Source organism: Phocoena sinus, chromosome 7 (genome assembly GCF_008692025.1).
Source record: "Phocoena sinus isolate mPhoSin1 chromosome 7, mPhoSin1.pri, whole genome shotgun sequence".
In the NCBI taxonomy this organism is placed as follows: Eukaryota; Metazoa; Chordata; class Mammalia; order Artiodactyla; family Phocoenidae; genus Phocoena; species Phocoena sinus.
This window is the reverse complement of record NC_045769.1, coordinates 15223345-15367523: the sequence shown is the minus strand read 5'-3', so window position 1 is coordinate 15367523 and position 144179 is coordinate 15223345. Positions and strand designations below refer to the sequence as shown.

The 144179-nt window shown below is 40.0% G+C and overlaps 2 protein-coding genes across 3 annotated transcripts; one reads left to right on the top strand and one right to left on the bottom strand.

The window, feature by feature from the left end:
- Positions 1-34466: 34466 nt before the first annotated feature.
- Positions 34467-35801, bottom strand: LOC116756816 (dihydrolipoyl dehydrogenase, mitochondrial-like). The gene is given in 4 exon segments (XM_032637786.1): positions 34467-34775; positions 34777-35177; positions 35219-35633; positions 35635-35801. Coding segments are annotated over 4 exon segments (1257 nt in total). The 5' UTR covers positions 35767-35801.
- A 13581-nt stretch (positions 35802-49382) lies between these two features.
- ACSL3 (acyl-CoA synthetase long chain family member 3) lies at positions 49383-131736 on the top strand. Of its 2 annotated transcripts, XM_032637060.1 has the most exons (16): positions 49400-49645; positions 70832-70888; positions 99249-99665; positions 108908-109085; positions 110346-110455; positions 111544-111682; positions 113654-113804; positions 115247-115370; positions 115608-115679; positions 116960-117099; positions 118692-118864; positions 120771-120845; positions 121896-122087; positions 123545-123659; positions 125048-125205; positions 129618-131736. In XM_032637060.1, the coding sequence occupies exons 3-16, from the start codon at positions 99288-99290 to the stop codon at positions 129773-129775; spliced, it is 2163 nt and encodes a 720-aa protein (XP_032492951.1). In that variant the 5' UTR covers positions 49400-49645; positions 70832-70888; positions 99249-99287; the 3' UTR covers positions 129776-131736. The 2 variants fall into 2 exon arrangements, with proteins under 2 accessions (XP_032492949.1, XP_032492951.1); XM_032637058.1 differs by lacking the exon at positions 70832-70888 and having other exon boundaries at positions 49383-49645.
- The last annotated feature ends 12443 nt before the right edge of the window (positions 131737-144179 follow it).

Below are 144179 nucleotides of genomic sequence, written 5' to 3'. Positions count from 1 at the left end.
TCTCCCTTTCTTTAGACATTGTTTCAAGGGAGTTTTTCCATTTGAAACTAAGGTTTCTTTAAAGAGTAAGCAAGTCTATATATGTTCTGATTTATTTATGCTTAAGGGACTGAAATTCAGAGACTTTTACACAAGTTATGTGCATATTTTCTAGGCAGTAAGTCATTAAAGAGAGGTAAACATTTGTCTCTCAAAGAACACTGCTAGTCCTTGAGGTTTAATTTTCATATCTGCCTAAGGCACTCTAGGGTATCAGAACAGGACAGCAGAGATTCTCAGTGGGTGACCCTAGAAGTCCTGAAAGGAGCAATGGTGAAGGTAGGGTTACCCAGCAGGCCCTCAGGATTAATGCTTTCAAAGCAAAACCAGAAGCAAGGCTGTTCTAACTTGTAAATGGACTGTCCTGATGCTTCCAGAGAACCGGGCATGACACAAGACAGCTGGATTTGGAACAATTTGAATAATTGCTAGCAGTGGCCAGAAGTGCTCTTGAGGGCGCCACCCCAGCATCTGCAGTGGGAAGAAGTATAAACTGAAGGTCACACCCTCCTTGATAAGTCTCACAAGTAAGCTGGAATTCTCTGAGAAGCCACACCATTTATTATTAGGAATGACAACCACAATGACAGCCACAATAATAATACATTGATTCTACTTATTTGTGGTCGTTCTATAAGGTCACCGCAAACATTAAATTAGCAAATACTGAAGCATTGCACCTAGGTGTCATACACGGTTAGGTTCCTATGACTCTCTGGGCATACCAATCAATACATAACCTTGTTTTCTGTGTGAACTCACAGCCAACAGCACTAACTCATGCCTGGAGGAAGTGTATTTAACACATGTTCAGGAACACTGGATATCTCTCTGGCACTACAGTTGGGGGCCATTTTAAACAGCAAAAATCACCAACAAAAGCACAAAAATGCAAAAGACGTGGCACTAAATAGATCCCTAAAAGGACACATTACCAGTATGAGAGCTGACACAAGAAAGGAGCGTGTCACCTTGTTTGACTTCAGTTGAGGACAGTGCACAAAGGGTGACAAATCTCTGCTCTGTGCACATCCACTCGCACCGTGAGCACGGTGAGGATTGACTCGGGAGTTACAATAAATTTTCGCCAGTAGGCAAATTCGCAAGTAGGGGATCTGAATAATGAGGAATGACTAACTGTAATCCCTTAGAAACAAAATTCGCCCCTCCCGTTGAGGAACACCACACTAGCTGCAGAAGCAATAGAGTAGCTGAGCTGACCTGTGACGCAGAGCACGTAGGTGGGGCGGAGCCACACATGGGGTCAGCTTGGGGTCTGACGCTAACATCTTGTGAACCTCCGAACAGGTCGTGGAAGTTCATTGTGCCTCCAGTTTTCTCATCAGCAAAACTGATCTACTTACTTCAAAGGGGCGTTCTGAAGCTAAGATATATATAGGAAACCCAAGTGGATTAAATAAATTAGAAAAAAGAATTCAGGGGTGGTTATTTCTATGCGAGAGTAGTAGATGCCATTTTTATTTTCTTCTTTGTATCTCTCTAAATTATTTCACGATAATCTCGGTTTGGTATGCATAATATTTATAATAAAAAAAAAAGTTAAGGGGTAATAGCACCGGCGAGAATAACATACATTCATATGAAACTGCTTTGAATAAAAGTACTGTTAAAGATTAAAAAGTGTCATTTTCCATGCAATAAATTAATGGGTACGATAGGTTAGTAAACTGAAATGAAATTCCAACTAGCTCTGTCACGGCTAGAAAAACAAGACCCACCTGGTTTGTGTAGTAATCTCGTCATGAGAGGTGTTTGGCTCGGACACCTGCCTTTATAACATTAACGGGAGCTCTCCTGCACTCTGCCTGCCTGCCTCATGGGGCTGCCAGAACCGCCCTTGTCTTATTTACATTGAAAGAAAAACAGAGGGGGCGGAAGTTGCTGGGCTATTTTCCACTGTAACAACACCTACTCTACACCAGGGAGAAACGGAATCTAAGAAACGGAATCTAAGACAGTGTATGAAGAAGTCTGCACTACCTTTCCCCTTGATTTAGTAAGGCAATTTTTGTTTTCTTTTTTTGGGTCGGGGCCACACCATGCAGCGTGTGGAATCTTAGTTCCCCTACCAGGGATTGAACTCATGCCCCCTGCTGTGGAACCTCAGAGTCTTAACCACTGGGCCACCAGGGAAGTCCAGTAAGAAAAAATTTTAAAATGTAACACTGTTGTGTTCTTTCAGTTCCAGGAGCTAACTTGACCCACTGTTTTAGAAGCACACTTCATCTTGGCACTTTTGAACAAAGAACCAGTTTGTCTGACTCAAAAGTGCACTGCCTTCCATAAACAGATTTCTCCCTGTCCCTTTGATGGGAAATGTGATTCTTTTTCATTTTCTAATCTAAACTGTCCCTGGGTGGGGCTGAGGGCAGTTCCCCAGCTGTGATGCTGCATGGGAGATGGTTGGCTCTCCATGCTAGGTAATGTGATCCTAAAATAGATTAAAGAATGAAGCCTAAGCCTTTTCGGTTCTGGCCCCTGACTTACATAAAACACAAACCTGGTTAATATATTTTATTGATTCCTAAGGAATCAAGTCCCTTGCAAAATTCAGCAAGAGCCTCACAGTTGAAAGATTTAAAATTGGTTTTAAATACACCAGAATGGAAAAAAAAGTGCAGAACTAACAAGGAATGATCTATGTGGTTATTACTATTTAATAATAAGAAAAATAAAGTAATTAATGTTTACTGAAGTGAACATTGTTTTAACATTAATTCTGTTAACACAACTAAGGTACTGTGTTAGGCAGATTTAGAACATGAACTGTGTTCCATGAAGATTGTTCACATAAAAGTTTACAGTTTCACAGTAATCCTTCTAAAGGTCACTTGAGAGGAACCCAGGAATGCTAGTTAACTTAGTGAGGGAGTAGAGAAACAGCAAAAATTGGGGGTAATTAATAGACTACATGGAATATTTTTGTACCCCAGACAAATTACTTAGAGCAATCCAGACAAGATCTGCTCCTAGAGTAACAGAAAACAAACCTGACTCCATATTGGATCTATTCCTTTAGCTTTAACCCTTATGCTCTGTTGCCTGTGCTTCGTCATGAGGGCTCTGCACGTTTGTAGAAAAAAATGTTGCCTGTAGCCTGAAATATACAAGAAAGTCCATTCTCAAGGTTCTGACCTTTAAAGGCATAACACTTTTCCATTCATATAGAGATAAAAAGTTGCAGAACAGGACCACTTATTGAGGAGGCTGTCTTTTCTCCATTGTATATTCTTGCCTCCTTTGTCGTAAATTAGGTGACCATATATGCATGGGTTTACCTCTGGGCTTTCTATCCTGTTCCACTGATCTATATTTCTGTTCTTGTGCCAGTACCATACTGTCCTGATTACTGTAGCTTTGTAGTATAGTCTGAAGTCAGGGAGCCTGATTCTTCCAGCTCTGCTTTTCTTTCTCAAGATTGCTTTGGCTGTTTGGGGTCTTTTGAATTTCCATACAGATTGTAGAATTTTTTGTTCTAATTCTGTGAAGAATGCCATTGGTAGTTTGATAGAATGAAGTAAGTCAGAAAGAGAAAAACAAATACCGTATGCTAACGCATATATATGGAATCTAAAAACAGGTACTGACAAACCTAGTGGCAGGGCAGGAATAAAGATGCAGGCATAGAGAATGGACTTGAGGACACGGGTGGTGGGGAGGGGAAGCTGGGGCAAAGTGAGAGTAGCATTGACATCTATATACTACCAAATGTAAAATAGATAGCTAGTGGTAAGCAGCTGCATAGCACAGAGAGATCAGCTCAGTGCTTTGCACCGACGTAGAGGGGTGGGATAGGGAGGGTGGGAGGGAGGATCAAGAGGGAGTGGATATGGGGATATATGTATGCATATAAATGATTCACTTTGTTGTACCACAGAAACTAACACAGCATGGTGAAGCAATTATACTCCAATAAAGATGTGTAAAAAAAGTTGAAGAACAGAGACTAACATTTCTCTTATTGGAGGTTTACAAGAACATCGTGACCAGACCTGCCTGGACAGCTGCAAGAACAAAGGATTCCGGCACCAAGAAGTCTGCAACGACCAGCCACACCCCCTCCCCTTTTAGTACAAAAGAAGCCTGAATTCTAACTCCGATTAAGATGGTTCTTTAGGACACTAGTCCACCATCTTCTCCATCTGCTGGCTTTCTGAATAAAGTTGCTATCCTTTGCCCCAACAGCTCATCTCTCAATTTATTGGCCTTTCATGAAGTGAGCAATACAAGCTTGGACTCAGTAACACTACAACTATTCAACTGCATGAAATTTTGGTTAATCCATTTATAATTTTGTATCCTGGATTCATTATGAGGATATTGCTAGCTACAACTCTCTTTGGGGGAAAAAAAGTCATTACTATACTGCTATTAGAGAATCACTAAAAAGTGCTCACGTGAGTGAGGCAGTTAATCCTGATTCAAGAGTAGGAAATTTGATTGTGGCATTTGTAAGAATATCCTTGGAGGGAAACTGAATCTGGAACACGGCAAAGTTGATGACAATAAGCCTGGTGGAAACAGGCCTATTTTGACTCTCCATTATTTCATGTAAAAAGTCCTATTTGAAAATATTTAGTACAATCTGGTACAATTTAGACATCTGAGAAGAGTTTTGAAGGTTGTTGTATTCTCAGACTGCTGGGATTCCTCAAGCAAGAGGCAAAAGAGAGAACAACAAAGAGAGAGAGGTAAACAAGGGAAAATAAAATAAAGAATGGGCCATTGGACAAAGATTTTGTTTCATGGAACATTCAAATAAATATACCGACCAAGTATCTTTGCTGACATGTATAGAATATGCCTTTCTTTGAAAGCACAAGACATAAGCAGATATCCAGAAGAGGTAAGAGGAGGAAGAATCTTGGGTTGACTGAACTCAGAGGGATCCTTGACATCATTGCACCAAACTTGTCATCTTACAGCCAGAGGCACTGAGCTCCAGGAACTTAGGGGAGTTGCCCAGCTGAGGCTCTTTCCTCCATGAGTCACTTCTCTTGAAATACAGCGCACTAAAAACTCCAGCAGTTCATAGAATCCCTCTGTGAGTGAAAGGAAGAACAGAAGGAAGGGGAGAAGGGGGAGGGGAAGATCCTTGTTCCAGGAAGAAGCCATTCTTCCTGTGGCCCAGCCCAGAGCCCCTTAAACACATTTTTGTTAAATTTCAAGCTGCCTCTTCCTCTCCCCTCTTACTCCTAGTTATCTTTGCTAATATCATTAGTTCCCAAAGTTCTCTGCCCAATTAAAAATGAAATGAGGGCTTCCCTGGTGGCGCAGTGGTTGAGAGTCCGCCTGCCGTTGCAGGGGACGTGGGTTCGTGCCCCGGTCCGGAAAGATCCCACATGCCGCGGAGCGGTTGGGCCCGTTGGCCATGGCCGCGGAGCCTGTGCTCCACAACGGGAGAGGCCACAACAGTGAGAGGCCCGCATACCGAAAAAAAAATGAAATGAACTTGAGGCTAGAATGCAAAGAAATTTTTAAAACAGCACATGATATATCCATATCAAAGAAGAATAAATTGACTGTTTAAATTTTAATCCTAATAACTAACTGTCTCACCAAAAAACGTTTATGAGAGTGTATAAATGCTAACCTAATAAAAATATGCTCCGTGCCTAAATGTCCCAAATATTAGTTAGCCGGATGGATGGTTGCTTGCAAGCTTGGAAGAAAGATTTAGGAGTCTTGGGTTTTATCTCTAAATATGTTTGATCTTGGGCATGTCATTGTACTTTTGTTGTAACTTCTCAGTCCATAAAAAGGCTAATAAAATTACCCACTAAAGTTACCTCAAAGAAATGTTCTGATGATTAATGAGTTGATGGTGGCTTACACACATGAGATGGAAGAAGTGCATAAAAATGTAATATCATTGTTGCTGTAATTACTGTTATTGCTCACACATGAGGAGCAAACACGGGGGCTGGCAATACGTCAGTCACAGCTAAAGATCAATCTGCCCAAGAAAAAGAATGAGACCATTTATGAATGATGACTTCATTTGCACTTTACTTTCAAAGTTAATTATTTTAGTGAGAACCATCTTAACTTGAATAATTGGTACAAAGGAACATTTTCAGAACCTGATTTCCCGGGGAGGGGGGTGGGATTTGGAACATGTGGAACGTTCTTAGTAGCCAGCACTCTGACCTTAAAAGCACCCTTTGGATCTCAGTTTCCACGTCTATAAAATCCAGTTGTAGGACTAGATGATCTTTGAATTTTCTACTAGCTCTGAGAGTTTACAATTCTACCACTCCAAAAACCTCCAAGGCTGATCCTGCAGCTGATTAAAAAAATAGAAGCCCAAAGGCAGCCATCATTGCTAGTTGCGGAAGGTTGGTGACAAAACTGAGCAGTACAGTGGAGAGGTTTTGAGCAAGGACTCTGGAGTTAGAGAGCTGTGCTGGAATTCTTGTTCTGCAACTTCATATTAGCTTGTGGGCAGGTTTCCTCCCTGGAAAGTGGAGCTCAAATAGTATTTCCTTCAGAGGGTCGTTAAGAGGGATAACTGCAGGGGTTGGGAGAGCACCTGGTACATAGGAAATGCTCCATCCATGTCAGATCCTATCTCTGAGCTCTAGGCAGAGGTCCTCAGCACTGATCATTTCTCAAGTACTCACTGAATGTTCATTAAGCACCCACTGTGCTCCTAGCGTGGTGCCCACCACCCAGTAGATGCTCATGCATAAGTTTTTTGTTTTTTTTTTCAAGAAAACTTTGAATTACTCTATGAATTCAAATCGTTGTTCTAAGTGTTAGGAACTGTAGTGAACCCAAACATGAAGAAAGCATTCTCGGGGGCCTGGGGCTACCCCAGATGTAATAAAAATACTTGAAGCTGGGAGAATAAATTGGCGGGAACCAGACTAGGAGGAAGAGTGGTGAATGTTTTCCTTTTTTGGCTGACTAGACTCCAACCCCTGTACAAGGTTCGGAGAATTTCACACTGTACTTTATCTTGGCAGAAGTGGTGCCCCATCTCCCCAAATGTTCAGTTCCTCTCTCCTCTCCCTCCTCGCAGCCACTGCTCAGGACAAGAGCTAGCCTCAGCCAGTGGTTGCTTCCTTCAGGGATTTTGAATATCAAGTAATAAGGCAAAGAAGAGCTGGTTGAATTCATGAGTGTTTACGGGCGGTGGGCAGCAGCACTGCGATTTCCAGATTGTTTCTGCTAAAAGAACACTGTTATGTGTCCTGCCTCATGGCTCTCCGGAGCTGCCCAGGTTTCCGGACTCTTCTCCAAGTCTGATCTGCAGCCCTCCCATCAATGCTGTGAGCCTCTGCTCCCTTCCAATTCATTTCCTATTAGGATTAAAAAGAGGTAAAGAAGACTTCTGGGCCTCCTGTCACCCTATTAGGGGTTCCTGATGCCAAACCATCACTACCATCACTGATGAAATGGATCAGATATGAATTGGGTATTAGATGTTGTTTTCGTGACATTGCTAATTTTCTCAGGTACTTTGAATGATTTTGTGATCACGTAGGAGAACATATTCTTAAGAAATGCACACTGAAGTGTCATGGTACCTGAAACTGAGTTTTAAATGGGTTAGCCAAGAAACCTATTACATATTACACATATATAACATATATACAACATATATGTGTTTGTATGTTTATGTGCGTGCATATAAACACATTATCTATCACCTGCCTATCTATCTATCTATGAATTTAACTGTTGGGCCAATTGGTAAAGTATTAACAATTGATGGATCTAGGCAGGTTCATTGTACTGTTTTTTCAGTATTTCTGTAGGTTTGAAAATTTTGAAAATAAAAATCAGGGGGAAGATAAAATGACAGTATATTATGAATTAAGAGACATGCCTTTAGGAAAAGTCCCTATGTAACCCAGGGATTTCCCCTGATCTTGGCAGCTGGTGGATACAGCACATTAACGGTAATAACCCACAGTGTCCAGCATGTCACTGATATTCAATGAATGAACAAGTGAGTGGACATTTCAGTGGCTTTTTAGCCCATTTGCTGCCACCCGACTTCAACTCCCTGCAAAGTGCCTCCCCCCAAGTATGTGGGATGGCTTTCACATGTGCTCAGAGCCAAGGCTGGTTCTCAGACTTGTCATCCATCCATTAATTCATTCACCTACGCACTCTCATTTATCTATCAAGTACTTCCTGAGTCCCTGGCATGCTATGTACAGTAGCATGCTAAATGCCAAGATACGGTTTTGAATCAGACAGCCCCTCAAGGATCTTACATTCTAATGACATCTAAACTGCTTCTTCCCTCCTCTCTTCCCCTGGATCCTATTTGCTTATATGCTGTTGCAGTCAGGGACCTTTGAGGTGACAAATCTCCCCAAATCAATATTCATTTGGAAGATGGAGAGGTGCCTCTCTCCCTCCACGTGTTAACACTGGCTTGATATCTGTGACAGTATGTACAGTTCTTAATCATGACAGATACCACCTACTGAATGGTTTTCCATGCCAGGCACGATGCTAAATGCTTGTTTCCATGATCTCATTTAATCCTGTCCATCGAGGTAGATACAATTAGCAGCCCTTTTTAGCAGGTAAGGAAACTGAGGCATAGGAAGTTTAAAGCAGCTTGGCTAAGTTACAGGTCCAATAAGTAATAAAACTGATATTTCAGGTTTAAAACTGTCTGGCTCTATGTTGCCTCTTTGCCTCATGGAGGTTTTGCTGAAATACCTGTTTTGGATTTAACTTACAGTCCCTCTCACCCTACCACTCCTTCCCTGTCTCAATAAGACTGATGGTCTCTGTGGAGACTGTGCCAGACCCAGATGCGAAAAAGGGACTTACTGCCATTCTAGGAAACATCCCTCTTCTCCTCTCCGGGGTGGAAGATTTTGCTCTTGGGTCCAGCCTCTTGGGCACAGCTCCACTGTCCCTTAGAAGCAGTTCATTCCCAGGAGGCTCCTAGCCCTTCATGCAAATGGACTTCCAGCAGGCAACTCCAGTCCCGGACATCACTGCCCTGTCCTGAAGAATTAGGCAACACACAGAAGTTTGAGGGATCTAGGTTTTCATTAATTCTAATTAGGATATCAGTGAAACACCTTCATGATTATTGAGGCCTCATTCCATCTACTTACACTAACTTTTTTTTTCCAGCATTATCTTCTCTGGGCGTAACCAACGTATGCTTGTATGTAACTGTTGGTGCGTTAGGGTTGTGCCACTTTGCACTATCTCCTCTTTCCAGCAGCACGTGTATAGGTGGGTTACAGAGAGCTGTGTCGTGAGTTGGAGAAGGAAGCCTGCCCTACGCTAAGGGGTAGGTTTAACAATCAGGTCAGCTCGCTGTCCCAGGGCAGGGGAGTGAGATCCAGGGACCAGCTTTCTTGTAACATAAGTGAATGTTGTTGGAGTATATGGTCTTTGCTGATACGTAAAAAGCCATGTATGCCTCAAAGTCTAACAGGCATAAAGTGTGAAACCAGTGTTATCTGTCCTCCAAGAGAAAAGGGATGCAAAGAGATCGTAGTAGAATACACCGGAGGTGTGTACATAGGAAGTTCCAGGGACCTTAAAGAAGTTAGGGAACAAGAACTCACCCTATGTAGGATGAAGGATTAAATATTTTGGAGGGGATGGGCAAGTACCTTTCGACTAAGGTTTCTTACTGTCACGCTTCTCAAACTGAGAGCGTTAGGCGTGGGGGGCAGGAAGTGCATTTAGTTTAAAAACAAGTTATTAAAATATAGTGAAATAGTAAATATCAGAGTTCATAATCCATGATAAGTGTAAGTGTTGTTCTATGAAACCTTTGTTTATACTTACATATGTGTATTTATGCTGTGGGTTGTACATACTTCTTTCTGTGGGTTGTGGTCAAAATATTTGAAAGTCACTGTTGATATCTTCAGTAATGACCCAGAATATTAATTCGTTTATATTATAAAATTATTCTCTCTTGTCCCCAAAATGACCACGGGTACAGTTTAGCTCATTTTAATTTAATTTTTAAAAAGAAAACTACAAACTTTAATTGAAATATATAAAAGATGTAAATAAAGGGAGAGAATCCTACGTGTCCTTGAATACAAAGACTCAACAGCGTTTCAAGTCTATTGCAAATTGGATTTTCATTCCTTCATAGGTAAACTTCGTTTTTTAGTTTCATTCATTCAATCCTTCTACTAAGGATTTTGCTCGTTACATTTAAAATTTCCAAGATATGTAGTTATTTCTTTTCTATGATATCCTTTCAAATCTTTCTGAGGATGTTAATCTATGATGAAATCTTTTGCCTGCCTAATGAACTGCATTTCCTCAGGCGTCCATTCTTTTCTGCTGTTGTTGAATTTGGTGCTTTTTTACAGCAGTGCTTCTCCCTAAATACTTGGTTTCCTGTTGATCTTTGTATTGAAATTTTCTGGCCACCTGCCAGTTATACCTAATGTTGTAGAGAGACATGAGAGTGGATAGGAGAAGCCTTGCTGACAGGACAAGTCTTCCTTTAGCTTCTCTAAGTCTGGAAGCTTTCAGTGCCCATGTTGATGTGTTTTTCTCCAGATATTGCCTCTCTAGCATGTGTCCACACTCAAGGTTCTGTCCGTGAGCAAAAGCCCCAGCTCTCCAAATAGCCGACTCCTTCTCGTACATCTTTCCAGTTCTCCACCCTCTGTGTATGCTTCTCCTTAGATCTGTTGCCTCTCAGCTGGGCGCTCTTCTGGGACTTCTCCCAACAGGAAACTTCATTTTCCTCTGATGATTAACCCACAGTGCTGACCCTTAGGGCTCTCCTTCAGTAGTTCTTCAAATTTTCTGGTCCATCGAGGACACTCTTGTTTTCCAAGATGATATTAATTAATTGTGTGGGGCCTTTAGGGACTTTCCACCCCCTCACTTGTTCCCGTAAACCAATTCTTCTCCCTATCGTGCGCCACTCCTTCTCCCTATCGAAACCAATTCTTCTCCCTATCGTGCGCCACTCCTTCTCCCTATCGAAACCAATTCTTGGAGTTTTTCAGTTGACGGGGACTTGCCAGACAGCGGGTAATTTTCCAGTTGCCCGTAACAGGTATACGCCCTAACCGCCACAATGAACAGACAACTATAACGGCCAGAAGGTGGGACAAAAGTTCCTAAGCCAATGAATTCAAAAGTCACCACATTTACCCAATCATTGTGAGAATATACCCGCCCTATGAGTAAATAAACCTATAAAAAGTATGTGATTCCGCTTTTAGGGGTTCCCCATCGGCCTCCTGCGTGAGGTTCAGGGAACCCCGGTGCATCGGCTCCTAATAAACCTCTTGCGTGTTGCAGCGGCTCTCGACTCTTGGCGGTTCTTGGGCGAGTTGGAATCCCTCGTAGACCGTTTGGGTCTAACAATTGCTGCTATTGATCAGTCTTAAAGTTTGCTCCAGCTCCCAAAACATGAAGTATGACATCAGGCATGTATCTTCTGACGCAGTCTTTTAACAGTCCCTTTGAAGTTTAATATTAACTTTTCATATCTTAAATCACTACTTCTGGGCTTCCCTGGTGGCACAGTGGTTGAGAGTCTGCCTGCCGATGCTGGGGACACGGGTTCGTGCCCCGGTCTGGGAGGATCCCACATGCCGCGGAGCGGCTGAGCCTGCGCGTCCGGAGCCTGTGCTCCGCAACAGTGAGAGGCCCGCGTACCGCGGAAAAAAAAAAAAAAAAAAAAATCACTACTTCTCCCAAAGTGGGTAAATAGTATGTCCATTATCAGTCCTCTCATTTTAGCAAAGCAATAAAGGGTGTTTTGTAATCTTTTAGCAAAGCAACTTAGGTTGTTTGCTTAGAAAAAGTAAGAGAGAGCAATCCCAAGGATATAGAATTATTTTTTTTTCGTGGGATTACTTATATCATTGATACAGACTGGGTCACATTTAGTGCTTTGTATACATATATATCACCAAGTGAAGTGGCAAATTTCAAATCCAGCACATTGGTGAATCTATATAATAGGTTTTCATGATAGGTGTCATTTTACTTTCCACTGGAACATCAGGGCAGACACTTAAATGATGTCTTTACCAGACTTGCATTCTATCTCCCAGTAGATAGAAACAAAGAAAGACTTGAATAAATTGGCTCAAAAACCAAAAAAGCTTGTCTTCTGAAGGTTCAATTTCTCTGGAGTGGGGCTTGTTGCCTCCATCTTCGTATTTCTGCAGTCTCTTTGTGTCTTAGGTTAGTTGCACAAATTACAATCCATATCCCATTCAAGTACAAGGGCAAAGGAGTCTTCTAGGGTAGTTATTGAAGAAAAGACTGAGTCTCTGACTAAAAGAAATGCTGACCTAGAACCAGACAAAAACTGTATTGATAGGAGACCTTTCCCCTTAATGGATTGATAAGATCAATCAACAATTGTGCACTTCCCAAAACTAAACAGGAAACTCCTTTAAGTTTCAACAGGCCTAGCTTTAAGAAATAGGAGAAAACAAGGAGACCAGAGAAACTACCAAGAAATCACTGCAGTGACAACCTGGGAATCATTACAGGAGGGATTTGGGGATATTTGCTTTCATTTTTGCTGGCACGGTGGATGAATTGGGTCTGCTTTTTCCTCTGCAGCCTTATATAACAGTCTTACTTTTTCAGGTTGAATGGAGTTCACAGTGGTTCTTAATCTCATTCTCTTCTGGCTAAAATTATGACTCATTTTATATATGCAATTGCCTTACTCTTTCATTTTTCAGTGGAGCTAAAGGGAGGGAGGGAGAGGGAGAGGGAAAACAGAGGAGAGGGCAGGTCTTTACAGGGAAGCCTGAAAGATGGAGTGAAAGATACAAATGCTGGCAAAGAATCTGTCTGCTTGGTTTTCTGGAACTAGGCCTCCCTCCTTCTGTTTGGAATGTTGTCTCCATTCTGTCTTAGTTTAAAAATCATGTCCTCTGGGGCAGCCTCACCTGACCCTCTGGACTGAACATATCCTTAACTTTCTGTCCTTATCCTTCTTTATATACTCATGTCTTTGTGTCCCCAACTGGACCTTAAGGTCACAAAGACAGTGTCTTTGTTTTGCTCACGAGTGGTACTGCTAAGATATTACAGAGTTCTTGGTGTGTACTGGGTGCTAATAAACATTTGCTAAATGAGATAATGGTTTCTTCTTTCCCATCATTTACACTGAAGGTCTAATTGGGTGTGGGAGTCCGAGGGGTTGGGGAAAGTGAAGTTTCCCTGGCACTCAGTGGAATATTTTCCCTTGTCCTCTTGCCTCTATTTCAGTTTTCTTTTTCATTCACGCATTCCCATCTCGAGCTTGGCTCAAAAAGTGCTAAATATGACTTCAATATTTTGCCGAAGTATTGTGTCATGTTATTATCTGTCTGAATATATTCTTGACCCCGCATTAATATGCTTTGTAAAAAACAAAGAGAACTCAGTTATAAAGCCTCTTGGATAAACTGGTTATAATTTTTATAAATTGGAAATGAAATATTAATGATGTTGTACGAGTTCAAGCTGTTATATGGCTGTCATTGTAGGAAGTCATCTCTTCTGAAATCAAATCTGTGACTTAATTCTTTCTAAAAAAATAATATTTTGACTACTACAAATAATCAGGAAAAAAATGTCTTTAATCATAGCAAAGGGGCTCAATCAGCTTTCAAAATAGAATTTGTCTCCCTGATTATCTAATGTTACCAAATGAGGCATCATTTTCACAAATGTTTAAAATTAAGGGGAAATAAAAATGTATGAAGCAATTTAACCTGAAGTATTAATTAAATGTAGTAATTTAATAAGCAAGAATGTTAAAAAATTTTAAGAATTACTCCAAATGCTAGAAAATATTAGCAATATAACATAGAATAACAGATATAGGAAACCAGAGAGAAAATTGATTACAACTATTAAATAAACTAATTTTTAAGTTAATAATTATGTTGACAAATAAATTAGTTGTATGGATTTATTCTATTAATATATCATGTTAATAAAGTTTAATTTATCCTCTCTTCATACTTCCAACTTGTGATTAAAAATACATTAATACTCCCTTTTAAAAATTCATGTATAGTTTTATACTGCAGGGAGAAATTTCTAGAAGCTTCTATCCAAGGTGAGTTCCCATATAAATGGATAAGAGATGTTAAATAAGTCAATTTAAACAAGTAGTACATGAAATGGTTTTATTTTAAAGGTTGTTTTATCTGATCATAAATGTTAAACCTATAACTTATTTATTTAAAATATTAAAACATTAGGAGGCAGAAACATTAAGGTATAAGTAACAATAGAAAAATAGATTATATCGTTTTTATCAGAGACAGAAAAACCCAAATGTAAGATGTATTAACTTAGACCAAGTCTACATGTAGTTAAAGGTTATATGTCTACCATTGTAGCCTGGCCACAAATACAGAGGGAACAGTTGTACTGAAGCAAACATACCCCACTTGGCCAATTATGAGTCTAGCATAATGATAGCTGTAGAGTATCTAGTACACGCTGAGATCAGAGCTTTATATTATTTTAATTAGTATGACTTGCTCTATCATGTTCAAGGTTCAAATAAGGTCAAATCTCCTTTAATAACCAGGTTAATCACTTGGGGCTTACTTGCCCGGATGTTCAGGAAGTCTGCTTTCTCTCTTGGGGGCCTCTACCAAGAACACCAAAGGGTTATTACACAGTCCAGCCGGGCCAGTCCTGCTTCCAAAAGTCTTGCCAACAGAATCTGGAGAATCTGTTTAGTCTACTGATGGATCTTATTTTCTGAGGTTGTTGTTTCTTTGAATGCCCCTGGATTATGCTTACATGTTCAGCCACAGCTCCCCAAAGCACAGATTCCTTGCCAGGATAAGCCATGCACTCTGCTGGAACCAGCTTTCAGTAACGGAGACCCTGATTTTGGGCCTTGGAGTCCAGGCCAGTTTGTTCTTGCCTTCTTGGCAAGATTCCCCTTGCAGACAATCTCAACCCCTTCGAGAGAATCAGAAGCCCCAAAGGATAGGAATTGTAAGTCTCTCTGTGTTCCCCCAAGCTCCCGGTTCCCTTTGCAAATTTGCCCACCTTCTCCTCAAAACCTACCACTCCAGCTTATCAGGGAGTATTGGAAGGAGCCTACTCTGATAGGTCAAAAAGAAAACAATTCCAACCAAAAATAAAAATTAAAATGAAGGAGCAGTTCTTCCTTAAACCAGGAAAATATGCTTCAGATTTTTTTGCTGGGTGAGAGGTGACCGACATTATTTAAATGGCAATATCTCTAGGTAAATTTTTCAACACCAATCAGTAAAAACATATTCCAGTTTATCACTCTACTCCTTCTTGTACTAACCTTACTTTCTTCCAAGCTTGTGAGTAAATTATCTCTATTTTTGGATGAAAGAACTTTTTAATGACCACTCCATAACACGTTGACAAAGAATGAGGCCACCCTTACAGCTTTTTCTCAATGTTATTTTTATTTATCTATTTGTTTGTTTTTACATATGCATACAAAAGTATATATTCTTTTTACGTTCTCTTCCATTATAGGTTATTACAAGATATTGAGTATAGTTCCCTGTGCTATACAGTAGGTCTTTGTTGGTTATCTATTTTATATACAGTAGTGTGTATATTTTAATACCAAACTCCTAATTTATCCCTCCCCCCTTTCCCCTTTAGTAACCATAAGTTTGTGTTCTATGTCTGTGAGTCTATTTCTGTTTTGTAAATAAGTTCATTTGTATCATTTTTTTAGATTCCACATATAAGCGATATCATATGATATTTATCTTTCTCTGTCTGGCTTATTTCGCTTAGTATGATCATCTCTAGGTCCATCCATGTTGCCACTCCATAGCACATTGACAAAGAATGGGGCCACACTTACAGCTTGAAAAAATATATATTTCATGGTATATACAGCCAAGAAATAACTCTTAATTTTCTATTTCTCCTAATTTAACTTCCTGTTTTTTTTTTTTTTTTTTTTTTTTTTTTTTTTTTGAGGTATGCGGGCCTCTCACAGTTGTGGCCTCTCCCGTTGGCGGAGCACTGGCTCCGGACACGCAGGCTCAGCGGCCGTGGCTCACGGGCCCAGCCGCTCCGCGGCATGTGGGATCCTCCCGGACCGGGGCACGAACCCGTGTCCCCTGCATCGGCAGGCGGACTCTCAACCACTGCGCCACCAGGGAAACCCTAACTTCCTGTATTTTTGAAATCCTTACTCAACTTCAAAGGCTCTCTCCTTGGAAGAAAATTACGAACCAAATCTAAGTTATCTGACTAAAATACAGCAAGAAATAATTTGAATTTGTTACAGATGGGTTACAATTTGATTATTTCCCTCATGTTCAGCAAACCTTGGCAGTTTGACCATAATCAGATATAGACTAGCGTGGAGGAAAGAAGATCCTCTGCATTAATTAGGACTTTTTCGCAAGTGACAGAAAAATACCTGTAGACAAGGAAGGGGGTTTATTTGTTCATGTAATTAAAAGTCTCAAAATAGATAGCCTTCAGACAAGCTTTGAACACACACTTCAATGTCTTCAAGAAGGATAACATCTCTGGTTCTCCAGGGTATCTTACCATCCTTCATTCTGCCCAGCAGCTCCAATGGCAAAATGATGGCAGCATTCTAAGACCTCACATTTTCATATCATACCGTATGGCATAGCTTCACAAGCCTTGGGATTTACCATCTCTCTCTTTTTTTTTTTTTTTGGCGGTACGCGGGCCTCTCACTGTTGTGGCCTCTCCCGTTGCGGAGCACAGGCTCCGGACGTGCAGGCTCAGTAGCCATGGATCACGGGCCCAGCTGCTCCGCGGCATGTGGGATCTTCCCGGACCAGGGCACAAACCCGTGTACCCTACATCAGCAGGCGGACTCTCAACAACTGCGCCACCAGGGAAGCCCAGGATTTACCATCTCTTTGACCAAAATTGTTTAACTTGCTCATCCCTGCACCAATCTCTGTGGCCAAGAGAATGGAAGACATCCATAATCTTAAATTAATCAGCCACCATCCCCTTCCCAGAGATGAGATGGATCCGTTGGGCAGGGGTGAAATTCCTGCTATACCGTGCTGGCAGGAAATTGGGATCATGGATATAGAAGAGGCAACCATCAGGTACCCATGACACTCTTCCTCTCCATGCTCTTTTCTTTCCCATTGCCTTTTAGTAGGAGACACATGAATGTAGGAAAAGCTACCCAAGGTGTCGGCAGTTTATCCGACTGCTTTCAGATGGGTGTCCTCCAGGGTAACCTGTCATCTCTTTCCACAAGCAAAAAAAAATGTTCATACTCCTTCTTGTTGATGTAATTTATTCAGCTATCAGTTCATTATTTTCTTCATTCATTTGCTTATTCAATATATATTTATGTGTCAGGTGTTGTGTTTTTCTTTCCATCTCTTCTTTTAGGACTGAGTGAAGGTGCTAGGCCTGGTTGAAGGAGTTAAACCCAGGTAAAGCCACCATACTCAGCGATGATTAGAGCAGAGGGGACAATGTTTGAGTCATCTTCTTTCCTAATACGCAGGCCTCCAAGAGCTTAGCTTCATGAGTTTATAACCCCACTCCCACTCTTACCTAAAAATGCCTGGAGATTTCAAGGATTGTTAATTAACTACTCAAAGATAATCCTTGGAAAACTCCTATTTTCAAACCAAGTGTCTTTTAATGGCATTTTAAAATTCTCTTCTTAGATAACAAAGGCAATCACTGTCATTTATTGAACGCTTTTGAGGCAGTACTTATTCATTTTACTCACATTATGTTATTAAATCTTTACAACAAACCTCCAAGGTAGGAATTATAATTTTACCCACAAAAAAATGAAGACATAGAGAGGTCAGGTAAATTCCTCAAGGTGGAGAGTGACAGAACCAGGATGTAAAACTGGATCTGTCCAAGGCCAAAGCCAGTATTTCTTCCATGGGCTTCTCTCCTCCATATAGGTACACCACACCCTGTTAGTAAACATCAAGTCTTATTTTCATTATTAGGTCACCCTCAACCTCAACTATCATATCAGTGTGTATTCAGTTCAATTCAGTAAGTCATTCTGAAACTGATATCTGGACCTGGATTGGACCTACGAGAACATGCAGTAGAATTGCATTTTCCAGAGCTCAGGTTTCCAGACTCCCAATCCAGAGTTCTTTTCTGGATCCCACAAAGGAGATGACACAGACCCCTCTTAAGCTTACACTCTAGTTGGAGAGCAAGACTTACAGAAGACAACTTCACCTTGGTTGTCAAAGCAAATTGTACAAATACAGCAGAACATCAAATGGAATGCCATCGACAGTAAGAACTACAGGAGGAACCCCGAGTGCGCTTTGTTTCTGTGATCTCTTTTACTTTTCACAATTCTTGGGAGAAATCATCTTTCGCCTTGCCTCATTGCTCCACATGGAGGAAATCCCATCAGAATGACATGCCTGCATTAGAAGAGAGTTATCTGATTGGTGGATAGCCAGGATCCTACAGACAATGGTGCAAGTTCCTTGATTGGGTAAAATTAACCTATTTAAAATCTGCAAGGCTACAACCACTAGAGATTCATCCTCTTCCCTCTCTGCCAGACCAGTACAAGGCAGTGACCCCCAGATAAGTTCATCTGCTCAGGTGGCTGGAGCCATACTTCAGATGATGGTGTGGGCACAGATGATTCACCAGCTCTGCCCTTTTGGCCACAGGCTTAAATCCATGTTCTCCAATCTGCTGACACTTTCATCTCTATCTTTCTCCTGTGTCTATTTTTCAGTTGCTCCAGAATTCCACAGGGGAAGAAAGAGGTGTTATTATTTACTGATCTCTTAAAACTCCCCAAATATAAAGCACCCACTTTCTTCTTCATTTAAAACCCAGCAACAATCATGGCTTATTCCTGAGTCAAAGGAACTCAACATAAAACTTCTTTATAATATTATTTTAGTTTGCATCATAAATGCTCAGCAATGATTTGCCAAGGTCTACCTTTTAAAAACATATGACTGCTTTTCCTTGGGCTCGTGGCTGTTTATTTGACTGTAGTAGGGGTCTGTGGTGGCCTGTATCACAGCCCCCCACCCCTCTGATCTCAGCCACGGCAGAGGTGGAGTGTTCCTTGTGAGCTCAGACCATCCCACCTCAGGCAGATGCCCTGTATTGCTCCTTTTTCAACCTCAGAGCCCTCTCCCAAGCTAGGAGACTCCTCACCCAACCTGCAAGCAGAGCCTGGAATTGTGGAGAGTCAGCGTTTGCAGGGGCAACCCTCAGGCAATGAAGGAGAGGAGTCCGTGTGTGAATAAATGCTCCAGATGCCTGTCGTTTGCATGGACAATTCTGGGAGGTATTGGGAACACTTCTCAGGAGGTCCCAGTGGAACTGAACGCCTTTTTCCCACAGAAGTGATGGCTTATACACCCTTTCATTAACATTTCCTCTTTCCTCTCTCCGCTCTCTCACTCTTGCTTCCAGGGATTACCTGTCAATTAAACCACCTGCAGTCAAATTTTGGCTCTGCCTTTGGGGAGACCCAACATGGAGCAATGACATGAAGCAATGACAAAAGAGGATATAATCTGTCCAGGAAGAGCAGACTCCTCCTCCCTTGTGGTAGATGATCCCCCACAACCTACCCGATACACAAAACACACACCACCCCATGTGTGTACATACACACTCAGGAATAGGTGTGCACACACACTCACCGAGACATACACAGAGACACACAGACACACACAGTGACACAAACACAGACACAGACACATATATACACAGAGACAGACACACACAGAGACACACAGAAACAGACCCAGACACACACACAGAGCAGGCCCCGGTCATTGTCTCAGGTAAGGTTTTGTGTCACTACCTAAGGGTAAAAAGAGGGATCATCTCACCATCAAAACCATGCCTCTGAACGCTGGCCTTCCTTCATAGCCTGGGCTTATCTAGCTATCTTCTTAATTTGTCTTGTTCACTACAACCAAGCAACTTGTTTGAGTGCAAGACAACATCTTACAACACTGAGAAAATGTCAAGGTCTTAGTTGAGCTGAATTACAATACAGTTTCAAGTTCCTGTGATGGCTTATCCTTACTTGGAACAGTTAAACTATATATATATATATGTTTATATATATTTGCTATCGTTTGCCCATTTTAGCCAATAGGCCTTTTCTTTTAGATCCTGACTCCTAAGTTTTTCCTAGACCACCTTCGTTCTTTTTTGGGGTTATTGCTATTGAGTTCCCCTTGGGGTTTTTTGGAGGAACGCAGTTTTCTTTCTACTTGGGTTCCAGGACTATTCCTTGAGGTGCAGGATAAAACAATTACTTTGGAAGCAGCTTCCCACACAGTCTTTCCTGCTGTCTCACTGTAGCTGCAGCCTAGAATCCTACTCCTTTTGTATCCCCATAGATGTTTTTTTCTCTTAGAGTTTCCGTATTTGGGGTCCTGTGACAGGTTGGGGTCCCCAGAAGCATACACTGAAAGTACCATACAATACCTTTTGAAGGGAATGTTCACAAGATCAACTGCTGGGGTAGGAGTAAGGCACGGCAGCAAAACTGGACAGAGGGCGAAGATGGGGTGCAGCACAGGTGCAACAAGGCCTTATCCCACAAAGAGTCCTGAAACTAGGAAGCCTCTTTGGGGTCCTTCTGAGTTGTGGCGAAAAGCTGGCCTTCAAGATATGGAAGCATCCTAAGGGTTCATCAAGAGATGAACAGATAAAGAAGATGTGGCATATATATATACACACAGTGGAATACTACTCAGCCCCACAATAGAATGAAATTTTGCCATTTGCAAAAACATGGATGGATTTGGAGGGTATCATGCTTAGTGAAATAAGTCAGACAGAGAAAGACAACTACTGTATGTTATCACTTATTTGTAGAATCTAATAAATAAAACAAACTAGTGAATATAACAAAAAAGAAACAGATATAGAGAACAAACTAGTAGTTATCGGTGGGGAGAAGGAAGCGGGGAGGGGCAAGATAGGGGTAGAGGATTAAGAGATACAAAGTACTATGTATAAAGTAAATAAACTAGGATATATTGTACAGCACAGGAAATATAGCCATGTTTTATAACTTTAAATGGAGTATAACCTTTAAAATTGTGAGTCACTATGCTGTTCACCTTAAACTAATATAATATTGTAAATCAATTATATCTCAATTAAAAAAAAAAAGCTGGCCTTGATTACCTCCTTGGGGACCAGTCCTTGGATGCTGGCTGCTCAGGGAAGAGATAGTGACCTTGGGCATGGAAGGGTGACTCAGGCCAGGCAATTCCTAAAGAGAACTGACAGCTGAGGGCTGTTGGCTGCCAACATTCCCAGCAGCTGAAGAAATAGATCCTTCAGCACCAAAGGAATGGGGTAGGGACCTGGGAAGCACAGTGCAACATCCACGATTCCTCAACCCTTCTCTCCTTATTCCTTCACGAGTCATCCCTCATCCTCTAAGTCCCTGACGCTCAGCTCTGTCTAGAAACCTTCTGGGTGAAAATCAAAGATCTAGCAATGTCTTAAAAAACAACAACAAAAAGCCCTATAAAAATTGTGGCACAAGGTAGTCCAATTTCTTACAAAGGATAAATTGAAACATCAAATCTTTTTTTATTTTTGTAAATGAAGGTTTATGTTTCAAAATATATTTCTGAAAACTAAGACCTTCTTTTCCAGATACGCTAAACTTTGTGAATTCTGTAGGAAATGGAAACTTTGTTTTAAAAATAAACGTTGAAGCAATTTAAAAATAAAGAAGACCTTCCTTTTGAAATGATGCTAAAAGTTAATCAAGCCCACGGGCACTATGAACCAAACTTCCTAAGAGTTTAACATTTGAAAAGATTGCAATAACAGATGTCCTAGAGTATGTGGTAAGATTCTTCAGTAGTTTAGGGAATACCGAGCAGACGTCTGGTTAGAAATTTACACCTTTTTTTCCCTGAATTTAAAATACATTCCAAGGTCCTTCAGACATTATAAAATCACGTGCAAGCCCATTTGGAGGTTCAAACAACTCAATATTAAGTCACTGTTACGACCTGAGCTGTATACTCCCCCAACCCCCCAAAATAAGATATATTGAAATGCTAATCCCCAGTACCTTAGAATGCAACTTTATTTGGAGATAGGATCTTTACGGAGGTAATCAAGTTAAAACCAGGTAATTAGGGTGGTCCCTAATCCCATACGATTGGTGTCCTCATAAAATGCAGATCTTTGGACAAAGAGACAAGACACACGTAGAGGGAAGACAATGTGAAGACACACACAGGAAGAAAGCCATCTGCAAGCCAAGGAACGCCTGAGGCACTCAGAAGCCAAGAGAGAGGACACAGAACAGATTCTCCCTCACAGCCTTCAGAGGGAACCAACCCAGCAGACACCGTGATCTCAGGCTTTGATCTCAGACTTCAAGCCGCCAGAACTGAGACAATGAATTTCTATTGTTTAAGCCTCTCAATGGTGGTACTTTATTACTGTAGCCCCAGGAAGCCTGGGCTTCTGACAGCACCTTCTTCATTCAGATCACACTATAGTCCATGAAGGCAGCAGAAGTTAGGGAGACTTGATCTCTGTTCAATCATTCGGGCAAGTTACTTAATTTTCTGAGCCTATTTTCTCATACGTAAAATAAGAACATTAATAATACCGACTATATTCTTTTGAGTATTAAGCAAGCTAAAATAGATAAGAACCTTCTTTTCTAGGTGCATATAAATTCAAGAGAACCACATATAGCTATTGACCATCTTCCAACAAATGTTTATGAGTCCAGTGGTGGGTAGTCTGACCTTTGTAATTTTTATGTCCCTTAGAGATTCAAGTTCAGCATCACGTCCTCTGTCCATTAGTGCCCATTGTTAATATTGCTGTTAACTCTTATTAATTTTCAATGATCAAAGTCATAAAGTCTCCTGGAACAAAACAATGAATGATCTGTATGTACTGAGGAAGTCATAAACCAGAAAGACAACCTTAGAGCAAGCACCCAGCCTTTCTTGACATGCCATTGTGAATCAGTCTGGGGACACCATAGACTAATTAGCATTTTGAGTCAAGGCCAAGGAGTCACCCAGCCAGAGACCAGCTTCCAGTCTCATTTTAGGCAGAAATGTACACGGGGCTGGGTCTTAGTTCCCCCCAACCAGGGATTGAACCCGCGGCCCCTGCAGTAGGACTGCGGAGTTTTAACCACTGGATGGCCAGGAAAGTCCCTCCATGCATTTTTAAACCAGATAATCACCCTTGGTTTGTATGGCACAGACTCTTCCAAATAATACTCCAATCTTACAAAACTACATAGAGATGATCTTTGGACTATTGTTTAGATTTGACTATCTGAATTATTTTCTTGCATTGATAGAGATAAGTAAATGTTGATTAAATCACAAGATACCATTTCACACCTATTAGGATGGCTATAATAAAAAAAAAACATGGGAAATAGCAAGTGTTGGTGAGGATATGGAGATATTGGAACCCTTGTGCATTGCTGGTAGACATGTACAGGTGCAGTGCTGTGGAAAGCAGTTTGGTAGATTCTCAAAAGAGTTTAACATAGAATTGCTGTATGACCCAACAATTCCACTCCTAGGTATTTTCCCCAAAGAATTGAAAGCAGGGACTCAGACAGATACACGTGCACCAATCTTCACTGCAGCATCATTCACAGCAGCCAAAGGGATGGAAACAACCCAAGTGTACATCAACAGATGAGTGGGTAACAAAATGCCGTAAAGGCATACAATGGAATATTTGTAAAAAGAAATGAAGTTCTTAATTATTAGAGAAATGCAGATCAAAACTACAATGACGTATCATCTCACACCAGTTAGAATGGGCATCATCAGAAAATCTACAAATGACAAATGCTGGGGAGGGTGTGGAGAAAAGGGAACCCTCTTGCACTGTTGGTGGGAATGTAAATTGATAGAGCCACTATGGAGAACAGTATGGAGGTTCCTTAAAAAACTAAAAATAGAATTACCATATGACCCAGCAATCCCACTACTGGGCATATACCCAGAGAAAACCATAATTCAAAAAGACACATGCACCCCAATGTTCATTGCAGCACTATTTACAATAGCCAGGACATGGAAGCAACCTAAATGTCCATCGACAGGTAAATGGATAAAGAAAGAAGTTGTGGTACAACGGAATATTACTCAGCCATGAAAAGGAACAAAATTGGGTCATTTGTTGAGACGTGGATGGATCTAGAGACTGTCATACAGAGTGAAGTAAGTCAGAAAGAGAAAAACAAATATCATGTATTAATGCGTATATGTAGAACCTAGAAAAATAGTACAGATGAACCAGTTTTCAGGGTAGAAATTGAGACACAGATGTAGAGAACAAATGTATGGACACCAAGGGTGGAAAGTGGCGTGGGGGAGGAAGGTGGTGGCGTGATGAATTGGGAGATTGGGATTGACATATATACACTAATATGTATAAAATGGATAACTAATAAGAACCTGCTGTATAAAAAAATAAAATAAAATTCAAAAATTCAAAAAGAAAAAGAAATGAAGTTCTGATACATGTTACAACATGGATAAACCTCGTAAAAGTTATAGTAAGTGAAATAAACCATACATAAACGGAAAAATATGTGACTCCATTTACATGAAATATCGAGAATAGGCAAATTCATAGGCTCAGAAAGTAGATTAGAGGTTACCAGGGGCAGGGGGTGGGAGATAAAGGGCGTTAATTGCTTAATGGGTACCAGAGTTTCTATCTGGAGTGACAGGGTTAATAGATAGTGGTGATGGTTGCACAACACTGTACATGTAATTAATGTCACTGAATTATACACTTAAAAGTAGCAAATCTTATGTTGTATACGTTATATTTTACTACAATAAAATAAAATGAAAGAAAGGTCGATTACATAATCATTCTATTCTTTTCATGTGAAACCAGGGGCTCTATACACATTGATGATCCTATTTCATCCTCACACAATGTTATGAGGCAAGGATCCCTGTCTCCATCTGACAACTAAGAAAACTAAGGCTCAGAGAGGGGCTCGTGGCCAAATAGCTACTACCTGAAGAGCCGGGACTACACTGAAGTCTGAGGGCTTCCTCGGCGCTAAGTAGATGATACATAAATTTTTCTACTTATGATCTATCAAGAGGTCCAAACATAAATATCCATTCCTTCTTTACAGTATCAGATCCAGGTTAGTAGTGGAGACAGTCCCTTTGGACCCCATAAAGAAGCACTTCCTGCCTCTGAAGGGAAATTGAGCAGTTTTCTCAAATACAGTTGATTATTTGTAAAGATAAGGTTTGCCTTGAAAGCGTCACTGGAATCTTTTATGTATTTGTGATCTCAGTTGTCTGGAAGACAGCCAAGGATCCAGAAGTGAGGAAAAATCACCTGTTAACAACCTATAGGAGAGCAGAAATGAAGGAAATTATGTTCAGCTGGCTATGATGTTGAGGCTGCAGCCTTTTTGCATATTTTTGCAAAGCCTTCTCTTACCCCAGCTTCCCATCTGCAGCTTTAGCAGAGAAGAGCTGGAGTGGGGAGGGGAAAGAGAGAGTTTTTCCAAAGAGAATTAAAGGGGCTTTCCTGGTGGTCCAGCAGTTAAGACTCTGCGCTCCCAATGCAGGAGGCCCCGGGTTCCATCCCTGGTCAGGGAACTAGATCCCACATGCCACAACTAAAAATCCTGTGTGCTGCGATGAAGATCCCACGTGCCCCAACTAAGACCCGGTGCAGGCAAATAAGTAAATAAATATTAAAAAAAAAAAAAGAAAAAAGAGGATTGCAAATGACTCTGAAGGAGAGAATCTCCCCTTCCTGGTGAGGCAGACATCCTCACTGCTCCCTTCCATGTCTGGTCCTTTCATCTTTGTCTCCTTCTTGACTCCTCTTTACCTATTGGAATTTTAGATGTTGGTGGTGCTCAGGATTCTGTCCTTGCAACTTCTCTTTTCATATTATACCCTCGCCTTGAATGACCCATACACACACATGGCTTCAGCTACACCTGGTCCCTGATGATATCTGCTTCAGCCCTGTTGGCTCTCCTGAAACTGGGACCCCTGTATCCATTACACATCTCCAACTGGATGTCCCTAACTGTATTTATACACTTCCTCTGAAACCTCAGTTTCTGTTGGAATGACAGCATGAAGCAACCAGTCACCCAAACCAGAAACCAGGGAACCCTACCAGACTCTCTTCTCCTCTCTCTTCTTTTACTTCATGCTCCTTAGTTTTTCTGTCTTATCAACTCTATCTCCTGTACGTAGTTAATCCAATCCCTCTTTTCCACCCCACAGTGTTTTGTTTTTTTAAAATTTTATTTATTTATTTATATATTTTTTGGCTGTGTTGGGTCTTCGTTTCTGTGCGAGGGCTTTCTCTAGTTGCGGCAAGCCAGGGCCACTCTTCATCACGGTGCGCAGGCCTCTCACTATCACAGCCTCTCTTGTTGCAGAGCACAGGCTCCAGATGCGCAGGCTCAGTAGTTGTGGCTCACGGGCCTAGTTGCTCCGCAGCATGTGGGATCTTCCCAGACCAGGGATTGAACCCATGTCCCCTGCATTGGCAGGCGGATTCTCAACCACTGCGCCACCAGGGAAGCCCTCACAGTGTTTTTTTTTGTTTGTTTAACGTCTTTATTGGAGTATAATTGCTTTACAATGTTGTCTTAGTTTCTGCTGTATAACAAAGTGAATCAGCTATATGTATACATATATCACCATATCCCCTCCCTCTTGCGTCTCCCCCCCACGCTCCCTATCCCACTCCTCTAGGTGGTCACAAAGCACCGAGCTGATCTCCCTGTGCTATGTGGCTCCTTCCTACTACCTATCTATTTTACATTTGGTAGTGCATATATGTCAATGCTACTCTCTCACTTCGTCCCAGCTTCCCCTTCCCTGTCCCTGTGTCCTCAAGTCCATTCTCTACTTCTGCATCTTTATTCTTCTCCTTCCCCTAGGTTCATCAGAACCACTTTTTTTTTTTTAAGATTCTATATATATGTGTGTTAGCATACGGTATTTGTTTTTCTCTTTCTGACTTACTTCACTCTGTATGACAGACTCTAGGTCCATCCACTTCACTACAAATAACTCATTTTCCTTTCTTTTTATTGCTGAGTAATACTCCATTGTATATATGTGCCACATCTTCTTTATCCATTCATCCGATGATGGACACTTAGGTTGCTTCCATGTCCTGGCTATTGTAAATAGTGCTGCAATGAACATTGTGGTACGTGACTCTTTTTGAATTATGGTTTTCTCAGGGTATATGCTGAGTAGTGGAATTGCTGGGTCATATGGTAGTTCTATTTTTAGTTTTTTAAGGAACCTTCACACTGTGCTCCATAGTGACTGTATCAATTTACATTCCCACCAACAGTGCAAGAGGGTTCCCTTTTCTCCACACCCTCTCCAGCATTTATTGTTTGTAGATTTTTTGATGATGGCCATTCTGACTGGTGTGAGGTGATACCTCATTGTACTTTTGATTTGCCTTTCTCTAATGATTAATGATGTTGAGCATCCTTTCATGTGTTTGTTGGCAATCTGTATATCTTCTTTGGAGAAATGTCTATTTAGGTCTTCTGCCCATTTTTGGGTTGTGTGGTTTGTTTTTCTGATATTGAGCTGCATGAGTTCCTTGTATATTTTGGAGATTAATCCTTGGTCAGTTGCATCATTTGCAAATATTTTCTCCCATTCTGAGGGTTGTCTTTTCATTTGTTTATGATCTCCTTTGCTGTGCAAAAGTTTTAAAGTTTCTTAGGTCGCATTTGTTTACTTTTGTTTTTATTTCCATTTCTCTAGGAGGTGGGTCAGAAAGGGTCTTGCTGTGATTTATGTCATGGAGTGTTCTGCCTATGTTTTCCTCTAAGAGTTTTATAGTGTCTGGTCTTACATTTAGGTCTTTAATCCATTTTGAGTTTATTTTTGTGTATGGTGTTAGGGAGTGTTCTAATTTCATTCTTTCACATGTGGCTGTCCAGTTTTCCCAGCGCCACTTGTTGAAGTGGCTCTCTTTTCTCCACAGTATATTCTTGCCTCCTTTATCAAAGATAAGGTGACCATATGTGCGTGGGTTTATCTCTGGGCTTTCTATCCTGTTCCATTGATCTGTATTTCTATTTTTGTGCCCGAACCATACTGTCTTGATTACTGTAGATTTGTAGTATGGTCTGAAGTTAGGGAGCCTGATTCCTCCAGCTCCATTTTTCATTCTCAAGATTGCTTTGGGGATTTGGGTTTTTTTGTGTTTCCATACCAATTGTGCAGTTTTTTTGTTCTAGTTCTGTGAAAAATGCCATTGGTAGTTTGATAAGGATTGCACTGAATCTGTAGATTTCTTTGGGTAGTATAGTCATTTTCACAATGTTGATTCTCCAGTCCAAGCACATGGTATATCTCTCCATCTGTTTGTATCATCTTTAGTTTCTTTCATCAGTGTCTTATAGTTTTCTGCATACAGGTCTTTTGTCTCCTTAGGTAGGTTTATTCCTAGGTATTTTATTTTTTTTGTTGTGATGGTAAATGGGAGTGTTTCCTTAATCTCTCTTTCAGATTTTTTCTTCATTAGTGTATAGGAATGCAAGAGATTTCTGGGCATTAATTCTGTATCCTGAAACTTTAACAAATTCATTGATTAGCTCTAGTAGTTTTCTGGTAGCATCTTTAGAATTCCCTATATATAGTATCATGTCATCTACAAAACAATGACAGCTTTACTTCTTCTTTTCCGATTTGGATTCCTTTTATTTCTTTTTCTTCTCTGATTGCTGTGGCTAAGACTTCCAAAACTAAGTGGAATAATAGTGGTGAGAGTGGGCATCCCTGTCTTCTTCCTGATTTTAGAGGAAATGGTTTCAGTTTCTCACCATTGAGAATGATGTTGGCTGTGGGTTTGTCATATATGGCCTTATTATTTTGAGGTAACTTCTCTCTATGCCTACTTTCTGGAGAGTTTTTTTTTTTTTTATCATAAATGGGTGTTGAATTTTGTTGAAAGCTTTTTCTGCATCTATTGAGATGATCATATGGTTTTTCTCCTTCAGTTGGTTAATATGGTTTATCACATTGATTGATTGGCATATATTGAAGAATCCTTGGATTCCTGGGATAAACCCCATTTGCTCATGGTGTACGATCCTCTTAATGTGCTGTTGGATTCTGTGTGCTAGTATTTTGTTGAGGATTTTTGCATCTTTGTTCATCAGTGATATTGGTCTGTAGTTTTCTTATTATGTGACATCTTTGTCTGGTTTTGGTATCAGGGTGATGGTGACCTCGTAGAATGAGTTTGGGAGTGTTCCTCCCTCTGCTATATTTTGGAAGAGTTTGAGAAGGATAGGTGTTAGCTCTTCGCTAAATGTTTGATACAATTCGCTTGTGCAGCCATCTGGTCCTGGGTTTTTGTTTGTTGGAAGATTTTTAATCACAGTGTCAATTCCAGTGTTTTTGATTGGTCTGTTTATATTTTCTATTTCTTCCTGATTCAGTCTCGGAAGTTTGTGCTTTTCTAAGAATTTGTCCATTTCTTCCAGGTTGTCCATTTTATTGGCATATAGTTGCTTGTAGTAATCTCTCATGATCCTTTGTATTTCTGCAGTGTCAGTTGTTACTTCTCCTTTTTCATTTCTAATTCTGTTGATTTGAGTCTTCTCCCTTTTTTTCTGATGAGTCTGGCTAATGGTTTATCAATTTTGTTTATCTTCTCAAAGAACCAGCTTTTAGTTTTATTGATCTTTGCTATTGTTTCATTCATTTCTTTTTCATATATTTCTGATCTGATCTTTATGATTTATTTACTTCTGCTAATTTTTTTTTGTTGTTGTTATTCTTTCTCTAATTGCTTTAGGTATAAGTTGAGGTTGTTTATTTGAGGTGTTTCTTGTTTCTTGAGGTCGGATTGTATTGCTATAAACTTCCCTCTTAGAACTGCTTTTGTTGCATCCCATAGGTTTTGGGTCATCATGTTTTCATTGTCATTCATTTGTAGGTATTTTTTGATTTTCTCTTTGATTTCTTCAGTCATCTCTTGGTTATTTAGTAATGTATTGTTTAGCTTCCATGTGTTTGTGTTTTTTTACAGTTTTTTTCCTGTAATTGATATCTAGTCTCATAGCGTTGTGGTTGGAAAAGGTACTTGATAAGATTTCAATTTTCTTAAATTTATCAAGGCTTGATTTGTGACCCAAGATATGATCTATTCTGAAGAATGTTCCATGAGCACTTGAGAAGGAAGTGTATTCTGTCATTTTTGGATGGAATGTCCTATAAATATCAATTAAGTCCATCTTGTTTAATGTGTCATTGAAGCCTGTGTTTCCTTATTTATTTTCATTTTGGGTCACCTGTCCATTGGTGAAAATGGGGTGTTAACGTCCCCTATTATGTTTGTGTTACTGTTGATTTCCCCTTTTATGGCTGTTAGCATTTGCCTTAATTATTGAGGTGCTCCTGTTTGGGTGCATAAATATTTACAATTGTTATATCTTCTTGGATTGATCCCTTGATCATTATGTAGTGTCCTTCTTTGTCTCTTCTAATAGTCTTTATTTTAAAGTCTATTTTATCTGATATGAGAATTGCTACTCCAGCTTTCTTTTGATTTCCATTTGCATGGAATATCTTTTTCCATCCCTTCACTTTCAGTCTGTATGTGTCCCTAGGTCTTCTATGGGTTTCTTGTAGACAGCATATATATGCGTCTTGTTTTTGTATCCATTCAGTCAGTCTATGTCTTTTGGTTGGAGCATTTAATCCATTTACATTTAAGGTAATTATCAACAATTATGTTCCTGTTACCATTTCTTAATTGTTTTGGGTTTGTTTTTGTAGGTCTTTTCCTTCTCTTGTGTTTCTTGCCTAGAGAAGTTCCTTTAGCATTTGTTGTATAGCTGGTTTTGTGGTGCTGAATTCTCTTAGCTTTTGCTTGTCTGTAAAGATTTTAATTTCTCCATTGAAACTGAATGAGAACCGTGCTGGGTAGAGTAATCTTAGTTGTAGTTGTTTCCCTTTCATCACTTTAAATATGTCCTGCCACTCCCTTCTGGCTTGCAGAGTTTCTGCTGATAGATCAGCTGTTAACCTTATGGGGATTCCCTTGTATGTTATTTGTTGCTTTTCCCTTGCTGCTTTTATTTTATTATTTATTTATTTATTAAAAAAATAATAATAAATGTATTTATTTTTGGCTGTGTTGGGTCTTCGTTGCTGTATGCGGGCTTTTCTCTAGTTGCGGCGAGCGGGGGCTACTATTTTTTGCGGTGCGCGGGCCTCTCATTGCCATGGCTTCTCTTGTTGTGGAGCATGGGCTCTAGGCATGAGGGCTTCAGTAGTTGTGGCACATGGGCTCAGTAGTTGTGGCTCGTGGGCCCTAGAGCGCAGGCTCAGTAGTTGTGGCACATGGGCTTTGTTGCTCCGTGGCATGTGGGATCTTCCTGGACCAGGGCTTGAACCTATGTCCCCTGCATTGGCAGGCAGATTCTCAACCACTGCGCCACCAGGGAAGCCCTTCCTTGCTGCTTTTAATATTTTTTCTTGGTGTTTAATTTTTGATAGTTTGATTAATATGTGTCTTGGTGTGTTTCTCCTTGGATTTATCCTGTATGGGACTCTCTGTGTTTCCCAGACTTGATTGACTATTTCCTTTCTCATGTTAGGGAAGTTCTCAACTTTAATCTCTTCAAATATTTTCTCAGTCCCTTTCTTTTTCTCTTCTTCTTCTGGGATCCCTATAATTCAAATGTTGGTGCATTTAATATTGTCCCAGAGGTCTCTGAGACTGTCTTCAATTCTTTTCATTCTTTTTTCTTTATTCTGCTCTGTGGTAGTTATTTCCACTATTTTATCTTCCAGGTCACTTATCCATTCTTCTGCCTCAGTTATTCTGCTATTGATTCCTTCTAGAGAATTTTAAATTTCATTTATTGTGTTATTCGTCACTGTTTGTTTGCTCTTTAGTTCTTCTAGGTCCTTGTTAAACATTTCTTGTATTTTCTCCATTCAATTTCCAAGATTTTGGATCATCTTTAATATCATTACTCTGAATCCTTTTTCAGGTTGACTGCCTATTTCCTCTTATTTGTTTGGTCTGGTGGCTTTTTACCTTGGTCCTTCATCTGCTGCATATTTCTCTGTCTTCTCATTTTGCTTAACTTACTGTGTTTGGGATCTCCTTTTCGCAGGCTGCAGGTTTGTATTTCCCATTGTTTTTTTGTGTCTGCCCCCAGTAGGTAAGTTTGGTTCAGTGGGTTGTGTAGGCTCCCTGGTGGAGGGGACTGGTGACTGTGTTTTGGTGGTTGGGGCTGGATCTCGCCTTTCTGGTGGGTAGAGCTGTGTCCAGTGGTGTGCTTTATGTTGTCTGTGAAATTAGGATGATTTTAGGCAGCCTCCCTGCTAATAGGTGGGGTTTTGTTCCTGTCTTCCTAGTTGTTTGGCATGGGGCGTCCAGCCCTTGGAGCTTGCTGGCCTTTGGGTGGAGCTGCATCTTAGCGTTGAGACAGAGATCTCTAGGAGAGCTCTAGCTGATTGATATTACGTGGAGCTGGGTGGTCTCTGGTGGTCCAATGTCCTTAACTCGGCTCTTCCAGCTCAGGGGCTCAGGCTTGACACCAGGCTACAGCACCAAGACCCTGTCAGCCACATGGCCAGGTATGTAGGGATTTTCTTGCCTTTGGGGAAATCTGAGGTCTTCTGCTAGTGTTCAGTAGGTGTTCTGTAGGAGCTGTTCCACATGTGGATGTATTTTTGATGTATTTGTGGGGAGGAAGGTGATCTCCATGTCTTACTCCTCTGCCATCTTGAAGGTCCCCTCCACCCCACAGTATTTTGCTTAATTCCTCCTTGTCAACACCTGCCAGGACCATCCTGTATTTGACTCCCTACTTCCCGTCTCATTCCTCTGCAATCTGCCCTCCAGGGAGTGATTAAACAAACAAACAAAACCATAGTTGGTCATATTTTTCTTCTGCCTAAAAGCTTTCAATGGCTAATGCTTGCTTGCAAAATAAATTTCAAACATCCAGACTTGGCATGGCCGACAAGTTCATTTATGTTCCTTACAGCCTTGTCTCAGGCCACTTTCCTACACACACCCCGAGCTGTAGTTCACCTGGCCTACTTGTAATTCCAAAAATGTGCCATGGTTCACCTTGCCTTTGTGCTCAGGTATATACTGTTTTCTCCACCTAAAACATCCATCCACTCCCTCGTCCTCCACGAGGACATAATCCTTACGTGTTCTTAGGGACTTAGCTAGACTGTCATCTTCCCTTAGAAGCATGTCCTGACTGCCCTGAGCTGACTTGGAGTCTTCTCTTTTATAGTCTTCCCTTATCAGCCTGTCTCAATATTGATTTTCTCATATGGTACCCTTACCAGGCTAATTATCGTAGGTAGGATCTGGGTCCAGCACGTGTGTGATACACAGGAGGGATAAAAGGTATGTTGAATGAGTGCTCCCTGCCTGGAAAATTATTCTTTCTCAGCCCAAGTCATAGGGGGTTGATAGATAACTCCTCCCAGCATTGACAGTAATGCTCTGAGGGCTCCCTGAGACTCCAGGGTTGGAGAGAAAAGACCAGTTGTTTGAGACCTGAAAGTCAGAGCCTGTTAGACAGACATTAGAGATATAAAAAGAACAGTAATGATAATGAAACTGGATTATTCGGTGTGGCTACTTGTCAGGGAAACTGGTAGACATCTCTTGTTGGTGACTTCTGGCAATGTTTTCCCTTTCTTTTTTTCCTTTATTTTTATTTTTTGAATATTTAAGACATGTTTATTTCCATAGCTTCATTTCCCACTGTAATACATCGCTTCTCCATTTAATATATGAATTTCGTATATATACTGCCTTACTTTGGTCAACTATATAACTATACTTCAGACTGTAGACCTCAGTAGAACCTTAAAAATCCAAACACTAATTCTACCTCTAACCACCAAGACTTTGGGGATTAAAATAACTGACAGGTCATCATTTTTTATTTACATCAGTTCAGTTTATACATGTTTAATTTATTCTAATGACTGTTTCCAATGTGAAAACCAAGTTTAAAATAACTTGATCAACTTGTTTCAAACACAGCTGTTCACATACCATACTCCAGCTCCACCCATGTAAGTAAATCCCGTATCAGAGATAAAAGCTACTTAGCATAAATTCAGTGAAGTTGAGCCTTTCATAAACAGCATGAAAATATGGGTTGAAGGAAATTTTCCAGGATGCTACCATAAGTAGCTTTTTTTCTGCAGTATTAGCACAGTAAAATAAAATATTAAATTTATTTAAAATATAGGTATGAGGTTATTCCATTCTGTCCAAACCTATTAAATACCTTCCAAAAGTTTTGTAATTCAGTCCTAGAAATTCTTGGAGCTGAGAGCATTTCCTGTTCAGAAATGTTACCTCTATAAAAACTCCCAGGAAATTTCAGAAAAATATAATCTTCTAATTTAAAAGTTGATCGAAAAAAAAAAGTTGATCGATTTGCCAAATGATGCAGCCAGGTTTGCTTCTCTAAAAGCTTCTGGTAAGGTCGGATGTGCATGACAGACTCTAGCTATATCTTCACAGGATGCTCCATATTCCAGTGCAAGAGCAGCTTCCTTTATCATTTCACCAGCACCTGGTCCTAGAATATGTGCTCCCAATACTCTGTTTGTTGATTTCTGCCCAAGTATCTTCACCATGCCACCTGTGTCAGCGTTTGTCTTAGCTCTGCTCTTAGCAGCAAATGGGAATTTCCCAAATTTGTACGCAATAACCCTCTTCTTTCAACTGCTCTTCTGATTTGCCAACCCAAGCAACTTCAGGGTGTGTGTAAATCACCGATCGTACACAATTGTAGTCAATGTGCACAGCGCCACCAGCCATCCCTTCAACACAGATAATGCCTTCATCCACTGCTTTGTGAGCCAGCATTGGACCAGCAACCACATCGCCAATTGCATAGATATTTGGAATTTTAGTTTGGAATCTGGTATTTACTGGAATTCTACCTCTAGGATCCAGCTCAATTCCAAGCTCCTCTAGTCCCAAATTCTTAGTAAAGCGTCGTCGGCCAATGCAAACCAGGAGTACATCACAAGTGATAACTTCAGCTTTACCACCAGAAGCAGCTTCAATAGAAACATCAATTTTTCCATCTGACTTCTTACTAGCACCTTCAATTTAAAGAGAGAGATGGAGATCTCTGGTAGAGCTGTGGCTATAAGAATGTTCTTTGTATCAATAACTTGACTGCTGCCATCGGCTTTTGTAGCTGTGACCTGATTTTTCCCAGTTATCTTTCCATATCCATTTACATGAGCAACCTTATTCTGTTTGAACAAGTGGGCAATTCCACCTGTTAAAGCTTTGACTGCATTACTCTTCTGCTCCATCATCTTCTCTAAATTCAAGCGAACTTCAGACATTTCAATTCTTCTAGATGTAAAATCTTTTCCATGGGCCATATGGTAATAATGAGAGTTGTTCAATAAAGCCTTAGAAGGAATACAACCAACTTTCAAGCATGTTCCACCGAGTGTTTCATTTTTCTCAACGCAGACTGCCATGAAGCTTAACTGGGCAGCTTTGATAGCAGCAACATATCCTCCAGGACAAGAACCTATCACTGTTAACATCAGCATCAATTGGTTGATCTGCATAAGTTCTCAGTGGCACTGCAGAAACTCCTTGCAGACCATGAGATGTTCGATTGAAATGGCCTCTCTTAGCCAAGGAACAGTACACACGACTCCAGCTTTGCATCTTGCCGCCGGACTTTCCTTTCCGCCAAAGCTTTCACCTCCGCTAAGTGTCTCTGCCGCCTCGCCAAGGTCTCCTCCCTTTCTTTTAACAAGAGTACCTTATTACTACCTATTCCACCAACCCAATCCCTGTGTTATAGGTGGGGCTGATCCCAGGCTCCCACGCCCTTGGTCGGCACATGACTTGGGGCTGTCCAGTCAGAACATCCCATTCCCTTTCCCTGAGCAATTGGTTCAGAGATAGGTGCGTGACCCGCGCCAGACCAATGACACTAAACACAGGACTTTCTCTGGAGCTAAATAGAGACAGATTTTTTGTGTTGTTTGGTGGAAATATAAGGTAGATGTATAAGCCTGCAGTGACTGGTTGCCAGCTTGGGCTCCATATGGGAAAAGACTTGATAATGAAGGAAGAGTTGAGAGGCAGAAAACCAAATTGCTGCCAGGCCTGTTTTGTTTTGTTCTTCTGGTTACGTGATAAAATAATTTCCCCTTTTTGAGTAAGGTGATTCAATCTGGGTCTCTGTCGCTTGCAACCAAAAGATGTTTATTAGTACAGAAATCAGGGTAGTCAGCAAATCTAGAGAGAAAATGTGAATACAGACGACTCTGGCTCTGTGGTCATGGGAAAAGGATGTGTTTCCTTTCATCCAAGTCATTTTACCCAGTGACCCTCTAGGCAAGTAACGGAGGAAAGAGTACCCTGGAGGGAGTGGTGGGTCTCAAACTATGGCCCAACTAGACGGGATACATCTTTTCCCCCTTTCATTTGTACTTGTCAAAAAAATAATGTTTTTCAAAATTTATTTTGTTTTATATTTATTTTTAATTACTAAGCAAACATGAATACATTTTTCTTATAGAAATTAAAATATTTTAGAAAATGCAGAATGTCTTCTGACTTTTACTTGACCACTCCCCTCCAGAGGCTACCCTGTATTCGGCTTATATCCTTTAAACCGTATAACTCAGTATAGACACACATAAGAACATAGAAGTTTCTTTTGCACGGTGGCTATGTGGGGATGGTGGCTGTGATTGTGTAGGTTCTGCTCACAAATGCACTAAGAGTGAAGTTGCGTTAAAAAATCCCACCTACAGAAAACACCTCCCTCTAATTGTTATCCAACCCCAGGAATATCTGAAACTGCCCCCTCCTTTAAATCCCTTTTATGTATTTAAGAAGCTTTTCTAAAAGATTCTTTTTAATCTGCTATTAAAAATTTTTCTGGAAAGAAGAGAATGAGTTAAACTATATTTTTTGTCATTTTTTCTCACCCATTTTGTAAAAATTACACACGAATACATGCTTAATGTAAAAGATTAAAAATATAAAATAAATGGAAAGTGGAATAAAAGGGAAAATCTGCCCTTATCTCACCATCTCGCCTCACCATTCCCCTCCCCCCTCATTACATTGTGTATTTTTCTGGTCCTTCTCTGCATTTTCATTTTATACACATAGAGCAGCAATGTATTTTAGAAAACTTTCTGTGTCAGTGTTTTAAGATTAAAAGGTTAAGTTATAAAAAACAGAGAATATGCCTTTAGTTAATGAGACACAGGATGGACAAGCTTTGATGAGGGGGAGGCAGGAAATCTAGTACAATAAGCCTGTATAGGGAGGTTGGGCTGCTGGGGTGTTGAGAGTTTGTGTAGGATGAAGCACTTAGTGAGGCCGTTTCAAAAGTAAACCTGACTGACTGCCCAATTTTTCCATCCTTGCTTCTCAAATCTTGGGTCTGGGAGGTTGGTTGTATTTCTGGCAATAATCGGACTTTAATTTTTTCTATTCTTTATTTTTTAAAATTTGTTTATTTTATTTATTTATTTTTGGTTGTGTTGGGTCTTTGTTGCTGCACGCAGGCTTTCTCTAGTTGTGGCAAGCGGGGGCTACCGTTCCTTGCAGTGCGTGGGCTTCTCATTGTGGTGGCTTTTCTTGTTGTGGAGCATGGGCTCTAGGTGTGCGGACTTCACTAGTTGTGGAACGTGGGCTCAGTAATTGTGGCTCACGGGCTTAGTTGCTCCGTGGCATGTGGGATCTTCCCAGACCAGGGCTTGAACCCGTGTCCTCTGCATTGGCAGGCAGATTCTTAACCACTGCACCACCAGGGAAGTCCAATTTTTCTATTCTTAATTGCTACTAAAAGCTCAATATTTTTTTAAAAACATAATATCTATCCTTTCCTTTCTCAGGTAAATCAAGCTGATTATCTTTTTTTTTCTTTTTTATGTACCAATTTCAAGTATGGCTAACTTGAGATGGCTGGTCTTTGACGAATGATTCTTGTTTTGAGTTTTGTTTTTTAAATGGTAGAAATTTCCTCTTCCTCATCCTTTCCTTCCTCTTTCTTCATCCGTCTTCCTTCTCTTCCAGTATTCAACATTGTATTTTTTTTTAGGGGGTAGGGGATGACTTTTCTTTATTTCCATTTCGGACTCTCATTCAATCCAGGCTCAGTCTTATCTAACGTGCTAACTATTTTTACACTGAGGCTTAGAGAATGCTGATCACACTTCCAAAATATTTTAGCATATAGACATTTGGTGTGATATAAACATACCCCCAAGATGACTGACACTACTGCCCTCTTCCCTGGGAAACAATGTAATGCCGTGGGGAAAATCATGGGCTGGGAGTCAGACAGGCCTGGGTGTGTGTCCAGGTGCTGCCCACACTTGTTTCAGGATCTCCAAGAGGTACCTGACAAAGTTTCAGTGTTTTCTTCCATGAAACAGGAAAATGTTTCACTGGGGTAGTTCCTTTATTAAATAAAATAATATGTGCAAACCACTGATTCAATACACAAGTGCTATTTTTCCACCCTAACATTTTGACTTAGAGAGTAGTCCAACAGAAATTTCACACCATCCATTCAGTTTACCAGGACAGGGGAGGAGAGAGTGATACAAGCAGAAGGTCTGTCTAAAAGGAAACACTGTATTATATTTCTCTTTTATTCACTCAGAAACCTGAGTTTGCCTGACCTAGTGCAGGGAGAAAAGGAAGCACTAGAAATATGATTCCTGCTTCACAGACAAGGGATGATAGAATATATGGTAAATGATTCTGTTTGTTTACTAAAGACATAACCACAATTTCATAATAGCATCAAGCTACCTTCCTGAGCTTCAGTGAATTTCACTTTGAAATCCTTCTTTCATTTTCCTGTTTGTATACCAGGAAGTGTGTGGTGTGAATAAGTCCAAACTAGCTTAAGCTAACACACACACACACACACACACACACACACACACACACACACACACACACGTACGTATTGACTTATTTTCCTAGAAAGAATGGGGGTGGGTTCAAGCACTATTAGATTTGGGGTTTCTCCCCACCGGCTCTTTCCTGAGCTGTATTGGTCTGCTTGCTGGCTTCTAAGAGAGAGTTGATCTGGACTCAGCAAACTTTAGGCTTCGATCATCCTAACTCAGCTTCTTTCTTAAGATACAGATATAAAATGCCAGGGATAGACTCCTATTGTGTCTTCCTGGATCATGTGACTGCCCTTGACCCAGTACCCAGTGACTGGGTGGGGGGATAGGATGTTCTGATTGGCAGGTTGGGTCCTGTACTTCTGTGGCCAGAGTGGATAAGGTCTGGTGACCAGTAGTTCTGCCAGGAACACACAGAATGGAGAGGGGCCCTTTCCCAAAGTCACAGTTTGGTTTTCCCCAGTTCTAATTAAAGCGGTTTATACCCAGGTGTGATAAATCAGGTACTCACTTGACCTTTAGTTAATGCTTTGATACTTCCACAATTTATACTAGTTTGAGCAATGTGCTCTTAAGCAAGGTATGCCCGTATAATGGATACTAGAGTGGTGTAGTTTCTAGGTAGAAACTACCTAGAAAGTATATAAAACAGATAACATGTAAAACATATAAAAGGTTTTTTATTTGTGTATGAATCCTAGAAGTGTTTACAAGATCATTAGAAATTCAGCCTAAATAAAAATAAACTAGCAAGATGCAAGTAAACAATCTTCCCCAGTATTTTTTTTTAATTGGCTGTTATGGCATGGCCTTACTTCATTCAAAATTTCTAGACTAAAAACTGTGTTTACCAAGATACATACAAATGATAAAGGTTTTCAAGAGCTGAAGGAACAACAGAGAAAAACCAAAATGACTTCTCTGTTTTGACTTTGACCATAATTCTAAATTCAGTCCACCTGATGCTTCTACCTTTAAGAGAGTGAAAAGAGGAAAAGAAAGGATGGAAAACTGGAGGGGAGAGGAGGAAGAGAGTGGAGAGGAGGAAGAGAGTGGAGAGGAGGGTACTCCAGATTAATTTTTACCTTCTCAAAAGTGGGAGAGTGAAATGAAAAAACACAGGTCCTGGGGCAGGTGTTATTGTGTTTTGCACACCAGCTTGCTCTCCCCTGGTCTGAAGCACGTTTACTCAAAGCCCTTCCTCACTCTAAGCCTACGTGCTGCCTAACATTGCTGACCACACTCTCAGCTCTGGGGATGGGCCATGACTAACTTGAGCCAGAATGTTTTATCTCCCATCACGTAAGGGCTGTTTTAGAGGTAGCGATGGCAATTAATCCAATCATGGCCAATGCGATGCAAATGATGTTCCCAGGATTTCTGAAAAATATAGTCGTTCTTTCTGGGCTTGATTTGGTGATTTGAGGAAGAGCTGCTTAGGGCTGGGGTAGCCGTGGAGGATGAAGGAAGACAGCTCCGGAGAGGCAGAAAACCTGAGGACACATGAGTCTGGAGGAAGCTGCACCAGAAGCCAACTCTACCTGTAGAATTTCAATGATATGACTGAATAAATGCTGTTCTTCGTGTCAATTAGTTTCAGTTGGGTTTCTGTTCCATTGAAAATGAAAATGACCTTAATTGGTTTTTCTTGGAAGTGCATGAATATCATTCTTCTTTATGTCTCTTCCCCCACTGGGTCCAGCATGATGCTTTTGCATACAGTAGGTGCTCACTGAATGAATGAATGGATGTGGTGGAAGCCTCTCTGTGTTAGAAGTTAAAACCTGATCGTCTAATCCTAGTGTATGTAATAAAAAAAAAGTGTGACTAAGCATACATCACCCACCTGTCTGTATCCCATGTTCCATTTGAGATGTGAAGGGATTGGACCAGTTCCCATACAGTTGGCCCTCAGTATCTGTGGGTTTCACTTCTGTGGATTCAACCAATCTCGGACACTGAGGACTGACTGTATTCATTACGCTACGTCATTTTATATAAGGCACTTGAGTATCCTTGGATTTTGGTGTCCACAGGGGCTGCTGGAACCAATCCCCGCAGATATTGAGGGATGACTGTATTCTAGGCCGATATTAATGCTATTTCTTTCTAATGTGGCATTACTGATAGTTTACATCCTGGGTCTGTCTTGATTTTGTTTGGTCAGTACTTTTGCTGTGCTGGTTAAATATTTTAAATCTCTCTCCACTCAAACATATTAAGTCAACAAACATTTATTGAGTGTCTGCTACCCGTCAGGCACTGCACTGGGCACTGGGTTACAGTGGAGAGTGAAATGACATGGTCTGTTGTTTTCATGCATCTTACGGTCCAGTGCTGTGCCAATGAAACAGGAAGGAAGGAGGCAGGGCGCAACCTTTAAAAGAATGACGTAGCCATAGGACATGACAAAAACTGGTTAGAACCAACTAGGTCCAAGATGGCAGAAGATTCGACTTCCACTAGACCTTGAGCCTCATCATACGCTCATTGTTACATATTAGCATCTAAATGACACACCCACCAGCACAGTGACAGTTCTGAGGCTAACCATAAAAGGACAAAAAGTGGGAGGTAGCCCAAGTCCTGGAAATCCCCACCCCTTCCCCTGGAAGAGTTGGAGTAACCCTCCCACTCATTAGCCTATGAAATTACCCAGGCCATAAAAACTAACCATGCCATATTTCAGGGCCTCTCACCTCTGAGATGGCCTACACTCTGTGGAATGTGTTTCTCTCTAAATCTACTTCTTACCTATCACTTTGTCTATCACTGAATTCTTTCTGCCATGAGACATTAAGAACCTGAGCTTCCTTAAGTCCTGAGACCAGGTGTGTGATGTCAGTTAAAAGACCAAGTCCCAATCTGAGTTATGTGGTTTCACCAACTGCAGTAGCTGTTAACCATAGGTGGCTATCAAGGCACTTGAAAGGTGGTTAGTCCAAACTGAGATGTACTGTAAGTACAGAATAAACACCAGGTTAGAAAGACTAACCCCAAAGAATATCTGATTAATTATTTTTTATATTGATTACAAGTTGAAATGATAATATTTGAGATAGAGTTACATAAAGTATACTACTAAAATTAATTTGGCTTGTTTTCTTTGTACTTTTTAATGTGGTTACCAGAAGATTTTAAATTACATATGTGGTTCCTATTACATCCTCAGTGGATGGTGCTAGTCTAGAGCAGGAGACTCGTGATTCTCAAATTTTATGGTTTTCTATGAATCCTCGGAAAATCTTGTTAAAATGCAGATGTGGTTCAAGTAGGTCTGGGGTGGGGCCTGAGAGTCTGCATTTTTTACAAGCAACCAGGTGACACTGATGCTGCCTTCCATGGAGCACACTTTGAGTAGACTAGATTCGAAGACTTACAAAATGGTAAATTAAATGTGGATCGAAATATATGATTGAGGAAAAAATATATAGGAATGAACTGGCTGCAGAAAGAATGACTATTAAGATAAACTAAATGTCACAGAAGCAAGAACTGAAATAAATGTAGTACAAGGACAGTTTCTCAGTCAAACTTTTAAAAAATAGTTTGATGTCTTGTGAGAGATTTAAATGTACTGCAAATACCATCACTGGTATGTGTACTCCTCTACACTTACACATGTGTGTACCGTACTCAATAGTTGAATTCAGCAAATGTGTGTTGAGCTCACTTGGTGCAGGTATTATATCTATCAGCACGTTGGGTAGACCTTATGGAATAAAAAGATGAAGATGTGGTTCTTCTTCTCAAACAGCTCATCATGGTGTTTGAGAAAGAGAGAAACACAATTGACCTAATACAGCACAAGAAGCACTAAGCTCACGGTAGTGCAATATGGTGTTTTTGTTTCCTTTCACCTTTCTACCAGTAACACGCTCTGATTTTCCTGTGGGACATCTACCCCCACCTCCCAACACTTTCCCTCATGCTTCTGAGATGTGGATTGCTGACCTCCATCCTTGGATCCCAGGCTGGAGCCGGTGAGTCAGGTCTGGACAGACAGAGTATATTGTTGTGGACATAAATTGAGCAAGGAGAGACATAATGCCTCAAGAGGAAATGAAATTTCTGGGAGGAGAGTTGGAATTTCCAGTGGGAGAGGAGTCTGCCCTAACCTCCAGCTATCTTGACGCCCTGGGGGTGGGGAAGCCAGGATGAAGCAAACACTGTCACCAAGGAAGTAGATCTGAGGAATGGAGAAAGTCAAAACTACTCTTTCTGATCCTTTTGAGCTGTGTATCAAGCTGTCCCTGAAGGCCGGTGTACACCCTTTAATCTGTAAGCCGTTAAACTCCAATTGCTTAAGCAAGTTTAATTTGCATTTTCTATTGCTTGTATCTCAAGGAGACTTAACTGATAAAACAATAGCATGAACAACGCAGAGAGAATGGGACAAGTAATTTTGCTTGGGATCTTCCTAGAGCACTTGACATTGAGTTAAATGCCTTAAATGACAAAGCAAGATATAATGGACGTTTGGGTGATAGGACTGTGTTCCTTGTTATAATATTTATGGATTCTGCAAACTGGGCAGGATTTCTAAAAATGCCAGGTCAAGTCCATGTGATACAAGAATATATTTCTAGTTTCTGGGAGAGGCTCTCTAGAGTCACAAAATTATTTTCCTGCCAAAAATATCAGCCAGTTCCTCACTAGGGCTTAAATGTCACCTCTCAGAGTTGTCTCCCCTGACCTCCCTATCCAAAATTGTCTTTGTTCTTCTTTTCTCCTAGTTATCCTGTTTAAATGTCCGAAGAGCACCTCCAACTCTGGAACTATCTTTTAATTTATTTATTATAATGATTTAGAGCATAAGCTTCTTGAAGGTCAGGACCATTTCTGTCTCAGTAAGTGTTATATTTGTGACATCTAGCACAGTACCTGTCTTCTGGTGGCACTTAAATATCTGTTGAATTAATGTTCAGTTAATTAGAGCGTTGAATCCAGGTTTGGTTTCCAAATACTTTATAATGATGGAGAGAAATTATAGCAGGTCCAGAGAAAAGAAACAAAGAGGATGCAGGGAGTGAGAAGTAAGTTCAGTAAGGAATGCTAAAAGAAATTAAGACAGTTCCCAAGAAGGGAAGTCTTAGGGGTTATTTACTTATTTCACAATTATAGGAAGGCTCTTTATCAGAAAAATATAGAACAGTTTGTATTGCCAAAAACTCTCTATTGCCTTTTACATCCTTCTTTCTTTCTTTTTTTTTTTAAAGCTTATGACGTTCTTAAGGGTTTTAAAAAAAATTTATTTAATTTATTTATTTTTGGCTGTGTTGGGTCTTCGTTGCTGTGCGAGGGCTTTCTGTAGTTGCAGTGAGTGGGGGCTACTCTTCACTGTGGTGCGCAGACTTCTCATTGTGGAGGCTTCCCTTGTTGCAGAGCACGGGCTCTAGGTGCGTGAGCTTCAGTAGTTGTGGCACGCAGGCTCTAGAGCTCAGGCTCAGTAGTTGTGGCACATGGGCTTAGTTGCTCCGTGGCATGTGAGATCTTCCCAGACCAGGCCTTGAACCAATGTCCCCTGCATTGGCAGGCAGATTCTTAACCACTGCACCACCAGGGAAGCCCCCTTTCTTCCTTCTTAATGCCAGCGTGTGGTTGTAATGGCTGGAGCTCTAGCAGCTATTTTATGACCTTGAATATGGTCACATATGAAGAATCCACACACTGAGAATAGCAGAGCAGAAAGAGAGAAGCATCTTGGGTCCCTGATGATTTCATGGAGTTGTTGTTTTAGCCTTGGACTACCTCGTTCCATATTCCTTTTATGTGGAATAAACACCTTTGCATGGTCTAGCCGCTATTATTTTGCATTCTCAGGTACATGCAGCCAAAATTAATTCTAGCTGATACTCTAGGTTATCTCTTTTTAATCAAATATATTGAGTCTCTGTTCCAGTACATCTTTGAAAAATAATAGAAAACCAACTATTCTGGAGAGTTTAATATAACTGCCTGAATTCAGAGTTTTTTTACAGATATAAAATGGATAGGAGAGTTATATGAATTGATAAATTACAGAGGTTTAATAAAAATAATATAAAAAGCTAAGTATTCAGAGACTAAAACAGCAAACAAGCCCAACAATGGATTTGAAGAGACTTTTAGACACATAAGTATGCATAGCTAATTAATGTTCACTGCCTTAATTGGAAGTTATCATTAATCAAAATGAACCAGGAATGAAAAAGTATGTGTGGTTATAAAAAGCCAATTAATTTTAGGCTATTTTAATGGAATTCTGACAGGTAAGGACTTGGAATGGATTCTTTCAATATGTTTTACAATTGTCAGGCCCTTGTTAAAGTTTAGGTATTCTATTTTGTCCTCCAGATGACGAAGAAAGGAGAATAATAATAAAAATGACTAAAGGGATAGAAGATAGGTCATTTGGAAAAGAGTTAAAAAAAAAAAGATAGTCTAGCCTGGAAAAGAAAAAGTAAAAGTGGAATTTAAAGTATTTCATTAATATGAAGGGTTACTAAAAGGAGGCGGGTCGGTTCTCAATCACTAAAGTGGAACAAAATTAAATTACCTTAAATTGAAGAAAGAACACATTGCTAGAGTGTTTATGGAATCCAGTGTCATTGAAAGACATTGAGTTTGAGAATCTCAGTCCCTAGAGATCTTTAGTGGATGAGAGGGTGTCCCACTGTGATGTCTCACCCCATGATCAACATGTGCATCCCTCCTAAAGTTGATACCTGTGTTGCAAAGAACTTTCTAGAAGGACCGCAGGATTTGGATATACAAGATCTCTTAGAATTCTCCTGATTCTTTCCTTGAAATTCAGTAATTGGAAAATTTCTTAAAATACATTCCAGTTTCTTTTTTTTTTTTTAAAACAAAATGATAATGGCAAACACTGTTGAGTGTCCACCTGTAACAGATTCTGTTGATGCCCTGAACATATCCCCTCAGCATTCACACGTCCAGGATTTGCTGATGGCACCTGTGAATCTCCATCTCGGGGCTTTCTCCCTACCAGAGTGTAAGGCAGTAATTTGTCCCTATTGGGGCTGATACATAACCCAGGCACAGTTCTGCCAATCCTGCCTACTAAGTCTTGCTAGCACTACAACCTGAGGCCCCACAGAGTATCGGCTTTGCCTTCATGGAATCTTGCGTAACACTGACCTGCAACCAAGAAACTCATTTTCCTGCAGGGTAGCAGCAATGGGCATGTGACTATAGGATCCATGGGTATTACCATATACATGCCGCCTGATAGAACTCTTAAAGGTCTCTTAAAGGCCCAGGTGAGGAGTCAGCTTGTAGATGATGCTCTTTTGGGGTGGGGCCCTGTGCTTCAAAATATGGCATAGGCTTTGAACCAAAGGTCAAATGATGCTCTGTCCCCAGTTGCTAGAGCATCCTCTCCCAGCCCTAGTGGATGATCTAGGATTGAGCTAAGCTTATCAGGGTATTTTCATTTGCTAGTGATTGGTTTAGGGGAAGTGGGCTGAATACACCTTGGGAAGATGCAGTGCCATAATAAACACATACTGACATGTCGGAGAAGCCAATTTTCCCTTCTGGCTTTGGATGTAGTATTGTGTAAAGATAATGTTTGGAGCAGTTGCAGCCACTCTGTAACCAGGAAGAGACAGAACATGAAGACTGAGAATGGCAGAGTAAAGAGATAGAAGGAGCTGGGTTCTGATGACACCAGTGAGCCCTTCGAAGAAACCCTAGAACTGCCTTCCTCTGGACATTTTAAGTGAGATAACAGATGGTTTTATTGTTTAAGCCACTTCTAGTCAGAGGTGAGTAATTTCCAGTGATACCCACGGTGGACACTTCTGAATTGGGCTTCCCACATTTATTCCTTCCCATGGCTGCTTCTGTGTTGATGGTGTCCACCTTCCACTAGAAAGGCCAAAAATGCTGGCATTTCCTGGTTTCTCTTGCAGCTAGGAAATGACGTGACCCAATCTGGCCACTAGGACTTGAGGAGTGGTCAGTTGTTAGCTTTCTGAGAAAGGGTTTCCTCCTTGATAAGAAGCGGCATTTAGGCCCTATTCTTTGGCCAGATGCTGTTGTGTCTTCATGTGACACTTGAAACTGTGGCGTCCATCTGTGACTATCATGGTCTAAGGATAAAGCCAGAGTGAAAGATGTAAAAGCTGAGGTCCTCAGTGACCTAGCAGAGTCCCTGGACCAATCGTGGACTTGTCCTGCCTCTTGAGTTATCTTTAAGTGAGGTAAATAAATGACATAATTTAAGTTGGTTTTTGTTTGATGTTCTGCTCCTTGAGGCCAGCGCCATCTTAACTCAAAAATATAGTATAGTATGCTACCTCAATCACGGTCTTCCCTTCCCAATCCACCAGAAATGAAAGAACAAAAAGTTTCTGTTAAACTTTTAAACATCAGCTGGTCCTGGTTTTACCTTATAATGATTATGGAAAATGCTAGTAGTATATAGTTTGCTATAGAAGCACAAACTATTTCTATGACCCTTCACATGAGACAGATCATTAGGTATTCATGAAAATTACAAAGATATCTCCTCTCAATAGCCCTGTAATTGGGAGAAATAACAAAACTGTGAAAGGAACTGTTGGATGTTTTCATTCAGTTGGCCATTATAGTTTCTGAATTGAGTTTTTCTAAAAAGAAGGAAAATGCAGCCAAATTCCATAATTCCCTCAAAAGCTCTAAGTAAAAATATACTGAAATCCTGAATAAAAGAAAAGCAACTGTGCATATATTATTTTATTTTAAAAACAGAACATCTTAGAGACTGGAAACATTACGTTTCTGTTTACCCTAAGCAAACAAGATGGGAATTTAGAATTTTGAGTCCAAGGAGTATTTTCCTTTAAAATATATATATCATGCACACACACACGTAATACAGAACGAGATAATGAAGATGTTAAGATGTTGCTGGAATTCTACTAGTCTGCTTTATGCTTATTGATGGAAAAAAGATTCCTCCCTTGTAAATTACTTATTTTGCTAGAGGCTTTTCCTGGTTCTGGAACTACCACTTTTAAGGTATACTTCCCTCAGCATGCAGAATGGTGGCAGTCTTTTCAGATAAGAAATTCTGCATTCTATTTATCTTCAGGATGTTAACCTTTGACAGCACTTCGAAAGATTAGCGAGCAAATTAACCTATTTTTCTAGCAGAAGAGCAGGTTGCCTGAATCAGGTATCCTTTCCTTTAGGTAGTTAAACTGGCCTGGGGCCCAAGGTGAGTGAGATTTCTTTGCTCTCAGCCTCATCACTCCACCTAGCTCAAGTTCAGGCGGCTTCACGGATTTTGAGATTCTCTTGGGAAGTGAGCCCCTGCTTTAGCCTGAGGCTGGCTCATGAACGTCACCTTTCACCTACTTAAAGACAAGTTTTGCATAGCATCGAGGTTTACTATTCAAGTAGCTATTTCTAGCTCCTTCATTACTTCAAAACAAAATAAACCCCTCCAAATGTTTTATTTCCTGTGGTATCAAATCTGACTTAATGTTGTAACTTTGTCCACGGACCAACTAAATAATATGTTGGATTAAAGAAAAAAATCCCACTGCTGCTTGGGTAATGAAAGCCATCTTTCTTACAGTGTATTGTACTTGTTGTTTTAGTCATTTGTGTTTTGGTTCGTTTGCTTGCAGTAAGGCAGTCTACCTGCACTCTATGTTTTTTTCCTTTTTGTAGTGTCTAAAGTGAAATATAATGGCAAACTTTAAAACACAGGAACTCTTTTAGCTTCATAAAAAGAACGTCCAAAGACAATAATTTGGGGTCAACTTTATCATTTGAAAACAAATATCAATCTGGTATAAGTAGTGAGTGCACTGAGGGGAGATGGGTTATTTGCTGGGTTCGGTAAGGCCAAAACAAGAGACAATAAAGAAACATGCTTTGAATTTTTGAGACCCTCTCGCTTCAGACATTTCCAAAAATCATTTTATTTTACAAAATCTGACAAATTTGTGCAAGAACGAAACAAGTAATCCAATTAAGAATGAAAATAATAACGCGCATTTTTTTTCCTGACCTATATTAAGGTTTATGCGTTACAGCAATATCTGCGTTTTCTAGTTCTTTTTTCGGGAGACAAGGCGGTGGTCTTTTACCCCAGGAACTGCCCTCCTGCAGACCCGGCCGGCCCCGCCCCATCTCCGCCCATGTCGTGGCCGCACCGACTGGCTCCCCTCCCCTCCCCCGGCCGCAGTGGTCCCGTCCCTCCCCGCCGACCTGTCCCCGCCCCGCGCCGGCTGCGGCTGGGTCCCGTCCTCCCCGGCTCGGGCGAATGACCCATAGTAACCCCGCCCCGCCCCCGGCCGCCCGCGCCGCGCTCCCGGCCGGAATTCGATAGGCCCAGCCCCGCACGCGCCACCGCCCGCGGGCCAATGGGCTGCTGCCTCTCTGCATATGCAACGAGCGCCGGCCGGGGGCGCGCGTCCTGGGCGGTTCGGCTCAACAGACGCTGGTCTGCAGGCGCTGGGGCGCCACGCTGCGCTAGTTGCGAGTGCTGGGGCTGAGACGAGTCGGCGCGGCCGCTGACCGGGCAGCCGACCGCCGCCCTCTCGCAGTGCGACCGCGGAGGCTGCGTCAGGGTCCCCAGGAGGTGGCCCGGGGCGTGAATGCTCTGGGGGCACAGCCAGGCCTGCATGGGCCGGAGGAACCGGAGCTCCGCCGTCGCGGTGAGTGCAGCGCCTGTGGTGGGAGCGGCAGGGCCGTGTTGGCGGCGGGGCCTCCGCGTGCGGCCGGGCTGGGCCCGAAGGCGGCCCGGGCCTGGGGGAGGGACGCGGCCGGCCTGGAGGCCCCGGCTCCTCGACGTGGCCGCCGAGCCCGGCACCGAGGGTGTGCGCGCTGGCGGTGCGACCTCTGGGGCCGGCCCGCGCCGTGTGTGGGAGGCGCGCCCGTGGGGTCCGGGAAGCGGGTGAGGTGGGGCCCGGGCCGCAGGGCCCACGTGAGCTGGGGGAACCGCAGCCCGGGCGGCCGCGCTGTCCGGGGGAGGAAGGCTGCGCGGGGTCTCTCCCGGCGCTTTGGGGGCGGGGTGGCCTGGGGAATTGGCAGCTTTCACTAGCCCGGCTCTGACGCCGTCGCTGGGAGGAAACTGAGCCCTGCGGTTTCGGAAACCCACACTGGGGGGGTGGGTTGCTGCGGGGTGTGAGGAGAAATTGGGGGTGTGAGATGGGTCGACTTTGGTATTTGTTCAGGCCACGACCGGTGGTGATGGGGCGGGGATGAATACTGTTGTTTTGGGGTTGGGAGTTGAAGGTTTATTTTCCCTAGGTGCGTTTTAATTATACAGCAGTAGTGGAATGTGTAACACCGAGAGAGTGCTCACTACCAGCAGCCCAGTGGGGTAGGGATGATCCGGCCCGTTTCACAGATGAGGAACCTGAGGCCCAGAGACATAGAACTGGTTTGTCCAGGCTGGATTTAGAAAATGTGCTCGAAGCTATTGTGTATATGGCCCTTCAAAAATAGGGTAGAACAACGTCTTTGAAATTATATGGACGTTAGAGAGAGAATAGGCCTCGTGAAAGTGATTATAGCCGAATAAGATGACAAACAGCTGACACTTATTGAGCCTTTATAACATTGCAGGCGTTGTGCTAAGAGCTTTCTGTATAGTATCTCTGAAACTGTTAACAACCCACTAGGGTGGCGGTTATTACCATTTTACAGCTGGAGAAACTGCCGTTTGGCTATATTAACTTGCCCCCAGATCACAGCAAGTAAGAGGAGAAGCTGGGATTCAGATCCGCCTGTCTGAAAATCCAGAGCGTTCACATCTAAGCACTATAGTATGCTGCCACTCCTTGGTGGCTGGCTGAATAGTTGTCACCGTGGATTTTTGTTTGAGTGGCCAGGAGAGCTGTAGTTTGATGATAACCTTTTTTGTTTCCCCAGATTAGTTCCGAGAGTTGAAGGGTGCTGCTGAGGTGCTCCTGAAAGTGTATTAGTAGGTTATTACAGGGCGGAGGAGGTGTGACACGGGAGTGTGCCGCACAGACTTTATTCTTTTCTTTTGTGTTCTGGCGTCTTCCCATGCACTTCTCACCCTTAGGAATGAGTAAGGCTTCTTTAGTCACTCTGGCATTTTCCCTTCAGACTTTTCCTGGTTTCTCTCTTTTTCTACAGAAAGAGTTGCTTCTGTAGAATGGCAGTGTTGGGTGTAGAGCAGAGATCCACTGGATGTGTGGGTCACCTAGTGTCTTTGGGTCTCAGTTACTGGGTTTGTAAGATGTTTGCACTGGTTGATTTAAAGCTGGAATATTCTGAGTCATGTCCTTGAAGGAAAGAAGGAAGGAAGGAGGGGATGGGAAGGAGCAATCCCTGTCTGGTTTGGGAAGTCAGATCTTAAAGCCCCAACATTTTTCTCATTGCTTCTGTGCTCCTCTGCTGTCTGGTTCTGCTTAAATTAACCATTCCTCTTTCAATTAATTGCTCACTTAGAGCCTTTAATTCCTATTCTATGTCAGGCACCACGTAAAGTGCTAAGAATGCAGCAGTGAACAGAACTGATGTGAGCTTTGCCTTTACGGAGGAAACAAACATGAAGCAAATCTCATACAAATAATATATAATTACAAATTATGATATGTGTAATGTGTAATGAAGGACAAGTAGTGTGTGAACGAATATTATGTAGAGGATTGTGATTTAGATGGAAACCTAGCCTAGGGAGGTTTTTTTGTTTTTCCCCTTAGATGGTGGGTGACCAGTAGTGCTTGTTGACTAGACTGGGTACTATATATATATTTTTAAATTTTTTATTTTGGGATGATTTGAGATTTACAGAAAAGTTGCAAATATGGAATATTCCTGTATACCATAACCCAGCTCCCTTGCTCTTACATTAACATGTCACATAACCTTGGTTCATTTGTCAAAACAGGAAATTAATACTGATATTATCCTCTTAACTATAGACTTTATTCAGATATCACCAGTTTTTCCACTAATGCCCTTTTTTCCGTTCCAGGATTGAGTCCATGATACCAGCTGGCATTTTTCATTCATGTTATTTTAGTCTTCTCTAATATTAAATACTAATTTTAAAATTTACCTTTTATGAGTTTACTTCTAATAATTTGTAAGAGTGGTATGGAACACTAAGAAAATAAATATACGAATATGTAAAATAAACTATATTATATGGCATTTTCCAGCGAGTCCAGTTTTGTTTAAATTAAGATTGCCCAGTATCAGTACGGTAGAAAGAAAATTGATCAGACTTAAAATTCAGGATCTGGAAAGGGAACATTTTCACTGGCATCTCTTTTGGTTTTTTTTTTTTTTTTTGTGGTACGCGGGCCTCTCACTGTTGTGGCCTCTCCCGTTGCGGAGCACAGACTCCGGACGCGCAGGCTCAGTGGCCATAGCTCACGGGCCCGGCCGCTCCGTGGCACGTGGGATCCTTCCGGACCGGGGCACGAACCTGTGTCCCCTGCGTCGGCAGGCGGACTCTCAACCACTGCGGCACCAGGGAAGCCCTCACTGGCATCTCTTTACCTCTCAAATTCCTTTTATTTAATTTTACTTATTTCTCTTTCTTTTTTTTTTGACATTATATTCCATTATAGGTTATTACAAGATATTGGGTATAATTCCCTGTGCTCTACAGTACATCCTTGTTGCTTATCTGTTTTACGTATAGTAGTTTGTATCTGTTAATCCCGTACTACTAATTTGTCCCTCCCCTCCTCCCTCTCCCCTTTGGTGACCATGTTTGTTTTCTGTGTCTGTGAGTCTGTTTCTGTTTTGTATATATATTCATTTGTATTATTTTTTAGATTCCACATACAAGTGATATCATATAGTATTTGTCTTTTTCTGTCTGACTTTTTTCACTAAGCTTAATATTCTCTAGGTCCATCCATGTTGCTGCAAATGGCAATATTTCATTCTTTTTTATGGCTGAGTAATATTATAAACACACACACACACACACACACTCACACACGCATATACACATCACATCTTCTTAAGCCAATTGTCTGTTGATGGGCACTTGTGTTGCTTCCATGTCTTGGCCATTGTAAATAGTGCTGCTAATATACATGTACCCAAATGTTCATTTTGAATTAGACTTTTCATCCTTTCTGGAGTGGAATTACTGGATCATATGGTGATTCTATTTTTAGTCTTTTAAAGTACCTGAATACTGTTTCCCATAGTGGCTACACCAAATTACATTCCCACCAACAGTGTAGGAGGGTTCCCTTTTCTCCTTCAGCATTTATTATATGTAGACTTTTGATAGTAGCCATTCTGACAGGTGTGAGGTGATACCTCATTGTGGTTTGTTTGGATTTGTATTTTCTTTAATAATTAGTGATGTTGAGGATCTTTTCATGTGCCTGTTAGCCATCTGTATGTCTTCTTTGGAGAAATGTCTGTTTAGGACTTCTGCCCACTTTCTGATTGGGTGGTTTGAGTTTTGTTTGATATTGAGTTGTATGAGCTGTTTGTATAGTTGGAATATTAACTCTTGGTCAATCGCATCATTTGCAGATATTTCTCTCTTAGGTCGTCTTTTCATTTTGTTTATGGTTTCTTTTGCTGTGCAAAACTTTTAAGTTTGATTAGGTCTCATTTGTTTATTTTTGCTTTTATTTCATTTCCCTTGGGAGACTGATTTAAGAAAATATTGCTACGATTTACGTCAAAGAATGTTTTGCCTATGTTCTCTTCTAGGAGTTTTATGGTGTCGTGTTTTATATTCAGATCTTTAAACCATTTGGAGTTTGTTTTTGTATATGGTTTGAGGGAATGTTCAGATTTTGTTGTTTTACATGTAGCTGTCTAGCTTTCCCAACACCACTTTTTGAAGAGACTGTATTTTCTTCTGGGGAGATTTTTGAATTGATATGGTGAGATATTACTAGATGACGATCTTGCATTCTGAGGCTGTAATTAAATGTACATAAAGCAAGAGTTAGAGAACTTCTAAGCAACAGTATTCTTTTAGTTTCAATGTCTGTTTCTACTCAGAATGTCACTCCAGCTCACATTGCAAGATATGAAAGTGAGAGAGGGAATTTTTTCAGGAAGTCATTCTCCTTGCCTTTAGGGTACTTATAGCTTAAATATTCCTGTAATACTTAAACTTTCCCGTTTCAGATGAACAGTTGGGAAGCAAGAAACTTATGGGAGATTTGGACCTGAGGATGGGATTTGGATGTGTTCAGGAAAGCTAGGCCAAAATAAGTTGACAGTTTTTTCTAATTTTAGATAAGTAGTATTATAATTATCGAAAGTATCCGGTGTAGTTTACATTTTACAGAGTGATTTAACTTAAAATTCTCACCTCTTAGGAGACAAATGATTTGGGAAATATAAGCCATTAAATGTGTGACTATTTCAGTTGAACATGTATTAAGCCAATACAAATAGTTCATTGCAGTACATTTACTGAATGCTGTCTGCATGCAAAGTACCGTGCTAGGTGTACAATGTGGAATAAGTAAAAAGATGAACTTGTAAAGGCGTTGCTTTCAAGGAGATTTCAATTTAATGAATACTAATACTCAGATTAAAGTTGTTTTCCTTTTTAAAGTACTGTCATTTTAGCTTATTTGATCCTCTTAAGAGCCTTATATCATTAGCAGAAATATTGAGAAAATGGAGATTTAGAGGCAAAATTGCCAGACCCGATGATTAATAGTAGTATATGGGTTGGGAGGAGGAGATGTTGAGTGATACTCATTTACCATTTTGACGCTATCAGTGTAGAGATTGCCAGTGGAGAGACTAGAAAGAGAACAGGAAGAGGCCAGGGATGGAGCTGGGTATAGGAGGCTGAGCTTGCAAAGGAAACAGGAGTAGTGGCCAGGGAGGTGAGAGGACCGCCAGAAGCAGGTGTCCCTGCTGCCAAGGGGGAAGCTGTCAATACTGTGGAACGCCCCTGTGAGGAAAATTGAGTACCATCTGTTGTATTTAGCAACTTGGAGGTCATGGGTGACCTTGGCAGGAGATACTGATGTGGTGGTAGGGGTAGGATGGGGAGCAGAAGTAAGTAGAAGATGGGGAAAATGGAGACAGCAAGAATCGGAAACTGCTTCCGCGAGTTCTGATTTTTAGCATATTTAAATGCTGAAGGGAGGGTGTCTGTTGAGAGGGGGAGGTCAAAAATAGATGAGAAAAGTGTTACTTGTTTGTGCAAAGTTCGTGAGAAGATGGGAGGGCATGGGATCCAAAGCACGTGAGCCCTGTGCCTTAGCTGGGAGGAGGGACACCTCTTCTATAGTAACAGAAGATGGGCCTGTAACCACCTGACAGGAGTCAGTACCATATTATGGAGCCCTGAGCAATTTCCAGAAAATTGCCAAGAACTGTTGAATTCCTAAAAATCAGCCCAAGTTTTGCTGACTCATGACATAGTCTTTTTAGAAAACCTCACTACAAAGCATTGTGTGAAATTGATTTAACATGTGACTTAATCTAGATTTTTTTATCCACCTTAATATGGTATATACTTTCATCTGACTTCTGATTATAGTTTATTTCTTTTCTGAAGAAGGGGACAATATAAACATTAAATCTTGTGATTTCTTCCTTACGTGCTATTTTTAGTTTCATAATAGTTTTCGCACTGCTTCTGTCTTCCTGACATTTTAAATGCCTGAATTCTTTTTATTTAAAATCTTAACTGCTGTTTTTACTGAAATATATTTACTTCTCATGTTTCCCATTTGGAGGAGTAAAGAATGATTGGATGATTCAGTGGGCTTAATGGATCTGCTAATTTTTATTTTGAACTGAAGATACCTAAGTAACCAATGTTTTGGATAAATTGCCTCCAACTATAGTTCCCTGTTTGTGAAGGTATTACGAGGATATATAGGGGCAATGATTTATTTTCTCATGTATTTCTTTAGTATGTATCTTGCAAGACATTGGGAATTTGAAAATGATTTAAGAGATCGTCCCTGGGCTTCTCTGGCGGCACAGTGGTTAAGAATCCGCCTGCCAGTGCAGGGGACGTGGATTCGAGCCCTGGTCTGGGAAGATCCCACATGCTGTGGAACAACTAAGCCCGTGCGCCACAACTGCTGAGCCTGTGCTGTAGAGCCCACGAGCCACAACAACTGAGCCCGTGCACCTAGAACCCGTGCTCCACAACAAAGAGAGCCACCACAATGAGAAGTCCGCTCACCGCAACGTCTTGAGTAGCCCCCGCTCGCTGCAACTAGAGAAAGCCCACGCAGCAATGAAGAATAAATTTAAAAATTCACTTATAAATAAATAATTTAAAAAAAGAAAAGAAAAGAGATCGTCCCTGCTCTCGAAGAACTCAGAATTCATGAAAGGAAAGCATGAACATTATATGGTGTAAGGGAAGAAGGTATAAGAATAGATGCATTACTGTGTGGGTATAGCTCAGGGCAGGAGGTATATACCATAGCTCCTGTCTGGTATAGCTCAGACAGAACAGGGCAGGAAAAAGGGGAGACTTCACGGTGGAGGTGGTAGCCCACTTTTCTACAACAAACTGGACTTTTTGCTAAGTGAACAAGGGAGACGGAATAGAATGTTTCACCTTGAATCTGTACCAGGTGTGTGTGTACACAGATATGTACACATTGGAGGTGGTATAACAATACTAAGGAATGTTGTTAGAAAAATAAAAACCTTATCTTGCTATAAAAAGCTTCCCATTTGTTTGTCATTCATGGTCAGCTTTTCTATCCTTTATTTAATTTGGAAAGTAATCACACTTAGATAATATTTTTCTGATACAAAGCCTGGTTTTTCTTTTTCTATACTAATGGTCTTTGGAATAAAGATGATAGCCAATACCTTTACAGTATTTCCTCTGGCCAGGTGCTGTTCTGATTTTCTTCTCAATTTTATGAGATAGTTTTTTTTTTTTTTTTTTAAATCATTCTTATTTCACACATGAGGAAATTGAGGCACAGGGAGCTTAAGTGATTTGCCCAAGTGTGTGCTGTACCTCATCCCAGGTAGTTAGGTTCCAGAGTCCAAGGCCCAGGTGCTGCACCTCCTCTCTTGGGTGACAGATTGGTTTGAAGTTCATATATACCTCTGAAGGCATGATTATACCTGGAAGGGAGCTGTGATGACAGTTTATCTATTTTTATTACACATAACTTACCTCCTCCCCCCCCAATAAAAGCCCTGTTTTTACAGAGGAGAATGTGAGGAGTAACGAACTAAATTGAGAGAATTTAACTAAAATTTTCTTCTTGAACTTGAACGTAAATACATCAGGATACATTCTCCTTTAACATTCTTACATAGGAATCATTAACATTGCCCTTTTAGCATTTTTTGGATCAGGAATATAAAGCAATTTTGGGTTCTGTAATCTGCTAATTCCATTTTTTTCCTTTTCTTTCTTAAGAAAAAAAAGAAAGGAGACCTGCTTTCTGTATGTCTGAGAAATATTTCGTACTATTTAATCCAGTTAAAGAAACCCACTTCCTTCCCCCAAATCCTCCAGTTAACCACTAATCTGAATTTGGTGTTCGTTATTCATATCCATTGCTCTGCAATTTTACTACATATGGATGTATCCCTAAACAGTGTACAGTATTTTATGTATTTTTAAACTTGATATAGATGGCATTGTATGTATTCTTATGCAGCATCCTATTTTTTCAATCAGTATCACTTAATCTATGTGGTTTCATCAGTTGAGTTTCATGACTGGGTACATCTCAGTTTAGCTAATTTACTTTAAAATTGTTTTACTTTCATTTTTATTTCCCTTTTTGTTCTTAGTAGATAATTTTACAGATATATATCTAATATTGTTTCATTTTTAAATTCCATAAATGGCTGTAGGGATAATTCACATGTGTCCTTCCTTTTGGGAAATTTTTATAAATCTACTTTTGATTTAGCCAATTCTGTATTTGAGTGCCTGTTTAAGAATTTTCCTCTAAAATGTGCCTTTTTCCATTGTAATTTTGGTGGGTAGGGACATGGGCTTGGAGTTACGTTTTCTTGGAAATGAATTCTGGCTTATTAGTTGTGTGATCTTGGGCAGCTTATTTAACCTCTCTGTGCCTCAATTTCTTCTGTAAAAAACGGATAATAAGAAAATCTGCTATATATTGTTGTCAGGATTTATATGAGATAAGTTCCTGGCACATAGTCAGCACTCAGTAAATATTAACTATTTTAAATTTATTTATTTTTAGAATATACAGTATTTTCTAAGTTCATCCACTCACTTTTTGTTATTGCCTTTTGAAGCAGCGTCATCCTTACATAGACAAATACACTTCAAGGAAATGTCTAATGTATTGTAACCTCTGGTTAATGGAGATTGGGAAGAGATATTGTAAATAGTAAACTGTAAACTGAGGGACATTAAGTAGATTTTATTATATTTTAACGTCAATAATTTAGGATTTACCTTGTGCTTTAGTTTTCTGGAAGTGTATATAAAGCACCCTGAAAGTAGGTTGACATGGTGTACTTCTCAGTCGGGTAACTGAAGAATCTCCGTATTAGTTTTAAACATCTTTTGAATATGACCTCGATAATGGTTCAGGTAGCATTTCTAAATATACTGTTTTAGGTCATCAACTTTGTGTTGAGTGGCGAAGGAATCATTGCCATATATGTGGGTAAAACTTGCTGTGTAAATTTGATCTGATTCCTTAACCTTTCTCAGCCTTCCATTTCAATTTCTGTAACATAAAGATGTTCTTACTTTGCAGGGCTATCACAAGGATTGAGGGAGATGACAGGTAGTAGTTTAGGGTACACGGTTGACCCATATGTTAGTTGTTAGTTATTTCTCTGCCTCCCTCTATCTTCTCTTTTTTCCTCTTTTCTTTCTTCTCTATTCTCCCTTTTTTTCTCTTTCCTCCTTTCTCTGTCCTTTCATTGATGTATAAAAATCTGCACATATTTAATGTATACAATTTGAGTTTGGACATGCATACACCTGTGCAGCCATCACCACAATCAAGGTAATAGGCATATTGATCACCTCCAAAAGTTTCCTTGTGCCTCTTTGTTTCTTGTTTTTGTTGCATTTTGATTTTTTCTGTCCTTCAGAAGCAGTTTTTTGGTAAGAAGTAACAAGGTATTCTGAGTCTAGCATGTGACCAAACCCATCTATATAAGTAAAAAGCATACATCACTTAAAGGGGACTAAGGAATACTAATTCCTTAAGGATGAGAGTGTTCAAGATACATAAAGGATGTGGTTAATGTTGAGTGAGCAGTACAGAGGTCAGAGAGGTCATGTTGGCCAGGGTAGCCAAGAGTCAGCTGAGCAAGATTGGATTTGAAAAAATAGTTGAGTTTGAGGTAGAGGAACTCAAATGGGGATGTCCAGGGCAGTTGGGGAAGAGCAAGGATGACAAATAAAATTGAGAAATCACCTGTTCCGGGGGACTAGAGAAGCTGTGAGGATAAGTCACATCCCTGCGGAGAAGCAAAAACACCAGAGATTTGGAGGACAGAGACAATTAAAGACCTTGCCTAAGACTCATTTATTTATTGATTCCTTCTACTCAGGAAGTACAGTTGACCCCTGAACAACATGGGTTTGAACTGTGCGGGTCCACTTACTTGTGGATCCCCCCCCCCTACTAAATGTGTACTACAGCACTACACAATCCAAAGTTGGTTGAATCCCTGGATGTGGAACTGTGGATATAGAGGACTGACTATAAAATTATGTCCGGATTTTTGACTGTATGGAAGGTTGGCGCCCCTAAACCCCGTGTTCAAGGGTCAGCTGTAATTGTTGAATGAATGGAAGGTAGTAGGAATAGGAAGGGACACTGGGCAGCCAGCAAGTGAAGAGAACCATGTGGGCTCTGAGTTGTTACAGGAGGAGCGTTCAGGGTCTGGCCCGAGTTGTTTCTAACCCTGCTGCTTGACTGTCAGTGTGGCACTGCCCATGCCGTTTAGCCCTTGTGGAGCTCAGTTTCCTTGTCTGTAAACCTTGCTCAACACTGTTGTGAGCTGCTTCTCCATCAGTGCTCTTTTTCTTTTACCTCCCTTTCCACCTCTTCCTTTTTCTTGGTTTAGGACTTACTCTATTTCTGCCACGTTTCTTTCTTAGGCTTCTTTGAAACTTTATCAGTTAGCTTTGTGTGTTTCCCCCCTCTGTGTGTGTTTATGTGTTTACTACTTGTAATTCACTGGGGTATTTTAATGGATTTTATTAGATACTAACTGCACTGGCTGCTGCATAGGTGTAACCTTTAGAATGTTGTCTTCTAAATTGGTATTGTAGGCATAAAACAGTTCATTTTTCTGCATTGCTGTTTCTAGGTTATAAAATACTCAGTTATCACTTTGGCCAGAATTATGAAAAGTTCCTACTTCAACCAGAGAAGTTTCTTATTTTTTACTTATTTTACTTTCATCAGGATTGAAGTGATCCTCATTCTGGACCCTGACTTTGGCTTTTTTTTTTTTTTTTTTTTTTTTACTGTAACATTAAAACAATCAGAAATCTTTCTCTTCTCTTTGGAAACTGACTTGATCTCTGAACTTATTACCTCCTGTTTGGGGGAAACTTGGGGTAGTCGAGTTCTTTCTAAAATGAAGTAAGGAGTTTATTTTAGTTCCATGGAAAACCAGAATGAACCAGAATGAATTAATCTTAGAACTGTACTTGACATTAATTGCAATTATACCACGTGGACCATAATACATGGAATTATTATTTGTTACATATTCACAATACTTCCGTAAGTCATCTTCCTTTCGTACTGAAACTTTCCACGTTGCTGGTGTGTTAGAGTCTAGGAATTTGTACTCATCATTGACTCTGAAACTAGGCCTGACTTCTAACCTGATGCCTGTTTAGACTCTCCCGCATAGTAGTCTCCTTAGAAATTCAAAATGTTTATTTGTAAATCACTTTCTGAGGCATAAAAAGAATACCTGTTTTCTCCAACATCTTGAGGTGGGAGGGTTGTGAGAGGTAGTAGCTGGTTGGGAGTGAGGTGTGAGGTCAGAGAGGGGAGCTCATGGGACCCCAAGTATAAGGAGTGAGATTGGCGTGATAGAGGGGAGTGATGCAGGGCTTGAGCTTTACGACCACACTGGCACTTGAATTCCCAAATCTGACTCCACCTCATTTTAGTTTTGCAACCACAGCAGATGACCTCCAAGTGTCAATTTCTTTAAGATAAGGATGGTCTCTGTCTTGCAGTGTTAACGTGTGCTCTGGGGTGTGCATGCAAGTCATCTCTGCAGTGCTGGAAGAAAACGTTAGAATTTTAAAAAAATGTCCATATTTTATGCATGATTTGTGGTGTGTATAGTATGCTAGAACAATAACACATATGTACAGTGTTAAAGGTACACATGTTTGGAATGCCAGCAGTTTTACCAAAAGGGGCTTGGTTGTGATCCTTAAAGTTTAGAGACCATGAGCTAGTAGATAAAAGCTAGGCCCATGCTTGGAGGCTTATTAGTTTGGGGGCAGCATTATATATAGATGAATTGGGGATGGGGTTGAAGAACTTGGGTTATTTGGCTCTGGGAAATGAAGGGTATCAGATTTAGGGAGCATGTCTCTGCAAGTTCATTTGAAAAATGGTAGACATAGTAAATCTGGCATGGGTAATGATTTGAGTTACTTTGTGAAAGTTTTAAACTGTATATTCTTACATTATCTCAGTGTTAGAAGATTACATGGTAGAAATTTGGGTGGGACATAACCCAGAAAAGTGAGTCAGTGTTAGGGAATTGCTCTTGATATGCATGGGTAGTTTACCCACAGATAACTGAGAGCTGGCTCTGTGTATGTCTAACTTAATGTTTGTTTATATTGTATGATGCCAGAGGACAGGCTTGTTAACTATAGGTGATTAATTACAGTTTTGTGTTTCATGCTCTCAATTTCAAATTGCTTTATGAAATAAATGTATTTGCTATCTTTTCTTTTTAGATAAGTCTAAAACATAATGTGTTTCTTTTGGGCTCCTTTAAGGGAGAGTAGCTGTTTAACGTAGAAAGTAGTAAGCATCTCTGAGGACGGGGATACTTGTTATTTACTGATGCACATCCAGTTCCCAGCACATAGAAGATACTCATGTTTGTTGTTAGAATCCATCTTTGCATCCCTGTCACCTAGCACAACAATGAACATGAGATACTCAGTAAATGTTTATTAAATTGAGTTGAAAGATTTGAGCATAATACCAGAAAAATTTTGGAAGGCCAAAAACCTGACATCAAAATGACCAGTGTACACTTATTTAGTGGGAGCTCAGGAATTCTGAAAGAGTAGACTTGCTTTTGATATGCATTTGAGTAGCTCACTGGTTGAGTAATAGGTATAGATATAATTTAAAAATTATGTGATAAAGAAAGCAAGAAAGTATGATGGATTGTCTCGGGCCAGGCCAGCTGCTTGTTGTACTTTAATATCATAACCACTTGTAGCCTTTGACACTCCTGACCATGCCCTCATTGACCCTTATGTCTGCCTTCGGCTTCTAGGACATGCTCTTGGTTTCTTTACCCTTCTAGCTGGCTTTTATAATAACTGTCTTTAATCCTGTTATCTTATAACTGAGTATACTATTTTTGAGGGATTCCATGGCTTCAACTCTAATATGGTTAGAGTCAGTGATGATTCTAAAATCTACATCTTCAGTTCTGTCTGGAGCCCCAGTCTTGTATTTCTGACAATATTGTGACTATCTTTTCTGGCCATTTCCACAGACTTAATATCCTACTCTGTACTCACGTACTCATATGTATCTGTTCTTCTTCCTGTATTCCTCATATCTATTGCAAGTCATCCAATATTCTAGAAGTGTTGACTTTAATCTTCAAAGATTAATCTTCACATCTCACCACATCCTATTGGTTTTACCTCAGAAAAGTCTCTCCAGTTGGTCCTCCTACTTCTGTATCTACTGCCCTAAACCCTGGACCTCATCATCCTTTGCTTGGGCTATTGTAATAACTACATACCGGGAATCTTTTGTGGTTTGTTCTGTTTGTTGACCCAAGTAGTCATTCTGAAAAAACAAATTTGGTCAAGTGCCTTGCTTATTAAAACCTGTCTCTGCAACATATTCCTCTATTCCATTTTCATTTCTACCTTCCCTCAATTTCCTGTGTTCCAACGATCTCAAGCTACTTGTGATTCCTTGTTCTCTGCCCCTTCATGCCTCTGTGTGTCAGGCAGGAGTGGAGGGTGGAAATGGGGCACAGAGGGATTGAGTTAGCTCTTGTCTGTGGGACCAGGGAGGCCTTCACATGGAGGCTTCAGCTGAATCTTAAAGAATGAGTTTACTTTGGCAGGCCTTTCAGTTTCTTTTAATTCTATCAAATTCTTTTAATTCACTCCCAGTTCCGGGTTCTAGAGAGAATATTAGTGAACCAACACATCAGTGCTTTCGTTACAGGACTCACTGGTCATAGGCTCCTGGATCCCTGTGGATGCCTGTGTTTGCCATAGTCAGCTGGGGTAGGGATGGGCGTGAAGTGGCGTAGTTCAAACGGAACCAGTGCTTCTCTTCCCAACAGAGCTGTAGGCCAGGCAGTGTGGGATGTGTAGGCTACCGTGATAGCACTGGAGATGGTTTTATAATGAGAAAAAAGACTTAGGAACAGATCCTTTTTGGGACATGGGAGCTGTGGAAGAGAGGTATTGCTAGGCTGATTGATTGTTTCAGGGATGTGTTCCTCATCTTTCTAGGACTCACATTCAGCCATTGGCTCAATTCTGGTTTTACTTTGATGCTGTTTAATTTATTGAATAATCTGTCCTTCACAAATTGATCTGAAACGCCACCATCATTAAGTGTAAATGTCCCATGACTATTTCTAGTTTTTACAATTCTGTACGAGAACAGTTAGTGTTAGTTTTGGCATCTAATAGGCTGGTATGGGCTAAGTATTCTTGTTTTCAAATTTTCTTAGTTAATCTTAAAATGTTTCTTCTAGATAAACCTTGGAACTAGTATATCAACTAACCATACAAAATTGACAAAGTCCTAGTAGGATTTTGATTGGGATTGTATTTGGTTTATAGGTTAATTTTGGTGGAGTTATAGTTATCCTTTCTACCTGGGACCTAGTCTGTCTTTCCATGTATGCAAGTCTTTTAGTGTCTATCAGTAGTATTTTATATATATATATACACACACACACACACATATATAAAATCTTTTCCCTTTTTATTTTCTAACTGGTTATTACTACTGTATAGGAAAATGATTGGTTTTTGTTGTCTACCTAGTATCCAGATATCTTAATGAACTTTCTCTCTGGTTGGATAATTTTCAGATGATTCTTTTGGATTTTCTTGTCAGACATTAATTATCTGCAAACAGTGATTATTGTGTCTCTCCTTTTCCAGTATTCCTATTCCTCATTTCTTTTTTTCATCATTGCATTGTCTAGACTGCAGTGCTGTCCATAAGAAATGCAACTAGAGCCACAAATGCGAACCATATCTGTAGTAGTTTACATTTCTAGTAGGTATCTTAAGTAAAGAAGAAACAGGTAACTTTAATATATTTTATTTAATCCAGTATATTCAACATATAATCAATATAAAAATGATTAATGAGATGTTTTACATTTTCTTCACACTAAGTCTTTGCAAGTCCATGTGTATTTTACATTTAGAGCACATCTCAATTTGGACAAGCCACACTTCAAGTGTTAAGTAGCTCCATGTGGCTAATGACTACAGGGCTAGAGCCTTTTTAACAGTGTTAAATAATTATAGTCACAACTGGCCTCCTTGTCTTAATTCCTGACTTTAATGGAAATTTGAGTCTGATGTTTGCTATTGGTTTCTGATACGCTTTTATTAAGTTGAAGTTTTCTTTTGTTTCTGAGTAAGAAGTTCCTTTTAATAATTGACGGTGATGGGGAAATTGAGCAGCCACATGCAAAAGAATAAAACTGGACCCGCTATCTTATGCCGTAAACAAAAATTAACTCAAAATGGATTAGAGACTTGAGTGTAAGACCTGAAGCCATAAAGCTCCTAGAAGAAAACATAGGTGGTAAACTCCTTGACAGGTCTTGGTGATAATTTTTTGAATCTGCCACCAAAAGCAGAAATAAACAGGTGGGACTACATTAAACTAAAAAACTTTTGCACAGCAAGGGAAACATCAACAAAAAAGGCAGCCTACTTAATGGGAGAAAATATTTGCAAATCATCTATCAGATAAGGGGCTAATATCCAGAATATATAAAGAACTGATACAACTGAACAGCAGAAACAAAACAAAACAAAAAACAACACAACCACAAAAACCGATTGAAAAATGGACAGAAGATCCAAGTAGATATTTTTCCAAAGACATACAGATGGTCAACAGATGAGTGAAAAAATGCTCTACATCATCATTCATCAGGGAATTGCAAATCAAAACCACAATGCGAGATCTCCTCATACCTGCTAGAATGACAGTTATCAAATAGACAAGAAATAACAGTGTTGACAAGGATGTGGAGAAAAGGGAACCCTTGTGCACTGTTGATGGGGATGTAAATCAGTGCATCCAGTATGGAAAACAGTATGGAAGTTCCTCAAAACATTGAGAATAGAACTAACATATAATTCAGCAGTTCCACTCCTGGATATTTATCTGAAGAAAATGAAAACACTAATTCAAAAAGATATGTGCATCCCCATGTTCACTGCAGCACTATTTATAATAGCCAAGATATGGAAACAACTTAAGGTGTCCATCAGTGGAGGAATAGATAAAGAAGACATATATATACACAGTGGAATATTAGGCATTAAAAAGAATGAAATCCTGCCATTTTTGACAAAATGGATGGACCTTGAGGGCATTATACCAAGTGAAATAACTCAGAGAAAGATAGACACCATATGATCTCTCTTTTATGTGGAATCTTCAAACAAACAAACAAACAAAAGCTAAGGTCATAGATACAGAGAACAGATTGGTAGCTGGCCAGAGGTAGGGGTTGGGGGAGGGAGAAATTAGCTGTTTTGGCCAAAGTTAATAATATTTATTTTTCTTAAATACTTAAAAAAAACATATACTGACATGATTACACCTTTCTGTCCCACTTAAACTGTTAATATAAATAATGATATTAATAGAGTTCTGTAGTATAATACAAGAGATATATAAGGTTTTTGTCCCCACTCTTGGCACAGAGCTCCTGAGACCCTTGGAATTTCCTGATTGTTAGGAGTACCTTTTATTCGTAAAAGCTCCTTTGGATCACACCCTAGTTTACGCTAATGAAGTGACTTAGGATGGCGTCCCTAGAGCATCTCAGGATGGAGCTGGTCACCAGAAAGACCAAGTGATTAGAGGTTTGAACTTTCAGCCCTACTCACCGACCTCCTGCAAGGAGTGAGGGGGCTGGAGACTGAGCTTTATAAAAACTCTTGAACAAGGGGATATTCAGTATGCTTCCGGGACGGTGAGCATTTCTGTCCAGGTGCTGGGGAGGCGGCACACCTGGAGAGGGTTTGGAAGCTCTGCTGCATACCTTCCTCCCCATCCCTTGCCCTGTGCATCTCTTTGTTTGTCTGTTTCTGAGTTGTATGCTTTATAATGAACTGGAAAACATAAGTAAAGAGTGTTCCTGAGTTCTTTGAGCCATCCTAGTAAGTTATTGAGCCTGAGGAGGGGTTTGTGGGAATCCCTATTTATAGCTGGCCAGAAACTTGTAACTACCAAGTGGGGAACAGTCTTGTGGGACTGACCCCTTACTTAAGCTGTGGGATATAGCTCTTATGAAATAGATTACAAAACTTAGACCAATTCTGGCTTAAAAATTATCTCTAACTTTTACCAAGAGTGTACGCACACGGTGGAAGACTTTTTAAAGTAATTTCTTGGCAGAGTGTGTTTGTGGAATTAAATTTTCTGAGTCTGTGCGTGTCTGAAAATGTCTTTATTCTACCTGCAGTTGATCAGGAATGTAGATGGGAGTAGAGTTCTGGATTAAAATTTCCCTCAAAAGTCTGTAAGGCAGGGCTTCCCTGGTGGCGCAGTGGTTGAGAGTCCACCTGCCGATGCAGGGACACGGGTTCGTGCCCCGGTCCGGGAGGATCCCACATGCCACGGAGCGGCTGGGCCCGTGAGCCATGGCCGCTGAGCCTGCGCGTCCGGAGCCTGTGCTCCGCCACGGGAGAGGCCACAACAGTGAGAGGCCCGCGTACCGCAAAAAAAAAAAAAAAAAAAAAAAAGTCTGAAGGCATTGTTCATAGCCTTCTAGCGTCCAGTACTGTGGAGACATCTGCTGCTGGTATGATTCTTATTCCTTTATAGGAAGGGTGGCTATACATCCTGGTTTGTCTGGAATACCTTCAAATTTATCTTACAATAGTACATGCTTTTATTCCCAAAAATATCCTTCTTTGTTGATTAATTATAGACCCACCTTATTTGTAAGTGACCTGGTTTTTGTTTTTTGGAAGCTTTTAGGGTATTCTTATACCTGGTGCTCTGAGAATTCACAAGGCTGTGTTGAGAGTTCAGTTAATTTTTTTCCCCCCCATTCATCCGCTCAGTACTCAGCAGGCCCTTTCAATATGAAGACTAGTGTTCATCAGCTCTGCCATATCTTATCGCAGAATACTTCAGTAATTTTTGCCTCTTCATTCTCTTTGTTCTTTCTTTCTAAAACTCCTTTTAGTGGAACTTGGTCTTTGGGATTAATTTGACACCCAATTAGAAAAACAAAAACTTTTTAACCTCCTGTTCTCTACTTCATTGCTTTTGCTTTCCTTTCTGGGAAAATACTCCCAACCGCATTTTCTAATACATCTATTGACTTTTATTTTCAGGTGTTATTAACTTCCAAGAGCTTTTTCTTATTTTCAGTCCTTCTGTATACCATACTATTCTTGTTTCATCAACAGGATGGTCTCTTTTATCCCTTTGAGAATTTTAATTACATTCGCATATTTAAAGTGTTTCCTACATTGTCTGTCTCCATTTCATACCCCCCTCACACACACTTTTTGTTTTCATCTCTCACTGTGATTTTTTTCCCTCAAATATCTGGTGATCTAGAGCTTTATCTTCTGTCTGGATTTTTGGTTCTGATACATCTTCCTGTTTCTAGTTTTTTTCCATCAATACATTCTAAACATTGGCACTAGATTTAACATGAAACAGATCTGATTATCCCGTTCACTTGCATAAAAATCTGAATGGGTCTTCAGAGATCTGGATAATGTCTAAACCACTTAGCGTGGCACACAGGGCAGTGGCAGTGAGGTACAGTGTTTTCTAGAGCTGCTGTCATGCCACAAACTTGGTGGCTTAAAACAACAGGAATTTATTCTCATAGTTAATAGAAGCTAAAAGTTTGAATCAGCATTACTGGGCTGAAATCAAGGTGTTGCCAGGGCTGAGCTCCCTCCTTCTAGAGAAGAAGCTGTTCCCGCCTCTTCTAGCTCTTCTAGCCTCTTCAGCTTCTGGGACTGCTGCAGTCCGTTGCTCCACTCAAGGCTTCTAGGCCAGCGTCTTCAAATCTCTTTGCTTCATCTTCACTGTGTATGTCAAATCTAGTGCTTCTGTCTTACAGGGACACTTGTGATGGCATTTAGGGCCCACTGGGTAATCGACGATTGTCTCCCCATCTCAAAAGCCTTAATTTAATAACACCTGCAAAGACCCATTTTCCAAATAAGGTAACATTTACAGGTTCCAGGGATTAGGACCTGATACCTTTGAGGTCGTTAATCAGCCTACAACAAATACTTAGAGTTTTCTTAAATTGCCCTTTTCTTGAATACCTCTGCTTTTCCAAATACTATTACTGCCTGCAGTTTCTTCTCTTCTTGCCTCCTTGGCCAAAAATGAATGGATCATTAAATCTTTGTTGAAGAGATTCAGCAATTATTGAGGGTCAATTGAATACTAGGACTTGTCATATTAGAAAACAAAACAAGGTAAAGTAAACATGCACCTGTGTCAAACCTTCTCCAGGGCAAATTACTCAGAAGGGATTCACTAAGTCATAGGAATTTACATTTTTAGCTTTTGCTGCCAAATTGCTCTGCAAAGTGGCTGCACTTCCCCTAATAATGCCAAGAGCGATCTTGTTTCCTATATCCTTGCCAATACTTGTGATTTTTTTTTCATTAAAAGAAATCTGATAGGGGAAAATTATATTGTTTTAATTTGCATTTCCTGGATAACTAGTGATGTTGACCTGTTTTTTCAAAGTTAATAGGCGTTTGGATTTTTTCTCTGAATGTACATAGCCCATTTTTTCTATTGCGTTGCCTTCTATTTATAGAAATTCGACAAATATGGATATGTATTGTTCATATATGTTGTTGCTGTCCTCACTTACATAATGAGTAAACTGGCACAAGAAATAAGTAAATTGATAAGATGCCCCCCTCACTCCCCATGGACAGATGGATAGATGAATGAAGAAACGAATGAATGTGTCTAGAATCATAGCTATCAAAAAACAGAGCCGGGATTTTGGACCCACATATATCTGGTTTTAAGGCCTGTCCCTTTTAAAGTACATCTGGCTGCCTTGTAGCGAATGAGGAAATTAATAGTGAGGCAGTGGTGTGCTGAACTTTGACTCAAAATACTTAACCATTACTTACTAGCTCTGTGAGTTTGGACTGATGTTAATATATTTTTTTAAGTAACTGTAGTGATTGCTAACCTATCTGCTTTGAAAGTGATTGAGAAAATCATTGAGATGATATACAAAAGTATGGTATATACAGTGAAATAGTATTATAAAACTTACTAATTCTCCTTGACCATCATAACAGTGAGTGAAAAAACTCAACATACTTTATAAAAGTTTTGGATATACCTTTTTTAAAAAGGTAGACTTTATTTTTTAAGAGTAGTTTCAAGTTCACAACAAAATTGAGCAGAAGGTAGTGAGATTTCCCATGTATCCCCTGTTCTCCCATATGCACAGCCTCCCCCGGTTTCAGCGTCCTGCACCAGAGTGGTACATTTATTACAATCGATGAACCTACACTGACGCATTGTTATCACGCACAGTCCTCAGCTTACATTAGAGGTCACTCTTGGTGTTGTACGTTCCATGGATTTTGACAAATATGTAATGTCGTATATCTACCATTATAGTATCGTACAGAGTAGTTCCACTGCTCTGAAAATCCTCTCTGCTCTGCCTGTTCATCCCTTCTTTCTCCTTAACCCTAGGCAACATTTTGCTGTCTCAGTAGTCCCAATCCTGTCTCCGTAGCTTTGCCTTATCCAGAATGTCATATAGTTGGAATCATATAGTATGTAACCTTTCAGATTGACTTCTTTCACTTAGTAATCTGCATTTGAGTTTCCTCTATCTTTTCATGGCTTAATGGCTCATTTCTTTTTAGTGCTGAATAACATTCCATTGCCTGGATGTAGCAGTTACACATTCACTTGCTGAAGGACATCTTGGTTACTTCCAAATTTTGGCATTTACAGATAAAGCTGCTATAAACAGTTGTGTGCAGCTTTTTTGTCTAGACATACATTTTCAACTCATTTGAGTAAATACCAAGGAGATCAGTTGCCGGATCATACGGTAAGAGTATGTTTAGTTTTGTAAGAAACTGCTAAACTGTCATCCAAAGTGGCTGTACCATTCTGCATTGCCACCAGCAGTGAATGAGAGTTCCTGTTGCTCTGCATTCTTGTAGCATTTAGTGATGTTAGTATTTTGGATTTTGGTTATACTAATAGGTGTGTAGTGGTATATACAACATGCTTTTTTGGTAAAAGTTTACATGATAAAATGTCACTTGCTAGTATAATAGATGATGTTTCCAGAAAAACTCAACAGAAATTTTCCCGTGAGATTTGGAGATAGAGATATCTCCAGGAAAAGGTTGATATTTGGCTCTATGATTAACCAGATGAGGAGTAGTAATGCTTGCCTTCATGTGTTTGTTTTGACAGGTATTGAAACAAAAGCACATATTTGAAGGCACTAGTACCTCCTACCATTGTCAACTGGTAAAATGTTTAATTTTATTTAACTACAAAGTTTCTGTTATTAGGTGTAAAACGTATTAAGTTAAAACCAAGTGTGGGTAAACTGTCAAAGAAAAAATTATTTTCTCTCCATTTTGTGATTGTAGAATTATGAAAGTTATGAGAAAGTAGCTTTTACACTAATTTTAATTCCATGTAAGCCCATTGGAACATTGAGCCATGTTATTCAGCAATATTATTGATATTTAACCTTCCTTTCCTCAATTTGAATATCACTAAGCATCTCTGCAAAAGTTTGAACCTCAGTATCCTCTTTATTTGGCAAAGTTTAGCACTAATTAGACTGGTAGCACCATGTCAACACGTGATGGTCCTTTGAAATTTGTGTTTTATTTAAAATTTCAAACTGGACATTTTAACAGAAATTGTAGGTTAAAGGCCAGTAAAACAGTGGATTTTTTGTTGTTGTTTTTTGTTTGTTTTTTAACATCTTTATTGGAGTATAACTGCTTTACAATGGTGTGTTAGTTTCTGCTGTAGAACAAAGTGAATCAGCTGTACATAAACAATATCCCTATATCTTCTCCCTCTTGCATCTCCCTCCCACCCTCCCTATCCTACCCCTCTAGGTGGACACAGAGCATCTAGCTGATCTCCTTGTGCTATGTGGCTTCTTCGCACTAGCTATCTGTTTTACGTTTGGTAGTGTATATATGTCCATGCCACTCTAGTCTCTAGGTCCATCCACCTCACTACAGATAACTCAATTTCGTTTCTGTTCATGGCTGAGTAATATTCCATTGTATATATGTGCCGCATCTTCTTTATCCATTCATCTGTCGATGGACACTTAGGTTGCTTCCATGTCCTGGCTATTGTAAATAGAGCTGCAGTGAACATTGTGGTGTGTGACTCTTTTTGAATTATGGTTTTCTCATGGTATATGCCTAGTAGTGGGATTGCTGGGTCATATGATAGCTCTATTTTTAGTTTTTTAAGGAACTTCCATACTGTTCTCCATAGTGGCTGTATCAATTTACATTCCAACCAACAGTGCAAGAGGGTTCCCTTTTCTCCACACCCTCGCCAGCATTTATTGTTTGTAGATTTTTTGATGATGGCCATTCTGACTGGTGTGAGATATCTCATTGTAGTTTTGATTTGCATTTCTCTAATGATTAATGAAGTTGAGCACTCTTTCATGTGTTTGTTGGCAATCTGTATATCTTCTTTGGAGAAATGTCTATTTAGGTCTTCTGCCCATTTTTGGATTGGGTTGTTTGCTGTTTTGATATTGAGCTGCATGAGCTGCTTGTAAATATTGGAGATTAATTCTTTGTCAGCTGCTTCATTTGAAAATATTTTCTCCCATTCTGAGGGTTGTCTTTTGGTCTTATTTATGGTTTCCTTTGCTGTGCAAAAGCTTTTAAGTTTCATTAGGTCCCATTTGTTTATTTTTGTTTTTCTTTCCATTTCTCTAGGAGGTAGGTCAAAAAGGATCTTGCTCTGATTTATGTCATAGAATGTTCTGCCTATGTTTTCCTCTAAGACTTTTATAGTGTCTGGCCTTACATTTAGGTCTTTAATCATTTTGAGTTTATTTTTGCGTATGGAGTTAGGGAGTGTTCTAATTTTATTCTTTTACATGTAGCTGTCCAGTTTTCCAAGCACTACTTATTGAAGAGGTTGTTTTTTCTCCACTTATATTCTTGCCTCCTTTATCAAAGATAAGGTAAGCATATGTGCGTGGGTTTATCTCTGGACTTTCTGTCCTGGTCCATTGATCAGTATTTCTGTTTTTGTGCCAGTACCATACTATCTTGATTACTGTAGCTTTGTAGTATAGTCTGAAGTCAGGGAGCCTGCTTCTTCCAGCTCCGTTTTTCTTTCTCAAGATTGCTTTGACTATTCGGGGTCTTTTGTGTTTCCATACAAATTGTGAAATTTTTTGTTCTAGTTCTGTGAAAAATGCCAGTGGTAGTTTGATAGGGATTGCATTGAATCTGTAGATTGCTTTGGGTAGTAGAGTCATTTTCACAATGTTGATTCTTCCAATCCAAGAACATGGTATATCTCTCCACCTGTTTGTATCATCTTTAATTTCTTTTATCAGTGTCTTATAGTGTTCTGCATACAGGTCTTTTGTCTCCGTAGGTAGGCTTATTCTTAGGTATTTTATTCTTTTTGTTGCAGTGGTAAATGGGAGTGTTTCCTTAATTTCTGTTTCAGATTTTTCATCATTAGTGCATAGGAATGCAAGAGATTTCTGTGCATTAATTTTTTATGCTGCTACTTTACCAAAATCATTGATTAGCTCTAGTAGTTTTCTGGTAGCATCTTTGGGATTCTCTGTGTGTAGTATCATGTCATCTGCAAACAGTGACAGCTTTACTACTTCTTTTCTGATTTGGATTCCTCTTATTTCTTTTTCTTCTTTGATTGCTGTGGCTAAAACTTCCAAAACTGTGTTGAATAAGAGTGGTGAGAGCAGGTAACCTTGTCCTGTTCTTGATCTTAGTGGAAATGGTGTCAGTTTTTCACCATTGAGAACAATGTTGGCTGTGGGTTTGTCATATATGGCCTTTATTATGTTGAGGTAAGTTCCCTCTTTGCCTACTTTCTGGAGAGTTTTTATCATAAATGGGTGTTGAATTTTGTTAAAAGCTTTTTCTGCATCTACTGAGATGATCGTATGGGTTTTCTCCTTCAATTTGTTAATATGGTTTATCACACTGATTGATTGCGCATATTGAAGAATCCTTGCATTCCTGGATAAACCCCTCTTGATCATGGTGTACGATCCTCTTAATGTGCTGTTGGATTCTGTGTGCTAGTATTTTGTTGAGGATTTTTGCATCTATGTTCATCAGTGATATTGGTCTGTAGTTTTCTTTTTTTGTGACATTTGTCTGGTTTGGGTATCAGGGTGATGGTGGCCTCGTAGAATGAGTTTGGGAGTGTTCCTCCCTCTGCTATATTTCGGAAGAGTTTGAGAAGGATAGATGTTAGCTCTTCTCTAAATGTTTGATTGAATTTGCCTATGAAGTCATCTGGTCCTGGGCTTTTGTTTGTTGGAAGATCTTTAATCATAGTTCTCAGTTTCAGTGTTTGTGATTGGTCTTTTCATATTTTCTATTTCTTCCTGGTTCAGTCTGGGAAGGTTGTGCTTTTCTAAGAATTTGTCCATTTCTGCCAGGTTGTCCATTTTATTGGCATGTAGTTGCTTGTAGTAATCTCTCATGATCCTTTGTATTTCTGCAGTGTCAGTTGTTACTTCTCCTTTTTCATTTCTAATTTTATTGATTTGAGTCTTCTCCCTTTTTTTTCTTGATGAGTCTGGCTAACGGTTTATCAATTTTGTTCATCTCAAAAGAACCAGCTTTTAGTTTTATTGATCTTTGCTATCGTTATCTTCGTTTCTTTTTCACTTGTTTCTGATCTGATCTTTATGGTTTCTTTCCTTGTGCTAACTTTGGGGGTTTTTTTGTTCTTTCTCTAATTGCTTTAGCTGTAAGGTTAGGTTGTTTATTTGAGATGTTTCTTGTTTCTTGAGGTAGGATTGTATTGCTATAAATTTCCTTCTTAGAACTGCTTTTGCTGCGTCCCATAGGTTTGGTTCGTCGTGTTTTCATTGTCATTTGTTTATACGTATTTTTTGATTTTCTCTTTGATTTCTTCAGTGATCTCTTGGTTATTTAGTGTATTGTTTAGCCTTCATGTGTATGTTTTTTTTTTTTTTTTAACAGATTTTTTTCCTGTAATTGATGTCTAGTCTCATAGCGTTGTGGTTGGAAAAGATACTTGATAAGATTTCAGTTTTCTTAAATTTACCAGTGCTTGATTTGTGACCCAAGATATAATCTGTCCTGGAGAATGTTCCATGAGCACTTGAGAAGAAATTGTATTCTGTTGTTTTTAGATGGAATGTCTTATAAATATCAATTAAGTCCATTGTGTTTAATGTATCATTTAAAGCTTGTGTTTCCTTATTTTCATTTTGGATCACCTGTCCATTGGTGAAAGTGGGGTGTTAAAGTCCCCTACTGTGACTGTATTACTGTCGATTTCCCCTTTTATGGCTGTTAGCATTTGCCTTAAGTATTGAGGTCCTCCTGTTTGGGCGCATAAATATTTACAATTGTTATATCTTCTTCCTTGGATTGATCCTTGATCATTATGTAGTGTCCTTCTTTGTCTCTTCTAATAGTCTTTATTTTAAAGTCTATTTTGTCTGATATGAGAATTGCTGCTCCACCTTTCTTTTGATTTCCATTTGCATGGAATATCTTTTTCCATCCCCTCACTTTCAGTCTGTACATGTCCCTAAGTCTGCTATGGGTCTCTTGTAGACAGCATATATATGGTCTTGTTTTTGTATCCATTTAGTCAGTCTGTGTCTTTTGGTTGGAGCATTTAATCCATTTACATTTAAGGTAATTATTGATATGTATGTTCCTCTTACCATTTTCTTAATTGTTTGGGTTTGTTATTGTAGGTCTTTTCCTTCTCTGTGTTTCCTGCCTAGAGAAGTTATTTTAGCAGTTGTTGTAAAGCTGGTTTTGTGGTGCTGAATTCTCTTAGCTTTTGCTTGTCTGTAAAGGTTTTAATTTTCTCTGTCGAATCTGAATGAGATTCTTGCGTGTAGAGTGATCTTGGTTGTAGGTTTTTCTCTTTCATCAGTTTACATATGTCCTGCCATTCCCTTCTGCTTACAGATTTTCTGCTGAAAGATCAGCTGTTAACGTTATGGAGATTCCCTTGTATGTTATTTGTTGCTTTTCCTCTTGCTGCTTTTAATATTTTTTCTTGCTATTTAATATTTGATAGTTTGATTTAATATGGTCTTGGCATGTTTCTCCTTGGATTTATCCTATATGGGACTCTCTGTGCTTCTTGGACTTGATTATTTCCCATATTAGGGAAGATTTCAACTGTAATCTCTTCATATATTTTCTCAGTCTCTTGTTTTATTTATTCTTCTTCTGGGACTCTTGTAATTCGAATGTTGGTGCGTTTAATGTTGTCCCAGATGTCTCTGAGACTGTCCTCAATTCTTTTCATTCTGTTTTCTTTATTCTGCTCTGCAGTAGTTATTTCCAGTATTTTATCTTCCAGGTCACTTACCCATTCTTCTGCCTTAGTTTTTCTGCCTATTGATCTCCTTCCTAGAGAATTTTAAATTTCGTTTATTGTGTTGTTCATCATTTGTTTGTTTGCTCTTTTGTTCTTCTAGGTCCTTGTTAAATGTTTCTTATATTTTGTCCATTGTGTTTCCAAGATTTTTGGATCATCGTTACTCTCATTACTCTGAATTCTTTTTCAGGTAGACTGCCTATTTTCTCTTCATTTGTTTGGTCTGGGTGGGTTTTTACCTTGCTCCTTCATCTGCTTTTGTATTTCTCTGTTTCTCATTTTGCTTAACTTTCCTCGCTTGGGGTCTCCTTTTTGCAGGCAGCAAGTTGGTAGTTCCCGTGTTTTTGGTGTCTGTCCCAATGGGTAAGGTTGGTTCAGTGGGTTGTGTAGGCTTCCTGGTGGAGGAGACTGGTACCTTTGTTCTGGTGGATGAGGCTGGATCTTGTCTTTCTGGTAGGCAGGACCATGTCCAGTGGTGTGTTTTGCGGTTGTCTGTGAACTTATTATCATTTTAGGTAGCCTCTGTGCTAATGGATGGGGCTGTGTCCTGTCTTGCTAGTTGTTTGGCATGGAGTGTCCAGCAGTGTAGCTTGCTGGTCATTGAGCGGAGCTCGGTCCTTAGCATCGAGATGGAGATCTCTGGCAGAGCTTTCGCTATTTGATGTTATGTGGAGCTCGGAGGTCTCTGCTGGACCAGTGTCCTGAACTCGGCTCTCCCACCTCAGAGCCTCAGGCTTGGCACCCAGCTGGAGCACCAAGACTCTGTCAGCCACCCGGATGAACTGTGCCCTGAAGAGCAAGCGTATCTTCTACCATCTGGTTATCAGGTTTAGAAAGTGAAATGAATGCCATTGCATTGTAGGCGTTCAAAAACTCGCTTTCCGTGGATCCTCAAGTGCCGGAAGACCTGGCTTCACATGGAGTATAGACGTCGTATGCCCGCGCCTGCGCCCACTGCATCTGCATGTGTCCAGCAGTGGAGTTTTTGTTAACCTGTAGCAAGATCTTCCTGTTTAATTAGTTGTCATGGGGTAAAATATAGCATCGTTTTATTCTTTACTTACTGTGACTTCTGAAGTGAATTAGAGTTTGTGAAATTTTGGGGCAAGAATTTAAGGATCATGTGTCCAGGAAGTTTTTAGCATTCTGAGAAGTGAGGGTAAAGTTGGTTAGAACCGTTATAAGGAAGAGTCTGTGTTGTTTAAGTGCTTTTGCAAATATAATAGCAATAAGCGTTTATCTCTTAGAATCATGATTGTTGACATTTATCTTCTATTTCAGAAGATCATTTCAGAATCTTTGCCCACAGCTGTTGAGTTTACTGATTTTACATTTTTCTACTGATTTTAAGAAATTACATGAAGAATGTTTATTACTAAAACTGTAAACAGTATAAGAGTGTGTAAGTAAAAGGAATCTTCCCTGTCCCTGTTTCTTTTGCTAGAGGTTACCCCTTACCAATTTGGAGTGTGTCCTTCTAGACTTTTTACTTGCATATCCAAGGTTACCATCTTTTAATGAAGCAGGTATGATGGAGAAAGGCACATACCTTGCCCATTGGTGTGCCTTTGTTTTACTTTAGACATTTCTTTGCCTGCATCTTCTTGAGCGATATACTTGGCTAAATGAAGAATGCTTTGAAGTGACTAAATATATTGGAACACTGTTATTTTCTCTACAAATTTATTTTAGCGAACATAAAAGGGAAATTCTTTGGAAACCCCAAACTTCAAATTTCTAGCTAAGAATAGATCAACATAGTTTAGATTACATTGGAATTAAAATCGCAAAGTTAATTTTACTGTGTACTGAACAGCAGTTATTAAAGAGTAAAGCATTTATATAAATGACTGCAATTAGTGTTGCCTTTATTGAGGGTCAGCTAGATTGGGGTAGAGAAAGAAGTGGTTTTGGAAGTTTAGTCCATCTGTTTAGGGTGGGGGAGGGAAACAGTGCATGGAGGAAAACGGTTGCTGTGGCAGAGTGACAAAGGTAACTTTGTCTCTCATAATTTCTGCCTAGACTTGATCAGGTATCCAAAAGAGGAAAAGAAAATTCATCATTTTATGTAGGTTAACTGTATTATGAAGTAAATAGAATTTCATGGACTATTTGAGAAACCCAGTGTCTTGAATTATAAAACTTAGAACTCCACCTCTTCACATTTGGGAAACTACTCATATTCAGAAGTTTTTGTGACTTAAGATATGATGTAAAAATTGATCCTTGATTCACTTGTGTGCATATCCTTTGTGTAGTTGTTAGATTGAAGCATTTTAAAACTCCTTAAGAAATTTGGAGAAGCAGATTTTGATTTTTGGGTATTATTTTAATGCTACTTATTAATAGTCCCCCCAAAAAATGACATATAGAATTTAAAAGAGAATATTAACAAGTAGAATTGTATGTGAATAAATTTAGATTCATTATCATTGCTATTCAGTAGTGTTTTAAATCTATGTTACAGATTCACAGCAAGTTGATTACTCTTTTTCTTGATGTTCAGTTATACTGATTAAAAAAAGGGAAATTCTATCCATGATTCTAGTGATTCATACTTAAATATTTTATAGAGTAGACAAGTTTTGATGGCCTTCAGGATTTCATCACTTACTTGATCCAGTAGTCCACATTCAGCTGGTAGCAGAAAGTGTTACTTGTGCGTTTAGTCGTGCAGTAGAGAGAAATTATTCAGAGTATTTTCATTTGTATTTCAGTGAAAATGATGCAGATTATAAGTTTGCAAGGAGATGGGGACAGCAGCGGTTTTGCCACTCCCTTGGTGTAACACGAAAGGTTTCTTAGAGTCAGGCCAAATACTGCTCATAGGTATTGAAGGTGGATTCCTTTCTTTAACACCTTCTGTTTTTTAAAACACAATCTAGTTTTTTGAACATTGATGGAAAAACTGCAGAGGCCAGAAAACTGAGCACATCGGAGAGTGGTGGAGAGGAGTGGGAAGACAATGCTTTATCTTAGTAGCTTTGATTTTGAAACCTGTTTAGATAAAGCTTTATAATGGTTAAAATAATGAGGATTTATGGAAAGAAGAAAATATTTTATGTAAATTAAACAAGGAAAAAATCATGAATAAAATACAAGTAAAAGACTATTGACTAAAGGAAGTAGTTGAATGTTTTAAACCTTATTCTTAGCTATCATTCAGATAGTATAAATAATGAAGTTGATGTAATGTTGTGATACAGGTCATTCATCCACAGTGTACTTATAATGTCTAATTATATATGTTATTTGCTTTTTCTTAAGTTTGATTTTAACTGATACGCCAAAATTTAGGTAAGAAGGGCTTTTGGGGTAAGGAGGTGAAAAAGGAAATATCTAAAGAATCTTACTGAACAATTTATAAATACTTGGAATTGAAAGAACAGGTATAGAGTCAGACTGGATAGTTTTCAGTAGAATTTAGATTGCAAAATTATTCTAGCATTTTATTATTTTTTTCTTTTTTACTAGAAGCATTTAAAAATTATCTTAGATTAAATTATCCTGAAAATCTTAATTTAGACACTTGAATCTCTTCATATTCCTAAAGGCTAAACTTACCTGAAGCGCTTTCTTTTCTCAAACGTGCATACCTTGCTCATTATAAGCATATTTAGTTTGCTGACATATTTCATATGTTTGGAACTATTAAGCCTTTGAATTTTCTTTAATTTTATTTTAAATTTTACTCTAGGGAAGAAAATAGGTAAGTTCAAAAGGGAAATTGTTAATACAGCTAAATCAACCTTCACTTAAAAATTAGGCCATCTGGGGAATTCCTTGGTGGTCCAGTGGTTAGGACTCTGTGCTTTCACTGCGGAGGGCCCAGGGTCGATCCCTGGTCGGGGAACTAAGATCCCACAAGCCGCACGTTGTGGGGCCCCCCCAAAAAAACATTAGGCCATCTGTTTACTATCCTAGGTATGGGTTCATGTAATACTATATATAGCACTTAGCTGGATTGAGTTGGAATTATAAAGACCCTCAAGTACCAACCAGCCAAGCTGATGTCATTATATAATTTAATAGTTCATGTTCTCCTGAAATGTTTATATAGTTGGCCCTCATTAGCCATTTTGTGTGAGATCACTGGAATAAATAAGGAATAGTCCTAAAGGGGAAAATAGTCCTATTTAATATATGTTTTAATATAGACAAGGAATTCAGTTCTTGGCCGGTTAGTACTTACTGGTAAGTATTGTTAATAATGTCAAAACAATGCTAGTAAGTAGGTGTCCTAAGTTTGGTTTCTCTGCCCTACCATTTGGGTAATGTAATAGTGACTAACATGCCATTCTCCCCATTCCCCTTCAGTGAATCAACCTTGAACAAAATTCTAATGTAAAAAGCTGTACTTTTGTATAGAGAATTTCATTATCACTTCTTCTGGATATAATAAGAGGAGGGGAGGGTATATGTCTTGGGAAGGTAAGTAGAAAGCAGAGTAGGGGTAGGCTTTCCCATAGATGAGGAACTTGAGGCAAAATGATTCAGAACCCTGAACCTGGGGCTTGTGTATGTGTGTTTGTCTGGGTGGGAACTGTTTGGTGATCGACCACACGATAATGAGATAGATGAATGGACTCTAGAGCCACCTCTTAGCACTTCCCTTTGTGTTGCTGGGTCCAGGTATGAGGTTGTTAAGGGTGGACCTAAACCCCTGAGAGTTAGGGAAACTTGTTGAGGATCATATTCTTTAGGTGTATAGGGACTGTGTAAGTTGAATTGGTTAAACAGAGTTGGTCCCGAGTTGTGTTCCACATGTATTCTCTACCTTTGGGACTGGAGTGGGATCCAGGGAGTGGGATTCAATAGTTCTGTGTTGTAAAATCCAAGGACTTAAAATTTTTGCATGGAGTACTAGACATGAGAAAAAAATATTAGTATATGTATTTTCTTAAACATAAATTTGTAATCATCTAACTAAAGCTCATGGAGAGAAATTCCCAAAACTGACTGGCTAGCTAAGGAGGCTCAGTGGACTAGTACCAATTCCAAATACAAGATGTGTTAAGCGTCATTATTTTTGCTTACTATTTTATAAGGGACTTCATGGATGTATATATGGTTTCAGCTTCTTCTTACCTTTGAATCTTTATTTAATCAATAATAATAGCAGCTGATACTTGAGTGCTTATTATGAGACAGTTGTTATATTCTTTACATGTATTAACTGTTTATGTGATACAGATATTATTCTCCACATTTTACAGATGAGGGAACTAAAGCTTAGAAAGGTAATTTACCTAAGGTGACATTTCGTAAGTAGTGGAGCAAAGTGTCAAACCCAGTGTGTTGGGACTTTCCTGGTGGCTCCGTGGTTAAGAATCCGCCTGCCAATGCAGGGGCCGCGGGTTCGAACCCTGGTCCGGGAAGATCCCACACGCCGCGAAGCAGCTAAGCCCGTGCACCACAACTACTGAGCCTGAACTCTAGAGCCCACGAGCCACAACTACTGAGCCCGTGTGCCACGACTACTGAAGCCTGTGTGCCTAGAGCCCGTGCTCCGCAACAAAGAGAAGCCACCGCAATGAGAAGCCCGCGCACCGCAACAAAGAGTAGCCCCTGCTCGCCACAATGAGAGGAAGCCCACGTGCAGCAACGAAGAACGCAGCCAAAACAAAAAAACAAACCCCAGTCTTTTACTGAGAGCTTAGGCTGTGGAGCCAGAGTACAGCTGAATTGACTTCAGTACCTTCAGAATCAGGGGGGTATAAGAAATTATCAAGATAAAAATATTGATACTGGTATCCATAGTTTTGTATAAACAAATTTAAAGTGCTACTAAAACATACACTGTATTTTGTAATTTATGAAGAATGCTTTCACTTCTCTTGTTTTTTCCCCAAGGGAGTTTTGTGAGGTATTTGTTATTACCCCAGTTGTACAGTGAACCTGAAGCTTGGGGGTCCCATGTTATACAGCAAGAACGTGGGGGGCCAGCATCAAACCCACAGCGTAGCCTTGGTTCTGAAAGGAGCAGGTCTGTTGAACAGTTTCTGTGTGCAATCAAACCAGTGTTGCAAGGAATAGAACCTTCAGTAGGTCATGTAAAAAGTATATAAGTGAAACAAGTACCTGTCTGCTTTGAAGCTCCACATGAAAAAGAACTTTGTACCCAAACCAGCTATGCTGATAATTAGCATTTACATGCCTTTGCATTTTTCCAGAGTCCCTTATATCTGCCGCACTTTACATTTTGTACATATAGGGAAATAAGGTACAGAAAAGTTATTTCATTAATAAAAGATCAGACTTAACTAGTGGTGGAGCCCAGGCTATAATTGGTTTGCTTACTTGGTGAAATTAATTTTAGGGTGACTAGCTCATTCTGGTTTGCCTGGAACTTCCCTGGTTTTAGTACTGAAAAGTCCTGTGTACCAGGAAACCCTGAAGTCCCTGGCAAACTAGAGTGGTTGGTCATCCCAATTTTCCCACTTTGTGGTGGATTGGGGATAGGAGTAGGGTTGCCATATAAAATACCAGGCACTTAGTTAAAGCTGAATTTCAGATACATGTTGAATAATGGTTTACTGTATGTCCCAGATATTGCACGGACATAGGTACACTGAAATTTGTTGTTTACCTGAAATTCAGCTTTAACTGGGCATCTTGTATTTTTATTTGTTAAATCTGGCAACCCTAAGGAAGAGTGAAAGGACATTCTAATGGGTAAAAAGACCACTTTACTGCTTCTTTTGTGCGGACCTCAGGTTTATACATTTACCTGTGGAAGGGAGTAGCATCTGGCAGTTTCCTTTTCTGGGGTACTTGACTCGTTCTTTTAGCTAAGTGGACATAGATGTGAGAGGTCAGGATGAATGTATGAAACCACATTTTGCCAATGCATTAAAACGTGTGTGTGTGTGTGTGTGTGTGTCTTGGTTTGAGCAGTTAGTTCTCCTTTACATGGTGGGAAACTTAACCCAGATCTGAACCCCTCTCCTCTTTGTTGGATCAGTCTGTCCACCACCAGCACAATCTCACAGATCACCCATATCGTCTTTAGACTATATATATGTTAAAAAGGACTTTTGTTGTTGTTAAGATAGTACGTTCACGTGATTCAAAATGAAAAGGAAGTAAAGGCTTTCCCCTACCCCTTTCTTGCAACTCTTCTTTTTCTCACCATGGAGGCAATCTGATTAGAAAATGTTAGAATTTTTTTTTTGAAGTGGACCATTTTTAAAGTCTTTATTGAATTTGTTATAATATTGCTTCTGTTTTTATGGCTGGGAGGCATGTGCGATCCTAGCTCCCCGACCAGGGATTGAACCTGCACCCCTTGCATTGGAAGGCAAAGTCTCAACCACTGGACCACCAGGGAAGTCCGGAAAATGTTAGAATTTTTGAAATGGAGTTTTAGAAGTCTTCTCGTTGAGTGTTTTTTCTTTGTGTGTGTATGTGTGTTTGTGTGTGTGTGTTTTTAAGCAGGGAACTCTTTCCCTACCCCTTTTCCCTTCACCCCCAAAAGGAGAGGGATGTACCTTATAAAGAAGACAGAAATGGGTTCCTCAGGGCATTTTAATCTCCAGTGTTTGATGGTTGTCAGTGCTTCTAAATCAGTCTGGGAGTCCTTTACATCAATAGAATATAGCCTTGAAATAGATCTAGTTGAATTCCATCAACATTAATGGTAAGCAATTAGGATTTAGTGACTTGGACAAGGACTCATAGCAATTGGTTGCAGAGCTGAGACTGGTGTAGGTGTGTATTTGTGTATTCTTGTGCATGAATTTGTTTAAAATCCTTGTTCTGTAACAAGCAGAAAAAGGTATAAATTTCCTTGCCTAATTTCTTTGTTTCTTGTTTAATTTTATGCCGGGACACAGCATTTTTTATTTTTTGAAAGAACGTCTGGCTTGGACTTTATTTAGAAAAGGAAAATGGAATAAAAGTTTTCAGACATATATCTGTATTTTCAGATTACTTTCTGTTATAGGTTATTATAAGATATTGAATGTAGTTCTTTGTGCTATACAGTAAATCCTTGTTGGTTATCTATTTTATATACAGTACTTTGTAGCTTTTAATCCCATACTCCTAATTTTTTCTCCCCCCACTTCCCCTTTGGTAACCGTAAGTTTGTTTTCTACACCTGTGAATCTGTTTCTGTTTTGTATAGATCCATTTGTATTATTATTATTATTTTTACCCTTTGAGAAAGCTGAACATTTTTTTTTGAAGTATAGTTGGTTTACAGTGTTGTGTTAGTTTCAGGTGTACAGCACAGTGATTCAGTTTTTATATATATATAAAGAATATATATATATAAGAATTCATTTATGTATGTATAAAGAATATATATACTCAGTTATACATGTAAAGAATATATATATACTTTTCCAGATTCTTTTCCTTTATAGGTTATTACAAAATATTGAGTATAGTTTCCTGTACTATACAGTAGGTCCTTGTTATCTATTTTATATATGGTAATGTGTATATGTTAATCCCAAATGCCTAATTTATCCCTTCTCCCCTTTGGTAACCATAAATTTGTTTTCTGTGTCTGCAGGTCTATTTCTGTTTCGTAAATAAGCTCATTTGTGTTTTTTTTTTTTTTTTTTTTAAGATTTCACATATAAGTGATACCTATGATATTTGTCTTTCTCTGTTGGACTTACTCCACTTAGTAAGATATTCTCTAGATCCATCCATGTTTCTGCAAATGGCAATATTTCATTCTTTTTTATGGCTGAGTAGTATTCTATTGTGTGTGTGTGTGTGTGTGTGTGTGTGTGTGTGTGTATGTGTATATATATATATATATATATATATATATGACATATTCTTTACCCATTCTTCTGTCAGTGGACATTTAGGTTGCTTCTGTGTTTTGGCTATTGTAAATCGTGCTGCTGTGAACATTGTGGTGCATGTATCTTTTTGAATTAGAGTTTTCATCTTTTCCGGATATATGCCCAGGAGTGGAATTGCTGGATCATATTGCAGCTCTATTTTTAGTTTTTTAAGGAACCTCCGTACTGTTTTCCATAGTGGCTGCAACAAATTATTGATATATTCCCACTGACAGTGTAGGAATATTTCACACCCTCTCCAGCATTTGTTATTTGTGGACTCTTTGATGGTAGCCATTCTGACAGGTGTGAGGTGATACCTCATTGTAGTTTTGATTTGCATTTCTCTACTAATTGGTGGTGTTGAGCATCTTTTCATGTGCCTGTTGGCCAGCTGTATGTCTCCTTTGGAGAAATGTCTTCTGCCCATTTTTTGATTGGGTTGTTTGGGGTTTTTTTGATATTGCGCTTTATGAGCTGTTTGTATAGCTGTTTGTATATTTGGATAGTAACACCTTGTCAGTCTCATTGTTGCAAATATCTTCTCCCATTCTGTAGGTTATCTTTTTATTATGGTTTCTTTGCTGTGTGAAAGTATTTAACTAGATTCCATTTGTTTATTTTTGCTTTTATTTCATTTGCCTTGGGAGACTGGTTAATTTATTCCTAGTTTTTTTTTTTTTTGACACAATTTTAAATAAGAAATTTTTTAAACTGCTTTTCAGTTTTTAATTTATATTTATGGCAAAGACTTGAATTTTCCTCCCTCCTTTCTTCCTCCCTTTCTCCCCTTTTCTCCTTCTTTCCTTCCCTTTCTTCCTCCCTCCCTTCCAATATATGTCTTTAGAGTCAAAATCTTATTTTCTGAGGTTAGAATAAATATAAGCCTCATAGTTTTCTTGAAGAGACCAAACTATTATTTCCTCATCACATTTCCTAGTTGTGAATTGAAAGTTCATTTAATCCAGATGGTAATATGACTCATCCCTCTAAAAATGTCTTTAATAGACTTTCTGGCCCAGAATTTCTTGAGCTTTTTAATTTGTTGTATTAAGGAAGTACTTAACATGGATTAGTGGGCTCAATTTTCAGCTGTACAGTCTAATTTCATTCATAGAATAGTAATAGCTGTGAGGTCAAATTTTTAAATTTGTGAAAGATTGTATTAATATTTGAAGTTTTATAAAGGCAAAATCTTTTTCAGTGAAGGAAGAGTGAGAACCAATGCAGTACTGAGTCAACATAGTAAATTAGCTTATATGTTGATATTTGTAAGAATTAAAAAAAACTTTCCTACAGTTAGGGTCTGGGTGTTTTTTGTTTGTTTTTTTGCAGCAGTGCACACAGTCAGTGAATGTTTTAAAACCATTCTCCTGAAGCAGATGTGTATTTTTCATATTAGGATCTTAGCATTGGGAGGCAGAGAAGCAAACATGTTCATCAGAGCCAGGGTCCCGCCTCTAAAATTCTTTTCTGATAGCAAATCATAATTGCTGGCTGCATTTTCTATGACGATTCAGTAAAGTCTAGTTTTGGGAAGGAAGTCTTTCTTTCTGCCCTTCTTGACCCCAGTTTCTTATTTCAAAATAAGTAATTTGGATAATTTATCAGGACTCTTGGTTTCTGTAGAATGTATGTGACTGTGACAGTTGTGGAAGGGAGAATCTATAAGTAGTGAAGGGCTTTTTATCTTTTTTCCACCCCTTTTTTTAAAAAGAGTTTAGGGTGTGTGGGAAATTAAAAAGTTTGGGTTGGCTTTGGAGTCAAACATGTTGGTTAAAATTTCACCTCATCTGTTAGATGTGTCTTTGGGCACGATCTGTTTGAAAGTGGGTTTTTGTGACAATTAAATGAGATGATATGAAGCTCCCTACATAGTACTTGATTGCTTGGTACTCAGAATTGCTTCCCATTTATTGCAAGCCTGGTGAAAAATTCTAGTTATGCTTTACGCCAGCAAATACAGATTTCTTGATATTCATCGCTGTGCAATCCACTTACACTTCATTAGAAAAATGCTAAGCGTATTTTTTTCCAGATGTGAGTAGTTATATAGTATTGATGTATGTTTGGGTGTGTAGGCTACAAGGAAAATATAGAGGAGGAAATAGGACTGGGTTGTGGGTAAGGTTAAGCAAGAAATAAATTGTCTGTAGGCATCAGGATGCCCCCTCTGGAGCATTGTTTTGTCACCTCCTCTCTCTCTTTGGGTCACTCCCTCTGCCTTCAGTGAATTTGTTGGAGAATTTCCAAGTTTAGGGATTCTTCCCCTGCTCTGGAAGTTGAACTTTCAGGTGGCTTTTCTTGGTGGGGGTGAGTGTGGAAGCGTAAAAGACTCTGTTGGCAGAGGGAATATAATTGTGTTAATTGACCTCTTCCCTCCTGTAGATATTGCAGATGTCTTAGATTCAGAGTGACTCCCATTTCCATTGTTCAGTCTTCCAACTTGTGGAGGTTGATGGATTGAGATACTGCTGTGTTGCATCTCTCCTGAGCCTATGACCTTCTTGTAGATGAACCAGATCTAAGCAGGTAGAACCATGGATATGACAGTATGAACTTGATCCCTTTGGCAGCCTATACCCCGACCCCCCCCCCAATAATTCAGGCATTTATATTTTTTTCCCTGTTACGAAAACATGTTGTCTCTGGAAGCTGTTCATATGAGAATTTGTAGCTTTTTTAGGCGGGGGGGGCAGCATTTAAAGAAAAGTGGGGACTTAATACAGGTTGTATGACTATGATATTACTGATACCCCTTGGTAGCAATTTAAAACATAAAATTTTATCTTAACATCAGAATTTCATATACTCCTGAAGCATATTATTTGAAGGTGGTTATTAATCTCCATTACTTTATGCACAGTCATTTTCATAACCCCAACTTCTGTCTTCAGTGTTCTGACAGTTACCCACAATCCTGTCTGCCCTCCTTCCTCGTCCTCCACTCTCCAAGTCTCCCGTGTTCTTCTTCTCAAATAATAGAGGCCACACTTGGAGAGATTTTTCTTAAACTTCATCATTATGATTTTAAACAAAAGCTAAATAAAATTATATGAGATCTGGAAAACTTATTTTGATGTAATACAATTGACCATTTACATAAAACGTTTTAAAAACATATTTCAGGTGTTTGAACCTAGCTAGTTGTAATCACACAGTTTCACATTTAAAGATTTAGTGTTGGCTGATCTAGCATTGTGTAAATAATGATGGGTCATTTTCTTTTAGTGTTAAACTTGACTCATCTTGTTATTTTAATTAACAGTTCTGAGAGCATTGGAAGGTGGAAGTTATCATGGTCTTCAAGATTAATGTACTTTGACCAATTATAGCTGCATTTAAATTTTTTAGAATTAACAAGATATGTGGAAGTCCCTCCAGGTTAATTGCAGGTACATATAACTTGTTTGTGATGGCTGCATAATTGTCCACAAATAATTGTCCATAATTGTTTGTAATGGCTGTATAAGTTCTTTAGCCATGTTTGATTTTAGATTTTCTGATTTTAATTGTTAAAATTTCCCACAATTTTCTGATCTAGTAGGATTTATTCAGCAATTCAAGAATTAGGCAGCATCCAATCTAGCAGACAGAAAGGAGCTCCAAAGAGCTGTACAAAGCAAGAGGGTTTTTGTAGATCACAATGAGCAAGAAAAAGGAAGTTATACTGGGCATTTGCTGATTGGTTAAAGCAGGCTTATTTTCCTTTACATGGTGCAAAGGGTGGTATTGGAGCTGGGTCAGGTAACTTGTGCTGAGCAGGGCCAGACTGATTGGGTGACCTACGCCTGCCTTTTCTAGGAGAGCTGAGCATAGAAACTTAGCTAAGTTTTGCTTTGCTGACGTGGGGCTTAGCATGAGCGACTCCATCTTGGGCCTAATCTGATTAACAGTTTTTTTGCCTTTGAAACAGTACGACCACATCCTCCAAGCTGTGCCTTCAGACTGTACTACTTACCATACGTAATTCCTTTTTGTTACAGTCATCTATCCCTTATTCCTTAAATATTAGAACCTCAGGCTTCCTGTGACTCTACTGCTATCCTATCATGATCTTAGCGTTTTCAATCCTTCCAGTACCACAGCCTTTCATTTCCTTAACCTCCTGTCCTTAAATGATCTCATATTCTAGTCTGCCTCTGCTTTCCCTTTCTCTCCGTTACTATAATCTAGACCTCTCCGTGATGGATAACCGTACGGCTTCAGCAGTCTCAACTCAGACATTCTGCACAGACCATTACCTCCTGTGGTTCCAACTCACACCCTTTTTAGTGCCTCACCTCCAACAGTTCTGTGACTAATTCCACTGATCTGTTTTCCTCGTAAATGCTTTCCCTCCTCGTGGCCTTCCTTTCTCAAGTTAAAATTGCCTTATCAGTCATTATACTGACTGCCTTGGAAACAGACTTAGTTTACTTATCTTTCCTTTCTTTACCCCTGCTTTGTTCTGGAACTTGCCTGATGAAATCCCATCCTTGGTTTAATCTAGCTCTCCCTGATCCATATTTATGCTCTGTCCACTTGACCTTGCTGGGAAGCACACAGCCGGCTTGATGGTCTCCCTTGACATCCACGGCGGCTGACCTCAGGTGGGCCTTTCGAGCTGCCAGGCGATCCTGCTCGTCCCCTGCTCCATGCGCCCTCCTGCTTTCCTAGATGACTACTTTATACTTAATTTTTTTAAACTTTTAATTTTATATCGGAGTATAGCTGATTAACAGCAAAGCAACTCAGCCATACATATACATGTATCCATTCTCCCCCAAATCTTTCTCCTTAATTTTTTAATACTTTCCTTTTTTCCTCCCTCTCAGCCAGTGTTTTTTTTCTTCCTGTTACTCTGATAACATAGAAGCACCCAGAAGAGGATCTTCTACCAGCTCCTGTTAGCATTTCTACCCATTCACATGCATCTGCCTCCCTGTTCCTATCTAAGGCCAACAACCTCTTCCACTTGGGTACCATGCTCACCCTCTCCTACCCAAGGATGTGACTGTCTTCTGCACACAGCTGACTCTTGGTATCGGTGGGTTCTGTATCCGTGGGTACAGAGAGCTGACTGTACTGTACCGTTTTATGTAGGGGGCTGGAGCATCCCATGGGGTCATGAAATGGTCCTCTGAAGTTTCTGAGGAATGAGTGTAATCCTTTCCTCTTTTGGGTCATAGCTATCACTATGCAGACAAGCTATACTATCTCCTATTTTTATTTTTTTGACTGCCACGTGTGGCTTGTGGGATCTTAGTTCCCTGACCAGAGATCGAGCCTGGGCCCTGCAGTGAAAGCTCCAAGTCCTAACCACTGGACTGCCAGGGAATTCCTGTTATCTCTTAGTTTTGAAACAAAAGGAACTGCTTTGTCCTGTCCTAGTACTTATTTCTCTACTCCTCTTCCTAGAGCTCTCTTCCTGTTCTTTCTCGAACTCTCTCCAGTTGGGCTTTGATCTTTAACCACAGTTCTTTTCAAGGTCAGTAGTGACCTTCATGTTGTTAAATCCAGTGTCTGATTCCCAGTCCTCATTTTTTTTTATTTTTAAAAAATTGTAGTAAAATATACATAACAAAATGTACCATTGTAATCATCTTTGAGTGTATAGTAGGCATTAAGTATATTCACATTGTTCTGCACCCATCACCATCAGCCATTCCCCAGAACTTCCCCATCGTTCCAAACTCTGTACCCATAAAACATAATTTTCCATTCCCCTGCCTCCTCAGCCCCTGGCAACCACCATTCTACTTTGTCTCTTATGAATTTGCCTATTTTAGGTATGTCATGTAAGTGGAATCAAATATTTGTCTTTTTGTGTCTGCCTTATTTCACTTAGTGTAATGTTTTCAGGGTTCATACATGTAGCATGTCTCAGAACTTCATTCGTTTAAGGTTGAATAATTCCATTGTGTGGCTGCCACATTTTGTTTATACATGTATGCGTCATGGATATTTGGGTTGTTTCTGTCTTTCGGCTGTTATGAATAACGCTGCTATGAACTTTGGTGTGCAGATATCTGTTAGAGTCCATGCTTTCAGTTCTTTGGGAAATATACCCAAAAGTGGAATTGCTGGATCATATGGTAATTCTGTGTTTAATTTTTTTAAGGGACTGCCAATCTGTTTTCAGTAGCAGCTGTAACATTTTACATTCCCACCAGCAGTGAATAAAGGGTTGCAGTTTCTCCACCTCCATCTCCCAGCCAATGCTTTTTATTTTCTGTTTTGTTTTTTTCTTTTTTGGTAATGGCCATCCTAATGGGCGTGAAGTCTCATCTCATTGGAGGCGTGGCTTCCATTTATCTTTGTTGACAACACGTGTAAAGCGGATGAGTCCTCCTTGACTCCACCCTCCTGCTTCTCCTCTGTCAACACCGACCCCTCCTCTTATGCTCTGTTTGCTGGCCCCTCTCGTCCCCGAGTCCTCTAAACATTGACATGCCCCAGGATCTGCTGTTTGTACCTCTTCTCACTCCCTAGGCCATCTCAGCCAGTCTCATGCCTGAAATACCACAAATAGGCTGAGAATTCCCAAAGTTAACCTTTCACAAAACAGAACTGCTCTTCTTCAAAATCTCCTCCTGCAGCCTTCCCATCTCAGTAAATGGCAGCTCAGTAGTTTTCAACGTCTCAAGCCAAAACCCTGAGAGTCACTTTTGACCCCTCTTTCTCTCTCGCTGTATACAGGGCTGTACCTTCAAAATAGAGTCAGGTCATTTCTCACTGCCGCCTCCGTCCTCCTCCTGGTCTAAGCCAGTGTCATCTCCCCATCTGATCCCTGTCAGATCTCCTGCAGCAGCTGCGGTCTTCCGTGTCAGTACTGTTCTCACAGTGACAGGCCCTTCAGGATCCGGCCCCTTTCTCACAGTATCCTCTCTGACCTTGTCTCCTTTCACTGTCCCCCTCTCTCCCGGGGTTCAGCTAGAGTGCTCTTCTCCTAGATATCCGCTCGTAACATCTGAGATGCCTTTTCTTTTTTTTTTTGCGATACGCGGGCCTCTCACTGTTGTGGCCTCTCCCGTTGCGGAGCACAGTCTCCGGACATGCAGGCTCAGTGGCCATGGCTCATGGGCCCAGCCGCTTCGCGGCATGTGGGATCTTCCCGGACCAGGGCACGAACCCGTGTCCCCTGCATCGGCAGGCGGACTCTCAACCACTGCGCCACCAGGGAAGCCCCTGAGATCCCTTTTCTTAACTGCTTTCTAATGCAACAGTCCTCTCCTCCCTCAAGTTCATTCCCTTTAACCTGCTTTATTTGTTTCGGTAGCTCCTGTTACCTCTCGGTATTTAGTTACTTGTGCGTGGTCTGCTTGCTTCCCATGTTTTGTTCATGACTGTGGCTTCATCCTGGGTATGGAGTCTGTGTTCAATATTTATTTGGCAAATGAATGATTGAATCTTTGTTTATATGTTTAATAAGCATTTGCTTTTCTGTAGACTAGAGTTTGAATGTGGGATTGCAAAGGGTGTGTTTTGTGTGTGTTTTAAATATTAATACTGTACTGCTGGAATACTTCAGTGCACTCTGGATATATGGTAGTCTTTTACATATTTGTGAAACTGTTGGATGCAAATTAGTATGGTTTCATTTTAATCTTGATTACAAGTTCAGGAGAATATTGTCTGTATGTATTAACCATCTGCATTTCCTCTTTTTTTGCTTCTCTGTACATATTCTTTGCCCAGTTTTCCTTTTGTTGCTTGAATTTTTTTTTTTTTTAATTTATAGGAGTTCTTTCTATATTCTGTCATGGCATTTTTTTGTTTTTTCCTAAATCTTGTTTCCTTGTTTAATTGAAGTATAGTTGATTTACAACGTTTCAGGTGAAGACCATAATGACTCATTAATATATATTCTTTTTCAGATTCTTTTCCATTATAGGTTATTACAAGATATTGAATATAGTTCCTTGTGCAGTACAGTAGGTCTTTGTTGTTTATCTGTTTCATACCTCTCAATAGTATGTATCTGTTAATCCCAAATTCCTAATTTATCCTCTCCCGCCCTTTCCCCTTTGGTAACCATAGTTTGTTTTCTGTCTGTGAGTCTACTTTTGTTTAGTAAATAAGTTCATTTGTATCATTTTTTAAGATTCCACATATAAGTGATATATATGATATTTGTTCCTTTTTTATTTTTTAATTTAATTTACTTTTTATTATTTTTTGGCTGTGTTGCGTCCTCATTGCTGCATGTGAGCTTTCTCTAGTTGCAGCGAGCGGGGGCTGCTCTTTGTTGTTGGGCGTGGGCTTCTCATTGTGGTGGCCTCTCTTGTTGCAGTATACGGGGCTCTAGGCACGCAGACTTCAGTAGTCGCAGCACGTGGGCTCAGTAGTTGTGGCTCGCAAGTTTAGTTGCTCCTCGGCATGTGGGATCTTCCCAGACTAGGGATCGAACCCATGTCTCCTGCATTGGCAGGCGGATTCTTAACCACTGCGCCACCAGGGAAGTCTCTGATTTTTTAAGTTGTGTTTCACCATAAAGAAATGTTAAATCTTTAAAATTTATGTGGAATTAATCTGTAAGAATTGGTGAGAAAATTTTGAAAAATATGGCTAGTGAGGGTCTACCAGCTATTTAAAGCAGTAGTTCTCAAACATAAGTGCACATTAAAATCACATGGTTGCTTTTTAAAACTGAGTCTGCCAGTAGTTTTCAGCTTATAGGTATTGGGAAAGAAAGGAAGGGAAAGGTATGTCTGAGGAATCTTTATTTAAAATATACTCTGAGGTAATTCTGATCTGATTGGTCCATGGTTCACAGTTGAAGAAGCATTGTTGTAGATCTGTCTTTGGTGTAGTGTGGTATTAGCAAAGCAGTAGACAGGTGGATCCAAGAAACGGAACAGCGTCCAGAAACGAATCCAAGTGTGAATGATAACTTATTATGGAAGATGACATTCTGATTAATTGAGAAAAGGATGGTTTATTTCATAAATGGTTCAGACAGTTCACCTGAAAGGAAAAGTTAGCTTTTTCCCTTAAACAATAGAGAAAAATAAATTCCATGTTGATTAAAGATCAAAATATAAAGATTTTGCAAATACTAGAAAAAAATATAGGATACCATTAGTTTAACCCTGGGGTTGGATGAGGCCTTCTGAAACTAAATTGGAAACCTAGAAGCTGTGAAGGAAAAGATTAATAGATTTAATAGTTCAAGTTTACTTTCTGAAAGGTGATGCTCATATTCTTTTTTTTTTTTTTTTTTTTTTTTTGCGGTACGCGGGCCTCTCACTGTTGTGGCCTTTCCCGTTGCAGAGCACAGGCTCCGGACGTGCAGGCTCACCAGCCATGGCTCACGGGCCCAGCCGCTCCGCGGCACGTGGGATCTTCCTGGACCGGGGCACGAACCCGTGTCCCCTGCATCGGCAGGCGGACTCTCAACCACTGCGCCACCAGGGAAGCCCAATACTCATATTGTAAGATGTGGCAGCATAATAAAGTAGCCGTGACTGGTTTCCTAGTGTGCATGAAGAATGTTGCCTGCCACATTAGTAAACAAAGGATGTTGTGGCCGTCAAGCCATGAGCCCATTCAGGATAGAGAAAAACAGAATAGTGGCCCTACACAGTTAAGGTGCATATCAAAGGAATGATTTCAGTGAGCCCAGACTCTTGCATCTTCCTGTATATAGGAAAGCACTAAGTTCATTACCTTGATGTTTTTTTTTTTCTTTAATTAGCAGAAATCTTTTGATATTCAACTACGTGATTTGTTTTTGCAGAACTCCTATATACCCTGGCTCCTTCCTTACCTCTTTGGAACAGTCTTTCAGAGCTATCTGAGAGCCTGTCTCCTGGGCTTAAAGTCCTCAGTATGTCTGTGGAATAAAACATAAACACTCGACTTTTTGGATGTGCGTTTTTTTCAGTTGACACTAGTCTACATTTTCTGTAGCCATTGAGCAAATAAGATGCAATTGACCAAAGTTTTGTTACTTTACCTAGTTTATCTAAAACATTTTAGAGAAGTTAAATGTCTTAATTGCATGTGACTGGTACATCTAGGCTACGCTTGACACCATTAACTCTCCCCTCCCTTGACTTTCATGACACTGCCCTTTCCAAGTTCTCCTACTTTATTGGCCTTTTCCATGGGATTTTCCTCCTCTCAGTCTTGGCATTAGTTTCCCTCCAAAGTTTTCTGTCCTTGAACTTATCTTGGAGGTCTCCTGTGTGTTCTTTTTGGGCAGCTCTGACCCCTCTTAACTTTCACAGTTTGTGTATTTGGATGACTCACAGACATCTTAAACCCATTATTTTCAAGACTTGTATTCATTTCCTTTCCACCAATCATCCAGCCACTGGCCAACCTCTTCACTGCTTGTATTTCTGTCTCAGTTGAGCACCCTAGCTGTTTTCCCTCCTTTCACTGCCTCTGCTCTGATTTGCAACTTTATTCTGTTGACGATTCAGATACAGTACCATCCTCACTATGTTAAGCAGAAAGATTACAGTTGTTGGAAAGGCTGGAGGAACAGCTGCTACCCTTGCCACCCTCTGGGCAGTTAGGAGCCAGGAATCCTAGCTGCTGCTCCTTGTCACACCCACCATAGCCTTGTGACCTAGGAGTAAATGATTACTTGTTGTCTCTTATGTAATTTCCTTCGCTGCAGTTTCTGCTGCCTTCAGGTTATCCTCTGCATAAAGTTATTTTCTAATACCGTGTGTTTATGTACATTTGAATGCAAACTAAGTTTCTTCCTCAGCATCAAAGGCCACAACAATTTGACCTTTAAAATTTGGGGCCTTTAATACCCTGCCCTCATCTCTCATCTCCTCATCCCTACCCTGCTCTACTGGGTGGCTGATTATTTCCTGAACACCTGCTGGTTTGGGGGCTTGTTCAAGCTGTGTGGTATCATCTATTCAAAATCTCCATTCCTCTGCCCTTCCTGTCCCTGGACTTTTAAGATCATAATAAATTGCTGTTTGCTTCAAGAGGATGTCTCAGAAAAAGCCAGAACTAGCCTCTACCTTTTACTGTACTCTTCTTGAAACACTTTATACTCAATGATTAGTACTTATTAAAGTTTCATAGTTTTAGTTCTTATATTTAGGCCTGTGATCCATTTTAAGTTAATTTTTTGTATGGTATAAGAAAGGGGTTCGTCTTCGTTGTTTTAGGTGTAGATGTCCAGATGTTCCAGCACCATTTGTTGAAAAGACTGTTCTTTCCCTATTGAGTTTTTCTGCCATCTTGTTGGAAAGACTCTTCTTTCCCTATTGAGTTTTTTTTTGCCATCTTGTTGAAAATCAGTTGTCCATAATAGAAAAGTTTATTTCTGGACTCTCAATTTTATTCTGTTAATCTATACATATGTACTTTTTCTAGTACCACACTGTCTTGATTAATATTGCTTTGTATTAAGCTTTGAAACTGAGATGTGTGAGCACTTCAGCTTTGTTCTTTTTCAAAAGTTTTGGCTGTTCTGTCTACTTTGAATTTCCGTGTGAATTTTAGGATCAGCTTACAAAATTCTCTAAAAGTCAGCAGAGATTTTGATAAGCATCGTGTTGAATCTGTACATCAGTTTGGGGAATGTTGCTATTTTAACAATACTAGGTTTTAAAATCCATAAACAGGATGTTTTCTATTTAGGTCTTTAATATCTTTAAACAATGTTTTGTGGTTTTCATAGTACAAAGTTTGCACTTCTTGTTATATCTAATCCTAAGTATCTTTGAAAGTGTTGTAAGTATAATTGTTTTCTTCATTTTCCCATTATTCATTGCTAGTGTGTAGACATACAGTTTATTTTTGTATATTCGTCTTATGTCCTGCAACCTTTGCTGAATTCTTTGTTTGTTCCATTAGTTTTTCAGTGGGTTCCTTTGGATTTTCTATATTACAGTCATATCCTCTGTGGATAGAGAGAGTTTTTAAAATCACAGTTATTTTTAAATTCAAGATGCAAACATGCAGAATTAAATTTCAGAGTACTTAGTGAGATAACATCATTCTCCTGGGTTATTAAGGTGCATCTATTCTTTGCAGTTCTGATGTCCTGAAAGTATTAGGGCCGTTGTTTTCGTTGTGCCACTTTTCTGTACAGAAACCTTCAGTGGCTCCCCATGCCCTTTCTGGCAGAAATCTAGATTCTTTGGACTCAGTTCTTCAGGGTACTGTACTACACAATACGTGCTTGAAGAAAAGAGCTTGGAATGGTGAACAGAGCCCAGAGATCAGCTGGGAGTCCTGGCTTCTTCCTCACCAGCTGTGCATGAGCAAATTCGGAGGTGTCCCTTTTCTTGTAAAGTTGCAGAGTTTGACTTTTAATTTTTTAAGAATGGTTTCCTTTAGTTCTCTGAACCTATTTATAATAGCTGCTTTGATGCGCTGTCTGCTAAGTCTGACATTTGGATCCTCTCGAGGAGGACTTCTGTTGCTTCTTTTCTCCCTGTGTGTGGGTCATACTTTCCTGTTTGTTTGCATGCCTCATAATTTTTTGTTGTAGACTGGACATTTTAGATATTTTTGTAGCAGTTCTGAATACTGATTCCGCCTTCCCCGTTTCTGCACTTTCTTGTTTGCTTGCTTGTTTGCTGACTTGGCTGACCGGTTTTGGTGAAGTTTACTTTTTCTGCAGCGTGCATCCTCTGACGGGGCTCCTTCAAGGGCACAGCCTTGGGAACACGCACAGTTACTTTGAAGTACCTTCTTTCAGGGGGTGACAGCATGGTGGTTCTTGTAGGGCTCCCGTTAAGGGTCTGCCTCCCTGGTGTGCCTCTTGGCACCACACCCAGCAAATATTCTCCACTGATAGCTAGTCGATTGTTTTATTGTTTTGCACAGTGCCCTGGGCTATAAGTTGCCCCACAGGGCGATCCAGTTAAATTAGATGGTCTTTGTAGGGGTTGTGTTTGAGGCCAGTCTTTGAGCTGCGCTAACTCTAGGAGGGCTCTTCCTAGCTGTCCCTTTCCATGATTCCATTGAACTTCTCTGGATCCTTTCTTTTGCTTGTTCCTGTTGTGGAACTACCAGCCTCATCTTAGTTGCTCACCACTAAAGTCTCCATTGTTTTCCATAGTGCTATTAGGCTTGAACTTCTCTGTTCTCTGTTCCAACTGAGGTCAGTCCTCTTAGGGATTGCTGAGTGGTTCTGTGTTCTTTCAGCCTGCTTCTCTGGCCTGGGGAGAACCTCTGTGCCATTGCTCCAGAGCCAGGGGCAGGGGCAGGGGCAGCAGCTTGTCCTCTGCTCTGTGAGTGGAGTCCTGGGCTTGGCTGTAGCCACTGGTCTCTAGAGCTTCTCTCCCTGCATCCACCTTACGAATCACGGTGCCCAGTAGTCTTGGTCTGCTGTGTCTGCAGTAGAACTTCTGCCCTGAGTGGAGACTGGGTGAAAGAAGGGATTCCTCAGATCTCTCGGCCACACTTTCCTAGAATAGAATTTCTACGACATGGAGATGAAGAATGCTAGAAATCATAATCCTGGATTTAGAGCTGGGTGGAGTAATCAGTTAGTAGTTAGCTTCAGTTTTGTTTCTTCAAAAATGATACTGTCACCTACCTACCAAACAAAGGCTGTGTCCTCTGCCTCGTGTTCTTCTTCCCCACTCTCCCTCTCCCTTTAAGTCTCAGCTCAGGTATCACTGGCCAGGGAGGCTCTCGTGGACCACCCACATACTAGAGCACCTCTTTAGCCTTGCCTGGTCACCTACTGTTTCCCTTACTGGGTTCATTTTTCCCTCTTAGGGTTTCTCACCATCTGGTGATATTTGTCTACCTCTCCCAAGGGATGTATAGGTTCCATGGGAAGAGAGACTTAGATTGTTTCCTTCACTGTACTTAGAACAGTGTCTGACACATAGTAGATTCTCAATAAATCTGATAAATGCAACATATAAAATGTCCAAAGTCTGTTGTCTTCTTGCTTCACAATTTAACCTACCTAAATTGAAAAATATCTAGAATCACTGTGGGAAGTGAATTTCATACTGTTTGCTAACTCCAATTGCTTGTTGCTGCCTAGAATGGGAGAAGTGGGCTCCCTGGGAAAGAAAGCAGTGATGATTCAGCAGTGGCTGCAGGGGTCGGGAGAGAGGAGAGTGTGGCGTATGTGCTAAGTGTCTGCCATCTCTAATGTAATGAGACACTGAAGAACAGGAAATGGGTGCATTGTTGGTCTCCATTCTCTTGTAGGTCTTCTGGCTTGCTTCCTCTTCACCACTGGGAAGTATTTGTGGTTACTTGGGGTTGTTGGAGAAGCCACCTGTTTACAGAATGATGTGGAAACTTTTCTGTAGAAATCCCATTGTTAATAGATATGGCATAAATCTGTATCCTATAAATTATATCAAGAGTGGACAGGACATTGCTGGCGGCCAGTATACTAGCTGCTGCTTATTGGGAAAAAAAATCGTGTGCCTATCTGATATGAAGACTTTTTCTTTAAAGTTACTTAAGAATGATTTTTTGACTAATAACTTTCTTTCTTTTCCTTCTAGATTCTTACAGAAATCTGTTAATTCTACTTTTTGAGCACTATGAATAACCACATATCTTCAAAGCCATCGACTATGAAGCTAAAACATACCATCAACCCCATTCTTTTATATTTCATACATTTTATAATATCACTTTATACTATTTTAACATATATTCCATACTATTTTTTGTCTGAGTCAAGACAAGAAAAATCAAACCAAATTAAAGCGAAGCCTGTAAATTCAAAACCTGAGTCTGCGTACAGGTCTGTTAACAGCTTGGATGGTTTGGCCTCAGTATTATACCCTGGATGTGATACACTAGATAAAGTTTTTATGCACGCAACAAACAAATTCAAGGACAAAAGACTCTTGGGAACACGTGAAATTTTAAATGAGGAAGATGAAGTGCAGCCAAACGGAAAAATTTTTAAAAAGGTAATGTGGTTTTTTATTGCCTTTGAATTCGCTCTGAATAGAATGTACACCTAGAAATGGTGGCAGGGGACAAGCACGGCCTGCTTCTGTTGGAATTTGCTCATGTGGCAGGAGAAACGGGGTAGAAGGGGACTAGACCGCGCTTTTTTCTCCTTCTGTACCCCCGGCATGGATTTGTTCCGAATTTTCACGAAGACCTTGAGATCACTCACTGGTGTGGGGCACTTCTGAGCCTGAATAGCTACCAGGACTTGGAATAGAATGTCTAGGGCAGTTTGGGGTTTGAAACTATATTCCCTGGTAGTTCCAGAAGCACCTGTGAGCTCGAGATTGCTCTGGGTTTTGGGGTGTGACCTGCTTTTTCTGATTATAATGTAGGTTCCATTGGATACAAAGTACTTTGGTACTTTGGTTTGTGGCAAGTGCTTTGGTTTTCTAAGAATTTCTTTTCACAGATATAGAACTTGCCATTGTTGATTTGAAACAGAGGATAAGACCTCCTTAGAGGCAGTGTAACAGTGCTTAAGAGCCTGAACTCCAGATACAGACTGTGGGTTCGAATCTCGGCTTTGCCACTTACTAGCTGTGTGTGACTTCCGAAAAGCTACATAACACATTTGCCTCAGTTTCTTTAACATGGAGGTGATGATCATTGCTGACATTTATTAGCATTTCTTATGAGCCAGGCTGTTTTAAGAGCTTCACACACATCAGCTTATTTAAGACTTACACTAGCCCTACGGGTTAGTGTGATCGGGATATCCCTCCTTTACAGATGATGGCACTGAGGCACAGATAGGTTAGGTAACTTACCCAAGGGCATTATAGCTAGCAGGTGGTGAAGCTGGGACCAGAACCCAGGGTGTCTAGCTCCATACTCCTTAAATAATCCCAGCTCAGAGTTGTTGAGAGGATTAATAGATAGAGAAAGGGAGTGAGAGTGTGTGTGTTTGTGTGTGTACATTCTACAAGTATGTGTGTGGAACAGTTTGTGGTATCTAGTGTAAATGCTCTAGATTTTATTATCATCTTGGGAATTCACTGGGCAAAATTGTATGAATGAATCTAAAGACTTGTATCAGGGAGTAGTGCAGCCCTGTGAAGGGTAATAAGTATAGAAATGTCATGAAAATGCTGTTTATGAACTTGGGTATGTGAGTTTCTTATAAACGGTTCTTGAAGTTCTGGTAGGTGAGAATTGAAGATAAAGTGTTTTTAGAGGCAGTAAGATGATCTGTAGTTAGCTGATAATTTGGTTAGGTTATAGGTGTAATACCTGTGTAGGCACAGTTGTTTTTCCCTTACCCTCTTTTTCCAACTACATCCTGACTCCTGCTGTCTTTTTTCTGTTAATCATGAAGGGACTCTCAGATCTTGGAGGAGAGTCCAAGTAAGCACAGCTATGGAATGAAATGCTCAGATTTACTCCTGTTACTGCAGAATGTGGGGAGGGGAGTGAGAACGGTGTTGTTTGACTTAATGGTCCATTAACGTTGCCACTTACCACACAAATTCCAGTCGTCATCTTCTAAATGTAAAGGAGATGGCACGCAAGTTAATAATCAGTGACGCCTAGAAACTCAGAAACATTATTTTAACTCTAGACGACAGAACCTGTATGTGTTCCTAACCTTCAAATGGAGTGATGTTTTATCCTATTGTGCCTGGAACCCTCCTGACTTACACTGGTTGTTCTGGCATTAATAGTGCCCCCTACAGTCGCCAGCGTGATTTGGATAAATCCTGTGGTCACTCTACTTTTAAGGCATTTTCCCTGTTTCTTTTGGTGACTTAGTTTTGCCTCACTTAAATAATTTTTTTCCCCTTTTTTTGCTAAATTAAGATCTAGCTGGGGTTAGTTAATAGCACATTTCGAGAAATTGAAGTCATGTAGTTAAGCATGTTTGATTACTCTTCTCCAGCCTATAGATTATAATTTGCAAGACACTTTATCATAATGATGTGTCATATTTAGTTGCAAGACACTTTATCATAATGATGTCTGATTTTTGTCATATTTAGTTGCTACTTTTTATGGTGTACCTTCCTTGATTCTGTCTTTGCGAGATCTGGTAGTTATAAAAGGTACTGAAAACACTACAGTTTTTAAGTGCTAAAGTTTTCCACTCCTCTGCCTTCTTTTCTGTGCTTTTTGTATCTAAAATAAACACTCATTTTTGTCCTTTGACAATTCCTACTGCTATTGGAATTCAAAGATTGGGTTCTCTTACTTTTAATGAAAGCATATATAACAGAAATCCTGTTTTAGCAGGAAGCTTATTTTTTCTCTAGTATCCTGCACACACTACAGGACAGTGCGTGCAGGATACACACACTACATGCATTTTATGGAGCTAGCACTTTCATCCAGTACTCATAGCAGCAGACTGGTTCCCAAGTATATAAAAAGGAGAAGAATATGGTGGACATGAAATTCTTTCTTAATTCAGGTGTCAGTATAATTAGGACAAATAAAATTCTAGAGCTATCATAGTTGTTCCTTAAATATGGCCAGATAGGGCTTCCCTGGTGGCGCAGTGGTTGGGAACTGCCTGCCAATGCAGGGGACGTGGGTTCGTGCCCCGGTCCGGGAAGATCCCACATGCCGTGGAGCGGCTGGGCCCGTGGGCCACGGCTGCTAACCCTGCGCGTCTGGAGCCTGTGCTCCACAGCGGGGCAGGCCGCGACGGTGAGAGGCCCGCACACACACACAAAAAAACGTGTGGCCAGGTAATGCAATGGACACAAGCAAAGTTCTTCTTCTTCTTCTTTTTTTAAAAAAATTAATTAGGTTGTGCTGGGTCTTAGTTGTGGCACATGGGCTCCGTAGCTCTGGCTCACTGGCTCCCTCGTTGTGGCATGTGAACTCTTAGTTGTGCCATGCCTGTGGGATCTAGTTCCCTGACCAGGGATCAAACCTGGGCCCCCTGCATTGGGAGCACAGAGTCTTAACCATGGCAGGACCAGGGAAGTCCTGACAAGCAAAGTTCTTATGCCCTGTGCATGGTTGTGTGTGTGTGTGTGTGTGTGTGTGTGTGTGTGTGTGTGTGTGTGTGTGTGAGAGAGAGAGAGAGAGAGAGAGAGAAAGAGAGAGAGGGAGAAAGTATGTGGCTCTTTCCTCCCTGTCTTGACCGTGGTGCCTTTGTATTCATTGTTTATTCAACAAAGAAATATTTGAACTCTAGTAGAAAAGCTAGAAGATGAGAGAAACCATTTTCAGTTAGCACCCTTTTCTGTCTATACTACATCACTGTCAGAGGGTGTGCCTACCATTGACATTTGCCATTAACTTCGCATTTGTGATTCATCAAACTTTTTTCAGAAGTCTTTAATATAAACTCTGGTGTAGAAAACACATATTTTTTCTTGTTTGAAATTAGACTCATTGGGAAAGTAGGTTTTGTGTATCATAAACAAAGCAAATATTTTTTGTTAGCCTTACTTGAGAAGGTGTGCTGTACCACTCGTTAGCCAAGACTTCAGTTTCTGTTGGTCTGCCCTGCTACTGTAGCAGTGGTCTGTAGACTGGATAAGGGGGTATCTCCACTGTGTATTAAACTAGGCTGCCCTGCCCTTGGTTTCTTATTTAACACCCATTGTATTGCAGCAGGAGCTGCTGCTATGGAAGGAGAGTGAAAAGGGGACCTTTCACAACCTGCCCTTAGATGTAAAAATGGAGTTGCTTAGGCAGTGTGGCCTCTGCCCAGAGTGCTTACTAAGAGTGGAACACATACGTAATCTTGATGGAGGGTACCTTCATTTAATAGTTTCCATATTTGAAGATAATCTTATATTGGAAAATAAAGCTAGTGATTAGCAATATCTAAAAGTTTTCTCCCTGTTTTGGGGGACTGAGCTTTGGGGATTAACCCTAGAGTGTATCTGGCATGGTTGAAACAAAGATGCCCAAAGCTTTATTTCAAATGAATGAACTCTGAAGCTTTGTTTCTGTCTTATCCTAAAAGTCTCTTTTGAGCTTCCAAGGGAAGGTAAGTGAAGATGCCATGGTTCCGCTGTAATTATGCCCAGGATACTGCGGCCATCAGCTTCACCAAGACAAGTTTCCCGAGGGGCACAAACAGAAGAGCAAACAGCGAAGAAACAGAGGCGGCTGTGTTCCTGAGGCTTGGCCAGCTTTTCCAGGACTATATCATGCTGTCATTTTAAGTCTCATATGGTTTTATAAAACTGTGGCAGAGTGAAGCATGTGGAATGTGTCAGTAGCTCCTGATTCCAGCCTTCCCAGCAAGTGCTTGTACTGATGTCTTTTGAAATGAATTAACAATGAAATGATCAGTTTCCAGAACGTTTTAAAAATACATGTACCTGAAATAGAACAGAGTTGCAAAGAATAAAAATAACTTTGCAGTGAAACAGAAGACACAAGACCAGCTCAAACATTTAGTGATCTAACTTCCGGAGATACTTTACATCTTTTTCTTATATATTTTACACACCTTAGAGAGAAGAAACTAGAAGGAATTATGAAGTCATAGTGCTTAGAAAGAGAAGTTTCACTATGACTGACATTCCTTCTAAATTGATGCAAAAAGATACTAGAAATACTCCTTTCTGTTCTTAGGAGTTGACTTAGCTTTCTTTTCCTCTTCCTCATTGCCTACTTTTGTGTTCTTTCTTTCTTGAGTCATGTTGTTATCCTATTTGCATATGTGTATGATATTTATTTTTTGACTTATTAGGATATTTACATAATTTATATAAAAAGTAATGGCCCATCTCTTGGCCAGAATTTGTGGTTGGTTATTATGTTAATACTCTCCCCAGCCAGAACGCTTGGTTTTCTTTTCCATACTTGCTCTTCTCCTTGTCATCCCCCTGTTTGTTAAAGGCACCGCTGTGTACCAGATGGCTCAAGTCAAAAACCAGGAGTCTGATTTTTTTTTTATTTTCCCCTTACAGCTCCCTCCACCCCTGCTCCCTTTAAAAAAAAAAAAAAAAAAAAAAAAATCAGGTCTTCTGCTTCCACTCTTGCCTCTACTATAATCCACTCAAACACAGCAGTTGAAATGATATTTTACAGCTGTTAATCAGGCCACCTTGCTCACTTGCCCAGCAACATCTCAACTCCTTTCTGTAGTGCAGTTGGAGCATTGTGATTTAGTACTTAGATTCTGGAATGAATCTGCCTGGGTTCATATCCTAGTCCGTCACTTAATAGCTGTGGGATTTGAGCAAGTTATGTTTATTCTGTCTATGCCTCAGTATTCTCATCTGTAAAATAGAATAATAGTAATTATCTTAGTTATTGTGAGAGTTACTGACAGCATACCTAGCACGTAGTAAACACTAGTAAAGGTTAGCTGCCCTCATCGTCGCCATGGTTATTACCAGCTGTCAGATCTTCTTGAATATTTTCACTCTCTGGCTCCCTCACAATAATTTGTTTGTAAAGATCTTCATTTGCAGAGGGAAAGGTTAAATGAAGCCAGATGTACTTTGTCGACGGTAGGAAAGCATATATTTTTGAGATATCTCTGTTCTGAATGGTTAAAGTAAAAGTTTTAGTGCTGATAGAGGTTAAACTCAGCTACCTGAAAACTTAACCTTTATAGAATATCTCATTCTTCAGGGCCCTGACTGGTTAAGTATTGTGTGATTTTGTTTTATGGAATGTTCTGTATCGTATCTCCATTTTATTTTTATAGTTTTCTTTTGAGATAAGAGGCCTTCCTCATCAGCATAATCAAGGTATCTAATTTCATAGGTTCCTGAACAAAGGTAAATTATTAAGTTCCTGTGTCCCAGGCAGTGATAGTCTGAGCGACAACATTGATACTTACATATGTGTATGTCACACCTGTCATAGAATGAAAATACAGGCAATTAAACGTGAGAGAGGAAAGCGACTGTAGGGATCATTTAGCCTCCACGGTGGCCGTTCACGTAGCCACACTAGGCGTGCGTCTTCCTGACTCTTAGGACAGTGAAACATATTTATGTCTCATGGGTCACAGGTAAGAATATTTAAGAGGTGCTGGTAAAGGATGTATGCGATTGAATGGTGATGAGAACAAAAGAAGCCAAGGGAGTTAAATGATCAGGTGGATATGGACCTTTAAAAAAAAAAGCCATCGGCTTCCCTGGTGGTGCAGTGGTTGAGAGTCCGCCTGCCAATGCAGGGGACACGGGTTCGTGCCCCGGTCTGGGAAGATCCCACATGCCACGGAGCGACTGGGCCCGTGAGCCACAACTACTGAGCCTGCGCCCCGCAACGAGAGGCCGTGACAGTGAGAGGCCCGCGCACCGCAATGAAGAGTGGCCCCCGCTCGCCACAACTAGAGAAAGCCCTCGCACAGAAACGAAGACCCAACACAGCCCAAAAAAAAAAAAAAAAAAGCCATCTTTTAAACAAATGAGGCTGCTTAGAGGAGAGGTTGAAGACCCCGAGGCCCAGAATGAATTGAAGTTGTTTCCTTACACCGGTCCGTTCCACACATTTAGCGAATAATTGCTGAGTGCCTGCTACATGCTAGTACCGTCCTAGGCACTAGGAGACAATAATGAACAAGACACGCAGATTACTTTTTTCTGGATCTTGTATTTGTATGGGAGGAAGAGAGACAATAAATAATAAGGTAACAGATTTAATAACTGTTGTGAAGAAAAAAAGCTGATTGGAGATCAGTGATAGCCTCTCTGAGTAAGTGACGGCTAAGTGGAGGCCTGAAGGCCAGTTACGAGCCCTCTTTGCAGTGGGACAGGATTGTGCAGTGGCTCTAACAGGAATGAGCCCAGCTGGGGGAGGCACTTAGGGAGCAAAGTTCATGACGGCATTCAGACCCTGAGACCGAGTGCCTCCTTAAATTTCGTGCCCTGAGCACCTGTTTTGCCTCATCTTGGGTCCTGCGCTGCCTGTTTGAAGGACAGAAAAGACAAAGTTGTATTTATAGGAAGTGAGTCAGGACAGAGGTTTTGAGATGGGCACAGAGACACTGGCAAAGTCTAGGACCCTTAAGGCTTTGTAGGCCAGGGTAAGGTTTTCTAACTCCATTCCTACTGGAAAGGGAAAACACTTGCAGAGGAGTAAGCCGATTTATGTTTTTCAAAAGCTCACTACTGTAGGGAGAAGGGGCTAAAGGGGAATAAGAATGGAAGTTGGCCAGTTAGCATTCCTTAGTTCAGGGGAGAGATGGACTAGGGTGACAGGGTGCAGGTGGAGGGCAGTGGTTGCATTGGGGGAATACCTGTTAGACAGCTTATTTGCATAATCAAGTGAAAAAGCAGGTTGGAGATCCAAGTATGGGTGGTCAGGACTAGAGATGGAAACTTGGGAAGCTCTTCAAATTAAAGTCCCAGTGAGTCGAGCTTTTGTCAGGGACACTTCAGCCTCTGTGATACCGTGAGGGACTGCAAAGGGTATGGGTACAGGTATGTGTATGTAGGTTATTAAACTTGGTGGTAGGAAGGTAAGGGAGTTTCTGTTTAATTTCTGATTTCTCAGTGGAGTGTGAGATAGTATCGTCACATGGAAGTGGAGAAGGGAGAGAAAGGGTAGAGGATATTTGAGTAGGGAGAAGGTTTCAGATAGCCATTTCAGAGGGTGAGAAAATGAATGTACCAGGGAAGCATAATAGGATTGCTGGGTGGTGAGATCTGTGATCCTGGATTTAAAACACCTGGTTGGTGTTCTTCAGCAGTGTTCCACAGTATAGGCAGGGAACAGATACATGAGTTTAATCTCAGGGTGGGCTAACCATAGGGTCAAAGTTAGGATTTGAGACCTTTTCTAGCACAAGTCAGATAAAATTATGGGGTAGGTAGGGTCCCTTAAATGTAATCTTTATGGGAAAGATCACTCCTAGAAAATTCAGTGGTTTAAAGAATTAAATTCAGATTTTGGTTACACTTGAATTAAACTCATGACTTGATTTCTTTGCACCATCATTTATTTGGGTTTACATATTTGGGTTATATAGCTAATGCTTTTTCAGAACACATATATTCTCTGAAATTTACAAAACTCATTTAGATTCTAGAATCTAGGAGGTAGCTCGTGCCTATCTTTGGAGTGTGAAATTCTTAATAATGGTGAATCCAGTTCCTACACGTTTCGGCCAAATTCTCATCTGCCTTCTCACCGCCAGAGAGCTCCTTTTGAAGCCATTGGAGCTCTGTGTGCTGAGCATTTCATGGGGGTGCAGAGCCAGGGTGAGGGTTTGGGACCCACTGAAGTTAAGTGAGCATTTTAATTTCAGCCGCTTTATCCAACAAAATGAGAATTTACTTCTCAAGTCCAGTTTGGAATAGGGCACTAGAGGGCAGTATTTAACTTTTTCCATTTGTATCTTCATCCAACCTCAGTTTTCTAGAAATCTCTTAAATATTATAAGCATTTTTGAAAATATGGTTAGATGGTTTTAAGGCATGAGAGACGGATGTTAGTGACGCAGCCATGTTTGGGAACTGTCTATATATTTTTGCAGCAAGAACAGCTTTCTGTCTAATCTGTATATAATTGGGGATTTACGGCCTGATCTAAGTTGGAGAAAATTCTTAAAGGTAGTTAAGAGGGGGTTGTTACTAATGTGAGCCTTGATGTCACCTGCACAAATAAAAGTCGAAAGCCCTGCCACGCCAGCGGGCATTCAACAGAGGGACTCTGGAAAATAGTATGACAACTCCCCACCTGGTCGTATAAATAGAGACTTGTTTACTTTGCTTATGCAGAGTTAGTTACAGCAGTTCCAACTGAACGGCCATAAGCATTTCTGTTAGCTTGGGTCTGCCAGTTGCTGTTTGTGAATCATGTTGTACTGTCTGATACTGAAATCCAGGAATTCATAAGTAGAGGGAAAGTAAAATGTTGGTATCAGTAGTACTTGACACTAGGTTAAATCATAAACTAGCATCTACATTGTTTAAGTAAATGAAGTCTATAAATGAATTCTTAATATATGTGCCTTTGGCCAGAAAGTTGACATTTAAGATCCTGTCAAACCTTGAATATTTTTTTTAAAGGAAAGCAACCCCCTACCCCCAAATTACAGTTAAAGATTTGGCAAAAGATTTGAGTTGTCATAGAAGATATCACAAAAGAGCTAATTTTCAAAATAGACTTTTCACTTGAAACTCACTTTCCAGCTTTTCGTTAGAACAAAATAGTTTATATACAAACACAGCTTTCTGGTCTGTCAAAATGTGGAACACATCCTGGCTTCTTTCTAGAAATTAATATCTTGGTTAATTTGAAAACCATTTTTGTATGCTTTCTGTTTTATCAGGTTATTCTTGGGAACTATAATTGGCTGTCCTTTGAAGATGTCTTCGTTAGAGCTTTTAATTTCGGAAATGGCTTACAGATATTGGGTCAGAAACCAAAGACCAACATTGCCATCTTCTGTGAAACCAGGGCTGAGTGGATGATCGCTGCACAGGCCTGCTTCATGTATAATTTTCAGCGTACGTGGACTTTCTTATCTTCTCAAAGCGTGGACCTAATGTTGTGGGAGAGATGATACTCACTTTTTATTATAACTATTTACTCCCAAGAGATTAAAATTCTGATGTTAATTTTTACCTTGTATCCAATCAGTGGATAACTCTTTGTTACCACTTAGAATTGTTGATCTATTTTGGAAAAGGAACCAGTTGTGGAACAAATTATACCATGTATAGTAAGGGGACTTGAACCTGTTCAGAGGGGACTTTCTGGGTCTGGGGAGCTAGATCTGTACCTGTGTCATTGCTCTGCCACCCCTCTCAGAATTTTCTTTTGAAGTTAGTGTCATCTTGTTATGCCACTTCTGTCAGTTAACAGCTGGCCTCTAAAACACTTCCAGTACTCAAACCTGGCTGCTCCGTTAAATGGTAATTTTTATGTTGTAACTATAACACAACCTGTGGAAGTTGTGATGCTTCAGTCTGTGAGGTAGTCCTGGAGGCTTAGTTCAGAGGTCTTGGTGCCAAATATGATGATGCAAAATATGGACATTGCTTATCCTTCAGATGAAACAGAAAAGCTACTTTTATCAGATTTCTTGCTGTAAATGCCTCTGCTGTTTCTTTCTAAACTGGCATACCTTTTTGTTGTCACAGGTTTGGGTTTACAGTATGTTTCTTCTAAGAAGCTTTAATTATCTCTTACAGTGACTTTAAGTCTACCTTTTTTGAGTTAGGGAGAAAGCAAATAAAAATTCTCTTCATCCTCCTCATCATTATTATTTAATTTTGACATTTCTAAGAATGTCTTTCTTTAGATTTTTCTACTTTAGCATAAGCAGTATTACCACTTGTTCATGCTATATTCTTAACAAGTAATATCTTAAATATGACATTCAGTGTGTTATCTTATTGGTATATTTTTCATATTTTAGTATCAAGTAGTTAACAACTAAGACTGTGACATTTTAGAAGTCAAATGTAATTCCTTTCAACATGACAGTCTCAGAATAGCATCTATAGGTAAAACAAAATAAAATAAAAAACTTTTAAATTTTAAAATATTGCAATTTTGGGGGGAAGTTACAGAAGGGTGAGTAGGCATAATGTTAGTTAATATATTAAAATAATTTAGAAAGACAGCATGAATAGATCACAAACTGTGGATCTAACAGTTTAGGGTTTAGTATGTTCCATCCACGGTCAGAGGCTTTATTTAATTCCTTTTAGTATTTCCATGAAATGTCCAAATGTCTGACTTGCCCTTCTTTTTCCCTGTAGTTGTGACGTTGTATGCTACTCTAGGGGGTCCAGCAGTTGTTCATGGATTAAATGAAACAGAGGTGACCAACATCATTACTAGTAAAGAACTCTTACAAACAAAGTTGAAGGTGAGAACTAGTTTTCTAATAACTGTCCCGTACTTTAGAATTTTCAGTGTCATGAGCTCATTATTGATACTTAGTTCTTTTATGATCTTTAAAATCCTTAATATCTCTGTAAACTTTGTGGGACTCTCATACTTTGTTCTTCTCCTTTAGAAAAGAAAAAGTGGATTTCATATATATTTGTGTATAAGCAGCGCAGAGAGCTACAAATTAATTGTCAATGTGTCCATGTCAGAGGTGAAGGGATCACAACTTTATTGTGCTCATCTGTTTTCTAGTCTATTTTCAATAAATTTGTAATTTTTAAGGATTATTTTTTTTTTTTTTTTTTTTTTTGTGGTACGCGGGCCTCTCACTGTTGTGGCCTCTCCCGTTGCGGAGCACAGGCTCTGGACGCGCAGGCTCAGCGGCCATGGCTCACGGGCCCAGCCGCTCCACGGCATGTGGGATCCTCCCGGACCGGGGCACGAACCCGTGTCCCCTGCATCGGCAGGCAGACTCTCAACCACTGCGCCACCGGGGAAGCCCTAAGGATTATTTTTAAACTAGTAATTCACTTGGTTCTGAAGCATTTGAGTCGTTACAAGTTTCAGAATTTTTTAAAGGGAAGAAAAAGACTTTACAAAACTACAGGAGAAGGGGTTTCTTTCGTCTGCAGACAACTCTGTGAAAACAATAATATCTGATTTTTTTAAAATACAAGTTTATAAGAGGATTCCCTTCCTCTCCCCCTGTATCTTTATTTGCCTCTTAAAAGCATGAGGAGTGTTTGGCTACCCTGTAGTTCAGGCAGTGTGTGTTTACATGCCCATTTTTGTAAGGAACTGACTTTATTGATTAAGATTTTACCAAAGAACAAGGGTACACACAACAAATCTAATGTAATAAAACAGTAACTTACATTTCAGACCAGTAGTTCTCCATCTGAAAAAAGGGTTATTCATACCACTACACCCCACCCTTGCTTTTTTGAGGCAAGAAATTAACAATTTGCTGAATATGGTAAACTGCTTTTCTTGTGTCCTGGGCTATTTGTCAAGCTATTTAAAGAAGAATAATGAAGAATACAACGAATGCTTGTGTTTTTCCAGGATATAGTTTCTCTAGTCCCATGCCTGCGGCACATCATCACTGTGGACGGTAAACCACCGACCTGGTCTGAGTTCCCCAAGGGCGTCATCGTGCACACCATGGCAGCAGTGCAGGCTCTGGGAGCCAAGGCCAGCGTGGGTATGTGGCGGTGTCCCAGTTCCTCATGCATGTTCTACAGTGACCAACGGTGTTCTCCAGAAGTGCTCCAGATATTTGATTCTGAAGTTAGATCAAGTGACAAACTAGTTTCCTAGGCCATCACTTTGGGAAGAAAGGTCACCCTAGGTATAATGTCATCTACCCTTTAAAAAAAGAAGCAGCTTAAGGAAAAACATGAACCTTACTTTATTAAAATGTTCTAAAAGTAGTATTTATTTGAAGTTAATTTAAAATACTTTTTCCATTATACAGTTTTCCCGTTTCCCTTTTTCTCTTTGCTTTAAAGTTAGTGTTTAAACCAGATAACAAATAATGCCATTATTTGTTTAAACAAATTTAAACAAATAATGCCATTAAACTTGCCCTATGTGAATTATCTGTAAGTATTAACAGATATGTTAAGTGTCTAAACTTGCATCCCTCCTTTTACTTTCTGCTCCAACTGTGTTGTTTCCAGAGGGGACATCTTTCTGTCCTCCAGCTAGCACACCCAGGCATGGTAACCGGAAATTCCCACTCTCAAATAAGTGTCAGAAGATGCTAGAGAATACATTGATGTTTAAGGATATCACAAAAGCTGTTAGGATGGTGGGACTGTACTTCCTTTATAGTTGGTAACATAGTGATGAATTAGATGTAAACATTCACTCAGCTTGGGAATGGGGTTATGCTGAGGTTAATTTTGGACAGGTTGAATTTACCTGCTGGTGGGACATTCAAATGTAGCTTTGTAGTGGGGAGTGGCCTATACAAGTCTAGCACGCTGGAGTTTAATTTGGAGTTAAAAGATTGAGAAGCTAGAAACAGATTTTAATTAAAGCTGTGGGAGTAGGTGAGGTCACCCACAGAGAATGGTACCTCCAAAGGCCACCAAGAATTGGTCAGAGAAGAAGGAAGAAGACATGCAGCGTGTGGTTCGTGGGAGCCGAGTGAAAGGAGCCCCTCAGTGAGGCAGGAGTCTTCAGCAGGACCAGGTGCACTGGAGGAGTCCGGTGATGCGGGGATTGCAAAAGCACCGTTGGACTTCTTAGCCAGTGTCACTTCAGAGAGAGCAGCTTCTGAGTGCTGGTGGCAGAGGAGAATGGTGCCATGGGATGAAGGAGTGAATGGCGGATTAGGAAGCAAGAACTTGAATGATAACAATTGTCAAGAAATATATCTTGACAGGTAGGAGAGAAAGAGTTCACTTGGGAACGTGTTTAAAATGTTTTCCTCATTTATTTAAGAAGACCGCATTTAGGGTAGTTCCAAGATTAATTCAGGCAGATCACCAGTGCTATCCATGACCTACTTCTCTTAGTCTTTCTTACTGTGTCACCTCTGTATGATGTTGGCTGCTGTTCTTAGGCTTGTGCAAATGAGGGACAGTGTCTTTTAATCCAGGATTCCGAGTATAGCCATGTTAACTTCACTGCTCTGAAGCAGAGAACGTTTTGTAGCAAATGTCTAGGTACCCTCGTCTGACCACCCTTATTTCTTAGTTGAGTTGCTGGAATGGCCTTTTCTCTCCCTATACCTCCTTTCTTTCCTTTTTAAGTTAGGTAACCACACAGTAGCTAAAGTGATCCTTGTCACAGGTGATGACAAGCCTGTGTTGAAAGTAACATTGCTTTCCACCCAGAGTGAAATCCAGAGTCCTTCACATGGCCTCTGAGATGGCATGATATGGTGCTGGTGGCTCCTTCACCTTCATTTCCTGCCACTTTTCCTAACATCTTCTCACCTTGCCCTGCTTTATTTTTCTTCATAGCTCTTATAACATTATAGATTTGTTTATGTCTGTCCCAATAGCATATATCTCTTATGTGCAGGGACTTGATCTGTTTTGTTGAGCTTGTATGAACCCAATTAATAGTTGTTAACTCACTTAGACAAACAGATGATTATGAAAAAGTTGGTGATACAGCTAAATTTCTCAGAAGTATGTGTGTCTTTTCTTCTCCAATACAGAAAACAAACCTCATAGCAAACCAGTGCCCTCAGATATTGCAGTAATCATGTACACAAGTGGATCCACAGGACTTCCAAAGGGGGTCATGATCTCCCATAGTAACCTTATTGCTGGTATAACTGGGATGGCGGAAAGGATTCCAGACCTGGGGTATGTCATAGTAAATAAATTTGGGGTAGTCCAGTATTTATGTCTGTTGTTACATTAACGTTTGTGTCATTTATTACTACGCGGTTAAATTAGTCCTTCAGAGTCTGTTTACAGTAGGTATTTCTTCAAGAAAATGACACTAAAATTACAAAATAGTTGGGCTTTTTTTTTTTTTTCCGTGATACGCGGGCCTCTCACTGTTGTGGTCTCTCCCGTTGCGGAGCACAGGCTCCGGACACGCGGGCTCAGCGGCCATGGCTCACGGGCCCAGCCGCCCCGTGGCATGTGGGATCCTCCTGGACCAGGGCACGAACCTGTGTCCCCTGCATCGGCAGGCGGACTCTCAACCACTGCGCCACCAGGGAAGCCCTAGTTGGGGGTTTTAAAGTATAGCTGATAGACATCATTGTTAATATTTACTTGTTACTTTAAAAGTGCAAACTTTAACTGACTTAAATGTCTTAAATTATTTTAATCAGTTGGTGTTGTTACCTTCATAGTCATTTTTATACCTAAATATTGTACTTCAAGTGAACAAATAATATATCCAATAAATGCTTATTGAGCTTCTCTCTTCAGTCTCTGATTTTTCTTTTTAAGACACACTCCGGTAGTATTGGGGGAGAGTGGGTATACTGAGATGCGAAAGAGATCAATGGAGGAAACCAGATGGGAGCGGGTTTTAGGGGTGGTGAAGCTAGCATTCCCAGAGGAGGAATCAATATTGTGATGACTGATCGAGTGCAGTGGTTGGATGCACAGAAAGCATACACACACGTGTTACTGTGGAATTGAATTTGGGGATGGAGAGAGAAATTTTTGTGTGTGCATAACTTTTAGAAAAAAAAAGTAAGAGCAGCTAATTCCTTCTGGGAATAGGAGTAGTTCTTGAAATATATGGATATGTATACATATACATTTTATTACGTAAGGTATAATTTAACTCTCCGAACATGAATCTCATCCTGAGATTCCTGGCAGAAGGCTGTGGATCCTATTTGAACTCTCCTGTTTGATAGCCCATTAGCTTTAAAGACCATTTCCTCCTTGGGGGAATTTCTTCTGTCCTTCCAAAGAACCTTCATTTCTTTTTCCCCCCTCCAAGCCCATATTTCTTCTGTCCTGGCGCTTTGCTTCTGCAGCACGCACAGTTAGTGAGTGCCTTCCAGGAGGACCTGGAAACAGGAGGCACTTCCTCAGAGTGTCTGCCTCCTCAGCTTTAGGTTGAGCTGTACTACAGTTCTTTTCCCTGACACCCTCAGTGTCTGTCCCTGTCTGTCTGTCTCTCTCTTCTCACACACACACACATGCACGCACGCACGCACGCATGCACGTGCATGCACACACAAAGAGCCCAGATTGAGCCCTGAGGGTAAAGCTCACTCCCGTTTTCACAGAAACAGCACCTGACTGTTGCTTCCTGTATCTCCCTTTTCTTTTAGGGAGAAGGATGTTTACATCGGGTATCTGCCTCTGGCCCATGTTTTAGAATTAAGTGCTGAGCTTGTTTGTCTTTCTCATGGATGCTGCATTGGCTACTCTTCACCACAGACTTTAGCAGATCAGGTAAATTAAATTCTGTGATTTGAGATACTAAAAAATCACAATTATCTTTAACACAATTTTCATTCAGTATGACAGTATATTGTAAGGCTGACAGTTAATCATTCTAAAGGAACTTGCCTTTTAAGTGCTACTTAGAATATAAGTGAATTAAAATGATGAGTTTGTAATGTGTTTAAGAGTTTCATTGAATTTTTAAAATAAAGATCACTTTATATAGATAACTTTTTCTCTCTGTAGTCTTCAAAAATAAAAAAAGGAAGCAAAGGAGATACATCCATATTGAAACCAACACTGATGGCAGCTGTCCCGGTAAGAATTGACCATTAATCAATATTGCCTGCTAAAAAAGCATCTACAGAAAGTAAATGCTAGTGGAAAAGATATTGTTGACAAGGTAGTTTATGTAGGATTTATTCCTTATTCATTATCTGTGTTACCTTGAGCTCTACAGTATTTATTTGATCTTGTTTTATCTTTTTTTTCTTGCTTATTAAACAATCAACTTAGTTTCAGCTTCGATATGATATTATCATTGCCTTTCCCTAAATAGCTTCTTGCTCAAATCATTTTTGTGATATCTGCTTGCTATTGGTAGAAACCTGAAGCCCAGCAGGAGATAGGAGAAAAGGTTTGAGATCACCTCCTTCTAAGCAAATCATATCTCCCGAGTCCTTGGGGAGAGTCTGGCCTAGACACCAAAAAAAAAAGGGACAGAGAAGTTGGTGCAACTTTGAATTACCCTAGCGGCACTGTGCATCTTAATACCAGGCATAGGGAGGGGCCTGGGAATAAGATCAGTAGAAATGGGATAGCAGTGATTTTCTGCTCCCCTAATGTAAATTTTACGAGGCTCTCTGATTTTGTTTGAGAGTGTTGGGAATTATAATTGGATACTGAGTGTTCACATTCAAGCATAATTGCTTAGTTATTCCAAAGTCAAATATAAATGACCAGTAATTTTGAAGTTTCATTAGGTATGTAGTTTCCTTAGTACTATCTTTCTTTAAAGTTTTGGTTCACATAAATATTAAATATAATTTAAAATTGTAGAGAGAAACTATTTCAAGTCATTAAAGTATACGTCATAGGAATAGGCATAGTAAGCAAAACACAGTGCAGACAAGGAAATTTTTCATGGATGCAGCATTAAAAGTCAAACAACCAACCAAAATAACCCCATGGTCTTGTTGTGAGCAAAGAATGTAGTACTTTATATCTTTATAAGATAGAATGGTTTTTAAAATTCTCTTTTAATTTTATATAGTTGTTCATTTATTTAGTGAGTTTAGTTTTTAGTTCAGAATAAATAAGAGCAAAGCAGTATAAAGAATCAATAATGGCATATTACTGCCCTAAGGTTTTTAATATCTCCCTGCCCCCCATTTTTTTTTTACTACTCATGAGCATCTATTAAAAATTACAGAAATCTCGTTTTTAAACAAATTGTGGCTCTATTTTAAAAGTTTATTCTTGACAGAATGTATCTTTTAAAATGCCTCTATTGATGGAAATAGTAATCTGATGTTAAGATTTTAAATAAGGTAGCTGATAGCATTATTGACTGTATTAACTCATTTTTATACATCTAGGAAATCATGGATCGGATCTACAAAAATGTCATGAATAAAGTGAATGGAATGAGTAATTTTCAACGCACTCTGTTTATTCTCGCCTATAATTACAAAATGGAACAGATTTCAAAAGGGCATGGTACTCCGCTGTGTGATAGGTAAGTAAAGGCTCTCCCTCTCCTTGATAACTTGATCATTTTATTCACATTAATAGCCCAATTAATTGAGATAGTTATAAGAAAAAATTATCTTAAAAAGTCAAAGGGACTCTAAAAAAAATCCATCTTGCATAAGAATATGAGCAATTAAAAAAGATTGCAAGGTCATTTGAAAAAAATTTTCACTAAAAATTTTACTGTGTTAAATGTGTGCTTATGTCTTCTGTGGACACTTAATATGATTTTAATTATTTTGAGAAGTTTCTCTTTGCTTTTATATTTATTTCAATATGAATATAAAATGGCAACCAAATATGATTAAATGTTTAGTGTTTAAAGTGTTAAATGAGTTTTACCACACACCTGTCATTCCCACCCCCGCCATGGCACTAATAGAATAAGTAGATTTAACTATAATATTGTTTAGAAATTAGAAAATAAAAATATGACATTCAAATTATTTTTTATGGGAACGTTAATGTAGTTTTCATATGTGTTTCACATTATTTAAAACTTTATAATTTTTTTCCTGCCTTTTACTCATATCTCCAGTGAGATACAGAATTGCTTTGTAAAGCCTATTTACATATATATATATATATATATATATATATATATATATATATTTTAATGATTGCCTCTTGGTCTTTTTTCAAAGTTATTAAAATACAAAACAAAACCCTTCCCCCTTTTTCATCTAGGTGGTAAGCAATCTTTTTAATTAGTGTGTTTTCAGAAACATATCAATTAGATGTTTGAATTGTTTTCTTTTTTAATTTACCAGATACTTCAACTTGAATTAGTGAAATTTTAAAGAGTTAAATTGCTGTATACAAATACATATACATCTTTAATGAAGTAAGCGAAAGCAAAAAATAATTTACTTTTCATACTAAATTTTATGAAGATACAGTAGGATTATTCAGTATTAATATAATATGTATTATATAATGATATAAAACTAATTGCTCTGACCATAAGCAGGGGTTTTCCATTACTATATAAAATTAAACCTGACAATTTTGAATTCAAATATTACTTGAAGTTCTCAAGAGAAAAATCACATGTTCTTGGCTGAATAAACTTGGTTGAATAAACATTTAGATTTAAGTAGTGGGTCAAGAGAGTCTCTTAAATTGGCTTTGTGGCCTTGGATAAGATACTTAATCTCAACATCTCATATAGGTGTACCTCGTTTTATTGCACTTTGCTTTATTGCGTTTCATAGATACTGTGTTTTGACAAGTGGAAGGTTTGTGGCAACCCTGTATAGTCAGATGGTTAGCATTTGTTAACATAAAGTGTTTTTTAATTAAGGTACGTACATTGCTTTTTAGACGTAATGCTGTTGTACACTTAATAGACTATAGTATAGAATAAACATAATTTTTGTATGCAACGGGAGACCAAAAAATGCATGTGACTTTATTGCAATATTCACTCTATTGCGGTGCTCCGGAACTGAACTCTAAATATCTTCACGGTGTGCCTGTGTATCAGAATTGGAAGATTAGGCTAAATGATTTGGAAAATCCCATTCAGCTTTAAAATTCTGTGATTATCTGATTGATTTTTCTTTTTTTTTTTATAAGCTTTATTTTCCGGAAAGTTCGAAGCTTGCTAGGTGGAAATATTCGGCTTCTCTTGTGTGGGGGTGCTCCACTTTCTGCAACCACACAGAGATTCATGAACATCTGTTTTTGCTGTCCTGTCGGTCAGGGATATGGACTCACTGAATCTTGTGGGGCTGGAACAATTACAGAAGGTTAGTGTTATCTACAAAGTGGTGTGTCCAACAGAGGCTGGGGTGCAACTCCAGGCACTTTTTAGTATGGGTTGTTTTTTGCAGATATATAGAAGAGCAGTTAAAATATTTGTGTAAATCCCAAGTAGTGTGATTATTGATAAGTTTTTAGAATGTATTAGGTATATCTCATTGTCAATAATTCACCTAGAGGAGTTTTCGAATTAAGACTATGGTAAAGACTATGATAGTATTAAAAACTACTTAGCTGGGCTTCCCTGCTGGCTCAGTGGTTGAGAGTCTGCCTGCCGATGCAGGGGACACGGGTTCGTGCCCCGGTCCGGGAAGATCCCACATGCCGCGGAGCGGTTAGGCCCGTGGGCCCTGGCCGCTGAGCCTGCGCGTCCGGAGCCTGTGCTCTGCAACGGGAGAGGCCACAACAGTGAGAGGTCTGCGTACCGCAAAAAAAGCAACCGAACAAACAAAAAACAAACTACTTAGCTTTCTAGAAAAGAAGTTTTTGGCACAAGCATTGGCTGTATTGTGTACATTTATCATCTTATATCAGTTTTTAAATTTCTTTTTATGTAGAAAAACTAATGTGTATTTTCTAGTTGTTTAGGTATGTTTATTAAGGCTCAAATTCAGAAATGTTTATTGGGGTGGGTGGTCTGTGTTAAGTGCAACGAGAAACTAGATTCCGGTCTAGAGAATCTAATTTCCAGAGTTTATCATGGTGACGGGGTTGAGGGGGCAGTCCATTACCTGAGTGGTTCCCAGATGACTCCCCTAGTGCCTTATATGCCCTTTTATGGAAGAAAGGTACTTTGTTCTCCAGTCCTAGATAAAACTATGCTCCTCCTTTGTATTTTCTAGATACTGATAGACACTAAACCTCTTAACTTTTCATTTTCCCCTATTTACCTTGAGCGCTTTTGTGCACCATTCTTATGTCAGGTTTATCCTGCATTACTTCTGTATTTTCCAGTTTTCAGTTACGTTCTCTATATTTTATATATTTTGGGAAGCTGCTTCTAAGTCTTGTTTTGCACAAAATAGACAAGCAATCTTAAAAACATGCATATACGGTTCCTGAAGAGCCTTAATTTCTTCCATTTTTAAGGTTTCCATTGGATGTGTGATTAATCAGTTACAGTTTATGGTGTAAATAAGCCTGTAAAGTATTAAATATCAGCCTTTCATTTCTGATATTTGAATGCTCTTTGAAGAGGAAACATAATGCAGTAGTAGTTCACAATAGTGGTGGGTTCTTTCCCAGATCCTTGAAAGTTAACAATCTTAATCTCCAGTGTGATCTCTGAACTCTTACTATATGAATTTATGAAAAAATAGGGTGTGCTAGTATAAGCTGATGTGAGGGAAGCTTCAGAGATCTCAGTTTGAAATAGTGGTACATGGGAGAAGATTGGAGAGGTTATTTGTACTGCAGATCTGTTAAGTCTAGTAAGAAAGTAGAATAGGTGTAAACCATTGTGTTCCTTTATCCTTTAAGATAGAGAAGACAAACTCATGAACCAGGCAGCTACTTAAATGAGTGAAGTGGGCCCTGGTGTAAGAGAATGTGATGGTAAGGGATCTGGGGAAACTGGAGCAGGCCTGCACCGTCTGATAGGGGCTACAGTTGTTGCTGTGCTGGAAATGTGGGCCCATTGTTCTCGGAGATTCCATACTCTTTTGTAAAATGTCTTGATTTTTAAATGTCTATAACCAATTCGGATTAAAAAAAAAAACCAAAACATTTCAGTGTGGGCTACACAGCTTGCTTCACCAATGTGCTACTTCTGCATTTAACGGTTCTCTGGGGATATCTAAGGTTTGGGATAAATCACTGGTTTTTTGTAGTTTAAAAAAGTGAAGCGATTTATTAACTACTATAATCAAATACTTTTTTTCATTTGCATTTTAGTGTGGGACTACAATACTGGCAGAGTGGGAGCGCCATTAGTTTGCTGTGAAATCAAATTAAAGAACTGGGAGGAAGGTAATAACCTCTTTTAACCACAGAGCATTAATTTGTATAATATTAAACTTTAGAATTGTGCTTCATTTCCTTCCTTACTTTAGAGTGTAAAATCACCCACAAGTGCTCACTTTTGTCCTTTATAATAGAAATATTTTATCTAGAGCTATATGAATGCATTTTGCTTCTTTCAAAGATGACTTCAAAGAATTATAATTGTTTTTATTTGCTTACTTTATTACATAAATGCAAATAAGAATTATGGGAAAAACTTGAGAAATGTGCTAAATAAATAATGCCCATAAGTTACAAATGAACATATTTTGTAGAAACAAAATCATATAATTCATTCTATGAAACTGAAGATTTTTACCTGCTTTTTTCTTTTTTCTTTCCCTTCTCCGAGGGCTTCAACCCAAAATTATCAGAAGGAAATTTTTACTATAATTACATGAAAATGTATCGCTCATGCCATTTAAATACTAGTCACTTCTTAAAAATTTTAGATGACCCTATTAGCGTGTACATGTTATCTCTGATTTGTCTGGGTGCACTTTTCTTTTATGCAGAGAGTCTAAGGCTTGGGTGTCATTTTTCAGAGCTAGTGAAAATGTTTAATAAGCTTAAACATGGAACCATTCTGAAATTATCTGTAAGGAATAAATCTTCTAAATATATAGTAATTTGATTTTATACGGAGATTTATTCTCAAAATGCACAATTTAACACTTTTATCAATTACTAGTATGATATTTAAGAATCTCTACAGAATCCTTAAAGGAATTGACCATATGTAATTATTTTATACAGTAGATGTTGGATTTTTGAGTTTAATTTTTTCTTGGAATAGTAGTTTGAAAGCAGAAGTGCTTAGGGTTAAGCAGCTGAAAATTTGCAACTAGTTTTATGTTGATGAATTTTGTTCGTAGTGCCTGCCTTATTTCCTTTGGGAAACGCTGATTGGATCAAAATCAGATGTCCCTATTTAGAAACTAATAGTTTCAAATATTCACACGATGCACGCAGGGATAAAAATGTTGAATTAACTCTAAATTATTCTTTGTTTGTTAGGTGGATACTTTAATACTGACAAACCACATCCTAGGGGTGAAATTATTATTGGTGGCCAAAATGTGACAATGGGATACTACAAAAATGAAGCAAAAACAAAAGCTGATTTTTTTGAAGATGAAAATGGACAGAGGTGGCTCTGTACTGGAGATATTGGAGAGTTTGACCCCGATGGTTGTTTGAAGATTATTGGTAAGCGAAATAATACTTTTTTTCTTTAAGTGGATGTTTCCAAAATAGCTTTTCAAAAGAGAGACTATATATTTAGAGAAGCTGTTTAATAGTGTAAGAATTCATCTTTATGGAGTGTTGGTATGGTCTCTGCATTATCCCTGGAATATAAAAATGTACAATAGGGACTGTGTGGAATTTACAAGGCTTGACATATTATGAGGTCTCAAGGTCTGTTCAACAGCAGTGGTATTTTTTTTTTTCCCCCTGCGGTACGCGGGCCTCTCCCGTTGCGGAGCACAGGCTCCGGACGCACAGGCTCAGCGGCCACGGCTCACGGGCCTAGCCGCTCTGCGGCATGTGGGATCTTCCCAGACCGGGGCACAAACCTGTGTCCCCTGCATCGGCAGGTGGACTCTCAACCACTGCGCCACCAGGGAAGCCCAGCAGTGGTATTTTTAATTACTACTAGAGAGTCCAGTTCTTAATAGGGAATATTCATTTTTGTGAATTCTTTGCTATCTAGAGGTTATTAGGGCTCTTTTCCTGTCAGAACCATGTCCTTCCCTTGCCTGTGAGAGCTAAGGAAGGCCTGGAAGCTCAGTACTAGGACCTGTGGGTGAGAAATACCTTCCCTGCTTCTCCTTTTAGGTTCTTTCTCTCAGTTAATGGCACTTCTATCCCAGTCGTGCCATCTAGACACTGGCAGGAGATGAGAACCTCTTCAGTCAGCTCCCCATATCTAATCCATATCCCACTGCTTTACCTTATGACATATGCCTCAAGATCATTCTGTCTGTCCCTCCTTCTGTGATCGTAGGTCAGGCCTGCACCTTCTGTCACCCTATTGCAAGAAATTCCTTTCTGTTGCTATGCTTACCCCTGCTGAATGCACCCTCTCGCTGCCACCACGTGATTACTAAACCCCCATCTCACTGGCTGCTTTCCTGCTGAAAACCTTTCCTCCTCCTATAGCTGCAGTAATTCAAGCTGGCACGGCTCTCTTCTTTGCCAGTGTTCTTTCACTTGGCTACTGCTCAGTCTTCCCTCAAGACTCAGCTCAGGCCTCACTTGCGGGAATTCTTTGAAAATCAGCACCTAGTACTACTGTATCGTATTAAAGTGATAACGTTTTTTCGTCCTGCTTCTCTTCAGGTAGAATGTGAGCTTTCAGATGGCATTGAGTATATTCTTGACCTTTCTGGTATTAATGTATACCAGGAACAGAACCTGTTCAGCAGAACATGCCTGAAGCCCTGATGATGGGGTCCCTTAATCAGAATCTAGTTCTTTAAAAGAATATATTTAGTAGTACAAAAATAAGGGCCTAATTTTATGTGTTTTTAATTTTAGCATAACTACTATAGTGGACTTAATTGATAGCAAATTACTTAGGGAATGGCCAATATTTCTATGCATTAAAGGTATAATAATATTGTCCTCCAATGTGCCCCCCTCCCGGCCTTGTTTTTGCGCAGATCGTAAAAAGGACCTTGTAAAACTGCAGGCAGGAGAATATGTTTCTCTTGGGAAAGTGGAGGCAGCTTTGAAGAATCTCTCACTAATAGATAACATTTGTGCATATGCAAACAGGTAAGAAAGTAGAATTTATGCTACTTTTACTTAAAACATTTGGTGTGCTGTTGGCATTTCCTTTCTATGCCGGCCTTCTTTGTAAAGTGATACCAAGAACTCTTCCTTCTTATCCATTGTCTCTGGGAACGGCCTGTTCTCATTACGGCCCTTAGCGATTCTTCCCTTGTGATGCTCGTCCCCTTATCTTCTGTCCCTGTTTTCTGTTTTACATCTCAGTGCGGTGTTCTGTGTGACAGGAAGGGGAAGGAAATAAAATCCTCCTCCCTGCTGCCTTGCTACCTGTCGCCCTGCACAGGGAAGCTTCCCACAGCCAGTCCAGAGGAGAGGCGAGTAAAGAAGGAATTTGGGGGTGGGGTCAGAGAGCAGTGCTCTGCTCCGTTCTTACTACCCCCTGTCAGTTTGAGCCTGCTTGGGACCCTAGCCAGGTGTGGGCTTCCGTTCCCCCTTAAGCCATGTTAAGCTGTGGCTTCATACATAGCATCTCGAGCCCACGATGATACAGAGGCAGCTGGGAAGGAGAGTTTAAAGTTAAAATCCCAGAAATGCACTCTTGGGAAATGTGTTGGAATTTCAGATTGACACTCTGATTACATTTTTTCATAACAGTATTGCATGTGGCAATCATTCTCCAGGGTTAATGATCGGATATTTTCTGGCCAGCCTGGGACCCTTACTGCAGCAGTTGACATAATGCTTATTATGAAAAGATAAAATCTGGTGTTAGGAGAACCAATTTAGAAATAGGTTTTGAGGTACAGCCCACTTTAAAGATTTACTACATTGGTTTATAAATGATTCTGCCCTTTGTTAGTCATGAAGTGTTTTCTTTAGTGATGCTACAGTTCTGGATTTTCATATGTGATATTAACCAGAACTGACCTTCTCCTGATGCCACTGCCATTTCTTCAGGTCGCTGCCTTCAGCGGGCATACTCAAGAGTTCCTCTAGAACACATATTCCCACGATAACAAAGGAAGAAATATGTATAATCACATTACTTTGATTTGTTGCCAAATTTTTTTAGAAAGTTTCATATCTACATTAGCTTTCAGTTTTGTTTAATCTGTTGATGTGAATTACTGATTTTTAAGGATGAATTTTCTGATTTTGTAATTTTCTTTTTTAAAAGCATAATTCATAGCAGTTATATACATAGTTGAAATTTATCATGAAATGTCAGGTTCAGGTTTCTTTAGCAGTGAATTCTGCCAGAGCACCGCAGCGCGTTATGAATCAGACAGCAAGCGTGGCGGTACCAGATACGCCCTCATGCATGTCGCTTGGGATGGTGAAGAGCTGATCGCTAAACGTCAGCGTAGCCAGTTAACCGCAGTTAACGCGGTGTACGCCGTGTGGTGCCTTAACCAAGTTGCCCTTTATTTCAGTTATCATTCTTATGTCATTGGATTTGTTGTGCCGAATCAAAAGGAGCTAACGGAACTAGCACGAAAGAGGGGACTTCGAGGGACCTGGGAGGAGCTGTGTAACAGCTGCGAAATGGAGAATGAGGTGCTCAAAGTGCTCTCTGAAGCTGCTGTTTCAGGTGAGAGAGTGTTCAGCTGATTCTGAGAACTGAGATGGGAAGAGGCTACTTAAGCTTGCTTATCCTGTTTTTGCTACAAGGGCTTAGGTTACATTTCCTGCTTAGAAACTAATCATATTTTCCCACCATTAGTAGGGAGAAGAACGTACTTATCAATCCCCCACTATAGCCCCTTTAGGGACACACAAATCATCCACGCCCACCACTGATGGACATGTCTCAGAATGTCCTCTTCTCAGCAGCTTCTGTTTTCTGGGTTGGCCCTTTCTCCACTCTTCTCAGCTGTTTCCAAGGCCCTGCTTAGCTTCCTGGACACCCCAGCCCGTAGTGAACCGTCCAGGACTCTTTGCTACACAGTTAGTGTGCTGGTAGTTGGTTGAACTCATGTGTCCTCCACCCCTTGTGCGTGTGTGTGTGTGTGTGTGTGTGTGTGTGTGTGTGTGTGTGTGTGTTGAGGGGTGAGTGCAGAGAGACTTCGTTTAATGTTGTTGGTTTCATAAAAACAGCTGTACCTTCTGAGTCATGGGTAATACAAGTATGCATTTTTATTCTCCTTAGATATGTTATTCAAGATTATGAAAAATGTAAATTGCATTTATAGTTAATCAGACGAAATCATTCTGACCCTTTATTTCAACAGTAATTGTGTTTTGTAGTATGTCAGCTTGAAAATAGTTTCCAACTTTTTTAGGTAACTTGAAATCCTTGGTCTGATGCTAAATTGAGTTAATTAATGGATATGAAATTAGAAAGCTACATAATTTCTAAGTAAGGTAGAATACTGAAACAATAATTAAGCATAACAGAATTTATATGCCTTCTTGCTTTATTTTTAAATTTTATGTATATGTTAACAGCTCTGAGATATATTATAATTCACATACCAAACAACTTGCCCGTTTAGTATATACAATTACATAGTTTTTTTAGTATATCCACAGAGTTGTACAATTACCATAATCAGTTTCAGAACACTGTCATCACCTCAGAAAGAAATAGCATGTCTGTTAGCAGCCACTCCCCACCATACCTCGAACCTCCTAGTCCTTGGGGACCACTAATCTTTCTGTTTCTATAGATTTGCCTGTTCTGAAGATTTTGTATAAGTAGAACCATATAATATATAGGGTTTTGTGACTGGTTTCTTTCACTTAGCATGTAGTGTTCATCCATGTTTTCTTGTCGTAGCATGTATCAACACTTCATTCCCTTTTATTGTCAAGTAACATTTGGTTATCCATTCATCAGTTGACACCTGGGTTGTTTCCGGTTTTGGCTGTTAATGAATAATGTTGCTGTGAACATTTGTACGCAAGCTTTTGCGTGGATATACTTATTTATTTCTGTTGTGTAGATTACTAGGAGGAGAATTGCTGGGCCTCTGCTAACTTTATGTTGAACCTTTTGAGGAACTGCCAGGCTATTTTCCAGAACATATTTTTCTAAATATTTTCCAGACTGTTTTTAAAAATGGTGGCACCATTTTACATTGCCACGAATGTTGTATGAGGGTTCCAGTTTCCCCACATCCTTCCCAGCACTCATTATTGTTCATCCTTTCAATTTTAGCCATCCTGGTTAGTGTGAAGTGGCCTCTCCTTGTGGCTCTGATTTGTATTTCAGATGGTGGTTTATGATGTTGAGCATATTTTCATGTACTTAATGGCCATTGTATGTCTTCTCTGGAGAAATGGCTGTTCAGATTCTTTGCCCATTTTTTAAGTGAGGTTGTCTTTTTATTATTGAGTTGTATGATCTTTATATATTCTAGATGCAAATCCATTATCAGATATATTTTCTCCCATCCTGTGGGTTGTGTTTTTACTTTTCTTGATGGTATCTTTTGAAACACAACAGTTTTAATTTTTTTTTTTTTTTAATGTTGAGCCTTCTTTTAATTTATTTTTATTTTTGGCTATGTTGGGTCTTCGTTTCTGTGCGAGGGCTTTCTCTAGTTGTGGCAAGCGGGGGCCACTCTTCATCGCAGTGCGCGGGCCTCTCACTGTCGTGGCCTCTTCTTGCGGAGCACAGGCTTCAGACGCGCAGGCTCAGTAGTTGTGGCTCACGGGCCTGGTCGCTCCGCGGCATGTGGAATCCTCCCAGACCAGGGCTTGAACCCACGTCCCCTGCATTGGCAGGCAAACTCTCAACCACTGCACCACCAGGGAAGCCCAGTTTTAATTTTTATAAGATACAGTTTATTTGTTTCTTTTGTTGCTTGTGCTTTTGGTATCACATCTGAGACACCGTTGCCTAATCCAAGTTACAAAGAAATAGCGCTTTGTTTTCTTCTAAGAGTTTTATAGTTTTAGCCCTTATATTTGGGTCCTTAATCCATTTTGGGTTAATTTTTATATATGATGTAAAGAAGGGATCCAACTTCATTTTTAAGCAAAATCAATATTAGGTTTACACCAGAGAAACAGAATCAGTAAGTTAAATATAGTAAGAAACTTATTGTAGGGAATTGGTTTACATGATTATTGGGGGCTGGCTAAGACAAACTTGGAAATCTGTAGGGCAGACTGTTTAAAAAAAAAAAAAAAAAAGGTGGATTGGAACTCCTAGGCACAAGCCAAAGCCCCTGTCCACAGGCAGAATTGCTTCTTGTTTGGGGGTGCCTCAGCTCTGCTCTCAAGGCCTTTCAACTGACTTAGTCATATCTACAAAACCACTTTCAAAGCAACACCTAGATTAGTGTTTAACTGAATAACTGGGAACTCTAGCCTAGCCCCAGATGATGCATAAAACTGTCACAGCCCACCCTTTGTCAGCTTGGCACCCAGATACATTTCCTTACACCATAGTTAATTTCCAAGTAAAGACAGTAACACCTAACATTATACACCTGTTCTGAGTGCAACTGAAGATACATTAACCTTTTCCCCAGAAGTGGATGAAGACCCCTTGACTGAGTTTTTTCTTACTCTTCTCCTTTGATATCCTGTAACTTAAATACTGTGATATAAAGTGAACTTATTAATATATTGTGATAAGAGAACAGGAGGGAAGAAAAGAAAAATATTTGCTTAACATATATAACAAGCATATTCACAACAAAATAGGGAAGAAATACTCATAATTATACTTAGAGTCCCCATTTCTTCACCTGCTCATTTGGTTGTAGCTGTGTTCATTTTTCTAAAACCTGGTCTAGATGATATCACTGTACTTAACTAACGTCATGTTGAGTCAGGTCATAGAGTGCGGTGCCGACTGGCTTAACAGCTGAATGTGGGCTTCCAGTGCTTGCCTGTGAGTCTCGCCACATCTCCGTAGTGTCAGACTCCTGTCCCTTAAGAACTGTGTCCCTGCCTTACTGCTTTTTCTCATAGTGGTTTTTCCTCTTAGAAACCACTCCTGACATATTTTTCATCTTTGAAGAATAAAAATTTGTTATTTCTGTTTCTTTTTATAGGTTAGAGTTAATATATCATTTTTGTTCCCAAGGCACTTATACCTTTCAATTCAGTTCTTTTAAGGTATATACATTATTATGGCTAGGTGTTTACCTGTTTTCCGATAGTATACCAGTTGAGAGCAGAAACTATTCATTTTTGTATTTTAAAAGAATGTTTAGTAAAGCACTTTATACAGTATTTTTTTCCTGGTAAATATTTGTTAAATGAATGCTGGAAAAGTAAATCAGTCTTCTTAAGGGAAGGTGTTTCTTCAAAACTACATCTGTTTTCCCTGTCTTCCCCCCCCCCCCCTCCCCACCGCCCCCTTTCAGTTTTCCACTGTTGAGGACCTACTTGGTATCAAGCAGTGTGGGAGAAGCACGATAGTGAGGAGACATTCTTCCTCAGAGCTCATGGCGAATATCGTGGCTCAGTGACAAGATTCTGTTTAAACTTTATTATTTCTTAGTTTCTAAGGTGATTTTTAAAAATAAATTCAAAGAAAACAAATAGGTGTAAGGTAAAAAGTGATATTTCCTTTTCCTTAATCCTGGATCCTAGCCCCCTAGAAGTATGCGGTTTATTTTGGTGTGTACCCTTGTCGTACACATCTAGTTGCATATAAGTTTATCTAGTGTTAGAAAACAAAACAAAACTTCTTTTAAACCTGACAATATATTGCAGGTATCTTAATATACCCATGCCAGATAGATTTAACTCATTTTTAGTGACTGAATGTTGTACGTTTTCTGCCTGTATCATAATTTATCCAACTCCTTCTATTGATGGACATGTAGATTTTCTCAGCAGTTTTTTGCTGTTGTAATTCTCATACATAATCTGTTTCTTCTTGTATTTCTGAGGGATAGATTGTTTAGAAGTGAGATTTTTGAGCTGTTGGCTTTGCATTTTGATGAGTGCTCAAAGACTGAGGAAGTTAAATTATTTGCCAAGAATTTTAATTGTATATTTTTCATGACCTTGCATTTACATTTCTTTTCACCGTCTCAGCAAGTCTGGAAAAGTTTGAAATTCCAGTAAAAATTCGTTTGAGCCCTGAACCGTGGACCCCTGAAACTGGTCTGGTGACAGATGCCTTCAAGCTGAAACGCAAAGAGCTTAAAACACATTACCAGGCGGACATTGAGCGAATGTATGGAAGAAAATAATTATTCTCTTTCAGCATCAGTTTGCTGCAGGGAGCTCAGCTCAAATAGGAAAATACTTGAAATGCATGTCTCAAACTGTGAGGCAGACTCCATTCCTCATATTAAACCTAAACTGTTATTTCTCATGACATCACCATTTTTAACTAACAGGATTAGTAAAATATTAAGACAGCAAACTTGTGTCTGTCTCTTCTTTCTTCCCCTCCTCCAAGTTACTTTACCACCTAGGACTGTACTTGTCAGCATGAGGACTTTTTTGAATCATCTTGGGGGAACAGTGATTTTAAAACCTCAAGTTTTTAAACATGATTTGTATGTTCTGTATAGTGTTCAGTTTGTAACTTTTTAAAGTTTGGATGTATAGAGGGATAAATAGGAAATACAAGAATTGGTTATTTGGGGGGCTTTTTTACTTACAGTATTTAAACATGCAAGGGTATGGATGTGAAATTATGTAAATTTCATTCAAATGCTTATGAATCAAATTGTTGAACAAAAGATTTGTTGCTGTGTAATTATTGTCTTGTATGCATTTGAGAGAAATAAATATACCCGTACTTATGTTTTAAGAAATTGAGACCTTGTGAATATATGCCTGACAGTGTCTTCTTTATATATTTATTTTATCTTAGAAAAAAAATTAAGTTTGGTTGGTCCTGCATGAAACAAAATAGCAATAGAGGGTTATGGTTTCATAGTAAAGAAGAAAACACAGCAGGGGTAGCACCAGTGGATCATTAATCTCTGGTAGTTTACCATCAGAATATCAGAGTCTTCTAGTCAGCTGTGGAAACTAGGAAACTAAAGTTTTAGAATTGGGCACAATTTGAAAAGTTAAGGTAGAATTAAAAAAAAAAGAGGATGGAACGTTATTCTTTATTTCATTGACTACATGTACATTGAGTTGTCTGTGTTTATGACATATTAGTCACGGATAATTATTCTATCCCACTCTACTTTTAGTCTAGCTGTTTAGTGATATATCTCATTTCCAAATTAGGATTATTTTCTTGGATAGTTTGCACTGGGTATGTCTGTCAGCCACTGTCAGTGTCTGTTGGCAGCTTATTGAAAAAGCACCTTATCTTTTCTACCATAACCTTTCTACACTAGAAAATGAAATAATTGAGAATGCTTCTAGGAATAGCATTCTTACTATGATACATGAGAATTTAACTTTATAATGAGGTGAGTTAAAATTTAATTTGCAGGTTTTTAATGTCAGTGTGGAAATTATTTGTGATTCTAAAAATACTGTATTATATATAGTACGTCTTTTCATATGTATTGCTTGTCCGTTGTTGTTTGGCTATTACTAAGAGTGATGTTCCACCAATAAAGATGTGTTTAGACTAGGATATAAAAAAATCACAGGTACCATGTTCTTCATGTCATATTAGTCATTTTCTTGATTCTCAGTTACTTTAGGCACCAAGAAGGCAAAACAAAACAAAAATACACATATGTGAAAAGGTGTGAATGTAGGTCTGCGTAGTGTAGTGGGAGTGTTGAGGACCTGTAACCCTGTAGTTTTTGGCCATATCATGAACACATCGTATTTGGAGATACTGTAATATGGTGTTTTTTGTTTTAAACTTTTCTTGTATTCATGTATATATTTGTATTATGTTTTGAATGCTTTTCTTGTCATAGTTTAAGTTTTCACAGAGTTTTGAAAAACTGCCAAGAAGAAGTAAAAATAGGGAAAAATTAAATGGAGCCTCTCTAAAATGTTGTGATCTAAACATTAAAGTTAGCTTGGGTGGACAGAATTTGTTTCTGATGCTTTATGTTTAGAATTATTACTTGCTTTCAAATGACTTTTGGAAAGTATTTAGAAAAAACCATTCAGCGCTTCAAAGGAGAGATGTCAGTATAACTGTGACTTGAAATAGTGGCATATGAATATGTAGCTTATCACTGATTCAGAATAAAAGTTGTTTCTTTTCAGAAACATCTAATAAGACTGGCTTAATCTGTACATAGTCCCATTTTTCTCTCTGTCTCTCTTTTTTTTTTATAATTCCTTTCATTCCTAAAATACCAGATGCCAGGTGTCAGATGCCACAGCAGAATATGAAATTAAATAAGTAGAATCCCCTTTCCAATTACTTTCTAATCCAAACCATCTTTAGTGACTTGAAAAATAGTACGTTTTAATGTTATCCTTTCAAAAAAGGAAAAGTTGGTTGATTTGGGGGGGGGAAAAAAACACCCAACAACTGTAATTTGATTATAAGAAAAATACTGGTTTAACCAGAAGATACTTGGAGGGAAACTTTCAGGAATTTCACAGTAAATGGCTAAGTCTAATTAATACACACGTCTGAAAAGAGGACTATAGATTCTAAAAGGATGTCTTCTGAGAACTGTTGTTTCCCAGAAGTAAGCTACATGAAGAGTTCTTGAATCTCTCCTGTAAGTCTAGCAGTTTACATCAGGTAGATTGGTGGCCACCTCTGTCCCGTCGTTCCCCCCCACATCCCCACTCCCCCTGCTGGTATTTCTTAGCTTAAACTTCATTAGAAAGTTCTTACTGACAACAGAACAAAACTGTAAGCGTTAGGTACTTTTTAATACTACTTTGTTTTTAAGTAATGGATTTGATATCTATGATCTCTAAAGTTTCTGATATTAAAACTCAGTATTTTGGGCTTCCCTGGTGGCACAGTGGTTGAGAATTTGCCTGCCAATGCAGGGGATACGGGTTCGAGCCCTGGTCTGGGAGGATCCCACATGCCGTGGAGCAACTGGGCCCATGAGCCACAACTACTGAGCCTGCGCCTCTGGAGCCTGTGCCCCGCAACAAGAGAGGCCGCGATAGTGAAAGGCCCGCGCACCGCGATAAAGAGTTGTCCCCGCTTGCCGCAACTGGAGAAAGCCCTCGCACAGAAACGAAGACCCAACACACCAAAAATAAAAATAAATTAAAAAAAACTCAGTATTTTGTTTTTCCAAAGAAAGAAAAGCTCTCTCCATAAAAGTCAAACTTGATTTGACATTCCTGAAATACTCACTGAAAAGGAGTTAGGAGAATTGTATTTCTCGGCCTAGCAATTCACTTGAAGGGAGACTTTACTGGAGCTCTGTTTGAACGCGCAGGCTCAGCGGCCATGGCTCACGGACCCAGCCGCTCTGCGGCATGTGGGATCTTCCCGGACCGGGGCACGAACCCGCGTCCCCCGCATCGGCAGGCGGACTCTCAACCACTGCGCCACCAGGGAAGCCCGAGAAGCTCTGTTCTTGATGTGCCTGCTTTGCTAGCATTCTGTCCTCACTTGCCCTGAGCCCCCTGAGTCCCTCCCTCCCTTGGGCTTTGACGGCATAGGAGCCACACTGTCCGCCAAGTCAGTGGTGATCAGAGGTTTTCTGCGCGTAGAACATTCACATAGCTTGAAGGCTTGCATAGAGATGATAAATCAGAATTTGGCATTAAAATTTGTGGGGCAAAGGCAAGGTGGCAGCAATGAAACATCCAAATTTCGTGCCTGCACGGAGTCCTGGTGTCACGGGAGGAAGCTTCCTGTCTCTGAAACCGACCCCTCCCTGCCTTCAGCTGCTGTTCATGTTGGTTTCTGACAAGACCGGGTACCTTTATACTAACGTGAACTTCTATAAACGTAGGTCTTTGTGTGTAGTCTTGTAACTGTAACAAAACATATGGCAGCTTCAGTGTTTGGTTTGAATCAGTTTAAAAAGACTATTGTGCCTAATTTCTGTCATTAACGTCGCTCAGATTATTAAACATAGGTAGCTTAAGATTTCTGCCATATCAAATACACCTGTAATTTTAGGATGAGGTAGGTAGGTCTCTGTTGTCATGGAAAGATTCTTCAGACATATCCGTGTAAAAACAGCAGGCTGTGTACCTGTGTTGCCTGATTTTAAGTAATGAAAATACGTTAACCTTCAATCTGATTCCCCTCCAGCACTCCTGTCTCAGATTCCCTTCTCATTGGCCCACATGCAGGCACGCAGGCTACAAGGGCACGTCTGTTTAGAAACCACCTTTCACCCCAGGGTCTTGACATGGGACTGAGTAGCTGTTGCTTAACTTTTCTGAGCGGATTAAAGTGTTAAAATTATAACGAGGGATATGTGTGTCCGCATTTAATGTTACGTGCATTTTTCTAGTCAGTTCAGACTTCTCAAAACACTCTTCAGCAAACCCTTCCGCATCAGTGCCTTTCTTTACTGATGCCTTTGAATACTGTTCACTTTGGTGGGATTCATTCAGGGGCAACTTCTCCCATTTGGTGGTGGTTCAGGTTGGGCTGGAAAGGAAGAAGGGCAAGAAGGTGCTGATGTATAAAATACCAGCCCTAACAGCCCAGCAGTGTGTGCCCTGGAATCCCCCTGTGTGGGTGCTGAGAGCTGGGCCTCTTGGTCCTGAGCTGCCCAGCCCCCACTCGGGCCTCCCCCCTCCCTCTCCCCCCCCCACCCCAGGCGAGCCCGGGGCACGTTCCCCTCCTCTGCTATGTGCTTGGCCTGCCCTGCAAAATAGCCCTCTGCTCAGCTGCAGTGCTGACAACAGTATCGCTTACCTACCTGTCTGGGTTCCAGTGATTTCTGCCTCAAGAGGAGTGTGGCAAAACCTCAGGGAGTAAAAAGAAAAAAGTGCCCACAAATGGAGGAAAGACAGCTGTTCTACAGCCACCGTCACAAGTAGCCACCGGAATCTGATTTAAATCTGTTCACTTGATCAGTAGCTCATCTTTGGAAAGCAAGATGCAGCAGAGGCTGAAAATGTTCTTATGTTTTTTACCCATTAATTCCACTTCTAGGAGTCTAAGAAAATACCGAGATGTGGATTGAGAGTTCCTGCACAACGACCTTCATTGTGACATTGTTTACAGTAATACCCAAACAGGTGATATTGTATAACATTCATTTGATTCATTTGATTGGTTATGTAGGCAAGAAAAGTGTCACTGCAACTTCTTTTATCATGAAGATTATTTCATATTATGCATCATTTTGGGGGGAAGAAAGTGGGAATAAAAATGCAGCAGGCTCTTCCAGTCATAAATCTGTGTGTGTGTGTGTGTGTGTGTGTGTGTGTGTGTGTGTGTGTGTGCGCGGTGTGTACTGCATAGAGAAGAGCCTGGAAGAAAATGTGCTAACATGGTGTTGGTTTAGGAAGTGTGGCTGACTTATTTTTCTCTTCATACTTTATTAAAAGCTTTTTACAGTGGCATTTCTTACTCTTGTCATAAAAATCCAAGCTTATAAGAACAACTAGTTTAAACCTTTTTTATTGAAATTGTCTCATGTTTTGGTAAAGAAATAACCAGAAACCCTTATATTTTCTAATCTCTTATTTATATTAGTTTCCTAGGGCTTTCATAAAATAGTACCACAGATTGGGTGATTTAAACAAGAGGAATCTATTCTCTCACATTCTGTGGGCTAGAAGCCTGAAATCGAGGTATCGGCTGGGCCGGGCTCCCTCTGAGACCTCTAGGAGAATCCTTCCTTGCCTCTTCGTTGCTTTTGGAGGTTTGCGTGATCTTTGGTATTCCTTGGTGGGTAGAATGCATGTCTCCAATTCTTTGTCTTCACATGGCATTCTCTCCATGTCTTCATCTTCCCTTTGCAAATATCCCTGTATCCAAATTTACCCTTTTTATAAGGACTTGGTCATGATTGGGTTAAGGCCCACCCTAATGACCTCATTTTAACTGGACCATCTGCAATGGGTATCTCCAAATCAGGTCCCATTCTGAGTTTTAGGAGCTAGGACTACAACATACCTCTTTTTTTTGGAGCAGGGGGAGACACAATTCAGCCCATAGCTGAATTTGTATATTTTTTGAAAACTTTCTTCAATTTTACTTTTTTTTTTTTTGTGGTACGCGGGCCTCTCACTGCTGTGGCCTCTCCCGTTGCGGAGCACAGGCTCCGGACGCACAGGCTCAGCGGCCATGGCTCACGGGCCCAGCCGCTCCGCGGCATGTGGAATCTTCCTGGACCGGGGCACGAACCTGCGTCCCCCGTATCGGCAGGCGGACTCTCAACCACTGCGCCACCAGGGAAGCCCTGGGAAGCCCTTCAATTTTACTCTTGCTTATCAGTCTTGTTCTGTTTGTTCTGCCTGTATAATGTGATATATGAGTACCTGCCCCAGTCTTCTACTCTTACATTAAACATTTTTTCCCTTGGTAATTCCTTCCCTGTTCTGAATATCTTTATTTTCATATACTTAGTTTGATTTTTTCCCCTTATTTACTGTTTCATTACTTTATTTGAATTTTACCATAACCAAATACTGTGGAACTTTTGTCCTCCAAGCAGACGTTTTCTAAACCCTTCATGTATATCCAGTAGATTTGTTACATTCTTCTCCTTCCCCTCTAATGTAGAGCTTTATCAGTATCAGTTCAGGTGGTATGTTGTTTTTCAGATCATCCACTTAAATAAGTGTAGGTAATTTGCTCATCTTTAAAAGCAGCTCCCACAAGAAATGGAAGATCAGAGAGGTGGTACTTTCCTCCTATGTTTTTCCTGAAAGGCAAAAGTTCTCCTCTGCTTTTTGGTTTTGTCTTTCGCTGATATGCTGATTCTGTTTTATGGCACTGGTGTATTCTTGGCTTGTTTCCTCTCTGCCCCCAGGCCAGCGGCCACCCCTGTGGGATGGTTATTGCCAGTCCTTTAAAGACCAGGCCTGTGGCTCCATCCCTACTGTGATACACTTTTTTAAAAAGTTTCATTTGAAAGTAATTCCAGACATAAAACATTGCAAAAATATCATAATAGTTTTTAAAGAATTGCTGATTTAACATAATAGATGACTTTATGCTCATTATAAAATTTCTAGCAATTCAGAAATATAAACTGAAAATAAAAATTCTCCATCTACACACAGAGTTTTTAAACAGCATATTAAAGGCTGAATTATATCCCTCCCGTCAGTTCATGTGTTGAAGCCCTAACGCCCAGTACCTCAGAATGCGACTGGAGACTGGGCCTTTAATGAGGTAATTAAATTAAAATGAGGCCTTTAGCGTGGGCCTTAATCCAATATGGTTGGTGTCCTTATAAGGAGAGATGAGGACACAGACACGCACAGAGGGAAGAACTTGAGACAAGCCAAGGAGAGCGGCTTTAGAAGAAACAACCCTGCCAACACCTTGACCTCAGATGTCCAGCCTCTGGAATTGTGAGAAAGATTTTAGTTGTTCAAGCCCCCCAGTCTGTGGTGTTTGTTTTAGCAGCCCTAGCAAACTAGTACAGAACATAAATGGACCATGGTGTATATTCTGGAACTTGCCTTTTTTTCATTGAGGGTACACTGGGCATCTTCCCAGGTCAGTATGCATAGGTTTCCCTAATTAATTAATAATGCGATCTTTTTAATGGCTTCATAGTATTCCATAGCATGGATGTATTGTAGAATGTATTTAATCATTTTATTGCTGGGCATTTAGGTTGTTGCAGATCTTACTACTAGGATCAGTGTGACAACAGACAGCCCTTACTAACATTTTTGTGCCTGAGTGGAAACTCAGCTATAGGATAGCTCCCTGATAGACTGGCTAGATCAAACCTTTTGCAAGCTATCCAGTTGGTATTTCGTTTTGAATGTATATATCCTAACTCCTCCGGTGAATTTCAATTCCAGAAGATGCCAGTCCTTCAGTGATTCTTGGTATCCTCCTAGTCTAGTGTAATATGACTTTCTCCTAAAAGATTCTGAATAAGTGCTACAGTTTTGCTTTCATCAGTTAGCCTTTAATTCAGTCTAAAAGGCAGGGAACAAGGTGAAAGATGGTGAGCAACTGTGACCCTGGCAGGCCCATCCCTGTGAGCCGCCATGGACACCATGTCAGGTTAGGTTTTTTTGGTCATATATTTCCTCCCTCCCTCTCTCTCTCTCTTCCTTCTTTTTTCCCTGATTACAAAGCATACTTTCATATGCCTTTTGAGTCCTTTGTGGAATTGTTTTGTTCTGCTGTTTCCCAGGAACACACTAGTAATGAGCAACATAAAACTGAATCCAGTTCCATAAATCAAGCAGAGGCTCATGCAGGTATTTTCTGTAGAACGTAGGCAGCCTTGCTGTCGTGTATCTTGCCTTGCCTCCTCCGCAGCGTTTACGGGAAGCAGCACGGGCTGCGTGGGGGTAACTGATGTTGCTGTCTGCCACCGTCTACCACCTGTTGTACCGTGAATCAGCAGCCCCGTGACACTGTCCAGCACACATGCTGAGTGTTCACCAGCTGCCACTTCCCGTCTTCCCAAAGTGGCGTAGACACAGAGCCCCTCTCTCGCAGACTCAGGGCACTCTGGGCAGCAGGAAAGGCTATATCCAGAGGTAGAGAGGATGATGGATGCAGACTCACCATAGCAAGACACCCACGACCACTGGTCATCTCCATGCCCTTGATGTTGAAACTGATTATGGATACGTGAAGAAAAGGATGGTTCTGGGATTGCAGTGTTGGTAACAAGAATTACTTTTTGAACTTTATGATCGGTCCCTCTATTTCCCCCCAAGTCCTGTCTTTTTTTTTTGCTTTGAAAGATACGGAAAAAATAATTTCGGTTTTATCGGAAAAACCTCTTGAACAGCCATGCTCCGTGAGACGCTAACAATTCTCATGCTTGTGGGTTCTGGAATAATAATAATAATGTAATGATAATTATTATAGTTAACACCGAGAATTAGCCAAGTATTTGATGTGTGTTAATCCCCACGACAGAGCCACAAAAATGGGTGTCCTTATTCATCTTGCTTTACATGAGGAAGCTGAGACTTAAAGCAGTTAAATGAGTAAGTGACAGAGCTGGGTAGGCACTGAGTCCGTCTGACACACATTGCAAACTAGTTTGGTGGACCCCAGTCTCCTAGACTCCAGACTCTCTTGGTTAATGCTGCCAGACCTTTCCGAGCTGTCCTGCTGGTCCTGACCTGTTGACTAGCTGTAATAGCTCCAAACCTCTCATCCCAGCCTTGTTGACCCAAGATGCTAACCATATTCTGCCCACGTAGTCTCCCACCCTTGCTTCTCCAGGCCTGCCCCGGTGTCCAGGAGTGGCACTGACATCTTTCCTGAGTAGTCAGTGAAATGACAACCACTCAGCTGATGGCTTGCTGTGTGCCCCACACGGCGCCAGACGCTTTATGTAGACGAGGTATAAATGAACACATGGACTATATGAAAACAGGAAGACTGCTATATCCTTAGAATGGAGTTTTGTTAACTTCGGTTTAGAGTGGACATCCTAGTTATCCTGTTCCTGACACGCAAGTCATTCTAGTAATTTCTATTTTGGTTTGAATTTGATAATTGTAGCCACATTTTCCATTTAAATTTTCCATCCATTGGTTTCCTTTTTTTTTTTTAAACTTTATTGAGGTATACTTTATATACCATAAAATTTACCCACTTGAAGTATGTAATTCAGTGATATTTAGTCAATTTATAGAGTTGGGCAACCATCACCACAATCCAGTTATAGTGTATTTCTCTAACCTCATAAAGATGCGTCGCCTGTTTGCAGCCACTCTGGGGGCTTCTTTTGCTCCCTCCTGCCCCCATCCTGGACTTTAAAATACTTTCTCAAGGAGGGGGGTCAGAACTTGCACTGTGGACCTTCTGGGATTTCCTTCTCTGTTAGCACGAGCTGTGGTGTCTGGCATCAGTGCTAAAAGTCTAGTTGGTTCTCTAAATCCTGGTGGCTTCAGATGCTGGCTCCCTCAGGGGGACCTCAGATATCTGCAGCCTCTCCCCTGGCGACTTCACCCAGAGCTTTTCGATATGGGGACACAGACACCTGCTGTAGCCCCAGCAGGATCCCTCCCACCTCCACCCAGACTTTCCATGGGGCTCTTTCACCTTGATGAGGAGATTCTGTGGGACGAAAGAGAGCTGGCATGTCCTTGGGTACTAAGGGCAGCCTTCTCTGGGTGCATGGTCAGCACAGACCTCCCCACTATACCCACCTCTGCTTGGGGAAACGGTGGTGGCGGTGGGTGAGTTTGTTTCCGTCGCTTTTCCTGACTCACGTGGTTGCAACGTCATCTTCCCATGGCTCTTCTTCAGGTTTCGGCAGTGCTGGAGTGGTTTGCCAGTCCTGCCGTTGAGCAGAGCGCTGGTGAGATGTAATTGCATCTCACACCTCACCATGTGACAGTGTGCTGTGCTCCTATGCAACCCTAGACCTCTCCCCTCTGTCCCACTTTATGTATTTGTTTGTTTGCAAAAGTTGCCAAGGAGATGTGCCTCATGTGAACTGTGGACTGAGATCCTCACACCAGGAAGTGCAGAGCTACGTAGAATATAGAATCTTTGCTGTCACTGGGAGCTTTGTCCACAGCAATCCCTTCACCTTTCGTTTGGGTATTTCACACACCAGTGTTCCATGTAACATACAATCCTTAGGTTGAGAAAAATTGAGGCTCAGAGACATTAAGTAAACTGGACATGGTCACACAGCAGAGATACACACAAACTAGGTCTGTCTGCAGACTGAGGAGTAACAAGGTGCAAGGAAGAAATCTTGTACCCAACACCAGGGACATAGATTAAAATGAAGGAACAGTCCTATGATGGACTATTATGCAGTTATTTAAATTCCTCTATTTAAAAATATTTAATTGAACAACGGAGGCTGTTACAAGCTATGGACAAAATGGAGCTTGTGAATATGCAGAGTGAAAAGCCTAGCGTGAGATGTGTAACATGCTGACTCCACGAAGCGACGCACATTATAAGAGCACAAGCAAACAAAAAGGAGAATGCGGGTAAAGCAAATGAATAAAAAAGGTACTGTTGACAAGCACAATATAGACTCCGTGAAGCACAACACCTCTCGGGCACCATTCCCCTTACATTTCTAGGTCTTTCTTTGGCTTCTCCTGTGTGGGTGTATCCTCCTCTAGCCAGCCCTTTAAACAGAAAGGTTCATCAGGCTCAGCCCCAAGCCCTCTTCTCTCCCCAGGTGATCTCGTCCAAGCCCAAAGCTTCATAGCCAAAACACGCTGGTAACTCACACATTGCTGTCTCCAGCTCTGTCTTCTCTGAGTGCCAATCCAGTGTCTCTGTTTGCCGAACATCTCTACTTAGATGTCCCAAAGCACCTCTAAATTAAATGCATAATAATCCTGTCCGTAAAAGCAAGCTTGGTCCTTTCAGCATGCTCTGTCTTAGTGAATGCAATCATTTATCCATCTAGCTACGACCTGGGTGCCATCTTGGACTCCTCCCTTGCACTTATTTCCAGTAGCCAACCAGGCACCGGCTCCTGTGTATCATGCCTTCTAAATCTCTCTTGAATGATCCGTGTCTCCACCTCTACCACCACCACTGTAGTGCAGTCTGTCATCAACACCCACCTCGATTGTGAAAATAGCCTACTCACTGGTCTTTCTGTGTTCATTGTCTATATTCCTGATTTTTCCCATGCTGCTACCAGGTTGATCTTTCCAAAACATAAATCTAATCATGCCTTAAAAAGAAAGTCTTATTGAGATATAATTCACATACCATACAATTTGCCCATCTCAAGTATAAAATTCATGCTTTTTAATATATTCACAGAGTAGTGCAAACATTGCCACAATCTAGTTTTAAGAATATTTCCGTCACCCCAAAAAGAAACTACATATCCATTAGCAGTGACCTTCCATTACCGTATATTCCCAGGTCTAGGCAAACACTAGTACCGTACTTTCTGTCTCTCTGGATTTCCCTATTCTGGACATTTTCTATAAATATAATCATACAGTATGTGGTGTTCTGGGACTGGCTTCTTTTACTTAGCGTAATGTTTTCAAGGTTCATCCATGTTGTAGCATGTGTCAGTCCCAGTTGAATGAAGGAATGATGGACTTGGGGCCCGAGGATATCGTGGGTGAATTCTACTCTAACACCAACCAGGTGTGTGATACAGTTGTCCCTCAGTATCTTTGGGGATTGGTTCCAAGAGCCCCTCAGATACCAAAATCCACGGACGTTCAAGTCCCTTGTATAAAATGGCGTGGAATTTTCATATAACCTATGCACATCCTCCTGTATACTTCGTCATCTCTCAATTAATTATAATACCTAATACAGTTGCTGGCACATAGCAGATTCAAGTTTTCACCTTTGGAGCTTTCTGGAATTTTTTTTCGAATATTTTCCATTAGTAGTTGGTTGAATCTGTGGATGTGGGACCCATGGATACAAAGAGCTGACTGTACATCACTTCTCTCTCCCAGGCTAAGTGTTCTGATGCATAAATGAAAGCTGTGAACTGGGTGTGATGATTCCACTGGCTACAGTATAATGGGCTTAGACTAGTACCTGGAGATGCTGATGCTAGAGAAATGGTGGTTGAATCTGAATCTGTGCAGTTTCCATGGGCACAAACCATCCTCTTTCCTGGTCTAAACTCTTACTCGCAGGGCTTTGTAACTGGCAATCTCTACTTCTCCGTTAGTCAGAACCCTTCACATCCTTCTAGGTTGACCTGAAAACTCCCCTCCTTTGTGACCTCTCTCCTTACTAGCTGAACCCATAGTGATCAGTTCCACCTCTGACTTCTCACTGTCTTGTATCATTTCTTTGATAATTTCTTCTTCTCCTGTGTTCTCTGTTTCTCTTTTTCTAGAAGTCTTGTTAGTCTGATATTGGATCCATGGATTGGTCTTCTGTTATCTTTTCTATCATCTTTTTTTTATCTCGTGTTTTGGACCTTATTTTTGGGACGTCATCTTAGTTTTATTTTCCAATTCTTGTGATGAATTTTTCTGTTTGTAGTCATTTAAAATTTTTCAATAGTTCTTATTTTTGTCACAATTTTCCTTACTTTAGCATCCTATTTTTATTTTATGGTGCAATTACTGATTAGAGTTTTCTTTTTTTGAGTTCTCATCTATAACTCATTTTTCTTTAAATTTGTTGGAGTCATTAAAAAAATAAAGGTCTCTATGCTGAATGGCTGGTCATACTTGCGTTCATTCAAATTAAAGTGTGAGGCAATAAAAATGTCCTGTATGTGGGCAGGACCTGTTAACTGGAGGGCTTTGGAGTTTGAGAGCATCCTGAACGCCAGAATGCAGAGATGTTTCCAGTGGGGCCGTTTGATTTGTTTTGAGGAGAACTCTCTGATGATTAGACTGGAGAAATGGGTGGGTGTGGATGCTGTCTGGCTTCCAGGTGTTTAAAGTGAGTGCAGTGGGGCAATGCAGCTGTTTCTTGTTCACAACTCCATTTCACTGTATTCATCATTCCTGTTGTTTCTGAGTTCTGAAACTCACCAGGGTTTGGCAGAATAGACGAGCTTTTTTTTCTGGAAGGTATTCCCTTCCACACAGACTCCAGGCTGTGATTTCCTGTTATTTTCATTTTAACCTGCCTTCAGCCATCCTCTATCTTCCAGACATGTGTTGAATTTCCATTAACTGCCTCCTCTCTCTAATTTTCTTTACCGTTGTTGGGTTTATGTCCACTTAAGTTTTCTGGCTACCATTTTAATATGAACTCAGGAGTGGGAAGGAGTTAAACATATTCAACTTTCCATCTAGAACTTTCTATACTACTTATTTATTCAAATCAAGATAAATTTCTGCTTATGAGACTGGATGTTAGGGATCATGCTTATTCTTTACTTCATGAAGTCTAGCTCCATTTCTTCTATGTGGGTGCTCAACTGATGTCTCTCAATTGAGCTTTCACATGTAAGGTCCACCGCTTTACTTCCTGTTTCACGTTTTTATCTGTCCTCACAAGTGCAATTTCTCCTAAGACGGACTCACATCTGGAGAGCCATTTGCATCTCCGTCTTATGGCCTTTTCTATTTTCTGTCTTGACTGTGCACTTCTGCAGGATTTGAAAGAGATGAGAAAATATGGTGAGTACCCTTGGTGGAGAGCTTCATACTCTATAACTCGTCTTCAAAGTGATAGTCCTCTTGGCTTACTTTCCTTCCAGGGAAAAGCATAACCTGGGCATTTTATCCCTTATCGCTTGCTTGTTTTGGCTCACTAGGAAGAGTAGGTTATTTCCTCTTGTAAGTGCCAGAGTTCTCTGAGTTGGGGGGCGCCTTTCCCTCCTTCCCCACGGCTCTGAACACGTGGGTGTGCACACTTCCATGCCCCCACCCCCCATACCCTAGTACGCGCTGGACATTTTTCCCCTCAAAAGAAAACCAAATCGGTGCTCTCTCATCCAAGTATAAATCATCAAGCGGAGCAGCATGACATGGTCCTTAAATCCCATAGGTCATATTTTTGGCAAATAGCTGTGTACTGTAACTGTCATTCCCATAATGTCCAGCTTACTCATCATCGAATGCATGACATTTTCTTGATCTTGGAATGTTCCATCTCAATTAATATTGGAGGAAAAAAAGTCATTCTTCTACATTGTACATGGAAAAAAAGTACATCATGGGGGTTTCCCTGGTGGCGCAGTG

Bases quoted from the DNA above. Each gene is read 5' to 3' on its own strand.
- ACSL3 (XM_032637058.1), top strand. From the start codon at position 99,288: ATGAATAACCACATATCTTCAAAGCCATCGACTATGAAGCTAAAACAT. The intron at 115,371-115,607 runs GTAAATTAAATT...TTCTCTCTGTAG, and splicing joins CACAGACTTTAGCAGATCAG to TCTTCAAAAATAAAAAAAGG. The intron at 125,206-129,617 runs GTGAGAGAGTGT...TCACCGTCTCAG, and splicing joins CTCTGAAGCTGCTGTTTCAG to CAAGTCTGGAAAAGTTTGAA.